Raw genomic sequence first — 144,179 nt, forward strand, 5'->3', positions numbered from 1 at the left:
CTGTATTCCCAGCGCTACCCTCTGCCGCGCGGTCCTTTTTCTGCTCCGTGGCCGCGGCTGGGTGCGCTCGCGGGCTGCCCGTGCGGGTGGTTGAACGCGCCCCTTCCCCTGCCGGGAGCCTGTCCGCGAGCACACTCTGCCATGTGCGGCGGCCATTTTGGGCGGTACTTCGCATCGCCCATCAGGCTGCCGTGTGGTCGGTCTCTGTTCTTCTGGGTTCCCCCTGCTACATCAACGATCAGGTCCCTTTTCTGTTTGTTTTGCTGTGGGTTACTCAACCCTTTTGTTTAGTGCTCCTTTTTCTCAGTGACACTTAGTGCTGCTTTCCTATTGTGATTGCTGCCATTATGCAGGATAGGGAAGATGGGCCTACTGACCCCTCTGGGGATTTTCAAGTGGATAACCCTGAGAGTGCTATGGCCTCTCAGGAATTCCAAGCCTTATTAGAGGCCACAATGGCTTCCTCCGTACAAAAGGCTATTGCCTCAGCAATGGGGGCTGTTTCATCTTCCTTTTCCCAGTCACTACACTCTATGATTTTGCCTTCCTGTAAGACCCCGGACATTGATCCCCAGATTGCCCAATTTCTAAATAAGTCGGGCTGGAAGCCAAAGAAGGGTCTTGATCACTCCCTGAAGGGATGCCAGGACAAAATACGCCTAGATACGCTGGGCCCCCTATCAAAGCTGTACAAGCTTCTTGACGCCGCTAGAACTGGGGACTCTGTTTTGGACGTCGATGTGGCCATTGGGTGGGTCCAGCGGGCTATCTGCCTTCTAGGAAACGCTAATACGGCTATGTCTTCCAAGAGACGCAAAGCAATTCTCCTAAAGATAGACCCTAAATTGGCCGCTATGACCGTGGCGGAGCCTGATTCGGCTGATGAGGGGATGTTGTTCGGCACATCCTTCGTGAAGGACATGGGATCTTATGTCAAGACCTTTACGTCAATTGACAAGGCGCAGGCAAACATGAAGTGCGTGTTCGCGCCCAAGGTTTTCGGAGGGGCCGGGCGTAGCAGGAACCGTCCACCTGGCCGGGGTTTCCGAGGCTCGTTCCATGCCACCAGAGGTTCCTTTTTTCCCTCCCGAGGATTCCAAGATCCGAGAACGCCTCCCTTCTTTCCGGCAACAGGGAGATCGTGGTGCTCCAGATACCCCCGTGGAGGCGCTTCGGGCAGACGCCCTTACGGTGAGTACCCTTTCTTCCCCTCTTGCTCAAGTTCAGGTAGCGGGGAGGCTGGCTTTATCCTACCTAAGGTGGGCAGATATAACCTCCGATGCGTGGGTTCTGCAATGCGTAAAGGGTTATCACCTAGAGTTTGTTTCCCTGCCTGTCCAATTTTCTACCTCCAGGGAATTATCTCTTCCACCGGAGCAGGACGCGATGATCTCCACGGAAGTCGAGGAGATGTTCTCGAAGGGCACCATCGAAGAATTGGCGTTCGCCGCCCCAGGCTTTATGAGCAATCTCTTCCTAGTGCCCAAGAAAGGGGGCGGGGTTCCGTCCGGTGATAAATCTCCGCCCTCTAAACGCATTCCTGCGCTCCCAGCATTTTCAGATGGAAGGCATTCATTGTCTCAGAGATCTTCTGCGTCAGTCAGATTGGATGGCCAAGTTAGACCTGAAGGACGCATACTTCACGGTTCCCATCGCGGTGGAGTTCAGGGACTACCTTCACTTCACCTGGCACGGACGGTGTTGGCGTTTTACCTGCCTGCCGTTCGGTCTCTCCTCGGCCCCTTGGTGTTTCACCAAGATAATGAAGCCGGTGGTGGCGTACCTCCGTACCCGGGGGGTTTGCCTGATTATATACCTGGACGACATCTTAAACAAGTCCCAATCGGTGGAATGCCTGAGACTGCATTTGGACTGGACAGTCAACCTTTTGCAAAACCTAGGTTTTCTGATCAACTGGGACAAGTCGGTCCTGACCCCCGCCCAGTCGATAGAGTTTTTGGGATTCCAGGTGGATTCCATACGGCAATTCCTGTACTTGCCAGAGTCCAAGATGAAGGCCATCCAGAAGGAACTTCGACAAGCTCTTCGAGCTTCAAACTTGTCGGTACGGCAGTTGGCGAGGATCATCGGACTGCTGGCGTCCTCCATTCAGGCGATATTCCCGGGGCCATTGCATTACCGGGCCCTCCAGCGGCTCAAGGGGTCGCACCTCCGTTCGAGTCACTCATACGAGTCACGGATATGTTTGGACGAGGAATCCAGGGACGAGCTGGTGTGGTGGCTGCCGCACATGGAAGCCTGGAACGGAAGGGCAATTTTCGGTTCCATTCCGGACGTGGTGATAGATTTCGATGCCAGCTTGCACGGCTGGGGTGCTCGCTGTGGCGACATTTCCACAGGAGGCAGATGGTCCGACACGGAGAAGTCGTTGCACATCAACTGCCTAGAACTCCTGGCGAGAGCTTTTGCGATTCGCAGCCTTCCCCTTGGGCGGGCGAACTGTTGCATTCTCCTCAAGTTGGACAACGTATCGGCGGTCCGCTACATAATCACCTGGGAGGAACCAAATCCAGGATGTTGGCTCTCTTGGCAAAAGATTTTTGTCAGTTCTGCCTTTTCAACAACGTTTCGGTGACGGCGGAACATATTCCGGGTCTGGACAATTCGGGAGCGGATTGGAATTCCAGACACTTAAGAGACTCGGGAGACTGGCACTTGCACGCCTCGGTCTTCCGAAGCCTGGCCAGTTTGTGGGGACGATTCAGGATGGGCCTGTTCGCCTCTCGTCTGAACACTCAATTACCGAAGTTCTACAGTTGGAGGCCGGACCTGGCGGAGGTGGCGACGGACGCTTTTCTTCAGGAATGGCCGCCGGGCCGCCTGTATGCCTTTCCTCCATTCAACATGATTGCTCGCACAATCTCGAAATTGTCTGGCTCTGATCACCCCTCTGTGGAGATCCCGACCATGGTTCCCTCGACTGATGGAGTTGTCGATAGACTTCCCACGTCTGTTACCGAACTTCCAGGACCTCCTTATGGATCCGGATGGGAACTCGCACGAACATCATCAGTTGCCCCTGGTAGCGTGGTTCCTTTCAGGGGACGCTGGGTTGTCCCAGACGTTCCACAGACAACTCTCTTGCTCCTCGATAACGCCTGGGCTCCGGGCACGCGATCAGCTTACCGTGCTGCATGGAAGTCTTGGTCTAGTTGCTGCATGGAACGGGCAATGGATCCCGTATCTGGCCATCTCCATTTGATCCTGGAGTTCCTCACGTTCCTGTTCGATTCGGGCAAGGCGTACAGAACAATCAATCTTTTCCGCTCGGCTATCTCTGCCGGACACGGCGGTTTGGACGGTTTACCCGTCGGCAGGCATCCTTTTGTATGTCGCCTTCTTAAGGGAATTCGCCTTGCCCGTCCACCTCGGTCGCGTTTTTCGGCCTTTTGGGACGTCAACGTTATGTTGCAGTTCCTGTCGGCTTGGTACCCTAACCAGGAATTGACTCTCAAGCAGTTGTCCTCCAAGCTGGTTATGCTACTTTGTTTGATCTCTTGTAAGAGGGTCTCTGATGTCAGGGCCCTTGACTGGGGTGCCATTTTGTTTACTCCTGAAGGTGTTGCTTTCAACATATCTAGGAGGACTAAGTCGGCATCCAAATCCTTCGTGTATCCCAGATTCTCGGAGTGCCCAGCACCCTGTCCAGTGGATTGTCTGAAGGCTTGCCTGGATGCTACACAGACGTTTTGTTCGTCTGATCGACATCCTCTCTTCATCTCCTTTAAGGCACCTCATCGGCCGGTTTCGACACCGACCCTGGCACGTTGGATTCGTTGGCTTTTATCCCTGGCGGGTATAGACACATCTATCTTTACACCTCATTCTGTACGAGGTGCCATGGCCTCGAAGGCATCTACAGTAGGTTGCCGTCTAGAGGACATCATGCGCACAGCAGATTGGTCTCGAGAGTCGACCTTCCGGGACTTCTATTTCAAACCAATTGAACACATCGCATCTCAAGTGGTGGCAAAGCTTTGAACTTGCATAATATGAGCCTCCGTGTCTTTAATAAAATTCCCAGATTTTACTAGTAACATGACGTAAAGTCATGATTTTATTCAAGACACGGAGGCGAGTATTATTCCCTCCCACCCTCCCGGTGTGGGGTCTGCGAGTGAGATGCGCTTTGTACTCTTCAGGTATGTTGCATATTGGTCCATTTTTGGTGATTACTTACGTATGCTGTGTATGTTATTTTTTGTATTTTCAGATTTCGGTTCTGTTTCTATGGATGACCAACAGTTTTGACTGGTAAGCACACAGTTTTGAGTTTGGTTATTACCATATTTCTCTCTCTCTCTTTTAGCTTGAAGTTATTGGAGTGCTTCTGTTTCCTGTTCTGGCCAAGTGGGATATCGTTCGTCTTACCTGGTCTTCGGTTTTCGCAAGAAAGAGGGGGATTGTGGGAGACACAGGCATTATATAGCCACTTCCTCTGTTATGTTATTGGTTGCCTGTGTACCTATACAGTTTTTTTTTCAATTTGATATTTATATTCCTCTATCTTTGCTGCTGAGGAAATAAAGAAAGAGTTATGCATAATACTCGCCTCCATGTCTTTAATAAAATCATGACTTTACATCATGTTACTAGTAAAATCTGTGAATTCTGCTCTACAGGGCAGGGAACCTATCACAGTGATGTGAATTGAATGGAATGTAGCTACTAAACGGTTTAATCCCAAATTCTGCTCTGAAGCACCGTTTCTCTCTGTCCCCGTCCACATTCGCTTTCAGAAATTCTTCTAAATCTAAAGGAAGTCTTGGACTACCGCGGGCAGGGGTGCCGCTGAATTCTTAAAGGGACACTCCAGGCACCCAGACCACTTCTGCCCATTGGAGTGGTCTGGGTGCCAACTCCCACTACCCTTAACCCTGCAACTGTAATTATTGCAGTTTTCATAAACTGCAATATTTACATTGCAGGGTTAAGTCCTCCTCTAGTGGCTGTCTACTAGACAGCCACTAGAGGGCACTTCCGGGTTTATAGCACACATTTCGTGTGCTATAGCGTCCCTGGACATCCTCATGCTATGCTGCTCTAACAATTCAAGGACGTTGTTCGTACTTTGTGTTTTTTCCAGCAAATATTTTTGACTACGCAGCAAATACCGTAACTGAGAATTCAGGAGTTTGTAACAGAGATAAAAATAAAGCCATTTAGGGAATGACCTGCAAGACGTAGTGCTTTGAAAATGTGTTACCTCTTGATTGGTACAAAGTTACATCATGCCCCTAGACATGAATACACTTTATTATGTTGCTACGCGCTAACATTTTTTGGCAGTCTCTATGAACCTACCACCCGTGTGTTTGTCATTCATTGGGACTCCTTAGTGCTGCAGGAGGGTTCAGGTTAAATCAGAGAACTCTAAATTGAAGTCCATGGAATTCTGGTGTATCGTACACAACGGTCTCGACCACTGAAAATCATTTTCTAACACGCTCCCTGTGCGGCCACACAGCTCGCACACCCCTAAGGCCATACTAATTGGCACCTGCATAAATCGGTTGCACTCACGCTACACACCTGTACACTCAAGTCGACACACACTTATGTGTCACGACACACAGTTTGGAAAGCCCTGCTCTAAAGGTAGGGAAGCGCCAGAAACCTGACACCATAACAATTTAATTTTCATGATGTTGTTATGGTGCCCAGAGTATTCCTTTAAGTATCTATTAAATACCTGAAATAATATTAAGACCTTTTTTTCTTCATTTTGATCTTTCAGCAGTTTAGTAGATAACTCCCTAATTTGGTATCCTTGTGTGGAATTGCCATACACAAGGACACCACATTAGGGAGATACCTATATACACACATAACCCGTTTAAAAACTAACATGTAAGCTTTAATTATTAACATAGCACGTTTTTCAGGAGGTAGGCTGCAGCAGGCAGACTGGAATGATTCTCATATTGGTGTGGTAGGACCCAAACACTTCACTACCACAGAATGCCATAGCAGCACTTAAGACGCAGTTTATCCACTTCCTGCTGCCTCTGTAGAGATATTAAATGCCACAGGCAATAAAGGGATCCTATAGTGCCAGGAAAACAAACCCATTTTCCTAGCACTATAGGCTCCTGCAGTACCCCCCACCCCCAGTGCTGAAGTGATGTCCATTGGCGCTGGGTCAGGCTCCGCCCACGCTCCTCCCCACTGACAGGGGAGACCTAATGCACATGCGCAGCAATGACCACGTTCGCATTGGGATTTTCCCATAGAAAAGCATTATTCATTGCTTTCCTATGGGGAAAAATCTGACACTGGAGGTCCTAATGCAGAGCGTGAGGACGTCAAGCATCAGATAATTAGACCAAAGGTCCGTTTCGGTTCCGTAGTCCCTCTAGCACTAGAGGAGGAGTTAACTCTCAGAAACTGCAATAATTATCACTGTAGGGTTAAGGGACATGTCCCTGCTGCCATATTTATTTTTCTTTCAAATTTCATTTCCTTGTATCTTGGGGGTTACACTCCTCTACTTGGCTTTATTTATATTTATGTTTTCTTCCTTGCACAATATCTCAATCTCTGGCGATATTGCCATTTTGTTCTTCTCTGTTCCTACGATTGCTGCCCTTTCTGTGGGAGTCTTTAGACTGATGGATTGTGGGTAAATTAGCTTTACAACTGAAATTAAACTTGAGCTCTGTGTATTGCCAAAGATCACGCTTCCCATAAGAATAATTATGCCATACTTTTTCTTATGTATAACAAAAAAAAAAAAAAGGTAAATTTACAAACTTATAGACCAGGGGAAATAGAGGGACAAAAATAATGACTTTAAAACCTAAACCTTTAAAGTTATAGTGCTGCTTTAATGGCTGTGAAGGGGTAATGACCCAGAGGAGCCAACATGCTTATTTTGTTTGGATTTGATCCCTGGGCAGCTAAACCATGCTTACCAAAAACATTGACTTAAAGAAGTGGTAAACGGAACCCTCGAACATTATAACTAAATTTATTTATAATGCTGGAGTGTTCTATACCCGAGTTGGATCTCCATGGATTACAAGTCCCAACCTCCTCTAACAAGCTTCTTCACACTTCTCAGTTTTTTCGAATTTGCGAAGTCCCCCAACGGTGACAATGCAGCTAGTGGGCTGGTGGCTACAGGTAAAGGTGAGATTACTTACCTGAACCTATTCCAAGTGGGTGCACCCATCTTTCTCATGCTCATCGTCAGCTCCTTGCGCTTCAGCTCCACTAGCAGACAGCACTGCATATGTGCAAGAGTACAGCATTGAGGTCTATGGAGGATCCTGTATCCTCTTTAGACACAGCCAATTCCCTGCAACCATCACTGGTGATGACTGTCGGTATCGGCTCAAACTCTGCCTTGAATCTAGAAAATCAGGCTGGAAAGAAAATAGTCCCTACTAGGTCCCTGTATCTTTTGACTGGGATGGAATTTCAGTGAAATTCCAACACAGTCAAAATTAATATTTCCTAAATATTCTATCTTTAGGAAATGCTCATTTTCAGGGGGTGAGAAACTTCGGCGACCAATACAACTTTATTGCAGTTTAGTCTTATTCATCAAATTAGGTTAAACCCAGAAGGTGCGTAAATTAAAGGCATTTTATTCAAGTCTAATAATGCTACATATTTTGCATACTCAAATAGTTTTTGGAAAAGAAAAAAAAAAACTGGCAGAATTCTGCACTGTAAGCTTTTTTTTCCCCTTAACCATAATCACTCGTCAGAAAAACTTAATTCAGTGTATATACAAAGCTCAGCACCCAACAGTACTATGTGACCTGCTTTTCATTCACAACCTGGGTGCAGTCATTAAAACTATGAACAGGTAGTGGTACTTCCATACTATATATGTGTCACTGGGTGTCCTCTCCTGTTAAAGCAAGTTGTTTTGTAGTGCAGATCACTCAGTACGGTCGTGTACGTACATTTGATGAGGAAGCCTTTCTGTAACAAGGAGCCTGGTTAAGGAGGGAGGCTTATTTGTGCAAATAATGATTTGACCATGCAAAAAATATAGCATAATAATTGGGCCAATGCATCCCTTTATTAAGCAGTAATTTAATCTTATTGAATCAATTAAACTTGTGTTGAATTATGAACTCCATATTTATAAACATCTCCTGGGCAGAGTTTTATGGGCTATCCTCAGCAGTCAGCACACTATTGGCAAAGGTTACTGTTGAATGCTGCAATGCCTTCATAGTGGACTTTGCTTTATGTGGAATGGTAACTTCTATGAAAAGTACGCCATCATATAACACTTTAAAATCACCCATGACTGGCATTAAAACGAGAGAAATCTCAATGCATCTTTCCTGGTAAAATATCTTATAAATAATAAATAAATAAACCTTTTTGTGTTTTAAAAAATATATATTTTTGTTATTTATATAGCGCCAGCAAATTCCATAGCTCTGTAACATGTATATTAAAGACTTAGCTTGACTTCCAGCCACAGCATCCACTATGTTCAATGACAGAAAAGGGCAACTTTTATTATGATAACTGACAGGGAGCCAAGATGGCAGCACACAGTTAAAAAATAAATGTTTGTACTCTAACATTTAATTTTATTTTCTAGTCCCACAAATAGTTGTTTGCTAGACGTAGTTTATAACTATACTTAATATTAAATATACTCAGAAATGGCAGGTCCCCTTTAATGGCTTATTTGTATAAAACATAAAAAAGGTTATTCAAATCCACCCTGGGCAGCCTTTTAAATTGTATTATTTGCTTAATAGGGGAATACTTTTCTTTTTATTTTGGGTATTGGTAGGATCTTTGCTTATATCAGACACTATAGATTTTAAGCATATTGAAGTTGGGTCAAAGGAGGAAACCGCTTGTAAAAAGACCTGAAGGAATTGCACTAAAGTCTTGGTCTGAACATCAGGACACAAAGAGTACAAGGAAGAACAATATTTTATTTTTTTGCGTCTGTGTATTAGCAGAGTTTGGGCTTTTTAATGCACACAAAAGAAAAACAAAAAATAAATCTGTTAATAATGGAAAACCAAAGAAGCACAAGGATTTCCCAAATGAGGTTCTGCGGGAGTTAGTTGACACACTGAATAAAAGTCACATTAAGGCTCATAATATAAAATTAGATAGGGCTTTATGTCATCGCATCCTTCAGGGTTTATTCTCCCCCACACCCTCCTCCCCCATATCCCCTTTCCATCTCCCCCGGACAAAATAAGCGGGAAAAGACAAGATAATTGACCTTTAATGCACAATGTGAAAACAATGAGCTGCAACTCAACAATTTGTTATACCAGTCATGTTTTCGAATCTAACCGTATGATTACCAAAGTGCCCTATTACTCATAATGCTACATGTATCCAAGAACCGTTGTTGAAGTTCACACTGATAAATTGTACGAATTTGATTGGGTAAAACTAGATGTGGTGCACACGGGCCCTGGCCATACGTCTTTTGCTAGACGGTTTTGAAGACTGAGTCGCTGAAGTGCTTGGCATTATGCAGAGTGCATGCTGCACCCTGAAGAGTTGCCTAAGCAAGCACTTAACACATTAAATGAAGCACTGAAGTGGTAGATTTATGATAATGCAAGCCTTGCATGGCGTTGCAAATTTACTGAACCAATCCTAAGTTATACAAAATTGCACCACTTTATTAAGGCTTTAGAGTTTACATTTGGCCACCTTAAAGCAGTTGTAGCATCAAGTTGGTCAACTGGATTACTGTGTTTCTCTGTTGGATATATACACACAATCTTTACACCCAAACAGTAATGCATACAAAGCAACAAGGCATTGATAAATAAATCCTCAAAAATAAAAAGATAACTACTGCAACTTAGTCCTGGTGACGGAAAAAAAAAAAAAAGAGAAAATACACAAATGATTTAAAATTACATGTCCCACATTCACATCCACTGGACTCTTCCACCATTTAACATCTCAACCAAACAATACACATGTGAAACTATCACTAGCAAAAAGAGAAAAATAAAATAAAGGACTAAACCTGTATATTTGGTATTGCAAATACACATATGCACGAGCAAGCAAGCTAGGGTAGGAACAACAAGATTCACAGTGAGAATCTACAGCAGCAGAAGCCTGAAAATGATTTACAAATTACTGATAAATCATTAAAAAACCCTTTTGAAATACACACTTCCTGTAGACCCCCACTGTATAAACATCTATAAACATGAATCCCTATGTAAACAGAGCTGGGAAACATGGAAACGCGTGGATTTTAGTTGGGTTAACACAGGAACATCATTCTGAATAGCTACCCAAGGCAAAGTGTTTGACAGAGACTTAATACAAGAAACCAATTTATTATCTGGGCCCCGTACGTGCCAGAAAAGGGGTGTAATGCTATTCTCCACAGGATTCCCTAAAAAATTACAAAGGAAAAGAAACAAGTTATGTTTATGAGAAGCACTTTGTACAATACAAAGAGTGTTGCTCTTGTATTTCTTTAAAGAAAGGAAAAAAATAGTTACAAGAAGCTACAAATATCAAAGATGCAAGGTCATCAAGGAGTAGTCTATAAAGAAGCTCTTTGGACTTCCTTGTTTAGTAAGCTAAAATAGTGGTGCTTTTTTTATTGTACACTCCGATAGAAAGGAGGGGCTTGTGAAAGAATACAGCACACGCTTTCAGACGTGTAATTACATTGTCGGGTCAACAATGTCTCTTTAGCAGTAATACTGGATGTTGGCTCTGTTGTTCCCAGTTGCATACGTGACGAGCATCTCAAAGCAGGCATCTTTCTCGTGACTTTGGGAAGGGATCTGATGGTGCACAATCTGAGCTTGCAACTTTCATCCACGTCAAAGGGTACACCACAGGAAAGTCCATTGGAGTTGTTGATAGGGTAATTTGAGTTGGAATGCTGGCACTGTTGTCAGACAACAGTTCTTCAGACCTGTAAAAATGACCAAGAAACTCATGAAAAATGTAATGACAGAAGTACATAAGCTTGTCAGTGTTTGAGATCAGTGTTACTAAAACACTGATATCTAGGCATAGATTAACCAGACAAGAATACTGGGAAAGGGAAATATCACATTCTGGACACTTATTATTTGGAAACTTTGCCATAAACGTATGTTGACATGAAGGCATTTTTTTTTTCTTTACCCTGTAATGATAATTACTTTTAATATATTTACATATACATTTTTCACAGCGAAGGATTAACCATGAGGTGACCCTAAGTGGCCGCCTTCGGTCAAGGGATTTTACATCTACTCTGCAACCAAGAATTTGTTTCGCCCCATGAACCATATTTGTGAGAAGAAGGGAGGGAGCCCAAACTGATAACCTTTCTAGGGACTTGTGGGATCTTAATCGTTCTCTGATTTCTCATAATAAAGGTGATGATAAAATGAACTGCGTGAATAATGTATACTTATATTAGAAGATGCAAAATCAGTAACAAATAAAACCTGTGACCAAACTAAATATTGGCTACCTTACAGAAAATGCACTCCCATTTTATTAATTTTTCAAGGCACCTTTTCCCCATCAGAAAAGTGGCAGCATTTTCCTGCTAGTATAAATTTGGCAGAATTTACTATATAGAAAACTGTGCATTTTTAGATTATTCTAATATATCCAATCAAAATAAAGACAGAATGGGAACCGTCACTTTTCAGAATACTGATACATATTGTCGCACTGCCTGCAGAAGTGAAGGAACGGTTGACAAATCTCAGGATCCAAATGCTCTCACATACATCAAAGAAAAGTATTGCACAGAGTTTACCACTAGAAAGAATAGCTTACCTGGCTCAGAGCTACAGCACATCTCTGTATTAAAGCAGTCGGCATGTTGACTTTTTACGCGCCTTGCCCGGTACAGGAGTTTTTCTGTTAATTTGTCGCACAAGGTCATAAAAAATCTGTATATCGGAACAAAAATGTAAAAAGGAGTTCAGGACAAGCAATCCTAAAACCAATTCACAAAAAGTGGCATATGGTATATTTATTTAATTTTATGAAGCATTTATAGTGCATGAGCCCTGTTCTAGCACAATCTGAATGCAGAGATCATGCAGATGAGTTTACAGTTACATTATATAACCAGTAAATTCTTACCTCATTGACATTTATCTTTGACTTTGCAGACGACTCCAAGAATGCACAGTTATTCCACTGTCTTGCTAGGTTTTGCCCCTGTTCCTTTCCCACCACTCGTTCGTCCTCCAGGTCACACTTGTTGCCCACCAATATCATTGGCACCTGAAATGTAAACCAAAAAAGGTTAAATATTTATATTTAAATTAACAAACAATACAAAACTCACTATGCTCTAAACCAAAATTTATATGGAAATACACTTATTACTTTCCACATGCTGTGCCTCCTTCCCCATTTTCTTATCTTTAATAGAGAGTGGTGGCATCAACATCAGATGCTCAGCCAAGCAGAGATGAGCTTTGTGTTGCACAAAGTAAGCGTCACACTATGGTAGGACAAGGAATGAGAAATCCCACATAAAACTAATGCATGCTTTGGGAAGCTGTGATTCTCTACAGTACTAGACCAGCTCCATGCAGCTGTTCTTCCTACCAACCTCCAGGAACAAAAAAGGACTACTCTTTCAACCATATGTGCTTTATCTAAATTGGGGATAATTGGTACAGACCTATTGAACCACCCATATGATGGTTTTATGCAGAGCCTCCAACCTCCAAATACTCCATACCTCTACCTTCTGCCAAAAGCAGTGTCCCATCGGGTCACTGTGATAAATGTTCAACCCCTTTGCTAAACGCTTTCATTGTCTAGGAATCTGTACAGTTTCCACTCAATTTTGTAATCACATGAGTAGATACACAATGTCGCCAATTTGTTTGCCATACTTGGTTTAAAGCGACACTAAATGCAACCAGACCACTTAATATCAATGAAATGGTGTGGGTGCCATGTAACTCTTGTTTTCAGTCTGCAATGTAAAACAGTCATTTTGCAGGAACGGCAACGTTTACATGTCTCTAGTGGCTGTTTAACGGACGTCCACTAGCTATAGCCAAGTGAAACTGACTGGCGCAGCATTTTGCTGCTCATGTGCACTAGCCTCTCAATACTTTCCTATGAGATTGATAATCTCCGCCAAGAACGCAGAGCCAGCCGCAGAGAGCAAAACCCCTCACCTCCCAAAAATAAAGTAAGTAAATCAACCTCTTAACCCTTTTGGTGGGGGAGGGGTGCCATCTCCTAAACTGTGACTAGGAGGTACTATAGCATTAGCAATACACATTTGTATTACCAACACTATAGTGTTCATTAAATGTCCTCTGGAAAAATACCATAACTACCGTAAATGTCTAGCTTAACTGGCCTTTTGAAAACAAAAACATAACAAAACTACCTCTAAATAAAGGAGAGCTTGTTATATTTGTTTTATACAAGGTAAGTAAAAAAAAAAAAGTTTTTTTTTTTTCTTATACACCTTACATATGGGGTAAGGAATACACATTTGTATTCACAACTCTATAATAAAGAGCATAACCCTAACTTTATTGAAAATGTATCACCAAATAAAGAAGAGAGGCAACCATTTTAAGACTTATTAAAAAAGACGTTATTAGAAAAAAAATCCAATTAACAATCAAAAAGTGTACATACAACTATCAAAGCGTATCTATCAGGGCATATTTTTGTGTGATTTTTCTTCTTGTGATGTATGATTTTTGACACTTCGATTTTTATTCTCAGACAGGCTATTATCTTTAGACGGCACTGAGTAATGTAGGATCTCTGGAGAAGTCACTTTTGGAGCTCTGAAGGAATCGCTAAGCTTCTGATCGGGAGCTAGTGTGGCCCTTAGGGAGGCTTTAAGATCAAGCATAGGGACACAGTGTGTCTGGAGTTTTATTATGTTTGCATTATGCTAGCTCATAGCAAGGGCTTTTTGCAGCAAGTATTCTCTGAGCCACAGAGGAGTTTTGCAGCCTTTGTATTTACTTATCTGATGAACCTCAGGGAGGCATTGCCCTACCTTATATTCATTCTTTTTTTTATTTTTTTTATTCACAGCTATGTGCTTTTGCCTAGATGCATTGCAATTCCAAATTGTAATTGTAATTCTGGGAAGATCATTTCAGTCATTTTGTAACCCAGATTCATTCTCACCATTTAAGCCAGTTATTTTGTGTAATTTTTAAACCATTTGTATTTGTATATTTATAAACGTTTTGTTTATGTTATTGAGGTGATATATATACCACTGGTTACAGATGATTTCAAGGGTTGTGAATTTTTAACTAATTGAATAAAAGTACAGTTTTAGCTATATGCACCACATAAAACCCCAATAGCACACTCCAATCTTTCTTTTTATGTTATTTTTAGACCATATCTGAAAAGTGGATTTGGGTTAGAATTACTGGGGAAGAACTACAAGGTGATCTGGATTACCACCTCAGCCACCTAAGGAAGACGCTATGATATACAGCTTTGTGATTCTTACAGTTTAACAGTCGTGTATCCTTACAGAGCATTATACAAGATAACTTGTTAATGTTAGTGGACAGGCTCTAGACAAGGGATGACCAAAAGGTAGATCTTACGATGTTTTAAAACTACAGTTTCAATATGGGTTGTCATACTAAAGACATTCTAAAAAGGTATGTAAAGCAACATGGGAGTTGTAGTTCCACAACATTTGGGGATCTATATTTTGGCCACCCCTGCTCTTGACATGACATTGCTTTCATCTCTCCATTAGATTGTCTAAAAGAGGGATGTTACCCCTGTTGCCTAGCTGAGAAATTAGAAATGGCACGTTATCACTTTTACACTATTTGACTGTGAATTGGATTTTTTCTAATAAAGTCTGTTTTAACAAAGAGTCTTAAAGTGGTTGCTTCTTTTCTCCTTTATTTGGAGATACACATTTTCAATGAAGTTATGGTTATGCCCTTTATTCAAGGGTTCTCTTAAATGAACAGTATAGTGTTGTGAATACAAATGTGTATTGCTCACACTATATCGCCTCCCCTACCTGTAAGGAGAAAAAGAAGTGTTTTTTTTTTTTTTACTTACCTGGAATAAGACAAATATAACAATCTCCAGACCCATAATGTACTTCAGCAACCTGAAGTGTTTCATATGTCTAGAGTGTTCCTTTAAGTGTTAAGCAGCATACTGAAAGGGACACTATAGTCACCAAAACAACTTTAGCTTAAAGGGACACTATAGTCACCAGAACAACTACGGCTTACTAAATTTGCTCTGGTGAGTAGAATCATTACCTTCAGTTTTTTTGCTGTAAACACGGTCTTTTCAGAGAAAATGCAGTGTTTACATTACAGCCTAGTTATAACTTCACTAGCCACTCCTCAGATGGCAGTTAGAGATCCTTCCTGGGTCATTGCTTCCTAAACTGCATCACAACATTCAGTGTCTCCACCCTCTGCATGCAGACACTGAACTTTCCTCATAAGGATTCATTGATTCAATTCATCTCTATGAGGCTGATTGGCCAGGGCTGTGTTTGAATTGTGATGGCTCTGCCCCTCTTTGTCAGTCTCAGGCAATTCTAGGGGAAAGCATTGTGATTGGATCAGGCCACCACTTCTGATTATGTCAACAGGCAGGTCAAAAGGAAAAGGGGACAAAGCCAGCAGCTTCAGGCTTGAATGCAAGTAAGATTTTACTATATTTAGGGAGGCAAGAGGGGGGCAGGGGGGCTAGATGGTGGTTTTAACACGATAGGGTCAGGAATACATGTTTGTGATTCTGACCCTATAGTGTTCCTTTAATGAAGCAGTTTTTGAGTATAAATCATGTCTCTGAAATCTCACTGCTCAATTTTCTGCCCTTGATGAGTGAAATCACTTTTGTTTCGGTTATGCAGCCCTACCCACATCTCCTGTGGCTGTAACTCGTAGCCTGCATAAAATAAAAAAATGGTTTAACCCCTTAACACCGCAGCCAAATGTACAAGTTGTGAACGAAACAAAACGTAAACAAAACCTGGCATTTGCGTTATATGTCTGTCTAACCGTAATTCACCTCTTTCATATTAAATGCACCCCCCCTTATTATATATCATTTTATTCAGGGGAAACAGGGCTTTCATTTAATATCAAATATTTAGCTATGAAACATAATTTAATATGAAAAAAATGGGACAAAATAAGATTTTTTTTGATTTTTTTCGTTCTACATGACATTTTAACTGTCAATGTCATAATACTGTTTGCTTTTACTGCAATAAAATACACATATTTGTATTCAGCAAAGTCTCACGTGTAAAACAGTACCCCCTATGTACAGGTTTTATGGTGTTTTCGGAAGTTACAGGGTCAAATATAGCGTGTTACATTTGAAATTGAAATTCGCCAGATTGGTTACATTGCCTTTGAGACTGTATAGTAGCCCAGGAAATAAATTTACACCCATAATGGCATACCATTTGCAATAGTAGACGACCCAAGGTATTGCAAATAAGCGATGTCCAGTCTTTTTTAGTAGCCATTTGGTCACAAACACTGGCCAAAGTTAGCGTTCGTATTTGTTTGTGTGTGAAAAAAGCAAAAAACGCCAATTTTGGTCAGTGTTTGTGACTAAGTGGCTACTAAAAAAGACTGGACATACCCCATTTGCAATACCTTTGGTTGTCTACTATTGCAAATGGTATGCCATCATAGGGGTAATTTTCATTCTTGGGCTACCATAGGGTCATAAAGGCAACGTAAGCAATCTGGCGAATTTTAATGTGAAAAAAATTAAACACAAGCCTTATATTTGACGCTGTAATTTTTGAAAACACCATAAAACCTGTACATGAGGGGTACTGTTGTACTCAGGAGACTTCGCTGAACACAAATATTTGTGTTTCAAAACAGTAAAAAGTATTGCAGCAATAATATCGTCCCTGTAAGTGCTGTTTGTGCGTGAAAAATGCAAAAAACGTCACTTTTACTGGCGATATCATGGTTGTAATACATTTTACTGTTTTGAAACACTAATATTTGTGTTCAGCGAAGTCTCCCGAGTAAAACAGTACCCCCCATGTACAGGTTTTATGGTGTCTTGGAAAGTTATAGGGTTAAATATAGTGCTAGCAAATTAAATTCCCTATAAATTATGTAAAATTATTACATAAATATATGTGTAGAATTAATATATGTATATATATACATATGTGTATATATACGTATATATATATATTTTTTTAATATTTTTATTTATATATAGGTATATATACGTATATATTTATGTATATAGATATATATATTATTTTGTTCTACGTGTATTTTGATATAAATATATATATATTAATATCACAATACAGTTAGAACGAAATAAAACACATCTATATATTTTTTAATATTTTATTTTTAATTATTTATTTTATTTTTTTACGTATTTACATATTTATTTTTTTATATTATTTATAAATATATATATAACAATAATTATATATATATTTAATCAGTATCAGTCTACGTGTAATTTGATATTAATATATATATAATTATATATATATTAATATTAAAATACACCTAGACGGTGTATGTGTGTGTATGTATATGTGTATATATATATACTTAGATCATATATATATAATATATATATGATCTAAGTATAAATTTTTTTTTTTACACTTTTAACATTATTTTTATTTTATTTTCAGCCAGCAGGGGGACCAACTGTCATTACAGTTGGTCCCCCTGCTGGCAATGCCTGAGCCAGCTATCCCGGCCATGTGATTGTGAGGTCCTCGCAAGGACCTCACTCTCACATGACCGGGAGGCACCGGAGGAGGAAGATGTGCCGCGGGGGGGCTCCCTGGGAGTCCCCCCAACCGCGATCGCCGGCGTGGGACCGCCGGCGACCGGGTAAGTTACTAAAAACCGGAGGGCGTACTATTAAGTCCGGCGGCGTTTAGAGCCGCTTTTAAAAGGACGTAATAGTACGCCCCCCGGACTTAAGGGGTTAACTTTCAATCAGATGTTAACTTACTTTAGAAGTTAATATCTCCTGCTCTGTATATTGAACTTTAATCACATAGAGGCGGCTCCTGCAAGGCTATTAACAGTGCAGGAGATACGATATTTTAAATTAAACAGAATTTGCAATAAAGGAAGTGTAAACATTAGAACTAATTTTACAGCAAGTTCTTAGGAAGTGTGTGCACATTACTTTCATGGAGGTGTGGCAAGCATGGGCGTCCGCGGTGGGGTAGGTGAGGGGGGCAGGCAAGAGAGGGCACTCATTACAATTATGTCCCCCCTGGAAAAATTCCTGTGGATGCCCATGGTGACTTGGGCTGCATAAACAAAGTGATTTAACTTCTAAATGTCAGAGAATTGACATGTGAGACTCCAAGGGCATGATCTATACACCAAAACCGCTTCATTAAGGAACACTATATGTCAGATATACAAACAGGGAGTCCTGACACTATAGCTGTAAAAACATAATTTAGTTTTCCATCCCCCGTTAGAGGAGTAAAAGGGTATTTTACTCCTCTAACAGGGGAGTAGCCTGAATTTGCTGTGTTTTGCATCCCGTGTTTTAACTTTTTGGCTTTACCAGTATGTCCTCTATCACTTTTTGATCCTGCCCAATTTTTATGTCATATTTGCCATCTTCAATTAAGATGTGGAAAATAAAGCACTCATTTCAATCCATTCTATGTTGGGATTTGCATTGCATTTACGCATGTCTTGTTCAGCATTACTGATCCCTGAAGCATTGCAGGTTTATGGACAAACGCATTCTTATCTATTGCACTTAATAAATACGATAAAGAAAAAAAATTGGGTTGAAATCCGTATTACAAATAAAACACGTTGACGGATTTCAGACAATAAATCACAATGTGCTATGCAGTAACAAAGGCAAGCTTATCAAACAAGTCAGTTCTCTGTCAAATAGGTCACAAGCAAAATCCCAATCTAAATTACCTGGAGACGGATTGAAACAGACTACATGACAACACTGATTTACTAGTCTAGGAATCACAAGATAAAGCCTGTGATGAAAATGGCGAAGGGAAGAATTCATTACTCAGATACAACTTAGAATTATTTCCTGCATACACTTACGGACAATCAGAAAAGAGCAAATGTGTGTGAAAAAAAAAAACCTAAAGGACAAGAATTAACACTAAAAATAAACTATCGTACTAAAGTGTTAAAATGCTTACATCATCAGTGTCTTTGACTCGAAGTATCTGTTCCCGGAGGTCTTGCAAGTCATTAAAGGTAGACTGTGCTGTTATTGAGTACACTAATGCAAAGCCTTGACCGTTTTTCATATAGAGGTCCCGCATTGCTGTAAATTGCTCCTGTAACAAAATACACATTCCATTACATCTTATGCACTGATTGCCATAATAAATAAATTCCACAGTTTACTGGATCTATTACAGGAAAATTGTGGGGTACAAAAGTACCCCATTATTTTCAATGCATTATGAAGAGAATGAAAAAAGGAAAAAAAATAATAATTTAAAACTCTAAAAAGAAAGTTACTCACTCTTGTCTCTGTGCACAGCTTAGTGTGTATGTGTGCAAGTGCAGAATGACCATTCACACAGCACAAAGAGACTTACCCCATAAATACCTGCACAGCTAAAATTTGTTGTTTAGTAAATACCCCTGTACGGCAGTGTGGTAGCACTGGGCAAAAAAACAATACTAAGGTACTAGTTACTTTTAATAGGTTATCAGGATATGCATGCATTCCAACTAACATTCATTTTCTGGTCTAGAATTTAGACATTTTCTCACAATTTATTAGAATCTCACAAGTAAAATAAGCCTTCTGGAGATCTCTGAATGCAGTCACATGAAAATGTAGTTTCAATATACAACTGAACTATATTGTCATTACGTGACCTGCCGACAAGCAAACCCAGCAAGCATTAGGGACTAAACGTTTAACCACTGCCAATATGAAAATTAGATAATATTTGTGTTATAGTGAATATTTACACAATCCATCATGTACTGTAGATATTTGAATTCGCTCTATAAGAATGGGTATTCTATTAATTCGAAAGCCATTAGCAAGCAGGGATGTATTAAATAACAAAACAGAAAACAATGTGAACATAAGGTGAATTAGGATGATTACACGGAATATGTTGTATAACACGTTCTGTACATACCGTCCCAGCTGTGTCTAAGATTTCGAGCATGCATTGCTGACCATCAACTTCAACTTGCTGAAAGAAAAAGCAGTCATATAAGGACATTAGGCTGCAAGACCATCTCAGCTATAAGTGGGATCTAAAACACTTAGGAACACTGCAAAACAAAGTACAAAACAAATAAAAATTTCTAGAAAATTTATTTCCAAGTTAGTGGGTTTGTAAAACTTCTCCCTTCCTTTTATAATCACTTTTAGGCTCAGTAATTTTTAATGTGACCAAATGTCCATGTACACTGTGGGTGATGGGAATACCTGTATCTTACAGGTATATTGAACAAGCAGTATAAACAATGTTACGGGAGGTTTTTGCATCCAAACATTGCTCCTTATGAGATAAATGGGAAGAGGTGCTGTGCAGGTTTAGTAGTCTGCATACATTTGTGGTACAGTACGCAAATTTAAAATGAACAATAAGATTGTTTGGAAAAGAGAAATACATTTAAAGGGACACTAGGCACAAGAACAACTTAAATGGACACTTTAGGCACTACTACTTTAACTATTATACTAATTTATACTATAAATTTCATACAATCAAATTGGCTAGAATTCGTCGACTCCCCTGATGCTGTGCCTTCATTCAGTGTTAAACCATTTTCAGGAAGTTGAACACTAAATAAGGTCCTATGTCCATTTACAGCACCAATGTATGGCTAAAACACCAACGTATGGCTAAGAGATTACACTCTTCCTTCTAACCATACCAATTCATACCAGCAATGGGTACGCAATAGGCTAAAAGTGGTCAGCTGACACTCTCAGCCAATCATAAACACCCGTTGCTGCTCATGCAAATGATAACTTATTTTTCCAAAGAGCACAGAGTGTATGGTTTTGATGGGTTCTTATTTTGCATTAAAAACTGTTTAACGTTGAATGGAGGTGATGGCACCCTGGGGACTCCAGACACTATTACCACTTTAATAGGATATAGTTGTTATAGTGCTTTAAATTTCCTTTTAAAAGGAACTGTCAGGGTGCCATAGCAACTTCATCGAAATTATGGTGCCAGAAGGTCCCTGGCACTTCCTTACCTGTAGGGGTTAACCTGTTCACAAACCGTTTAACCCCAAAGTTGTCTCCTCCGCGCCGTACCTTACTGTATGCTCTACATTCATAAAAAAGGTACATACTTTTATTTATGAATGGGTAGCTAGCGATTGGCTTAGTGCGTCAACTAACATTGCTAAGTCAAATCAGTTGTGCTCATGTCCGAAGGCACTCCCTGCTTCCAGCAGTATCAGCAATTCTGAGAAAAGGGAATGTTTAAATTGCTTCCCAAGGTCACCTTTATGGTCACTAATTACGGTGTATTAATTGCACTAAATTAATGCAATAAGGTAAACTGTAAGAGAGTCTCTAAAGGTAAACCAAGCTCCTACATAATATGCAATCTAGTATAGCCTAGCTGTAGGAAAAATAAAATACTAATAGTAACACCGTATCCACGAGTAAGCTAACCAAGCCAAAACTGGGTACTAGTTCTCAGCGTTAGTGGGAACTAAACAGTGCTGAGAGGCAGACAGATTAATTTGTGTCACTAGCCTGGAATTTCTAGGTGTCATGGCAACCGTTATTTGTCCAGGCCTGGTCATATGCCTATAATGCTTTTAAAATAATTACCTAATTTATTCCATGCATTGCCAATTAATAAAGAAATGCAACTTCCAACTTTACGATGAATTAGACCAGGGGTCCCCAATTAATGTATTATTTTTTCCCATGGAACCCTTTGACATAGTCTGTCAACATTGTGGATAGCACTCCCCCGGAAAAAAATAAAATTGCGCCTTTCTTTGTATGTGCCGGTGTGTGTCTGTGTGTCAAGGTGTGTGTATCTGTGTGTGTATCTGTGTGTGTATGTATCTGTGTGTGTGTGTGTATCTGTGTGTCATGGTGTGTGCATCTGTGCTTGTATGTGCCGGTGTGTGTATCTCTGTTTCAGTGTGCATCTCTGTGTGTGTGTGTCTGACACACAGATACACACACACACACACACACACAGAGACATCTTGACTCACATATACACACACACTCAGATACACACACACTGGCACATCCACACACGGACACATACACACGGTGTCATATACACACATACACTGACACACTGACATACAAACACACTAGCATATACACACAGTGACACATACACAAACCTTGACACAAATACACACATACTATATGACAGACACACATACACTCTCACTGACAAGAACACATATACTCTTTGACAGAAACACAAACACATACAAACTCCCTAAGAGACGCACATAGAATTTATTATTTTTTTTAAATTTTACTCCACCTAGCCCCCCCTACCTTTGGGAGTGCTGGCATGGAGTATTTATGTCCCATTGGTCCAGTGGGGCTGCTGAGCGGCTGGTGTGCAGGCGGTGAGGGAGCAGTGATCTCCCTGCTCAGCTCCCTCGTGCGCCTCTTAGTGATGCCAGAGCCGGAGTGACGTCACATTACTGCTGTGCGCGCGAGGGAGCTGAGCAGGGAGATTACTGCCACTGCTCCCTTGCTGCTCGTGGCCATTTTGTTTTTAAACATTTTGGCGGAACCCCAACTGTGTGCTCGCGGAACCCTTGGGATCCTCGGAACACCAATTGTGAAAGCTGAATTAGACCCACAAACAACAAGGCCGTAAAATAATTTGAAATGTCTATACCTTATTTTTCAGATGGACAAGTGCTTTATGGCTCCTATTTTTCAGACATTAAGGGAAAATTAAATTAGCACTTGATTCAATGTCATCCTCTAACATCTCTGTTAATATGTTTGTTATTAACTCTAGTTTCTGCTTGACATGGAGCTTGGAACAGCCTAGCTGATGTCCACAAACCGAGCATCATGCTCACGTTAAGACCTAATAAAATGTCACTTGCGCTCAAGCCTGATGTGTAAGCATTGTCCTGTTTGCCAGAGCTCCAGGCTACAGAAGGCCACAGCTGAATTCTGCAGAAAGTGCTGACAGCTGGATTTTAGGACAGTCTATGTATTTGCTCCGTGGAGCTGAAATGAAAAGATCAAATTGTGCATGGGGAGATTTAACAAACTAGCAAATTTACTGTGCTGCAAAGTGTTTTGGCATTAGTGTTTTACCACGACACAGGAAACCAGCCATGCTAAGTAACTGCACATTTTAATCAATGTGCGGTCCTGAAACTTATTACGAACAGGTCACAAATGACTCATTGTAATTTTGTATTCTTTCTGTCAAAATGAATCATTTGGAAGAGATCAATGTTATATATATGACTTTTTTTGTTACTTTCAGGGTTCTCAGAAATAGCCATCCTGAAACATTGTTGTGTATTTATTTTTGAAATGTAATTTTAACTCTGCCGCACCCTTTCACGCCATGCTAAGAAGCTGTAAATCTATTGATCCTAAAATGCATTAACTTGGGATATAAAGCGGGTTATTAAATCCACCATGTACTCCTGGACACACCACATAATGCATAAAATATATATATTTCTGTTAAATAAAAATAAAGGTGCCCTGCAGTATGCAGAATTCAAAAGATGAAGAAAGGAAATCCGATCAAAGTGATATTCTGTATCAGACGAATGCTAAACAGTAGAAGGCAGCACTATTCATGTCTCAGCAGCATGTATGGGTACGGGAAAGCCCATATACCCAATGACACAACTGCAGGTAATGAGAAAATAAATAATTGCGGCGCACTCAGACTACAAAAAATATAATACAAAGAAGGCTACTAAAATGCCTATCTAAGAATAAATATGGGGATCCATATTTATTCTTAGATAGGCATTTTTGGTAGCCTTCTTTGTATTATATTTTTTGTAGTCTGAGTGCGCCGCAACTAATTATTTTCTCATTATGAAGTCTGGTCACTGCGGCAGCACCTTTCATGCAAAATGCAGGTCTCGGGTGTGCCCCCAATACTTTCTCTGTACACATTTTATTTGGAATCCAGACCAGATTCCTTTGGGGTTAAGCACCCCGCCCAAGCCCCCCAGCGGCTCCTTTAGAGGTGGCCACAGGTGTGGATATATAGGAGGAGTTTTTCAATAGTCAGGTCACTTATTATTTTCTCCAGTCAGCACAGATATCATCTGCAATAGTGAGTACACTCATTTTAGCACCAACACATTAATTGTTTAATTTTAACACTGTTTTTAATTGCTTTCATCACTTCTTTTTTGTATACTCACTATGCTCTTACTAGGATTTAATTTAACACCTTTTATTTTTAACACTAGTACTATTTGATTTGTCCCCCACATTTTAGCGTAGGACCCACCAATATTGGGGTACTTTTAAAGTAGTGGTGGGCTTAACAACATATGGCGGAACTAAATCACCATATTTATTCTTAGATAGGCATTTTAGTAGCCTTCTTTGTATTATATTTCTTGTAGTCTGAGTGCGCCGCAACTAATTATTTTCTCATTATGAAGTCTGGTCACTGCGGCAGCACCTTTCATGCAAAATGCAGGTCTTGGGTGTGCCCCCAATACTTTCTCTGTACACATTTTATTTGGAATCCAGACCAGATTCCTTTGGGGTTAAGCACCCCGCCCAAGCCCCCCAGCGGCTCCTTTAGAGGTGGCCACAGGTGTGGATATATAGGAGGAGTTTTTCAATAGTCAGGTCACTTATTATTTTCTCCAGTCAGCACAGATATCATCTGCAATAGTGAGTATACTCATTTTAGCACCAACACATTAATTGTTTAATTTTAACACTGTTTTTAATTGCTTTCATCACTTCTTTTTTGTATACTCACTATGCTCTTACTAGGATTTAATTTAACACCTTTTATTTTTAACACTAGTACTATTTGATTTGTCCCCCACATTTTAGCGTAGGACCCACCAATATTGGGGTACTTTTAAAGTAGTGGTGGGCTTAACAACATATGGCGGAACTAAATCACCATATTTATTCTTAGATAGGCATTTTAGTAGCCTTCTTTGTATTATATTTCTTGTAGTCTGAGTGCGCCGCAACTAATTATTTTCTCATTATGAAGTCTGGTCACTGCGGCAGCACCTTTCATGCAAAATGCAGGTCTTGGGTGTGCCCCCAATACTTTCTCTGTACACATTTTATTTGGAATCCAGACCAGATTCCTTTGGGGTTAAGCACCCCGCCCAAGCCCCCCAGCGGCTCCTTTAGAGGTGGCCACAGGTGTGGATATATAGGAGGAGTTTTTCAATAGTCAGGTCACTTATTATTTTCTCCAGTCAGCACAGATATCATCTGCAATAGTGAGTATACTCATTTTAGCACCAACACATTAATTGTTTAATTTTAACACTGTTTTTAATTGCTTTCATCACTTCTTTTTTGTATACTCACTATGCTCTTACTAGGATTTAATTTAACACCTTTTATTTTTAACACTAGTACTATTTGATTTGTCCCCCACATTTTAGCGTAGGACCCACCAATATTGGGGTACTTTTAAAGTAGTGGTGGGCTTAACAACATATGGCGGAACTAAATCACCATATTTATTCTTAGATAGGCATTTTAGTAGCCTTCTTTGTATTATATTTCTTGTAGTCTGAGTGCGCCGCAACTAATTATTTTCTCATTATGAAGTCTGGTCACTGCGGCAGCACCTTTCATGCAAAATGCAGGTCTTGGGTGTGCCCCCAATACTTTCTCTGTACACAACTGCAGGTAATAACCTGCTTTAATTTTAGTGGATATACATTATTAGCATTTATATAGCGCGAACACTTTCTGCAGTGCTTTAGAGTTATAATAAAGGGACATTTGAAAGAAGGCAGGTCCTTCGCAAACCAGCTTAAAATGTGACTTTAGAAACAGACTAAATATGTGTTTAAAGGACCACTCTAGTGCCAGGAAAGCATACTCGTTTTCCTGGCACTAGAGTGCCCTGAGGGTGCCCCCACCCTCAGGGACCCCCTCCCGCCCGGCTCTGGAAAGGGGAAAGGGGTAAAAACTTACCTTTTTCCAGCGCTGGGCGGAGAGATCTCCTCCTGCTCTCCTCCTCCGATCCTCCTCCCCGTCGGCTGAATGCGCACGCGCGGCAAGAGCTGCGCGCGCATTCAGCCGGTCACATAGGAAAGCATTCACAATGCTTTCCTATGGACGCTGGCGTGCTCTCACTGTGAAAATCACAGTGAGAAGCACGCAAGCGCCTCTAGCGGCTGTCAATGAGACAGCCACTAGAGGACATAGGGGGAAGGCTTAACCCATTCATAAACATAGCAGTTTCTCTGAAACTGCTATGTTTCTGAAAAAATGGGTTAACCCTAGCTGGACCTGGCACCCAGACCACCTCATTAAGCTGAAGTGGTCTGGGTGCCTAGAGTGGTCCTTTAACATTTGAAGAACAAGAAATTTACTTGTATTTAAGTGAACAAACAGTGAAAAATCTAGGCTAATTCTTCTTGCTTTCTCAGTTTGTTTTTCTTGTCACATAAATACATTACCTTTCCGATACCTAGACAGTATTGTGTTCTAAACTATACTCAATCAGTTTCGGTAAACAATAAACACAAACCTTTCTGTAGGAATCTTCTATTGTTGGATCATATTTTTCAACAAATATTCCTTGGACAAACTGGACAGTCTATGGGGGGAAAACAAAACAATGTTAAAGTTTATGAAGAATAAAGTAAAACCAATCAAATGTAGGCAAACAAGGACTCAATATTTTGTTTAGCAGCAGGTGAACCACTTGTGTTAGATATCCTAAATGCCTTTTGGGCTCTAATAAGACGATGGAAGTAGCTCTTCTACTGTCCCAAACAAAATGAAGGTAGCAACATTAATAGTCCTGCCTGACTCTCACATCCTATATGAGATCAGGGATATATACACATCAGACCTCAAAAATTTCCACTTGATGCTAGCGAGTAGAAATTCCCCCCTGGTGAGTATACTATGGCCTGCAGTATATATATTTATATTTACTTTTTCAATGCACAATGTATATAATGCTTTTAGAAAAGGGTAGTCAGGTCTCCTATGAAGTGTCCATTTAAAAGTAAAAGTTGAAGTAAATTTTATTTAAAAAAAATAAATTAAAAAAAAAAAAAAAAAATGAAATGATGCAAGTATTAAGTGATAGTTATATGCCTGAAATCATATTTGATCCAATCATTACACTGATGATATTGAGCTAAGATCTATAGGAATTGTGTTTACAGCAGATTGAAAGTATCCCACAATGTCTAATGTGCTAAATCCCACTGACCATTGCGGACAACATTCGATATCATCTTCCCCCTCCAAACTTGTAAAAAGTAAAATTCTTTAATGGAATATCTCATATTTCATAGAGTGGTGCCTCTGACTTAAAATTATTTTATAGTATTATGGTATTATTTTACCAAAGTACAAATAATACCTTTCTAACGACTTTCATTTTTGGAAAGATAATTTTTATTTTAACAGCAGATTTATTATAGAATTATTATAACATTCAATGTTAAATATGAACAAAACAGTTTGGACAGGCCTTGGTTCGGTCTGTGTCTGTAAAATGAAATTTTATTCTATCTTTTATCATGATACCCAGCTAGGAAATGTGTACAAATGATGATGTGCTAGTTAAATCAGGCCTTAGGATATTTCCACCCAGATACACTGATGCAGATAATCCTAAAAGGGCACTACTGTGTATATGCACTTATATAGTAATTCAAACTAATTGGAGGACATGGTTGATAAATTGTATATTGAGACTTTAATAGATTCCATAAAATCATGCAAGATACATATTCTTTTCAAAGACCACATTTCCAATTCATTGAGTCCACACCAGGAAGCTCTGCAAGCCAGTACAAACAGATAAAGTACACACAGGATGTCATGTTCCCTTATACTGTACCACGCTTATCTAAACGTTACAGAAAAGGCTTGTTCAGCATCTGTCCTTTTCCATTAGCAGGGCAAAGGCTTAAAAGCTGATAGCCATCACATATTTACCTGGTCAGATGAAAGGATGAAAATACAGCTAATGCCTAATCTATGGGCTTCCAGAAGGTAAGGTGCCCATCTGTTGCAGTACAGTAATAACTAACTCTTAAGATACTTTAAGGCAGTATTGAAGACTGACAAACTGTGCCAAAATGGTTTGAAAGACAGGCTTCAATTGCAACAATAATTATCTCAATTTAAATTATTTGCGATGGTATAATGTCACAATTGTTTCACAAAATTTAGATGGGGAGGTCCTGAAGAAGTCTTTCATAGGGACCTGTATCCATTATCAAGACTGCTTTAAATAATACATATGCAAAGTGTATTTAATTTTTTCTTTCAAGTAATGATTTTTTTTTTTTGAACTAAAAAGACTTTAAAAGTATAGAATATTATAAGTAGGGGGGCAGGGCCTGGCAGCCAAGATGGCCGGCTGCACATCTCATGAGCTACTGCAATAACAAGCAAACTCACGCAATTAACGAGTGATCCACTAACGCCAGAGGCATACGGTGTTCGGGAACCAACTCAGCGGACAGAGAGGCACACGATGATACCGGCCCGACACCGATACGTGACGGCAAACCCGGCACCGGCAGTGCGGCCTAAAAGGGAGCAGGGCCTTAGGTCCGGAGGAGACGTCCGACCTCCTGACAGGGGCCACACACCCAAACGGGAACTCACGGCGGCCCCGCTACCCTGCCCTTTGGACCGGCGGTGGGGGGTATCCCGGTCTTTGCGGTGGAGGAATGCCCCTGCAACACAGCAGGACCAAGCGACATTACCTAAAACAAAGCGGATTCGCCAAGGCCCACCCAAGATGGCGGCACGGACTAGATCCACAACACAATGTGCACTCATCAAACCTCCCAGACACACATGGGAGTTCTACAAGCGGCTCGGTGACATCCTCTGGACAAAGGACAAAGCTGAAATCCAGGTGGCAGTACTACAAGCGGCTGATGAGACAGATGGCGGTGTGGATCCGCCCGGCAACCCGGCGCCAGCTAGGCGGGTACACCCCCCGTATATCCAGAGCAGCTCCCAACGGGAATCGGAACGGAAACACAGCACGGATGGAAACAGCCTTGTCTCCGGGGTGCCGGCATTCGCGCTCCCACGGCCCAACGCGGATCCCTGCAGCCCTCAGGGAGGGTGCAGAGGCTATGTTTCCCGGACGCGAGCTCCCACCTGCAGCTGTACAACGGCGAGACTCCCGCACAAGCGACTCCTGCGAAGCACTCACCAACCCAGCCTCAGTGCCTGGCGCAGAATAACCCGACCTCCCGCCACCAGCACTGCCAATCGAGAGGCAGAATGTCAGCGTACCCTCCAGGACGCCATCAAAGCTGGATCCAGATGCGGAGGCACCTTGCCCAGAGTTCCCAGTAGAGACACTTGTAGAGGCGGCGGCTGGGACTTCCCGACATCGGGCATAGGCTGAAAGCCCCAACGTAAAGCCCAACAAGGACAATGCCTCACATCAACTGATGACTCCAAGTTTTGTTTTTTGTTTGTTTTCTGGTTTGTCCTCTATATATAGACCTATGTTGTATGATTGGTAACAGCGGCCTTTTGAATCGGCCACGTAGCCGCAACTATGGGGAGGCAAAAGCGCCTGCACGCATGCTTAGCAATTACCTGCTGCCCAGTATAGGACTTACCCTCTTTCCAAAGCGTATCTTATAGCTAACTCTGTTTTTACTTAACCACCGACATGCATAGCTAACCTATACCGAAGGCAGAATCCATAGCACATTCAGACATACATGTATAACCTGGAACCCAACTATAGAACGACTGTACTAACACTGAACTGTATTTTAAGCTAACACTTATATACTATACCATAACAGGCATACTTCTCCAAGAATCTCACTGTGACTAATCAACCCTAGGCTGTCAGTTAAAGTATCTAGAGCCTAGCATTTGTAGAATTATCGTTTACAGACATAGTTTAAAATATCATCTATTGGTGCTATACCTAAAGATTTGCCTAGCTAGACCCAACGTAATAACAGCAACCAATGCGCAGGTTGTAGCGACTCACAGGACTTAGCCTGTAAACCACTTCAAATTGAAACGCCCTAGTCTGTTTAAACTGCTATTAATATATGTATGCAACCCTGTGTTGTTCACTGATTGGTTCAAACAATGTTTAAGCATACCCACAGATTGAATCTACTCTCACCAATTGAATATATGTGCAACTAATTTTATATAAAAATGTGCCTGATAATCAATTGTCCCGCGTGTTTAGCGGAGTAAATGCTTGAGGACTGCTTTCGGGGCACCTCATGCCTGCCTGTAACTCTTTATGCGCACTACAAAAATAAAGAATTATAAAATAAAGTAATATAAAAAGTATAAAATCAGTAGTTGTAACACAGTTGTCTAGTTGTATCCGACTACAGTTTACTCTTTACCAACATAACAATGGTCAGGTCACAGCCGCACCCATCGTTGTACATTGCAATCTCATACCTACTTATGTCTTATAGTAATTTTTTCATCTATGTCACGGTGTATCTTACCTATACCTAACACCTGTGAGTTGAGTACAAATGACCCAGTTGTTCGATCAGAATACAAAAATTTTATTTTGATTATCCCAAATGTTCCGTATGATACAAAGCTTGTGGTATGCTGTTGGGGCACCCTAAGCCTGTTTGTATATATCTGCACTGCAAAAAATATAAAGAAAAAAAAAAAAAAAATCCGTAATTTTAGTAGTCAAACTTAGAATGAAGATAAGGTACACTGCATGGTGGGTCTTCCACTATACTTTATTAAAACGGTATATTTGATTAAAGCAGTAGTCTAAGTGTACTAGAGATTGGTGAATTACCTTTTTTAACATAAAATAAATATCATTATGTCTACTTTTGAATTGAATTATACTGTGTATAATTATACAACAACATAAACATTAAAATAAATTAGCTGGTATCGAGCTAAAAATATCCATCACAAGGTATAGTTTTTAAGTCTGCTTTAGTACACGATCTTCCTTAACAACAGTAACGGCAGTACATAAAAAGGATGCTTATTGTCTAGCATTCTCAAATCCTAGTTTTGATTAGAATTCCTTTTTGCTGTGTAGTTGCTATATAGAGTTTTACTGCTTTGCCTCATTCAGTACTATTTGCTTTGGAGTCGCACAGAATTTTACGATACTAGAATATATGTATTATGTCGTGAAGTGCACAAAAATGTACAATGAGCGCCCTTTTTACGGTTATTTTGCAAGATGCTATACTAATGAAGGCAGACATCAAAATTACACCATGTGATAGATATTCCTACATTCATGTAACATTTAGCTTTGCAAAGTTTCCAACAGGCCACCGCCTACTATGGAGACTTGTCTCTTGTCTATAAATAAAACAAAAAACAAAAGCTGTGGGAAAATATAAAAAAGTACAGAAATTCCCAAGAGATGGCAGGCTTGACATGGAGAACCACACAAATGAGGTTTGTAAGATGACATATGCACAGTGCACATAATGATCACAAGCGTCAGTGAGGGAAAACAACGCCCCCACTTGCGGAACACTATAATTTAGATGGATTTTTTTTTTTTTCTGTTCCTTCTTCAAATCTGTCTTTTCTACGTGTCTGGACCGTTAACACCTTTGTATCAGTTGACTAGTAAATACAGAAAGCGCATCCTCTATGCACATTCATTCCATTCTATTTTAGCCCTTGTGTGTATGTATAAACCTAAGGGCAGCACCCGTTCAGACAGAGATTGGTAGGAGTTACATTCCTTTGCGGCAGCTGCCATCATTAACTTGATATACTGGGAAGACATAGTTGTGCGATTTGTCTCCTCAGTTACTTTCTTGCAATATGATTACAGGAAAGGTTAAGAATTAAAATCAAGAGAGTGAAAAATAGACGTAACTTAGACATTTAACTCCTGTTATTCTCAGGCACATCAGGAAATGTCTTTGAGCCTTCTGAATTAAGGACCCCTCTACGGTTGTGGTAACAGGCAGAGGATCAATGGGATACATATCGAGTAGGTCCACACACTGATATCACTGGGTGTCGGAAACCATACTGGCTGCTTGACACCTAGTCAGACTAATGAGGGAGAATAAAGTGACCGAAAAGCCACGGTAAAGTATCTTTTGGTGCAAACATGAAAAGCATCAGAGAAACAGCCTAAAAAAGAAAATTACATAATGACATCACTAGTACAGTTAAATGCGGTTGTATTAAAGAAATCTGATGAAATTATAGTGGGAGTCCCAGCATTTCTGTGCTATGCCTCTCACTACCCCCCACCAGTTTTTCTGTTCCTCCCAGTGCGCATGAGCTGCATGGAAGAGATGACTAGGGACATAGTGACAAAGTAGGGACACAATATTCTTGGCATCAGGATCTATTTTTGGGTTGCCATAGTGACCTAGCACCTTGGATTTGTTTACTGCTGGGCTAAGAATAAAAGAATATCACTGGGGACAAAAAAAAGAACATGATTTTTCTCCAATAGTCAAAAACAAAACACAAAGTGGCAAAAAATATATTAAACAATGTATCTGAGAGCTATTGTTCTGAAATTGGCATCTTGAGAGGTGTGCAGAATCTATTAAAGGATTTTAAAAGTGACCAGACTAAATGTCTCTGCTGCTTACACCTCTGCAGGAAGCCACAGACCTTAGTGATTATTATTTCATTTCCTACAGGTTCAAACTTCCATTGTATTCACTGCCTGGATATAGAAATTAGATCCCTGTTGCAATCTTCCTTTTCAGTTCTTCCTGTAATGGTCTGATGTACACCAAACTCTGCTTAGGATCCAGTGCGTGCATTCACAAACACCACATAGTACACACAATGCCAGAACGTAGGTGTAATGTCACTGGTTGATTGGGTTTAGAATGGATATACAAGCTAAATTAAAGAAGAGAACAAAAGTATACTGCTGGATTTTTAACAAGAAAAGTGGATTATCTCAGCACTGGACAGACAGGAGACTGCTTTGGGTGCACATTGAAGTTGCCAATTTGTAGTCAACCAATTCCATATGGAGGCCGCATTGGGAAGTCCATCTCTAAGCCAGGTATGCGGTTTATATACCACTTTTGCTGCAGTAAATACAAAATGTACGGCACTATGCTACTTGACACACTTCTGCAATTATTGTTAAACTGGATCTGTCTCCTTTTGGGGTCTTTGCATATTTTACAAATAACCTGAATGGTGACATCATTGCTTTTTTTTTGCAGTGGCCCATGGGTGCAGGGGAAGGTAGTTCTTAATTACCTGACAAAGTGCAGTAATAATAAAAAGAATTATATTTCGCTACATTCACAAGCAGCAACAACTCAATACCGGGCAAAGGCTGAGCAAATGTGAACACTCAGTATTATTAAACTCACACCAAATGGAAGCATTACATAGAAGTATTAATGAAGTCTCCACATAATTCTGGGCAAGTGCTTATAGCATGGCTTGACAAATCCCAGTTTTATCAGACAGCAATGTCAACGCTGCCTTTAGTCTGAAAAGTCAGTCTTTAGAAAGACTTTTAGGCATCATCTTTGGATGGAATATCATACTTAACTGCTGACCATATGGGCAGTATGTCATATGCTCCTGGCTTGTGAGTGTGTCGTGTATATATGAGTATGTGTATATATATATATATATATATATATATATATATATATATAATTCCAATTGAATTTTGTGCTATCGGTTACTAATGGGTTTAAAAACACCTACTGCACATCCCACCATCCTCTTTAAAGTGCTCAGTCACTCTTCAGCTGATAGCTTAGACACATGCTGTGGCTAGTTGAAAGGTTGTGAAGCTTCAAATTGCAGGACTGGTGCTGCGACTCTGAGGACTGATTCTGATTTTAATCTGTAATGGTTGTTGATTCTGTTAACCATGTCCGCTACTTCTTGGCTCCATATTACCACTGCAGATTAATTATATTGCCTGCTGCAGAGGTCTATCAGTACCCTGCTGCTTTAATCCTGTGTGCACTGTGTGCTGAGAGCCAATAGTGAGTCAGGAGTAGCTGACATGGTTGGAGTCTATCAGTATCTTGATGCTTTAACCATGTGCTCGCTGTGTGCTAAGAGCTAATGTAGTAGCTGGCATGTTTCAGAACAGAAGCAATATTTAACAGAAAGCTAAAGTTATAGTAGGAGCATTCTGGAAGAGATAGGAAGATCGAGAAAGAGAGCTGAAGCGTTACAGAGACATGTAATGTGTGAAGATCTCTGTATTGCAGCTCTGTGTTGTCCATCACAATGATCATGGCTGTGTGGGATAGTTATGTTATCTCTGTAGTTTACACAGCTCTGTGTATTGTATAGGTTTCTTTATATTGTGCCCAACTCTGTGTATTCTAGTTTTTCTCCGCTCTGTTTGCGGTATGGTTATATCTGTATTGTACTCAGCTTTATGTATTTTATAGATATCTTTATGTTGTGCCAAGCTTGTTTTAATGTATGAGCATCTCTGTATTATGCTCAGCTCTCTATATTGTATGAGTATCTCTGTACTGTACAGGGAAGAGTAAAAGTCTGGGGGAGGAGTCTGACACCCCTCCATTTTGAAAACGTCACTAGCCGCCAATAGCTATATTTAATCATTCCACCCAAAAGAATGTCCATGCTGTATAAAATACACTTACCAAAGCAGACTTCCCGACACCTCCAGACCCAAGGACTACCAGCTTGTATTCACGCATGATGCCGGCCTAGATTCAAATAACCACACCTGAAAGCAAAGAGGAGAGTATAAGCAACACTATTACATTTTCAGATTAAATAAATCTCTATAAACACATTGATTTTTTTTGTAATCTCTCAACTTCAGAGAGAGAGCTGCATTTAAGCCAATGCCCACAAACACTAATAACTACATTAGCAGTGTTAAGCTCCAAAGCACAGTGGGAGGAAAAAAAACAAAAAAACAACTAAAACATCTAAAACATAGTAAGTTACAGTTCTGTCATGTGAAAATCAGTGCAGCGTGCAGTAATCCCACCCCCCAAACATGACACTCATGTCATCAAACAGTAACTTCTACCTATTCAGGCTACAAATATTCAGAGCAACGCAAAGAATAATTTAATCAAAATCTCAGAACAGGAATTTGGCAGATATCTATAAACAATAGCACTATGGTAACATATGTCTTTGCTCTGCAGTGGTGTGAAGTAAGATTTTTACAGTAAAATAAACATAGGTACAACTGTGTCTTAGTAGATATTTTGTACCGAAAACTCATTTGTGCCTAATTTTATATGTATTGTCTGCAACAAGATTCATAACCAATAATTAGGTAACTTTTCTACTTTGGCACAGTTATGACATTGGTACTTTTGTTCTGGCTGTCGGAATTTCAAACAAAAATTAAGAGTAATTTTTCATGAGAAACCCCACCACTAAAACTTATATCATAACCCATATGAAATAGGGGCTAGAACAGACTTTTCCATCCAAGACAGAGGTTGATGGTGAAGTGAGTGGTATTGATGTTTTACAATTGGGAAATAAAGCAAATAAAATGAAAAAGAAATTGAAAGTCAGGCTTGACTGCTCAGAAACCAAAGCACTCTCAGTAATAATCCAATAACAATAGTTTTAACATCCATCTGCTTCTTGTCACATACACAATAATGTACTAATATTCCAATTACATCAGTTATAAAGAGGCCACAAAGTCAGCCACCTAAACACACCCTCTAAAGCGGTCCTTTGGATTTAAAGGTAAGGAAACTATGTCCCCCCCAAAAAAGGAACAATGTGAATCCACGAATTGTTCTCTTTTCAGCGGAACACAAATAAATTACATTTTGATGCAGCATTTATTTAAGAGACCTCAAACCCTGCCTCCCTTCAATGTGTGAAATACTAGCAGGGCAAGGTGAAAAGTAGCCAAGTAATGAGGTGAAATAAGGAAAAGTCTAATGTCTAAGCTAATCTTGCAAAGATTGCCAAAGATGGTGGGCAAGGATGCTGACTAACCTTTAAATAGTCTGAATACAATAGCACGGAATATCACAAGACTGCAGAATCCATGTGTTCCTATCACAAAGCAAATAGGCTGTAGCTGTGACCTTGGTTTGAAGGAGTGAGGTATTTAACACTGCCACTTGATCCCACCCTAGAAAATCCATTAAATCCCTATTTTCACAGTTGCATCTAAGAATCCTCACTCTTTGAAGATCAGCACAAAAACAAATATAATGTTTCTTTTTTACATAATTTAGTTGTAAATTGCAATCCCTGAAAATGTATAACCAGGAATATGAGTAAGAACAAACGGAAATACCGTTATATATAAATTATTGATCAATGATACCAGAGGGCCTACCATTTTATAATTGCAAAAGACATAACATTCCTCAAAAGCTCTCCAGCTAGTTATCCTCAACCATCATCCATAGCCCCTCCAGTTCCTACTTGGAGTGAGTATTACAGGACTAACTCACACTGTAATTACAGAGCTACTTGGTGATTGCCTGGCATCAACCAACCTCACTTATGGCCCATCATAACAATGTTGATGTTAAACTTTATTATCCCTTCTGTAAACAAGACATCAGTAGATATTTACTAAAGTAATGAAACCCCATCACAGCTGAAAGGGTGTTTTCCTTCTATCACTCTCCTTGCAATTAGAGTATAAGGAGGCAGACTGGCACTCTTTTATTCAATTGTAAAATAAAAAACACTTAAAGGGACACTATAGTGACCAGAACAGCTACAGCTTATTGTATTTGTTCTGGTGAGTAGAATCATTCCAGTCAGGCTTTTTGCAGTAAACACTTTTTCCCCCCCCCAGAGAAAATGCAGTGTTTACATTACAGCCTAATTATACCACCACTGCTCAGATAGCTACTAGAGGTGCTTCCTGGGGCAGTGTCTCCACCATCTGCATTTGCTGGCTCTGCACCTGATCTGCCTCCTAGACAGTCTCAGCCAATCCTATGGGGAAGCATTGTGATTGGCTGAGAGAATCACTTCTGATGATTTCAGCCAAGCAGGCAGATCAACGGCAGAGCCAGCAGCAGCAGACTGGACATTAGGTAAGATTTTATTATATTTAGGGAAGCAAGGGGGGCTAGATGGTGGTTTTAACACAGGTCTGTGTTCCTGACCCAATAGTGTTCTTTTAAATAAAAGTGGATGGTGTATGTATAATGCATACATTTTCAAATTAATTTGGTATATTATTTGGTATATTAAAAAGGATGTTGAATATGCAAAATCAACAGAATACAGAGTATACAAATCTTCGAAGTGGCCTGGTAATTGTTCTCACGTTTTTTGTTTTTATTTTTTTCAAAGCAATAAAAGTTGAACCTGATTGATAAACCCAGGAGCCTGTTGCTGGATCTAATATTTTTAAGTATACCAAGACAAAAAAGTCAGCAAAAACGTCAAGCTGTTAAACTGTTTAAATATATGCTTGATGGAACCTGCATAGCCTCTTGTTATATAATAACAGTAGATAATAATGTACAGTGGTTTGTGGCAGGGTGTTCACATTTAAAGGCCATCGGTGATAAATGTAAGGTGTGAATGCCACAAACAACTTTGTATTTGTTCAGCTAATTAGCAAAGAATACGGTTTAATACAAGACTGCTACAGGAAGCTGCTTATGTCGCATTTGATGGTAAAAGCATTAAACCAGAATACATTTCCCAAGTGGTAAAATAAAACAAAAAAATCTTGTTTACTTATGGCACAGCATATTGATTGCAAACAGAAATACTTTGTACGATATAAGGAAATGCCACCTTCACATATTACAATTAATTTTGAATTGGTCCTTAGTTATGTGGGGCCACACAGCCCTTCATGTACACTACGCTATTTTTTGCCTTCTTACATTGTTATACTATTTTATGCGCCTGCTAATAAAGAATTAAAAAATAAATACATTTAAATAGAAAAATAAATGCTATTCTGTACTGACCAGAAACAGATGGTCGCACTACAGATGACTAAGTGGATCTTCAATTAAAAACACTGAAAGGTATTAATGACAAAATGCTAAAGAACTGATCTGGGTTTCCTATGGACATACAACACATTTAGCATCATGAAGAAATTCAACATTTCTACTTCCCAGCACTGTTGCCAGCGGCTACAATGCCTTTTTACATTTTTATTATCTGCAGGGTTTAACAACATTAAATAAATTCCAATGCAGGAACCTGTACAAATATATTGCACTGTCAAACAACTTAACACTCAGATTCGCTGGATGAAAATATTAAAGGGACGCTGTAGGCACCCATATCACTTCACCTCATTGAAGTAATCTGGGTGCACTGTCTGGGCCCTTTACCCTGCATTGTGAAACACTGCAGTTTTAGAGAAACTGCAATGTTTACATTGCAGAGTTAAAGGACCACTCTAGTGCCAGGAAAACATACTCGTTTTCCTGGCACTAGAGTGCCCTGAGGGTGCTCCCACCCTCAGGGACCCCCTCCCGCCGGGCTCTGGAAAGGGGAAAGTGTTTAAAACTTACCTTTTTCCAGCGGTGGGCGGAGAGCTCTCCTCCTCTGATCCTCCTCTTCTCCTCCCCGTCGGCTGAATGCGCACGCGCGGCAAGAGCTGCGCGCGCATTCAGCCAGTCACATAGGAAAGCATTCATAATGCTTTCCTATGGAAGCTTGCGTGCTCTCACTGTGATTTTCACAGTGAGAATCACGCAAGCGCCTCTAGCGGCTGTCAGTGAGACAGCCACTAGAGGAAATAGGGGAAGGCTTAACCCATTCACAAACATAGCAGTTTCTCTGAAACTGCTATGTTAATGAAAAAATGGGTTAACCCTAGAAGGACCTGGCACCCAGACCACTTCATTAAGCTGAAGTGGTCTGGGTGCCTAGAGTGGTCCTTTAAGACTGCCTCTAATGGCTGTCTACTGGGTGCTTCTTTGCCTTTCACTATGCTGGACATCTCCATGCTTTGCATGAGGACGTCTTGCGTCTTGAAAATCCCCACGAGGGGCAGAAGGACAGGCATTTTTTATTCTTATCACTGTGGTGCTCTTTTAAGTTGCTTTGAACTCTGTAAACATCATGTTGCCATACAAAGCAACTTTAAGGAAAATATTAAACATTTAAAGAACCAATCCAAGCACCATAATAACCATGACTACGCAACATTAGTTGTTAAAGTGCAGAGTGCCTTCCCACAGTAAGGAGTTGAACACTTAATAGGCCTACTAGATTTCTATATTATTTCACTTCTTGATTGTCAGTGTTTTCCCTATAAATAAATAAGATCAACAATTCTCATTGTTTCAATATGCCTTTAAAATATCTGATTGACTTTCTTTTTGGTAATGTGTCCATTATATTCTTGAACATTTACTGCAACACCGAAATCTGAAATGAATGCCAACTAAAAAACTCAATCCGTACTATTTTGGGGCTGCTCATGCGGAAGTGCGTCCAGCCCCATGCTGGATTTCATTACACACTGTTGAGGAAATATCTAATTAATAGAAGTAAACAAATGTGTAATTACAGGCAATAGCAAGATTAGAAAAGGAAGCGTGTTTCAAAGTACGTCTAGGCAGTAGTAAGACTGATTTGATGCCTACATGCATTGTTCTAAAAAGCTATTTTTAGAAGAGTCATCTGAGTGGCATTCTCTCCAAGCACAATGGATGCACTTCACGGGATTATGCAATTCAGATTTCCATGCTGTTTAAAGAGACACTATAGTCACCAAAACAACTTTAGCTTAATGAAGCAGATTTGGTGTGTAGAGCATTCCCCTGCAGTCTCATTGTTCACCTCTTTGCCATTTGGGAGTTAAATCAGTTTGTTTATGCAGCCCTAGGCACACCTCCCAGCATATGACTTAGATTGCCTTCCTAAGCACTTCCTGTAAAGAGGTATCTAATGTTTACACTTCCTTTATTGCAACATCTGTTTAATTTTAAATATCTTATCTCCTGATCTCATAACTTGCAAGTCCCTGCAGGAGCCTCATGTGTGTAATCAAGTTCAATTTACAGAGCAGAAGATACAACTTTTAAAGTTTGTTACATCTGATTGAAAATGAAATAATTTTGTTTTCATGTGTGAGTCACAGCCAGGGGAGGTGTGGTTAGGGCTTCAAAAAACAGAAACAAAAGTGATTTAACTCCTAAATGGCAGATAATTGAGCAGTGAAACTTCCAAGGCATGATCTATACACAAAAACCGCTTCATTAAGCTAAAGTTGTTTTGGTGACTATAGTGTCTCTAATTTCTCTTCATAGAGGACAACCCAAAATTCTTTCACCCATGCTCAACTGCTGCTACTCACTATACATTTTAAGACAGAAATGCTGTTCAATCTTAAATACACTCAGATTTACATGTTTCAATGTAATACAAACATCGTAACACTACTTGCTTTACTCTGTTTAATAAACGCATGCTTCCATCTCATGCAGTACTTAATTTAAAAGGACACTATAGTCACCTGAACAACTTTAGCTTAATGAAGCAGTTCTGGTGTATAGAACATGCCCCTGCAGCCTCACTGCTCAATCCTCTGCCATTTAGGAGTTAAATCCCTTTGTTTATGAACCCTAGTCACACCTCCCTGCATGTGACTTGCACAGCCTTCCATAAACACTTCCTGTAAAGAGAGCCCTATTTAGGCTTTCTTTATTGCAAGTTCTGTTTAATTAAGATTTTCGTATCCCCTGCTATGTTAATAGCTTGCTAGACCCTGCAAGAGCCTCCTGTATGTGATTAAAGTTCAATTTAGAGATTGAGATACAATTATTTAAGGTAAATTACATCTGTTTGAAAGTGAAACCAGTTTTTTTTCATGCAGGCTCTGTCAATCATAGCCAGGGGAGGTGTGGCTAGGGCTGCATAAACAGAAACAAAGTGATTTAACTCCTAAATGACAGTGAATTGAGCAGTGAAATTGCAGGGGAATGATCTATACACTAAAACTGCTTTATTTAGCTTAAGTAATTTAGGTGACTATAGTGTTCCTTTAATAAGCAAACACACCTTGTATTCCAAAGCATATGACCAGATTTTTATCTAAACCACAACCAATGAGTCATAAAATGCAAAACAACTTACCAAAAAATCCAAGCTGAAAGGAATCAGCATATTTTAAAGGAACCCCTCAGCTCCCTTCAAAGGAGTTAAAACTCACCTTATTTCCAGTGTTGCTTGGGTCCGCCGGCGCTGGTCTCGCCCCCGATCCGCCTTTTTGATGATATCAGAATTGCCGATTTTTTGCCAATCTAATGCTTCCAGCATAGGGAAAGCATTGGATTGGCTAAAATCGGCAAGGCAGTGTTTGCATGAAAATGCCTGAAGGCAATGATTATACTCACCAGCACAACCACATTAAGCTGTATTTGTTGTGGTGACTAAAGTGTCCCTGTAAATGGAAACTATAGTGCCAGCTCCCTTTAGTGCCCCCCGCCCCCGCCCTCACCTCCCCTCTCCCCCCTCCACTGGTTCAGGCTTCATCTCCGCACCCGCAGATGACGCACTCGCATTAAGGTTTCCCCCATAGGAAAGCATTGTATAACACTTCCCTATGGGTTTTGGGTCACGCTGGATCTTGGATGTCCTCATGCAAAGTGAGAATGGCCAGCGTCAGTTAGGACCATCCGGAAGTCCCTCTAGTGGCTGTATGGTAAACAACCACTAGAGGTGGAGTTAACATTCCAAAGTAATTTTGCAGTTTATCAAAAACTGCAATAATTACGACTACAGGGTTAAGAGGACTGGGACACTGCACCCAAAATATTCCCCAAACTAGCAAATAATTTAGTCAATAAACTAATCTTTGCATGACATTCTAGCCACCAAAATTACTTCATCCATGATATTAGGGCATAGATGCTGTTCCTAAAGGATTGCAAATGAGAACAGTAAAATTTTTGATAAGAGTGTCAATAGGGCGCTTCAGACTAAAATAGATGAAATTATGGAATATATCTTACGTACAGTAAAATTAACATGCAAAGTATGCCAACGCCAGACACTGTGTGCCCAATGCTTCTCTCTGAGAAGCACCAGATTCAAATATGATCACAGGAGAACTGGAGTAGGTGTCACAGCAATTGCCGCACATTCACAGTTTGTCGGCAGTGCTTCTAGGAGAAACGTCTGACTAGGTAAAATATGTCAATCTTATTATGAAGATTATAGGGAAGTTGTCTTAGCGGGGCATTACAAGATATGTTCAGCAGCAACGACAATTTATTTATTTTTAATGTAAAATGATTAAGGAAGACAGGGGCGTTCCTACACTAGAGGAACAGATTTTCAGATTCCACAGTAATTGCTGACACATAGTATAAATTGCACACATCTGGTAAGCAAACACTCAATTTACTTTTGACCCAATTAGAATAGAGCAGACACCAATACTGCTTATTTGTAATGCAGCGTGTATATTAACCGATTCTTATTGTCTTCTCAGAGATTGCAGTCAGCCATTGGCTAAACCTAAAGTAATGAGAAATGAGATGCCGAGATGAATGATTTGTGGTCCACTTGCCATAAAACCGGATACTGTATATTCTCGAAACTCAACCACATTTAGTTCCTGTAAATTAATTATTTCCCTATAATTCTTCCTAGCAACAGACTGCTCTAATATGCACAGTTTACAAAAAGAGGTTCTGAGATTTTTTGCTTTTGTTTAGTCTTATGTGAAAAAAAATAAATAAAGATATCTTTGTTAAAGGAAGACCCAAGTGTTATACATAAATACTTTTATGTAGAACAATGGAGTATTGTATTTCCAATTTAGAATTCGCCCTCCTTCTTTCCCCTTGAAAAAATAGTTAATTTAAGAGTAATCTAGCAGCAAGAGGGTCCCTTCACTGCAGCCCCACTCCACCTGCCCAGCACTATGCACATCCACTTTGCCCTGGGATACATGGCAGCGACAGAGCCCACCCTACAGACTGGTGCAACACAGACACTTTACAAAGAGGGGACACATCTCCATACGCTGAAGTACTTTAGAGGTGGAAAGTGTTTAACCATAACAATTATAGTTTACTGTATCAGTTACGGTGCTAGCAGTGTATGGATGCAGACTCTCCAGTTTCTGTCAAACCATTTAAGCTGTTTGACAAAAACAGGGTTCTTCTGGCACCCAACCAGGCTGCTTTGCCATTGCTGAGACAATGTGTTTCACTTCTATAATTCTGCACAAATACATCCAACAGCAATGAAAGGTTGCAATGAGGAGTTAAGATGCCGCCGCCCCCCCAGCGCCGGTCATGGATGGCCAAAATTTAACAGATTTGTATGGATAACACAGAAGTGAAACTTCCACATTATCTTGCCAGCAGGAGAGAGCCCAGATTAGTGTCAAGCAGTTTTTGAGTGGTGGGGCTGCACCCAAGGACTCCTTGGATCGTAACCACTATAACAGGCTGCAGTGGTTATGGTACTTGAAATGTCCCTTTAATATTTTCACTAGAGAGAAAAAAAAAGGCATTTACACAATTTCAGAATGAAAATATTATTTTTCAGAACAAATATCTAAAGATCAAAGAACAGCCAGAGCTTTCAACAAACATATAAATAAAAGTATAAATTATATGTTAAAATTACATTGGGAAGTCCAGATAAAGTTTCATTGCTCTAGAGCAGGTGTGCCCAAAAGGTAGATCCCCAGATTTTTTTTATTTATTTTTTTTTAAATTACAGCTTCCATGATGCTTTGCATATCTTTAGAATGCCTTTACAATGACAAAGCATCATGGAAGCTTTAGGTTTTTTTTTTAAATATCTGGGGTTCTACCTTTTGGGCATCCGTGCTCTAGAGGATGTTTTTTTTTTTTTTTATGACATGGGAATCTATCCGGTAGTAGTATATGAACAAAAATGCAGAGATTACAAAGTGTTATGTTTTTCAAAGTTAGCATATTACAGATAGGAAGTAGAAGTGTTAACAACAACAAAAAGAAAAAGCTAAAAGCTGGACAGCCATAGCGTCTTAAGCAAAAAAAAAAAAAAAAAAAAAAAAGGGCAAAAGGTTCATAAATCAAAAAAACACTTCATTTTTTTTCAAAGACCAGTTATGAACTAGAAACACCCTCCGATTGTAAATGTCATACTAACTTCAGAGAAAAGAAATAGCTTGTAATTGTAATTATACACCAAAATATATACATAAAAAAGCTACCAGCAAGGTTAACAAGCATAAACTCTTACAGTGTGGGTTTAGATTGACATGAAAGCTCAAAAACAGAAAAGGAAAGCTAGTTGTGAAAATATATCCGATAGCATCATCACTTAAAAGTCTGAATAGATCACTGATTTTCCAGATAAGACCTGGTCCTCTCAATATTAAGTAAAATTTTAAAAAAGTGTTGAAATATTTTATATATCAATAAGCAGGGCTTAAAGGGACACTCCACTGCCCAAATATTTTTTAAATCACTGTTTAGTATATAGAACCTAAATGAAAATATGCATGCATTTAATTATATTTAAAAATAACTTGCAAAAGCTGCAGATCTCCTGTTTGAAGCCCCTCCCTTCTAACCCTGCCCAGACTTTCTGTGGCTGTCCAATCACAGACTGCCCAAAGCAGCTAAATGAAAAGCCTTTGAAAGTCAGATATATGTGACTTTCTAATTTTGTGTTTGCAGATTTGTGTGTAAGTGGTTAATTACATTGTAAGGGAAGTTTATTTTTGCGTATGAAAAGTCTGTTGTGGGGGGCGGGGCCTGACCACCATGGAGGGAAGACATGCTTTGCAGGAGCTCCTCTCCAATATCGTGTAGAATCACAACCATTACACCCTTTAAAGGCACGGTGGATCTCCAAAAGCGACTTACCTGACTCCTGATCCTACAGTGACCCGAGGAAAGGCTCCAAGGCGAGACTGGAGCTCGATAACTGCGAGATTTAAAGCATGCAGCCTGAGACGCACTGGACGGGGGAGGCGGCCGATCCCCCGGACCAGAGACGCGTGTCGGCACGTACAACTTCTCAAGAGCCCAGCAGCCTCCTCCCCCCCCTTGGACCGGTGGGGGATATCCCGGTCCAAACCCAGGTGGCTTCCCTGACCTACGGGCAGAGTGGGGTGATAGCATGAAGGCTGCTGCTCAATACAGCGACCAACCAAAGATGGCGGACACCACGTGGATCCCCGATGACACGGAAAACAAGCAGGGATATGCGGCTAGGCTGGAAAAGATCTTCCAAGATTTTTGGAACAAACTGGAGGAACGGATGCGCCACCCTGCCCAGACCCAACCAGCTGCCGAAAAGTTACACAAGCGACTGACAGACACGCGGCAAACAAACAAGGCTCCTGCAACAAATCAAGCCCCAACATGGCGGCAACGCAAGACGCGCCAGAACAGGGCAGCGAGAAGGAGGACACCACGGCGACCCAGCAGAGGGACTGTTTCATACCCTCATGTCACGAAGCCTGACTCCGTTTACAGGTCTCCAGCGAGGCTAAGAGGTCTGTCTCTGCACTATCGTGCATTCATGCATTCTGTCCTGCCAGCTGCTGGCATCGGGTGACTGTGGACTTACTCCCCATGACTCTGGCTGCTCCACATGTACAGCCTAAGTCACAGTGCCCCTTTTCTGGCTGATACCCAGCCCCCACTAGGCACCTGCCGACTTACACCTCTACACTTGCTCCCTACATAACCCAGTGACCTATTTGAAGCCTCCGGGGGGCACCAAGCCATAATATTTAATTCTCTTTTATTAGTATTTTTATATGCCTGTTTTAGAAGCCTGTTTTATAAACCTGATATATAAGCCTGATCTATTAGCCTGATATATAGGCCTGATGCATAAGCCTGATACATAAGTCTGGTATATACGCCTGATTTATAAGCCTGATTTAAAAGCATGCTTTATACACCTGTTTTTCAAGCTTGTTCCGTCTTCAATATACAAAAAGTGCACTGTCTATTCAAGCCACATTACAGTCTATGTATGTACGCGTAAAATCTGGCAGAATGCTGTTGTGGCACTTGCCGGCATAAATGTACCTTGTCTTACATATGCACAATAAAATAAAGAATTAAAAAAAAAAAAAAGAAAAGAAAAAGAAAAGTCTGTTGTGCAGTCTTCAGGAATGTTGCTGGTTAGGTATGTGTGTAAGTGTGTACACTGAAAACACATCTTGATTATTGTAACATCTTCATGTATGTCTGCAAACGAGTAAGTTTAAAGAAAAGTAATAAGTTATAATATATATCTATTATTGTTATATACAAACCTGGCTTTGTAATTAGATGTCCTGGAACAGTGATCCATATACAAAATGAATGCATAGCCCCTACTTCATGAGCTAACCACCCCCTCAATATGACTAGTAGTGAAGAAGTTAATATCTAGAAGTAGTCATTATGTACTGATATTTCTTACTCATCAGCCTTCTTCTTTCCTGTTCTATAATCCCTCTTTGCACTCCTCCCTACCTCTCTGCTTCATATCCCCTTTTCATTTCCTCTTCTTAAAAACATATGAACACGCACAAATGAATTCTACTTTTAATATATAATCTTTACACATGTCCAATTCTAAATATTTACATATTAGGCAGTACATATTTCAACATAAATATCCATTTGTGTGGGACACACATATAGCATTAGGAATAGAAATCTGTATCTTCAGCAAAATCTGTATCTTCAACACTCTAGACTACTCTAGTCTTCAAGTCCCTAGTTCGATATTGTCCACTTTTTAGAGCGTCCGTAACAGGGTCTCTTCCGCGATGGTCTAATCCAATGCTCCTCATACAGGCGCATTGGGGATCGAATGCGCATGTGTGGCGAGTGCCGCGTGCACATTCATGCGTCCCTTATAGAAGAGCACTTATGCTCAGTATGATAGCCACTAGAGGCGGACCTACCCTGCAATATAAACATAACCATTTCTAAAAAACCTGGGCCTGGTTAACTATAGCGTCCCTTTAAAAATGTACATAATTGAACTAAAACTACTGCAAGTTTGACTAGCCCCAAAAGTGTGTATAATATGGTGTTATTCAAATCTTTCCCATTTATTGGCATAAAAATACAGGAATCTGAGGTGCTACATTTTCATATTTGCTTTTTTACTTGACATTTTTGGCAGAGTTATGAAAATACTGCTGTGTGTGGCAGATTTACTTTATGCATGCTCCACAGAATGATTCTTGGTCTTGTGTGTTTTATGTCCTGCCCTGCAGGAACACGCTTACAAACAGGCCAAAAGTCTGGTTGACATTAATAGGGTCACTCTAAGCAGCATTCTACATCATTGTAACGGTTTTGGTGCAAAGAATAACATGCACACTGCCAAGAATGACTTATAACTACAGCAATTCGTAACCGAAAATATTCATCTGCATTAATTATATATTTTCCTGTTCTAAAACATGAGCATTTATCCTTGATATGCTGTAAGATATTGGAGAAAATGCTAACATTATGTATACAACTTCTGAAATCTCACAACCATTTACAGCCAACACCCAAGTATTGCAGGAAACAGCACTAGAGATTAAACATAAACTATATTTTAACTTTAGGTTTATACTTCTGGTTTTATTTTTAAGCCTCTACCATAAATGTATTTACTTGTGCTATTTATTCACACACTGGCAAACAGCGTTAATTATAAGTGTACATTAAGAGACGTAACGAATAACTGATGAGATCACACAGTATTACCATAAGATCGCAGTTAAGCACATACCCAGCCACTCTAATGAATACAGTTTTTATAATATTGTTTATGTTACTCCTATTTGTGCTTTTCTGTCTCTCCTCTATTCCCACTGTGCATTTTTCTCTCTCATATTTTCTTGTTTTTAGTTTTTTCCTTCCATATATATTATTGCATATTTTTAAGTCCAGAACAAATTCAGCGAGAGCAGCACTTAGAAAGTGCAACAAATTCAGAATGCTTGTAATGTTCTTATTGGACATGGCCTGCAATATATTGGCCCAACAAAATCCAGCTTTTCAAGCTGAAGAATGTGAACAGCATGCAGTTACAGGATTAAAGATTAAAAAAAAAAAACTGCAATGTTTTGAAAAGACTGGGTGACAGCACCCAGACAACTTCATTGAGGTGAAGAAGTCTGGATGACTACAGTGTCCTTTTAACTATTCGTTACTTCAATTACCAAGATGTAGCTTGGACAGAATGTCAGGCTAACCCATACACCACAACATCTGTCCTATGAAAAGGTATTTTGTGTACTCTAGAAACAATATTCAAATATGCATTTCATTTCACATTATATATTTACAAGTGAAACAAAATTAAATACAAATCAAATCTAGAAAAATTTGGGAAATGTAAAAATGTTATTTTCCAAGTTCTGCGTGAGATTTTTTATAGTGAATGTTTGCTTTTACTGTAATAAAATACACATTTGTGTTCAATGAAGTCTCACAAGTACAACAGAGGGGGCCCGATGGTTAAGACATGCTATGCTTTAAAGCCCTCATTTTGTAGGATGGCACAGCATGCCCTAATGTTGAGAAAGGGTTAAATATACACACACACACACACACACACTAAGAAATCTCACTCACACAGCTAAAGCAGTTAAAATGACCTGCTCACCAATTAAAGTGGAACGGTCACTTCCGCAAGCAATAGTTCCTTATTACCTCACACCAGTAAATGCTTTTGAAGGGCTTACTGTAATGACAATTGTGGCGGAGGCACGTAAAGGCTTCGGCAGTACTTCTGCCTCCAGGGAACATCATAGCCTCACATGCTCAGTATGTTTATGTACTCTCTAGCATCTGAAGAGAGTATGACCATGTGTGTGCTTGGGCATTCATTCAGTTGTATCACATACTTTTGTAAGTACCTTGGGGGCTAAAATAGGTTGCAGGGTTCTGCTCTTCCTACACCATGACAACCAGGTATCAACTAAAAATAGAAAACAAAAACAATCTAAAATCAGAGGGATTCTCTCTGTTGTCATCAGCAGAGGGATTCACATACACAGCCCAGGGCAGAAGCATAACTAAAATCATTCTCTCAGGAAACACTCAGCCTCTGACTTAGAGGATGTGCACAGAGCACTTTGAGTATGGCACACAGCTCCTCGTCAGGATATTTATATTGAATATTGTCCAGTAGAAACATGCCGTATTGAGTGATAAGTGCATCTCCAAGTACCAGCAGGGCATCTAGCCCTGCTAGTTTCATGCCATCATTTGACTTTAAAGTTAAGAAGTGCATGATAGCATGGAAGCAGAAGGAAATTGGGGCAGAGAGTCCAGGCACAGGGAACAACTTTGGGTTAAAGTGTTCGTGAACAGTTTAACCCTTAAAGGTAAGTCAGTGCCAGGGACCTCCTTGTACTATAACAACTTCATTTGGATGAAGTTGTTATGGTGTCCAAACTTATCCTTTAACAGGTGAACATATGTGAACCTTTTTCTCACGAATGTATAATATATAAAGATTTTATTCAGGCTATGTAAACAAGCCTAATCTTACTGTGTTTATTCTTTGGGGAAAAGCATGGGAAAACATACTGAATTCATAGTCATTCCTGGACAATAATATGACATTTTTATTTCAGTGCCACGACCGGATAAAATGGAAATAATCCTACGAAAGGACACAGGTTTGTTATGCTATTTTAAGTAGACTGAAGGCAGACTATATATATATAGTACTATATATATATTACTAGCTCAGTATCAACTGTATTTGACAACACCCATTCACACCTAACATTTCTAAAGACTTCCTTAACTACAAACAAACAGAGGGGTCTGTTTAGAAGAAACAAGATCTCATGGATAGAGCCTCAAGATTCAAAGGAGTTAAAGTGGCCCTATCATCAGAAATATTCTATACACGATCATAAGATTGCATAAACTGCCTATATATTTTTAAATCTATTCTTTTTTTTTTTTTTTTACCATTATAAGAAAACAAAAAATACTTATGTCCAGCAGATCTCGGGAATATTTAGCACAGAACAACATCGGAGAGTTCAAACAACCATTTAACTTTTCCTGTAAAATGGAATGCTAGGAGATAACCTTCAAATCACAAATTGATTGGCAGCTCACATGACATGCAAAACTAAAAGGTTCTGCAAGATGGCCACCTCTATTTAAAGGAACACTGCCCATGCAGGGCCAGCTCATTGGCTGAGAGCATCAATTAAGAACAGAGTTTATGGCTCTCTGAGGAGGTGATTGGCAACTAGCGGTAAGTTGTCAAATCATTCGAAAAATCAATGACAACTTTTTTTTTTTAGACCGGGTGGGGGGGGGGGGGAAGGAAAGAGGGCGCGCAAACATGGCAGTTATGGTACTTTGAGCATTCCCATAAATCTAGCTACTGATGACATCTGTAAATGCACAGTACAAGGAACTTGTGAACTCTAATCAGTTTTTTTAAATTTATAAATAAAAGAGAAAAAAAATGTTATGAGATAGAGGAAGAAGGATTGGAGGAATTAATGATCTTGGGGAAGGGCTAGTCTTCTCAGGGGTCCCGATATATTTGATGCAAATGTTAAGTGCCCACCAAGTCTCTGAACACATATGCTTGAGAAGGGAATAATTGGAAAATGGCTGGCTAAAAATAATAATGGCACCAACAGAACATTTCAATAGGGTAAATTTGTTTACATTCCCCTTCTCTGCCCAACTCACCTCAAACACTTCAATCTAAGAAAATATTGCTCACCTACCCCACACTGCTTAAAGGGAACACTCCAGTTCCCTAAAGACGCTTCTGCTTGCTGAACTGCTTTAGGGGTTAAATGCAGTTTATCTTTGTCCTATTATATAACAGTGCTTTGAAAAATATAAACTAGCAATTTTGTGATGAATTATCTGAAGACTCTTGTTGCCAAGTTTTCTCTCTCATCTCCACATAGTCATTGCACAACCTAAATTGAATCAGCAACGCCTGCTGTGGTAGATAGGACGCTCTGATAAACACCAGTTGGTACTGATGAAAAAGCTTTACTTTATTGGTCTCTATTAACACATCACACAGTATCCAAGAAACATATGGTCCACTCACGAGGGAAAAAGTAACTCTTTAGGGCAAGATATAGCAATAAAATTAGCAATTGTAATAAAAAAATAGAATTTGTTTCTCGAGCATGGTCCACATAACAAACAACCTACATTAGACTTACAAAAATATCCTTTTCTATACCTTTGCCTCTTTAAAGGATAGACACTCCAATATTAAACTCTTTATAGGGTTATTCACTAAAGCATGAACCATTTTAAATATCAGATCAAAATACTCGATTTGGAAAAAGTCTCTCTAAGTAAGCTCCGATTTCAGTTTGTCTATTTTGTCCGAAAATGCGAAAATCTTTTTAAGTTCAAAACAAACAATTTTCACTTTTATTAATAACCCTGCTTAGTGCCCCTTTTGGACAGCCATGTTTAAGTCCCCCTCTTTGGAAAAACTGATGCAGATGTAAGATTGCCCCCTTTTTTCTTTGGCTATCCAGCTATGTGTACCATGTGCCTAATGGGTAGGCTACTGCAGTTACAAACCACACTTCCATTCAGACTCTTGGAGAGTGCAATCCGCCACTGTGAGCATCCCAGGTCTGTTGCACAAGTAAAAGCAGTGCACCACCCCATTCACAAAACTAGAATGGTGGTGTGTCCATAGGTTCTACAAACAGCTATTTAAACACACAGCAGCTGCACCTATCAGATCTAATAAATGAAACTGCTGCTGAGTGCTGAACTACATACTCCATAAACCCATGCTGACGTAGTTTATGGGATAAAAGTAAGCACCCAGATTTCAATGCTCTTGATTGATTGACACACACGGAAATATTTAGACAACTTAATTTTTATTTTGAAATCTCATACTACAATTGTTTAAATGGGCACTATAGGCACCCAGTCCACTTGCAATGCTTTCCTATGTGTGTGACGCTTGCCATGTATTTGGTCAACCCATCGGCTGATGTCGGTGGAGGTGCCCGACCTAGTGCCAAGGGACATCTGCGCTGGTATCGGGTAAGTGTAAAAAGTGTTTTAAACCCTTATTTGCCTTGGGGGAGTGCAGAGTGCACTATAGTGTTGGGAATTTAGTTTTGTATTCCTAACACTATAGTTTTAATTTAAATTAATTGTAATATTATGACTGGCACAGCAGACATGCCTGAGCCTAATTACCCTTACAATTCATGTGCCTGTTCCAATTGGATACATGCTGCCATCACATATCAGACAGTGCTTGAGGAAGGCTGTGCAAGTCACATTTAGGGTGGTGTGACTAGGGCTGCATAAACAAAGTCATTTAACACCTAAATGGCAGACAGTTAAGCAGTGATACTGCAAGGACATGATCTATACAACAAAACTGCTTCAGTTATTTTGGTAACTACAGTTTCCCTTTCATTTGCTACAATTAGTTATTTGATACAACATAAACTCTGTACACTTTTAGCCACTTTCTGTACACCTTTATACCTTTCTCTTGGTGATACAAGTTTCAGTGGTTTACTCAAAACTTTCTATTTCTCCCTCACTGTCCTAGTTTTGATGCATCCTCTTGTTTGTTTTCCACTTTATTTAACCCTAAGCAATATTCCTCAGCTTGAGAAAAGTCAGTTACAGGACTAAAAAGTTGATTATATATTGTGCAAGCGAGACCTGTGAGTACGCTCTTTTTTAGTAGTGTTTATATATGTGTGTAAGAAGAATTAGAATGCCATAGATTTTTTGTTTAAAAAACACCTAACCTGACTAATCTAGGCAAAAATAATGGGGGGTTAGTTACAGTATATAATCATGCATTGCATAAGCCTGCCCCAATGCCAATTACCCCATATTTGGCAGGTCCTATAATTGGCCCCAGCACTTTATAACGTTTGCATGTTCAAGTGATTGCAGCCCTTCTTGGAGAATACAGGGAGTGCAGAATTATTAGGCAAGTTGTATTTTTGAGGATTAATTTTATTATTGAACAACAACCATGTTCTCAATGAACCCAAAAAACTCATTAATATCAAAGCTGAATATTTTTGGAAGTAGTTTTTAGCTTGAGCTATTTTAGGGGGATATCTGTGTGTGCAGGTGACTATTACTGTGCATAATTATTAGGCAACTTAACAAAAAACAAATATATACCCATTTCAATTACCGTATATACTCGAGTATAAGCCGACCCGAATATAAGCCGAGGCCCCTAATTTTATCCCAAAAAACTGGGAAAACTTATTGACTCGAGTATAAGACTAGGGTGGGAAATGCAGCAGCTACTGGTAAATTTCTAAATAAAATTAGATCCTAAAAAAAATATATTAATTGAATATTTATTTACAGTGTGTGTATAATGAATGCAGTGTGTGCGTATGTGTGTGTGTATGAGTGCAGCGTGTGTGTATGAGTGCAGCGTGTGTGTATGAGTGCAGTGTGTGTGTGCATGAATGCAGTGTGTGAATGCAGTGTGTGCAGGGCCGGTGCAAGGATATTTGCCGCCGTAGGCAAAAAATTTTTTGCCGCCCCCTCCCCCCCCCATATGTCCTGACTTCCCCTCCTCCTCCCTCAGTGGTCCTTACCTCCCCACCCCCCGTGTTCCTTCACTCCCCCCCCCCAGTGGTCCTGACTCACCCCTCCCCTAGTGGTCCTTACCCTCCCCTCCCCTAGTGGTCCTTACTTCCCCCTCCCCTCCCATAGTGGTCCTTATCCCACCCCCTCCCTCTCATAGTGGTCCTTATCCCCCTTCTCCCTCCCATAGTGTTCCTTATCCCCCCCATCCCTCCCATAGTGGTCCTTATCCCCCTTCTCCCTCCCATAGTGTTCCTTATCCCCCCCATCCCTCCCATAGTGGTCCATATACCCCCCCCCTCCCTCCCATAGTGGTCCTTATCCCACCCCCTCCCATAGTGGTCCTTATACCCCCCCTCCCTCCCATAGTGGTCCTTATACACCCCTCCCTCCAATAGTGGTCCTTATCCCCCCCCCTCCCTCCCATAGTGGTCCTTATCCCCCCCTCCCTCCCATAGTGGTCCTTATACCCCCCCTCCCATAGTGGTCCTTATACCCCCCCTCCCTCCCATAGTGGTCCTTATCCCCCCCCTCCCTCCCATAGTGGTCCTTACCCCCCCTCCCTCCCATAGTGGTCCTTATACCCCCCCCCTCCCTCCCATAGCGGTCCTTATACCCCCCCCCTCCCTCCCATAGCGGTCCTTATAACCCCCCTCCCTCCCTCCCATAGTGGTCCTTAACCCACCCCCTCCCTCCCATAGTGGTCCTTATACCCCTTTTTTTTATTATTATTATTATTATTTCTTATTTTATTTATATATTTTTTTTTGTCCCCCCCTCCCTGCTTGATATATGGCAGGGAGGGGGGCTCTCCTTCCCTGGTGGTCCAGTGGCAGTTCAGTGGGGGGGAGAGGGGTGCTGGCAGAGCTGTACTTACCTGTCCTGCAGCTCCTGTCAGCTCTCTCCTCCTCTGCGCCGTCCGTTCTGCTCTTCTGTCAGCTCACAGTGTAAATCTCGCGAGAGCCGTGGCTCTCGCGAGACTTACACTGGGAGCTGACCGAGGTGCTGAACGGACGGCGCGGAGGAGGAGAGAGCTGACAGGAGCTGCAGGAAAGGTAAGTACAGCTCTGCCAGCCCCCCTCTCCCCCCAGTCTGTATTATGGCAATGCAAATTGCCATAATACAGACTCTGACTCGAGTATAAGCCGAGTTGGGGTTTTTCAGCCCAAAAAATGGGCTGAAAAACTCGGCTTATACTCGAGTATATACGGTATTTATTTTTACCAGTGAAACCAATATAACATCTCAACATTCACAAATATACATTTCTGACATTCAAAAACATAACAAAAACAAATCAGTGACCAATATAGCCACCTTTCTTTGCAAGGACACTCAAAAGCCTGCCATCCATGGATTCTGTCAGTGTTTTGATCTGTTCACCATCAACATTGCGTGCAGCAGCAACCACAGCCTCCCAGACACTGTTCAGAGAGGTGTACTGTTTTCCCTCCTTGTAAATCTCACATTTGATGATGGACCACAGGTTCTCAATGGGGTTCAGATCAGGTGAACAAGGAGGCCATGTCATTAGATTTTCTTCTTTTATACCCTTTCTTGCCAGCCACGCTGTGGAGTACTTGGACGCGTGTGATGGAGCATTGTCCTGCATGAAAATCATGTTTTTCTTGAAGGATGCAGACTTCTTCCTGTACCACTGCTTGAAGAAGGTGTCTTCCAGAAACTGGGAGTTGAGCTTGACTCCATCCTCAACCCGAAAAGGCCCCACAAGCTTATCTTTGATGATACCAGCCCAAACCAGTACTCCACCTCCACCTTGCTGGCGTCTGAGTCAGACTGGAGCTCTCTGCCCTTTACCAATCCATCCATCTGGCCCATCAAGACTCACTCTCATTTCATCAGTCCATAAAACCTTAGAAAAATCAGTCTTGAGATATTTCTTGGCCCAGTCTTGACGTTTCAGCTTGTGTGTCTTGTTCAGTGGTGGTCGTCTTTCAGCCTTTCTTACCATGGCCATGTCTCTGAGTATTGCACACCTTGTGCTTTCGGGCACTCCAGTGATGTTGCAGCTCTGAAATATGGCCAGACTGGTGGCAAGTGGCATCTTGGCAGCTGCACGCTTGACTTTTCTCAGTTCAGCGCCTTGGTTTCTCCACACGCTTCTTGCGACCCTGTTGACTATTTTGAAAGAAACGCTTGATTGTTCGATGATCACGCTTCAGAAGCTTTGCAATTTTAAGAGTGCTGCATCCCTCTGCAAGATATCTCACTATTTTTAACTTTTCTGAGCCTGTCAAGTCCTTCTTTTGACCCATTTTGCCAAAGGAAAGGAAGTTGCCTAATAATTATGCACACCTGATATAGGGTGTTGATGTCATTAGACCACACCCCTTCTCATTACAGAGATGCACATCACCTAATATGCTTAATTGGTAGTAGGCTTTCGAGCCTATACAGCTTGGAGTAAGACAACATGCATAAAGAGGATGATGTGATCAAAATACTAATTTGCCTAATAATTCTGCACGCAGTGTATATATATATACACACACACACACACACACACACACACACACACCTTTGCACGTTATTCGTTTCCTCCTGAAGCTATATTGTAATAGCAAGACGGTTTAGCCGAATGTTTCCTTAGACTAATCAGTATTACTAGTCTGCTGTTATCAAGCAGATTATTTGAAGGGGGAGAATAAACCACTAGCTTTGTACTGAAACACACTCAACACATTTTACACACCCTGTTCGTTCAATATCATATATAAGGCAGAGAAAATAAGGTTAAACAATTTGTCTACTTTAGGGTAACGACTGCATTTTAAGAGCAGTCATGACAACAACTCTGCGTGCTTCTGGCCAAATTCTATTGCTATTGACCACCCAGCCGAACAAAAGACTGCAGCATGTATTGTTGCTTAGAATGTCCCTGTGACTGCAAAATACAACCACAGTTTTTTGTAGTGTTTGCCTGAAGTGTCTTGGTGTTTTATTTCCTGGTTTAATAGAAAGAAAATAGAATAGGCCCACGTAATATTTCAAAACTGCGCTGCCAACCCAGAAATCACATCAAAAAGGTTTTGGTATGGTTAAAAGCTTTAGGGCAAACATTGGATAGCTGCTAGCAAAACCGTGATGGAACTTATCTGATAAATCTGCCTTGGAGACTATACCTGTGCACAGCCCTTTTTGATCTAGCCCCCTGATTTAATGTCATACTGCTCATGACTTCTGACATAGAACAGGGCTCTTCCCAGCCCCCAGGAGACTGACCCCTTTTCAAGTGCATTGATAAAGCAGATCACTTTCCACCTGAAAGTGGGAATCTGGCCATACGTTAAACTTACTCAATGATCGTCTGTGTAAAACACTGACTTTGGGGTACGTACATCTGAGAACCTGGAGTAAGGCACACTTCCATAACTCACCAATGAGGAGACACAAATATACACTTTAATGCTTTAAACTGAAAAGGTAGGGATTTAGATTAAAATAAAAAAACAAAATAAATACTGCTTTATGTAACTTCTATGGTGATGTCAGCAGTGTCACTAAACCAAAAACATTTCACACATCAGCTTTCTTTTAAGTGTTGGAAGCCCACATATTGATTCAGCATTTCCGAGACTTAATTAGAAGAAAAAAAAATGGCAACCGCTTTAAGTTAAGAAAAAAAACATGAAACTTATCAGAGATAGGAGGATAGGTCAAACTTTTGAGCAAAATATATTTATATATAATTCATGCATAAAGGTGCTTCGTGATGGCAGACAGAACTAATAAATGTTTGTCATTTTGGTAAGGAAACATTAGCAACATTTGATGGTGCTGAAAACCATACACTGCGATGTTTGCCACCAAATCACCTTAATTAATAAGAAAATGGGCAAAGAAGAATGCATGGCATATGCCTTTCAAAAAATCTGGATTGAAAGCACTTTTTGAAATGACAATGTACTTTTAACTAAGCTGCTGCAAAAATCACATAAGTCACAGGAGAATATGATGCTGCTTAATGTATCTTAGATAAATGGCGGGTACTCACGAAATCAATACTTAGCACAGAATATACCTTTAATGTTCCGGGCGCTTCAATCAAAACGTACCTGCTGCTAACCCACAACAAAAACAGCAATGAATACAAAACTCTATCCCCAATGATTTAATCCACATAATTGCTGCAAGTTAAAAACTATTTTGCTCAACAAAATCCAGCACTGGGATAATAAAAAGCCCTGGGGCTCTTAAAACGTCTGCAGCAATTACTGGTTTGCTGTGTCACTCGTTCGCTACCTCTGTGCGGACGTTTATTCATAAATTACCATAAAAATTACTGCACTTACTGCAAGGGCACTGAGGTTATTTTTTATTTTACAGTAGTGGCATTTTCAAGTGGAAAGTGCCTTGCGCACCTCGCAAAGTTTGCCATCTCAAAATGAGATGGTAAGATTTGTCCAATTTCTCAGTCAATCCTGCTACTTAAAATGCTTCCAAGGGGGGCTGGGTCTGACTGCAGAAAGGAGCAGACGTGTGTTGCTGAAGCTCCTGCAGCCCCACGCAAAGCAACTCGAATTCCACTAAGCAGAACCTGTGACCCGACTTTCTTTGGCTGCCAAGTGACTCGGGACACCGAGTCCTACAGAATGACACCTCTCCCGAGGCTGTACGCCAAAGTCCTGACTTATCCAGCCATTGAGGCCTACACACAAGGCGGCCGCTCTCCCGTCACCCCAAAGCACTGACAAGCACAGATCAAGCCTCCGTCCCCCCCCCCCCCCCTAATGGACCGGCGGGGGTTATCCCGGTCCCCACCAATACAGCATGCAAAGCAACACAGACTGCAGCTGACCACCCGGACTGGGGCCCTAGATGGGCCAAGCCCAGCAATATGGCGGATGCTTTATCCAGGCCTACACTCACTTTGCCCCAGCCTACCAGCCTGGACCGGATTTTCCAGAACTTCTGGGCCCGACTGGAACGACTCCTAGCCGGGTCCCACCCTGCAAATGGAGAGGGGATGGAGGAGGTGAGGAGAAGGGGAAGGAGAGGGCTGATCCCGGGTAAAGCTTGCCCCTCCACACCCGCTGCGATCACTGAATACCCACCTGGGCCAGAGGTCCCACGGAGACGTCCTCCGAAGCTTCGGCCACCATGCCGGAAGCACGCCCGCCGCCAGCGGCGACGAAACACCAGGGCCACCCACGGTGCCCACAAGGGGAAAGACCCTGCTCACATAGAAGTCCGAGTCTGTGGCAAGCAGAAGCCGACCCCACAAGAGGCCTGGGGCTGGGGAAAATCCCTCCCTTCCTCACAATCACTCAGCACCGTCCCCTTCGTCCACGCTCCAACAGCCACACGACCCAATAAAGGAATAGGCTGAAGCAGCGGCCTGTACGCTGGCCTCACATGCAAGACCGGACACTTGCAGTATTGCTCATTATCCGGACGGACACTGACCCTCTGCGACCAAGCCAAATCTATTAGCCAGTGACTCTCTACCGGTTGGCTACCCTTCTGTCCATCATCACACCAGCAGTTGCCAGGACTACAGTGCTGCAAGTGTGCCCCTAGCCCTTAATTAATCATAGGGGATTATCCCCCCCAACACATAGCCTGTAGCTTGCTGCCAAGTAGATATAACTTGTGGATAGCTTAAATTAACGAAACAGTTTGCTCTGCCACAATAGCTGAAGCAAACCAGATGATACACAGAAAGAAACAACACTATGGCATGGAAAGCATTGCACATTTTTAGGGTTAAGTAGACCAGATAAACATATAATATAGCTTGACATTGTAATCTGCATGGTTATTTCTTGTTTCTAACCAAACGTAATTAATTATTTGCACGAATAAAATAAAGAATTAAAAAAAAAATGCTTCCAAAATTAGTTCAATGCACTGTACCCGTAAGAATCACAATAATGTTACCGAGGTTTTGACAAATATTTATGGACGTAAAAATTCAGGGGGAAAAATGTCACTGTATACAAGGTCATAACAATACAATTATAAAACAATATTACAGTAACCTCATGATTATACTCACCAAAACTATACATTAATCAGATGTCACACAGTGCAGATGTTTTATTAATCACTCTACATAAATATATACAAATAATTGTATTTTATTTATTTTTACATAAAAATGGTTGACATGTGATATAATACAAATCTATCAACTTTCCTTTTCAAATCAATCATAACATCCTTCAAATCCTGAGAGTATGTGAACTTAATAACTAAGGCAAATTTTCCTTTTTGCATAAACCAGTCAGGATAAATTTGATAAGTTTATATCAAGGTATCAAAATTAATCTGCAGTCCAAAATAAACAGACACAAATTAATGACATGGTCATTCTGCGTCCTATTATGCTCCTCATACAGGTAGAAGGAGCCACTGTGAGGCTGATGTTTTGACCAGTTACCGAGTCTTTGTCAAGCCATCTAATACCATGCCTTGTGCAAAAAAATAAAAACTAAATAATAATTACGAATAATCAGCTGTTACATAAGGGTGAAGTAATCAATTCACTTTCTTTGTCAAGATAGCTTGCCTTAAGCTCCACCCTTTGTCAAGATCAGATGGCCACTGGAGATGCTTCCAGGGTTGGGGCTTCACGCTCTGCATGGAGCCGCTGAATTTTGATTGATTCAATGCATCTCTATGAGGAGGTGCTGATTGGCCAAGCCGGCGTTTGGCCCTGCCCCCGTCCCTTGCCGTCCCATGGGACAGCATTTGATTGGCTGAAATAATACATTCTGAGGTCAGCAAGGATGCGGATCGGGGGCAGGGCCAGCACCAGTAGACTCACGCTGCGTTGGAAATAAGGTAAGTTTTATTACCTTTTAAGGGGCAAGCCACCTAAATGGTTGTTTTAACACTATAGGGTAAGGAATACATGTTTGTGTTCCTGACCCTATTGAGTTCCTTTAAGTTCCCTTTTTATGAACACATGAAATCCTCAGATAGTATATTCTACACAGTGTCCATTAGTGTGGTCAGGACAATGCAGATACTATCTGATTTGTATGTCTGAGTACTCTAAATGGGCAAAAGTACTTAGTGGGTGACAACTGAAGATACAAATAAATAGTGGGGGGCTGTCATTTATGAACATTCTGACTACAATACCCTTATTTGTTCTTTGACTGTCAAAATGAATGGAGTAAATATGAATGTGCTTCTGCGATAGTAAATGAAAATGTGCACAATACTGACCACTTCCCCATAACAGGTCGCTAAAACACTTTTTGTTAATGTGCAATCAGATAACTTTCCAAAATTTGTTGCAGTTTGTAAATATATTTATAGTTGTTACATTTACTAACAACCTGCTGTTTGATTAATAAATTACTACTAGTGCAAAAGAAAAAAGGCAGCTATTTGTCAACATCACTGTCTTTTTTTGCTCTTAATAAGCATGTGTCCTGAGTCTACTGAAGCACTAAATGCTCACTTTGGAGGAAACAGCTCAGTCTGATTTATCATAATCATGTGTGTGTGACATTTAAACTCTCATGAACGCACACAGAGTCATGGAAAAATATGCCTGGTGTCAGTCACCCATTGCTGCAGTTAACTGTGGTTCACTTATCAACACTGCACACCTCACCCATGTAAACATTTCAATAGTGTTTACTGTAGACTGTAAGCTCGTTTGAGCAGGGTCCTCTTCAACCTATCATTCCTGTAAGCTTTCTTGTAATTATCCTATTCATAGTTAAATCCCACCTCTCTTAATATTGTAAAGCGCTACGGAATCTGTTGACGCTACATAAATGGCAATAATAATACTACTACTACTACTACTAATAATAATAATACTGGGGTGAAGTCAAAGAAAGCAACTCGGCCAACAGAATGGTGGACGTTTCTAAATCCATAGAGACATAGAAAGCTGGTGAGATAGATAGCTAGATAGATGCATTGTATGCAAGCATTTGGCCACTCCAACAAATTATGTTTTGTGAAGTGAAAACAAATTAACCTCCCTGGCGGTATTCCCGAGCGTGACTCGGGGTTAATTTTCGCTGCCAGAAGCGGTAACCCAGAGTCACGCTCGGGGTAGATAAGATTTACTTACCTCCGCCGCGATCCGCTTCGGGAGGACTGCCTCACAGCCCAGGCAGCCCTCCCACGGCAAATCAGGCCCCCGGGGGCCATGTGATCGCTCTCAAAGAGCGATCACATGGCCCTCTATAGCTGGCTGTGGATCTGCCAGCAGGGGGACTGTTTGAAATATCAGACAGTCCCCCTGCTGGTGGGAAGTATAAAAAAAATAAAAAAGACAAGTGTAAAAATAAATTAAATATATTTTTATATATATATATATATATATATATATATATATATATATATATATATAATATGTATATATATTATAAATATATAATAGATGTACATATATATATATATATATATTATATATAAATACGTATAATTAAAATAATAAATAAATAAAATAATAAAATAAATAAATAAAATATTGAAACAAAATTTAATATAAATTATATATGCATATGTAATTTCATTCTAACTGTATTTTGTTATTAATATATATATATCTGTAACAAAATACACTTAGAATGACATTCTATATATATATCTATATATATATATATATATATAAAATACAAATAAGCGCAAATATATTTATATAGAGAAATACATATAATTACATAAAAGATTACATTAGTATACACGTAGAATTTAAATACCTATAAATGCATATATATTAAAATTCTACATGTATATTTAAATCTTTTAACGTAATTATGTGATTTGATTAATTAAAATTTGATTGACATGCCTGACATGGGGGCGGAACTGGGCGGGTAATTCAAATGCAAAAAAATGGTACCGCTTTTGGTACAAAATTCCTGACATAATCATACCGCCAGGGAGGTTAACACAACTTTTTACTCATTTCGGTAATTTAACAGATTCAAATATAATATGTGCCAACGCTTGGTCATCATGTTATTCAGTATTTTTTTCAGTATTCAGTACTCTTCTTGTAGTCATGTATGAGCCAGCAGCATCATGGGATGATGGCGCTATAGCAACACAGGTATATTTGTAACTTAAAGGGACACTGGCCATTCAGAGTCTCCACGTCACAGGCAAAGTTTTCATTGTTTTACAATGGCTCAAAGGCAAACTAAATCTTCCTGCAGGTCCTTGAGATATGTGGAATTTTGATCTCTTGGCCAGCCTATGATCAGTTTTATTGGCGATCTTGTCTTGATTTGAACAGTTCCTCTCAAACTTCTATATCTTAATACTTTGAACATTGGAAACTGCAAACTGTAAGGTTTCAGCTTTCAATAATAACACTCCTCTGCTTTGAAGATTGCATTATCTTAGCTGCTTTGAGTATCCAATAGAAGTTGAGTGTAATATTACCAGTAAGGATTATTCATTAAAGTAGTGAATTGGTAAGAATTCAAATTAAATCGTAAATGTAAGGCGAACATGGCCAAACTGGAAACATTCTTAGCTATTCTTCCAATTTGGCTATTTTTGACTACCTAACTATTCTCACTTCAGTGGATAACCCTGTATAAGAAATTACAAGAGTCAGAATTTTTTAAGCTTACAAGACTATGAATATGACCTAGCCCTACGAGTTGACACACATTAACGTAACCTTACACATATTACAGATCAGTGGGATCAACTGAAAGGGTGGTGCCCAATAGGGATCAACCGATTATCGGCCGATATTCTGTATTTTCCGCAATATCGGTATCGGTATCGAAAAACCAAACCCACATAAATATTAAAAATAAGAAAAATAATAATAAAATAAACATTTTTATACAAATTTGTATACAAATTCCATCCCTTTAGAAACACACACACTACACAAACACTCTGTTTTCATTATATACACACACACACACACTACACAAACACTGCGCTTTTATTATATACACACACTACACAAACACTGCATTCATTAGATACACACACTACACAAACACTGCATTCATTATATACACACACTACACAAACACTGCATTCATTATATACACACACTACACAAACACTGCATTCATTATATACACACACTACACAAACACTGCATTCATTATATACACACTACACAAACACACACTGCACCCATTATATACACACTACACAAACACACACTGCACCCATTATATACACACTACACAAACACACACTGCATCCACTACACACACACAGCTCCCCTGTCTAAACACAGTGCATCCACTACATGTGTGTGGCATGTATATTTTGTGCATTTACCTTTAGAAATAGTTTATTTTTTAAAAATGGTAAATGTACAGAATATCGGCAAGTTATCGGCTATCGGCCTGAAAGTTCACAGATTATCGGTATCGGCTCTAAAAAAAAAAACCACAATATCTATCCCTAGTGCCTAATACTTTTTGCACATGATACATTTACTGTTAACACACACACACACACACCTCTATATCTCTCTATCTATCTATCTATATATATACATACACACACACAGTTGCAAGAAAAAGTATGTGAACCCTTTGGAATGATATGGATCTCTGCACAAATTGGTCATAAAATGTGATCTGATCATAATCTAAGTCACAACAATAGACAATCACAGACTGCTTAAACTAATAAACACACAAAGAATTAAATGTTGCCATGTTTTTATTGAACAAACCATGTAAACATTCATAGTGCAGGTGGAAAAAGTATGTGAACCCTAATTGGAGCCAATTGGAGTGAAATGTCAGCCAACTGGAGTCCAATCAATGAGATGAGATTGGAGGTGTTGGTTACAGCTGCCCTGCCCTATAAAAAACACACACCAGTTCTGGGTTTGCTTTTCACAAGAAGCATTGCCTGATGTGAATGATGCCTCGCACAAAAGAGCTCTAAGAAGACCTACGAAAGGGTTATAAAAGTAGCTCCAAAAGCCTTGCTGTTCATCAGTCCACGGTAAGACAAATGGTCTATAAATGGAGAAAGTTCAGCACTGCTGCTACTCTCCCTAGGTAAAGATGACTGCAAGAGCACAGCGCAGACTGCTCAATGAGGTGAAGAAGAATCCTAGAGTGTCAGCTAAAGACTTACTAAAGTCACTGGCAAATGCTAACATCCCGGTTAGCGAATCTACAATACGTAAAACACTAAACAAGAATGGATTTCATGGGAGGATACCACAGAGGAAGCCACTGCTGTCCAAACAAAACATTGCTGCACGTTTACAGTTTGCACAAGAGCACCTGGATGTTCCACAGCAGTACAGGCAAAATATTCTGTGGACAGATGAAACCAAAGTTGAGTTGTTTGGAAGAAACACACAACACTATGTGTGGTGAAAAAGAGGCACAGCACAACAACATCAAAACCTCATCCCAACTGTGAAGTATGGTGGTGGGGGCATCATGGTTTGGGGCTGCTTTGGTGCGTCAAGGCCTGGACGGATTGCTATCATCGAAGGAAAAATGAATTCCCAAGTTTATCAAGACATTTGCAGGAGAACTTAAGGCCATCTGTCTACCAACTGAAGCTCAACAGGAGATGGGTGTTGCAACAGGACAATGACCCAAAGTATAGAAGTAAATCAACAACAGAATGGCTTAAACAGAAGAAAATACGCCTTCTGAAGTGGCCCAGTCAGAGTCCCGATTGAGATGCTGTGGCATGACCTCAAGAAAGTGATTCACACCAGACATCCCAAGAATATTGCTGAACTGAAACAGTTCTGTAAAGAGGAATGGTCAAGAATTACTCCTGACCGTTGTGCACGTCTGATCTACAACTACAGGAAACGTTTGGTTGAAGTTATTGCTGCCAAAGGAGGTTCAACCAGTTATTAAATCCAAGGGTTCACATACTTTTTCCACCTGCACTGTGAATGTTTACATGGTATGTTCAATAAAAACATGGCATCATTTCTTTCTCTATGTGTTATTAGTTTAAGCAGACTGTGATTATCTATTGTTGTGACTTAGATGATGATCAGATCACATTTTATGACCAATTTGTGCAGAAATCCATATCATTCCAAAAGGGTTGACATACTTTTTCTTGCAACTGTATATATACACACATACATACACACACACACACACAAAAAGTTTCTCAGCTTACTTGCTCCAAATTTTCTGACCAAAAAGTTATAGCTCAGCGTGTAAGAGGGCACTTAGGAGACTTGGAAATAATCATAAGTAACGCGGCTTTGTTTAACCCCTTAAGGACCAAACTTCTGGAATAAAAGGGAATCATGACATGTCACACACGTCATGTGTCCTTAAGGGGTTAAGCAGTTAGCATAATGGCACAAAAACAAACAAAATCAAAGTTTTAGTCCTCACCCGAACTTTTATCAAGACAGTGTTACACCTACATTGCAAAGTTTAAATACATGCTCAAACTCAAATTAACAAGGAGGGAGGAGATGCCGGGTATGTAAACTTCAAAGTGAAGGGTGGATAGTTGCCGAGGAATACCCAACTTTCATCCCATTCAGTAGAGGTAGGAAAACCACCAGGGGCAATGTATGGAAATGGATTAGAAACAAATCAAACTGTGGAATTAAGATTAAACCCAGAGGTCTATCATAGGAACTGTGCACTACGTTAGGGATGAGAGGCAAATTTACTAAAAAATAATTAAAGGCAGAATATATAGGAGGAACAAAAATGAGATCTACTTATGAGGAGGCACCTAGCATGCAAACGAGAATAGAAAAGCCTAAAACAACAGATGGGGGCATATTCCGAACAAGGTAAACCGAGAGAAATAACAGCAGTATATGTTTAATTACCTCAATAAACTCCACGGAGTCCCAGGCAAGAGGACTAAACAGTCGCCTCAGAGCTCTAACCAGAAAATCCAGGAATCAAACTTTGTAAGAAAGGTGTGTTGCACGCATGCAAAAGGCACATAAGATCATAGTTAAATATAAGGTGTTCTTATAACCTTCCGAATGACAAATTTCCTTATGTAATTATAAAGAGTATTACAAGGAACAGCTGGAATAAAGATTATATCAAGGAATACATTGAACATGCACCTCCACCATGTGATGAAACAATATTCAAAAGGGTACATACTTTGAAGAGGAAAGAAAGAGAGGTAAAGAAAAGACAGCGAAAGAGACGAGAGAAATAGGAGATGAAACAAAAGAAGAGTAGCTGCGATGGGGGAGGGAGGTAATGCAGGAAATCCCAGGGCTCAAGGGGCACCCACACCATTAAACACTGTTATATATATGCCTGACCCTAATGTGCTCCTTTAACTGATTTCATGTTCTAGTGGAATTCCATTGTTCCCTGATTTAAAAAAAATAAAATTATATATATATATATATATATATATACACACACACACATACATATACACACACATACATATACAAACATATTTTCCAGACCCTATAATGTTTAAAACACTATTTAGGTCCCCCTTAAATGTAGTAAAAACTCTTCTTTGCAGCACTGCGCAGGTCTGCCGGCATTGGCTCAGCCCTGATCCGCCTCCTTGGCTGACATCAGAATTGATGATCACAATGCTTTACCATAGAAAAGCATTGGATTGGCTGAGATTGTCAATTTTGATAGAGGTGGGGTGAGGAGCCAAACGCTGCCCTGGCCAATTAGCATCTGCTCATAGAAATGCATATTTTTGAGAAAAGTTCTATGCATCCACGCAAGGCGTGGGGATGCTGAGCGCCATTTCTGAAGCACCTCTAGTAGCCACTAGAGGTGTTCCTAGGCTGTAATGTAAACACATTAGGCAGTGTTTACATTAAAATGCCTGCAAGGACTGACAACACTCACCAGAACATCTACATTAAGCTGTAGTTCTGGTGGCTATAGCATCCCTTTAAGTTTGGTTAAAAAATAACTATCAACATGTTGAGACATTTTCAAATGTACATTAGTTCACTGTAGATGTTGCTTTAACTTATTTTCACTTAGAAAATCAACAAAGCACTATTTGAACATACAACTGCATTTGCATACATCTGTAGCTAAACAGTATAACAATATTTAAAAAGAGTGATACAATTTTGTATGGGTCCGGAATGGCATGTATTTTTACGACATCTGTCATTTAATCCCATGTAAAAGACCCTTAGGCTTCAAATGAAAACAATGCAGGCTGTTCGAAGTTGTGAGAAATATGAAAGGACTCTTAACTTCACTGATTTGAAGTGGCCATGGTGCTTGAAATGCTGAACACACAGAAAATACAGAGTTATTACACTTTACTGCCAGAGGTGAAACTCCGTTTCAGGCAGCATTGTTATCCACTCCAGTAAGGTGCCATGCTGGCTACTGTTAATTCTGTGCATATTGGGCAACTGTTAGAAGAATGTATAGCATGCCGACAACAGACGACCAATGGGGGCACTGACATCCACCTTGCCGCCCAATGTTTAGCCTGTCCTCAGACATCTCTCTCACCCTGCAATGAGGGAGAAAGACACAGAAGAGAGAAAAAAAATCAAACAAACCAAAAACAATGTTTAGTTAAGCAGGGTTTATTTAGTGCGGCTGGTCTGCTCCACCTATTTAAAATGTACAGGTTGTGACATATTTTAATGGTGGGCTTACATCGTTAACAAGGGAGCATTTTACATGTAGAACAAAATGGAACCATAAGCCAAGGTGCTTGAAATGTCCTCTTACGCTTTTCTGTGCTGTGGCTCACTTTACACAAGCTTTACAGTAATATATGCAAGCATGCATTAACATAATTTGCCATCTCGAACTACAGATTATACAGCCAAGAAATAGAACGTATATCAGACAGTGTATGTGGATAAAAGTCGTGTCAATGTTTTTCTAAATGTTAGAGAAACACACCCAGAGACAGTGAGTAATGCATACTAATTATCCCCCTACATCATCCCAGACTCAAAACTAATCTTTTGTCAACAATAAAATCCGGTGCTCGGGAATGGACAATGTATCAAGGGTATATAGAATGTGCTTTATATGTATAGACACAGATATAACAAAATATATATACACACACACACACTACAAGACCAATTCTGAATGGAACACCACTCAAAGCACCATAACAACTGCAGCCCGTTCACTTGAATTCCCAACAATTCTCACTTTAGTAAATAACCCTTAAAAATATCTATGGGAAGAGTGAGCAATTGGAGCCTGCCAGCATTGTCCATTTACTTACACATGTATTTCCCCATCTCATTTACAGATATTGTTGCTCAGAGATACACTGCATGTTCTACTGGAATTCCATTGTTCCCTATAAGAAATCAGTATGCATACACATGTGACACTATCCATACGTGCAGACTCCGCAGTACTCCCGTAGAAAAAGGGCAAAGGAAAGGATCCAAGTCAGCTATGGGTTTCAGTAAAATCACAGGAGGGACACGGATCTTGCAAAATACAGAGAAGAAAATATATTTACCTATACAGCACACATGGAGAAATAGTAAATAGCCACAGACTGTCTGAACGAACATAAAGCACTGTTAACAAGACAAGTTTGTTAAAATCATAGAAAGGACCATCATGGGCTGTGGGAGATGAGATTTTCAAGATAATTTAACTGCACTACTGTGAAAAAAAAAAAAGGTGTGAGACGCTCTGGGGAAAAAATAAATACATAAAATAAAATATAAAAATTCTACCAAGTATCCAAGACAGCACACATGCAACTACTGGGTTAATGAACAGCTGAAACGAACCCCAATTCTACCATATATGGTCATGCATGCTCTAAATACTAAATTCTTGGCTTTTAGAGTCCTTCCAAGCATACATGTTGATCTGCTTCCATTCATAGTATATATTTATCCATCATGACAAAAAAAATGTATTGACCAAATATATATGTATAATTTATACAAAAGTAAAAGACACATGCACACACAAAACAAAATTCAACTGCAACATGTGTGAATGCAAGGTTGAAATTTTCTATAATAAAGTGAAACGGGACGGATATTCCTTGGATTATTTAAATAGAGTTCATTTCATCAGCCATATATCCAGTCTGTCTTTGTTAAAACTGGGTACACGACCACAGCAAACTCCTTTAACACCACACTTATATAGGAATGATAGGAGTTTGAATCAGACATCGAAGGCCTCCTTTATGGTTTGTCAGAATTGTTTATCTGGCATTACACAGAGCTACAACTCCCATGCACACCTTGTCCATGCTGAAGGGACAAAACTGTAAATGAAGCACAGCCTCTCTTACTGTCCGATAGAGTGTAGCTAATATTTATGACCTAATGAACTGCATGAATGTATGGCTGTATTCCAACATGACATTTGCAATACCTGCCCAGAGCTCTAGTACTCAAATTGTTAATATAGAACTTGCTGGAGCTATAATGTAGCTAACAAGGAGGATTAAATGGATCTTGTGCTAATACCTCCCCCATTTCCTGTTCAGTTTCACTCAATATAACTTATTCCATTGACAGAAGCAAAAGGCAGTACAGACTGAAGATATTCAAGAGGAGGGGCAAGTCATGGGAAAAACTTTTAACCCACATATTTACTATATATTTGATTTTCTGTTGAGAATGCTTTTCTCTCATTTGGTTGATGTTACATGACAATGGCAATCAATCGTACAAACAGAACAAAAAGTATAACGTAAAAGGCTGTAGAGTCAGTAAATTATACATCGCACCTAACAACTTGGTGAAAGTTATATCCATTATAACACAGGTCTGACCAGTCCCTAACAACACGTGAGTACTACATTTTACAGGCCAAATAAAGTAGTGAAAAAAAAACCCTACCCCCAAAAAAGCAAGATGCAGACATGTTAACCTAGTATCATCAAGCTATTTATTTTTTTAAAGAAGTTTTTTTTTTTAAATGTTATAGTAAAATCTTACTTTTATTCCAGTCTGCTGCAGCTTTGATCTGCCTGCTTTGCTGACATCATCACAAGTTATGATCTGAGCCAATCCCAATGCTTTCCTTTAGAAACCCACTGGATTGGCTTAAATTGTTAAGGCACATCAAGGGCAGTCAGCACAAGTCAAACACAGCCCTGGCTAATAAGCATCTCCTCGTAGAGATGTATTGAATCAATGCATCTCTATAAGGAAAGTTCAGTGTCTCCATGCAGAGGGTGGAGACACTGAATGGCAGTGCTGCACACTGTCCCAGGAAGCACCTCTAGCAGCCACTGGAGGTATCCATAGGCTGTAATGTAAACACTGCCTTTTCTCTGAAGAAGAAAAAAAACTGTGTTTACTGCAAAAAGCCTAAAGGTAATGATTATACTCACCAGAATAAATATAATAAGCTGTAGTTCTGGTAACTATAGTAATTTAAAGTATAGTCTACCATATACACGAACACAAAAAAAAAAGGTAGAAAAGGAATATACACCCTTTTACAGTACTTGCAATACTTTTAGGAAGTTTAGTAGCCAGATAAGCTAAAACAAGTCCTGAAAGTAATTAGAACTTTCTACCAAATGCACAGAAGCAATCTGATAATTACAACAGAGATAAGGCCTTTCAACTTACAGTGCAACTGCCCTAATAAACTGATTATAAATAAAGGTTTGCAAAAAAAAAAAAAAAACTCCCAAAAACATTTATAGTCATAAAAGAACTTTAGAAATGTTAAATTGTAGGAGTCAGTGATAAGCAAGTCTTTATTTTCATACTCAGTCCTCTGAGTTATAAGGAGTAGTCCTTGTAAATTTTTATCTTCAATAAATCCCTTTTGTATTCTAAAAAGACCTTTAAATTGTTACAAATGATGCTTGAAATGGGATGTTTAGACAAAGAGCAGTAGTAACGCATTATTACCGGCATAGAACATTACTGCCATGAGTTATGTTGAGGCGTTGTATTGAAGTCAAAGAGCACATCATTCATATTGAGGAGCAGGATTAGGGATTCCAGAAGTTGTGTCCTTAGGGGGTTAAGTTAAGCATTTTGGTTAAGGGGTATTGATTGGGGTTGGAATGTACTTTTTTTTTTTTTTTAACTACTGCTAGGTAATAAAATTAGTAACCTAGATATCGTGAACGATATCTAGGCAAAATAACATGGTCATTCAATAGTGATTCAATCTCTATTTCATTAACAATTGAAAACCAAATTACAATCACATAAACATGAAATTAAAATGCAGAGAGCCAACAAGCAATATTGTAAGGGAAAAGCAAAACCACAAAATGTCACATTAGTATCCACGCTTCCCCCCTTTGTCAGTCCCTACATAGGCAAGTATCAGGATCAATTTAAGATCCTGATACTTGCCTATAAATCTCTACACAATGCTGCTCCGACCTACTTATCCTCACTACTACACAAATATGTCCCATCTAGGCCCCTACGCTCTGCCGGAGACCTACGTCTAACCTCTGTTCGTATTCCTACCTCTGATGCTCACCTTAAAGACTTCTATAGGGCTGCACCGTTCCTATGGAACAGCCTTCCCCCTTGTTAGACTTTCACCCAATCTCCATTCCTTTAGAAAAATCTTTAAAAAAAGCTTACTTCTTTAGGAAAGCATATCAATTAAACTGTGAACAGCTTTCCCTTCCTGCACCCAGATTCCTCTACTGAAACTGTCATCAAAACAAAACTATAAGTCCTCAATGAACGATATCCTAGCAACCTACTTTTCTACCCTTACCTTTTGTGTCACATTACCCCACTCCCTCTTGCATGTAAGCTCATTGAGCGGGGCCCTAAAACCCTCTGTTCTTGTGTTCCTGTGTGTCCAACTCGTCTGGTTACAAATACTTGTCTGTTAGTCCACCCATTGTACAGCGTTAGTAAACTTGTTGGCGCTTTATTAATAATAATAATAATAATGCAATTTTTGAAAAATTAAATACGGTACTTATCAGGGATGGTACTGTGCAAGAGCTGAAAAAAATATTGGAAGAAAGGATATGGTGATGAGAAAAGGATTCAACCATTTCGTAAACTCAGTGCTTAGTAAAAGGAAGCAAAATCAAAAAATACTTTGTTCGATGAGCCAAAACACAAAAGCGGAGTCTGATGTTGTAGGGTGCCCAACACATCCCGACTCATGCCAATAGATGTAGATACTTCATAAAATAAAGTGCATTATAAAAAAATTAAAAAGTCTTTACTTTGACAATAGTTTCCTTTATGGTGGTTTATGCTCTAGTTGCAGCATCAGAGGGTTGTGTTTTTCGTTGAGGAGCAGGTCAAATGAGTCTACTATTTGTCTGAGATCATAAAAGTAACACCTCTACTGTGTGGTGTAATACAACTTGTACCCCAGGACATAAACTGAAAACCTGTGAGCGTTTAATGTATCCTTCCTCGTAACATACACCGATTTACTAGTCCACCTATTGTACGGCACTACGGAATTTGTTGGCGCTTCATAAATAACAATAATCATAGTATTATGTATACCAATGGCTCTCACACTGCTTCCAACAAAGATCCACATGCAATATATTTTCATTAATCTCAGCACCTATTAAAAGCTAAATGACTAGCAATGGCTTACTAAATAAAACAAACTACTAATGCAAATCCCTATATCGAAGCACCACCTGGCACAATCAAATGCACGCTATTGGAGACACATCTTTCACAGCTTGAAGAATTCAGAACAAAGTACACAGAAGTTAAAAGCCAGTCTAGAATATCGTTGCAGTTAGTGTATGCACATTTATAAACACATGGACCATAGACTCTTATGAATTCCATTTCTGGTTTAGAGAAAACCAACATGTAATATGAACTTTATATGTTGATCTACAAGATCTTCCTCGAGATGAGTAACATGCAAGAACCGTTACCAACTGATGTATGTAAAGCCCTCTAAATAACAAATAATGCAATAAGCAAAAATGCAGTCTCCAGCACTGAAGCAGCCAAATTGCAATTTAAAGAGCATTCCTATACACGTGTTCTATGCAAGTTGTACGCATCACATGCATGAATCTCGTCAACTCTATATCCAAGCACTCACCAGCTGCATAAGGTCATAAAGTGCTGGGTTATAAAGTTTACACATTACCCTCACTGTAACTGCAACATTTAATAAAAACATGTAATCCATTGATCACAGTATTCTAATAATCCGGCAGGTCAGTATGAACAGGTCTATTTATTTTAATAATTCTCAGGTCACTGCAGATAGTTTAGGAACAACCTAAAGCAAACATTTTAGAATTTAGAAACTTTAATTTCCGTGTCTCATATTTACTAGCACAAATTAGCTTTTTTTAAAAGTGAATAAAATGCTAACCATTATGCTATTGGGCACTAACAATCAACAGTCAACACTCATTCATTGTTGCAGAATATGAACAATCTACCAGACATATTTTTCCTGTCTTTGTTGAAGTGAGCCTGTCATGGCAGGTTCAGTTTAATAGACAACACCTCCGAAGGCATAGATATATATAATTTATCACCGTGATAAATCATATAGGTATGTCCTTTGGGATCTGTTATATTATTACTTATCTGTTGCCCCTCACTCCAGCGTCATCATCTCAGAGGATCCTTGGGGTTTACAAAGCTGTAACACTTGCTCCCTTGTCAATCAACCCATGGGATTTGCTTGACAGGTTGGGGGTTGGGGGGGGGGGGCAGGCATGTATTTGTAAAGTGCTTTAAGAACTACCAAACTGGATTTTACTGATGTCCTAGAGTCACAAAGAGAACTAATCAGCGCTGATACAGTAGGCTATAGTGGGATGTCAATCTTCACTCACTTGACGATGCATATTATAAAGAGAACACTCTTGCTGGAATGGTGCATTCGCTCCCTGTTACACACATTACGGCAGAATATCTGATAACTTAAAAGACAGCTTTTATATATGGATTAATTAAAACAGAGCTTAAAGGGACACTAAGTCACTAAATTTGAGCAGTGAGACTGCAGGATCATGATCTATAAACACTAAAACTGCTTCCTTAAGCTAGTGTTGTTTTGGTGACGATAGTGTCCCTTTAAGAAAAAGAAAAAAAAGCTGAAAAGTTGAAGCAGTAGTACCTCTGAAACCAGTGGCAGCACTTATCACAAAATCAATGACAAACAAGATAGTAATGTGTGCAAGAGTAGGAGTAACTGATAAGGGTACTCAAGAGAGTTTCAATAAAAAACAATAAAAAGGGCCAGCTGTGAGCTACTAAATGAACACAAAACCAGGTGGACCAAACACTGATTTACACCTACAAAAATACCCATTTCCCTTTTTTTTTATTTTAAACACAAAAAAAATGAAGACCGAGGGTTGTAAAATTGTCATTAGAAAAAATAATAAATCTTATTTAAACATGTATGCATACCCAACATGCCACATTATTGTTCTATGTCTATGAAAATCGAGCCTGCCGATGCTGTTGTGGCGATACAGGCACTGTTGTACCTACCTGCATACCAAAAAAAAAAAATTAAAATAAATAAATAAATCTACAACTAAAAATAAACCAAAACTATTGTAATGAACAGAGGGAAAATAAAGCAATATATACCAATGCACTTAAACTGCAAATAAAGTCTAATTAATCAACCTATATTTTAAACATTTTGGTTTGACAAAGAAAAGTTATGTTAACCCTATGCTTCCACCCAATGTTCACAACATTATTGCTGTTATACAAAATAGTCCAAAGAGCAATATTGCTTGATACCGTTTTATCTGGCCTTTGGTGTAAGTCAGACACGTATCCTATATCCCATGATGCCACACAATATGGGATTTGTATCAAAGAGTTCTATTTAATCTTTTTAAAGGGACACTATAGGCACTTAGAAAATGTCAGCTTATTGAAGTGGTCTGGATGCACTGAATGCCCCTATCAGTTTAATCAATTGTAATTATTGCAGTTATTGCAGGGTTGACTCCACCTCTAGTCAGGGTTGACTCCACCAGAGGCACTTCCAGGTGGGTAGGCGAATTTTGGACACCTGACGCTGGACATACGTTTTACATAAGGACATCCAGCGTCAGCTAAAACCCCACAAGAAAGCATTGATTCACATCGGACATCGGGCTAGATTAAAGGGTTTTTTAACCCTTTCTGCAATGCGGGGAGTAGGGTACTATTGTGCTAGGAATACCGCTTTGTATTCCTAGCACTAATTTTTTTTTTTATATAAACACACTAATATACTACAACGATATTTATAATGCTATAATGAGTGTTTCCTCAACATGTCGTATTGCCACTCTGCAACATGTACAGTCATGGGAAAAAGAAAGTACACCCTCTTTAAATTCTATGGTTTTATATACCAGGACATAATCATCTGTTCCTTAGTACGCCTTAAAATTAGGTAATAACACTCTCAGATGAACACCACCATATGACATATTACATCGTGTCACAATGTAACAAAAATAAAGTCAAAATGGAGAAGCAATGTGTGAAAAACTAAGTTTCAAATACAGTTTCTATTATAGAACCACCTGTAGCAGCAATAGCTTGAAGTAATTGTTTTCTCTATGACTATCAGTCTTTCACATAGTTGTGGAAGATTTTGGTCCCACTCTTTACAATGTTGAGGTATGGACTTTAAGTGGGCCATTGCAACAACTTGAATCTTTTCTTTTTCAGCCATTCTGTTGTAGATTTGCTGGTGTGCTTGGAGACATTTTCCTGTTGAATGACCTACTTTCAGCCAAGCTGTAGCGGTCGGATATATGGCCTCACATTTGATTCTACAATACTTTTGTATACAGAGGAGTTCATGGGCGACAATAACTGCAAGTTTTCCAGATCCTGTTGCTGGAAAAAAAAGCCCAAATCATCACCCCTCCACCACTATGCTAGTTATATGAGGTGTTTGTGCTGATATGCTGTGTTTGTTTTTTACCAAATGTGGCACTGTGCATTATGGCCAAACCTCTCCACTTTGGTCTCGTCTGTCCAAAATACATTGTTCTAGAAGTCTTGTGGTTTATTCAGATGCAACTTTACAAACCTAAGTCGTACTGCCATGTTCTTTTTAGAGAGAAGAGGCTTTCTTCTGGCAACCCTACCAAACAAACCATAATTGTTCAGTCTTCTTCCAATTGTACTGTCATGAACATTATCATGCTGAGGCCTGCACAGTCTGAAATGTAACGTGTGGATGTTTTTGCAATTTATCTGAGCATTACACGGTCTGACCTTGGGTTGAATTTGCTGAGACATCCACTCCTGGGAAGATTGGCAACGGTCTTCAATGTTTCCCACATTTTAATAATCTTTCTCAATATAGAATGAGGGACTTTAAATTGTTTGGAAATGGCCTTTTAACACTTCCCAGTTTGATGGACAGAAACAATTGCTTCACTAAGATTATTGCTGATGTCTTTCTTTGCATTGTGTTAACACACACCTGAATGCCCCAGACCGGCAAACGGCTAAACCGTACTTCTATACAGGTGGTCAATGCCCTTGATCAATTAATCAAGGGCATTTGATTAGCAGCACCTGTCTGCTACTTAGCCTCTTAATTTCTATGGAAGCAGTAATGGTGTACTTAACATATGGCTTCTCCATTTTTGCTTTATTGTTGTTAAATAAATCATGACAAGGTGTCATACATTGTTGTTCATCTGAGATTGCATTTACCTCATTTTAAGACGTGCTAAGGAACATATGGTTGTTATGTCCTGATATGTAAAACTATAGAATCCATAGGGGGTGTACTTTCTTTTTCCCCATGACTAACTGACTAAGCATGCTGCGCCTATGTACACTATAATCAGAGCTAGAATATGAAAGCTAGAAGCACTGGTCTGAGAGAGGGTTTAAATTGTTTCATAAACCACATTTGCCAGTACCTGGGTGTGTTTCAAAACCAGGCAACAGTGCTGTGTGTTCAGAGACTTCAGTGCATGGGTATGTAACGGATTGCAGCAATTTGATGCCTTGGAGAAATTGGGAAAAATAACTGCAGTGACCTAAACACAAATACATAGCATTCTATGTAAACAACAGGCGAGCAAACATGTGTAGTCTCTGGCAAGCAAAGTACAGTGTTGTACAAGAGCAATTTTAAGAGTGCGTAACAGTCAAAAATTATCCTACATCTCCACGCATGTTATAAGTAATGCATTAAAGAAAAAAAAAACACCCTACCTACTATGAATCTGTATCTGCACAGCTTAGAGGAAGAGGTTACGCAAATCAAAAGCCTCTCATTTACGTCTACAGGGACTTATGGGATGGGTAGTTTATCCCTAGTTATCACACTTGTGTGTGATAAAAAGGATTGTGTGCAGAGCTTTACAGTCACAGACTGACCAGTGGGAAGGGAGATCCTACTTACTTACATCTGAGGCACACATACTTTGGACAAAACTGACCCAGGCAGCTTGGCATCTGGGTGTCTTATAGGTACAGGAATAAGCCACTGTCAGAACTTAGTATGGATGTAAGGTACTCTCTGCACCATAATCGTTACAATAATGCAACATTGTTATTTTACTTAGAGTGCCCAATTAAAGTGTTACTACACCCTCCATGACCACTTCTGCTTTTAGGAGTGGTCATGGGGGAAGGAATCTGTATGTGCGCAGCATTTCTGCTTGAAACCGTAAATACAGAGAAATATGTTTTGTGCGAAGTTAAATGTGTGCAAAAATGATGCATGTCGTCAGAGCGCACTGCGTGCTAGGGACAGACATATTGAGCTTAAACCCTGGCAGGCAGTCATGGGGGATGGACAAATTAGTAATGTCCAACATGTAGTTTTTAAATAAAATTAACACACACACACATACACTGAAGGGTTATAGTAACCCTTTAATAGACAATAAAATTACAATGTAAAACTGGTGCCAACAGTTGCACTTCGTGTATTTAAGCATGAATTGGAAAACTGAATTATTTGACAATAAGAGCGAACCCGAAGTCACTGTGGCTAAACAGGACAGGGATGTTTCCTGTTACACATAGGAAAAAAATAAACATCACAATGTTACCCAAAACTATATTATATATATAAAAAAAATATATATATATTATTAAAAGTGCACATACATTAATAATGCAAAAGACTCCACACAGTACTGGTTACTAAATCTGTGTGCAGTCTTGATAGTTGCACATTTTTAAATGTTTGTTCTCTTTAATATCAATACTATGTTCGCACTATCTCTGTGCCCTTTTGGAGATGGATGTTTCCTGTTGTCAGATATACTTGTTATAAAATTTGTTTCCTAGCAGTTGATACTGTCCCTGTAACTGTAGCAATACTCGAGAAAACGGAACTCATCCATGACTCTTACGAACATGCTTCACACCCTCGTACCCGATACTATCTCACAGATATTTTATTCTCATAATTGAGCTCTCATGCAATACAGACCACAGAGTAGAGACAGTTGCTAGGAAGATTTATATACCTATCATGCCCTCACCGGACAAGACAAAATTTCTGGCTGTGCCAGACAGCCCTTTATTTCTCAGCTCAGATTGGAAGCCGCGAAGAACCAAGCAGTTGCCTCTTTGCAGCTAGTATAGCCACATATGGCTAAGCGCTCCCTAGAGGGCTAGATCCAACTTAGAAATGCAGCTAAATGTTGCCTGGTTTCTCAAATGGGTCTGAACTTACAGAAAGTTTGTGTTTGAAATCCATCTGGCTATACGCAAAAGTTAAATTTCTGAAGAATTTACACTTCTTTATGGCTATCATTCAGTTGTTCTAATCAGCTGAATCACTATATAAATTTGCTAATTTGGTTAGTTACCGCCATTTAGCTGTAACCAATCCAATCTGTTTGATACAATACTCCTCATGTAAACCAAGGACATTTTATCCATAAACCCAAGAGACCCTAATTCTATCCCTTAAAGTCTCTCAAATCATTCTCATCCCATAGCAGCATTTTTTATTTTTATCTTACAATAAGAACATTCTGATGCCATTCAGTTACAGGTGTATGTTTCCAAACGGGTCTCACTACAGCAATAAGCCTTTTGTCTCAATGTACATTTCCCCTCTAGACTCTAAGCTCACAGGCCTTCATGTATATAGTATCCTGTAGGAGGTTGAACCCAATGGTCATGGTTTTCTTCTCAATTTGTATTAGTGTGTCTAATTATGGTGTTCTTTGCATAAATTATAAAGCTATGTAGAACTGGTAAATAAATGAGATCCACTTGAAAATAACAGCGATCCATCTGTCTCAATGTGTGTTACTTTGTGTTTTAAAGTTTTTTTGTTTGTTTTTTAACCCCTTAAGGACCAAACTTCTGAAATAAAAGGGAATCATGACATGTCATGTGTCCTTAAGGGGTTAAAGTGCCTTCCCTTCTTGGTTGCCGGATCAGGATGTTAGATTTGCTTGCTGTGTAACTTTGACTGAAGGCTGCAGTCAGCCAATAATGACGTTACACATAGTTTACTGTAAGATAATTAAGGCCTACAGCACTGAATATTAATTAAACCCATTCACTGGCAGGTTGTATACATAAACAGAGATGAGTTTTGTTTCCTGAATGGTAACTGGCAAGATTTTTTTTTCATGTCAATATGAATATGCAGCATTTAAAGACAAAAAAAGTTACAGAATAATTGAATTATAGACCAGACTACACCATCAACCTATTTTAATGTAAAATCATTAAACACGTGAGACTAGGCCTTCAGAAGAAAGTCCCTATTGAAGATGTGCCATATAATTGCTTGTCCCACACACGAGCCAAGTAAAAACACATTCTCAGAAGGAAACTAAGACCTATAGTTATCAAGACTGCATCTCCAAACAAACCGCATTTAAAGAAACTGCCTTACATTAAAGGACCACTCCACACCCACAAAGCACCACAGCTTGCTTGGCTGAGCAGTATCTCATTTCCAATGACATTTTATAAAAAATTTGATCTCTATGAGATATCGGCACTTTTATAATTTATTAAACACATAGTCAAGGAGGTTTGCAGCCTGATTCTGTTAGCTCCCCCGAGCTAACGCAAGTGGTAGGCATGCTTTACTTGAGTTCTTTTAAGATATACCCCTAATGAACACCTGCATGAAAAATGCATGCACATATTCATTGGGGTATATCAATTAAACAGTGAAGAGGTTTTTTTTCTCCCATATGGGCGTTGGAGTGTCCCTTTAATCTCTGCAAGGTACATCTGGCATACTCAAGCTGCACATCAGCACACTTATATCAGCTCTATTATCTGTTTTTCCTATTGCTATTTTATCCGTTCTATATTTTTTGCATTACAATTCTATGCTGTAGCCCGAATTTAGAAACAGAATATTTTACGCTACATCTGTGTCACCAGACCTATATCTGTTTCTTGTCAACTCTATGAACCATTAATTCCTAGTGGATGCCTTTTCCAAATTGCACCTATTTAACCCAGCGGATCCCAAACTGTGTGTGATGTGCACACAGGGGCGCTCCAGAATGCTTCCCTGGTGCTATGATTATAGCACTTGGGAAACATTACTAATGGGGTGCCTTGAAAATATACTGAAATATTAAGGGCACCTTGAACCTAAAAAGTTTGGGAACCACTGATCTAACCTTTCCCCCCCCCTCCCCCCACAGTTTAGGTCTCTCACAGACAAGACAAGCTATGCCTCGTTTCCACTGAGCGCTATGGTTCGGGTTGATACGGTTCGGAAGGGTTAGAATGGTCCAGCCTATGCAGGTGAGCGTTTCCACTGCAATTTGGACCGCCAGGGGGCATGCAGGGTTTAGACCAAATGCCCAGCATGTCATTTGTTGTGAGCATTGACATTTTCCTGTCCGCCAATCAATGGTTTGTATAGTGTGACGCCAGTAGCTCTGGCCTAAACGTACCGTACCAATTCCTATATATGAAGGGGGCCCAGGAATGGTGCGGTTTGGTTGTATGGGCAACTTTCATAATGGAAACACTCAAAATAGCGTACCGCACCGCCCCAAACCGTACCGCTCAGTGGAAATGGGGCATAAGAGCACTATTTTCTCTCCCACTCATCACAAGGTTCTGTTTTAAAATATAGACTCCCCAAATTACAAAATTATGGTCATCAGCTGCTAGTGTCTCTTTGCAGACCTCACCTTTACAATCTCCTCCATTGATTACTGCCCACTTCTCATTCTCACCAATTCTTGCCTTGCTGTCAGACTGCTACACTACCTGACACCACCTTCCCCAATGTTCTCATTCTTACTCTTCATTCTCTCTTTTTTTTTTATAGCATACCTTTTCTTCCACCCCCCACCAAGTAACTCAATCTGTAATTCTCCGCTTATTTCATCCCATGTAATCTTATCACACATCTGCTTGACCTCCAAACCCAATGTCCAACAAATATATTTAATACCTATTCTCAACTTCTTTCTCTAGCCACCTGTATGCTTTTAGCAGTTTGGGATGTTAACTCTACCTTTCAATCACCTCCTCTCCTTTGCACTGCCAGTATTCCCCCCCACTCAACATTAAATCTAGTTCACCTTGGTTACCAGAAAGTTATGCTCCCTTGATCCAAATCATTTCTCTTGCTCTTTCCAAGCTACCTCATACTACAATTCTGTCCTGTCTACCACTCTTCACATGCCTGCACCTATTAAAGCTCACTCTAAGAATTACAACTACGTTCCTATACTTCCACCCTCTCCTTTGCCAAGCAAGAGTACTTTACAGCTCTCATATCCACCTCATGATCGCAATGCCTTTTGCATACCTTTAACTCTCTTCTTCAACCTGCCATTAACAAAGCTCCCAGCTCGTGATTTTGAATGTCAAGATCAACCAAATTAGGAATACAATTTCTTCTATTTCCTCCTTCCTTCCTATACTTAGCTTCCATTCTCTTCCCTCTTCAACTCAAATGCTTTCCTACAGTCTCTGAAGAGAAGGTCTCTAAACTTATACTATGCTCTCACCCCACCACATGCCCTCTTGATCCCCTCTCATCTTATCCAATCTAAAAAATAAATAGAAATAAGCCAAATCGTGACCATAATTTTCCTAACTACGGTTCCATATTACATAGAAACATGGAATGTGACGGCAGATAAGAACCATTTGGCCCATCTAGTCTGCCCAATTGCTTCACCTCTTCATTTCTAAGCTTCTTGAGTGGCTTGCCTTTGTAGCTGTATTCGTTCTCAATACTTACTCTCGCTTTCACCCTCTTCAATATGGCTTCCGCTCCCTGCATTCTACTGAAATTGCCCTTATCAAAGTGATTAATGACTTAATCACAGCTAAATCTAAAATGTCATTGCTGTCTCAATTCTTCCAAACATCTCTGCTGCCTGTGATGGGGTTGACCAAACTACTCCTCTTCAAACCCACCAAACCCTTGCACTCAGTGACACGGTACTTTTCTGGTTTTCATCCTATCTTTCTGAATGCACGTTTAGTACCTCCTTCTCTATTGCCACCTCCTCAGCTGGTGTACTCTGTAAAGATCTGTAAGGCTTTGTTCTTGATCCTCTTACTTTTCATTTTCACTGCCTCTCTTGATAACCTTATAAACTCTTTTGGATTTCATTACCATCTATATGCAGGAGATACTCAGATTTCCCTCTCCTACCCTGACCTGTCTCCTATCCTCCTAAACATGTCACAAACTGCCTCACCATCCACCTCCATATGGATGTCTTCCTGCAATCTAAAACTTAATCTTTCAAAAATGAAGTTTTTATCTTTTCCCATCGTCCTCCATTTATCTCCCTGCACGTCAATGAAACCTCTATAACACCAACTCCTCAAGCTTGCTACTTTGGAGTTACTTTTGACTTCCTCCTCACATCCAGCCCTTTTCCAAATCCTGTAACTTCCACCTCAAAAATATTACACGCATTCGTTCTTTTGTAACTCAAGATACAACTAAGGATCTTGTTTGTGCATTCATTTCCCGACTTGATGATTGCAACTTACCACTCATTGTCCTTCAAATTACCAGCATTGCCCCCTCTTCAGTCTGTAATGAACTCTGCTGTCAGTTTCATCTTCCTGACTGACTGCTACCCCCACACCTCACCCCTTTGCCAGTCATTACATTTGCTTCAGGTACACTTTGCCTACAAAGCACTCACTAACTCCACTCCTCACAGCATTTCTTCTTTAATCAAACACCCTTTTCTTGTTCCTTTCACTATTCAAACGACCTTCTCCTAACATCTGTTTGTTCCCACACTGGCAACTCCCATCTGCAGGATTTTTGATTTTTAATATATACACAAAAGACGTAATGAAGTATTTAATAGAAGCACACAGTATGATTACTATGTGGCCATTAGCAGATGAGTGTGGCAAATGTTAAACTACCAGTTCATAGTTTTTTTCCAGTGTCATTTTCTTACTTCACTTTGTCTGCAAAAGTGGAGTACAAAACAGACAGACATTTGTATAAACTACTACTGACATATTAGATAACATATCATTAGAATTACAGATTTTAGTTAGTATGTCTTACATGTTTGTATACTGTATTTCTTTATAGAATCTTCACAATCAAATGGTCCATAATGCATGATAACATCATAACATAATTATGGAGTAAATATGAAGTGTAAAAATAATAATTTTAAAAATCCCCTTATCAATAAGATCTACATATGAACATTTTGTATCCAATATAAAAAAAAAAAAAAGATGTGAAAAGGGGAAAAATTCAAGAGTTTTACAAACTACTTTTTATGTAGAATAGTTTGAAGTTGATCTATAAACGGTTATTGTCCCAATTGAAAGTGTCTATATTTTAGGGTGTGTGTGTGTATATATATATATATATATACACACACATATATACATACACACACACGTGTTTCCACAAGATATAACACTATAGAAATCTTGTAAATAGTGAATATAATATATATATATATATTAATCCCGGAAGACCAATTAAAAAGGTCACATTTGTCCTTCCATACAAAATAAATATGTATATAATGTGTGATAAGCATAACACAAAGCTTGCATTGATTAGTTTGCCCTGTGAAGATGTCATAACATAAAAATTACCAAACACCTTCAGCAAACTCCCTCCGAGAACCTTCATCATTGAAACATGGTGAATTAGATATCTCAGTTTCTAATACAATCTGGCATTAATCAGCTCCCCTCCCTCTCCTGCTGCAAGCCAGCCCCATTGAGCTATCCCCAACCATTTTAACAGTTACTTTGCTGTGGTTCAACACTGCCAGCAGTACAATGCAAAACCTTTGTTACCTATTTCGCAAAGGATGTTGCTGTAATCTAAGGCAAGGAGCTCATTGTGTGTGCTGAAGTGTTATTTCTTAACAAGTTAAACAGGGCAGCATTAAATAAAACCTACAATTCTTTTGAACACACTAGTCTTCCTTTGCATGCTTTGAAACCTCTTGCTTTCCTGTGGAGTAGGTGGGGCACGATTTTATTCAATGGAGTGCATTACGGTCTAAATTTAGTAACAAGATATATAAAAGTGGATTAGTGTTAATCATGTTATTAGCTACTTAAAGTGTTACCTGGGTCATGGGATCTTTTAAAGATCTTTTGATCTATATCCTATGGCCATTTGTTTAATTTAAAATATCCTAACACAAACAGGATGGAGAATTGCATTTTACCCCTGTTGTAAATACAAAAGATTGGAATGCACCCATTTGGAATCAATTGATCAGCAATTTAAGACCTCCGTAACGCTGTTAAAATAGGTAACTATACGGTCTAATGGTTGTAGTTGTGCCTGCATCACTGAAGTCTGCAGCAGAAGACATTTTAAACAAGAACAGATACAAAAGAATTCAAGTACAGATCAGCAAATACAATGCACCAGTACCCAATGACAGTAAATTAAACCCCTCAAATAAGGAAAATGCCAAACAAGTTCCAATAAGACACACCCATCACCCATAACATTACACCCTGTTAATTAACCATTCCACCGCATTAAGCAACAGGAATAAGACTACTCATAAATCTAAATTGTTTCAGTCTCACTGTGAGTACACCAGGACACTGAGCAAAGGGTGGTGGCACTAGGGCACACAAGAGGAGGCGGGGGCTTGTAGTTCTCAAGTGGAAAAGGGATGCCCAAAATGTAGACCCTCATTTGTGGTAACACCACAAATCCTATGATGGCATTTCTAAGCCTCCACCACAGCTTGTGGGCTTAACTTTGAGTGATCTCTGGTGTAGAAGAACGAAAAGGAGCGTGTTACCAAAAAGGGATGTTTGAAAGTAACTAAGCAATAGTGGCACTGGATTCACTGCCATGTGAACGCTGAACTCCACCACACAATTTAAGGGAACCAATGTGGGTCCCCACGACCAGAGCTATGAAATTCATGGGGCCAACAATCCCACATACTAACTCCCATGCCCATAATTTATGAACACTATAGATCTCACTCCCCCCCATGTCCAGATAACTTCAATGCCATGGTACCCAGTACCCATACACAAATTACAAGTGGCCCAGCAGACTACATAACACTCCCGAAGCCACCATAACCTCCTCAAACCAAATCAGTCCACATGCCCAGGCAGTTTAAATGCAAGTGCCCAGTCCCCATGTCTAGAAGCTCAAGCTACACATGCCATGGTGCCCACTCACCATGCCAGCTACCATTTCCAGAGGTTCTACACAGCATTGTGCAAACACTGTTACAGACCCCATATCCACAGGCTATATAAGGAATGGTGCCCATCTTCCATGCCAGTCCACATGCCCAGAAAGTATAAATACTATGGTGTTCACAATTCTGCATTTTTGATGCCGTGATTAGATAGTGCCATTGAGCCTAGTTTCCATACAGGGGTAGGTAACCTTTGGCACTCCAGATGTTGTGAATTACATCTCCCCCTATATCGGCAGCATCATGGGGGAAGCAGTCCAAAACATCTGGAGTGCCAAAGGTTACGAACCACTGATCCAAGGCTATGCATGATATGATGTCCACCCTCATAAAGGTCAGTCTCCATGCCCAGACAATATGAATGTCATAGTGCCCAGTCTGAGGCTATACAATGCCATGGTACCTACCCTCCATGTCAATCCCCTTGTATAGATACTATGAATGTAATAGTGACCATACTCCACATGCCAATCCCTTATACCGAAACGGTGTGCCAGGGTGCCAAACCCCCACAGGCCAGTCCCCATACTCAGAAGCTGTGGGTGCCAGTCCCCATACTCAGAAGCTGTGGGTGCCAGTCCCCATACTCAGAAGCTGTGGGTGCCAGTCCCCATACTCAGAAGCTGTGGGTGCCAGTCCCCATACTCAGAAGCTGTGGGTGCCAGTCCCCATACTCAGAAGCTGTGGGTGCCAGTCCCCATACTCAGAAGCTGTGGGTGCCAGTCCCCATACTCAGCCTTGTGCCAGGGTGCCAACCCCCTACATTCCAGCCCCCCTGCCCAGAGGCTATGAATGGCATGGTGCCCTCTCCCCCTGCCATGTTGTACCTGTCTGTCCTAGCTGTGCTGCTGGCAGGCTGTCACAGCCCGGATCCCGGGGTCATCCTTCTGGCATGTCAGCAGCCCATGCCCGCCTCCCTGAGCCAGGCCCTCTCTCCCACCACCCCTCCCCGGTGCAGCACGAAACACGCCGGCCGGCCACCCAGCAATGCCCCGTCTCCCACACACTCACCGCGCTGCTGTGCTCCCTCTCCTGTATGGCCCCCGGCACTGCCTCCCCAACAACCACCACCACCGCCCGCTCGACCTCCTCCTCCTCCGCTCGGGACACACAGCGCTAACCAGCCCAGCCTGGGTGAGGCTCCCAGCTCTTCCCGTGACGTCACCGCGCCGGGCTCGCCTCCACCAACCCCCCCTCCTCCTTCCCCGCGCGTGCGCGCTCCCGCGAATCTAAGGGCGAGGGCTCGTTCGCCTTCTCCCCGCGTGCGCGCGGACAGCAAGCAGCAGCAGCACTGGGCGCGCGCTCGCTCGCTCCCGGGCGGACGTGACGGGGTGCGCGCGCACTGCCCGGCCGTTCTCGTGGGCTGTTGGTGGGCGCTGTTGCTATAGTCCTGTGTCCAGTCAGTGAGAGTAGCTCAGCCTGTCTGGGAGACCCACTGGCTGCACTGTAATGCAACCTCACAGAAATCAATGCTTATTAATTATAGCAAGCTGAGTGCCATCACCTCTACTCACAGAAGTGCTGGCACAAAGCTGGCCCAATGAAACCAGCAGCTATTCACTGAAGGGTGAATGGTGGAGAGTTATAATTCAAAGTGATATTAGGACAAAATAGCAGATGGGAATAAATAGCTGACTAAGAGAATTGTTACACTGGTTTCCAGTAAGATTTAGGGCTCAATTTAAAAATTCTGGCGCTTGCTTACAAATTTCTTCATAACGCTGCTCCTACCTATCCACATTAATACACAAGTACCCGGGTGGTCCTCGTTTTACGACCTACCTGCTTTACGATGGCTCGCACTTACGACCAGCTCTCTCACGGGTTGGTAAGTGCGAGCCATCGTGGGAATTAGAGAGATTCTCTGCTCTGCTCCGTTCTTCTATGTTTGGGGATATTTCCATGACCGTAGACGAATGCAACAGAGCAGGGAATCCCTCTATGTTCGGGGAAATTTCCCCGATCATAGATTAGAGGGATTCCCTGCTCTTGTTCGTTCGTCTATGTTTGGGGAAATGTCTCTGAACACAGACATGCTCTCCAGAGTGGGAAATCCCTTAATCTATGTTCTGGGAAATGTCCCTGAACATAGAAGAACGCAACAGAGCACGGAATCCCTCTAATCTATGTTCGGGGACATTTCCCAGAAAATAAACGAACGAACAAGAGATTAGAGGGATTCCCTGCTCTGCTACGTTCGTCTATGTTCAGGGACATTTGCCCGAACATAGAAGAACGCAGCAGAGCAGGGAACTCCTCACCTACCAACCAATTCGTTCTACGACCGGGACGTAGGAACGGAACCAGGTCGGTAAGTGAGGAGTGTTTGTATCTTCAATCCAGGTCCTACGTTGCGTTGAAGATGTGTGTCAGTTCTCTGTTCGGACTTGCACCTGTCACGCCCGCCTTAAAGATTTCCTATCTGTTACGGTATAACCCAGTGTAGTGAGGGTTAATACCGATTAAGGCATTCACCTTTACAAGGGAACAGCAGCTCACGAATACTCGAACCAACCGAACGGGAAACATACGAAATCCTTCTTTCCTGGAACAGGCAAAAGAATACTCCACAGTAGCAATCCCCCCAATCACGAGACCAAGCTCGTATTGAGGGTAAAACAGGATTCTGATTTATTGAGGGCTACCTGCCCAGTATTTATGCAGGTCTCCCACCTGGTGGACACTCCCCTAGGGGACCAGTTGGGAGACTGTGACAAGGGACAGACACGTATCAATGACAGACATACAAGGGGTAAAACATTCCCAGGATACACTGCGTTCCTGCCTCTCTGTCCTGGGGACAATTGGGAAGTAATTCAATTATCTCCCAGGACAGAGGCAAATTGTCATTACCCACGAGGTGACAACAGGAAAGGGAAATGCAATTAAATACACAATGTCACGAATGATACATAAAACAAATACATGTAACACATCCCCAGATAGCTTAGGTCTGAGCGCACATTATTACTGAATGGCGCTCAGACAACACACACATACAGTTCAATTGCCATGGAGCCAAAGTCTTTTATTACACAAATAGACTTCATGGCATAGCTATCTGGGTACAACATTCACTAAATACAAAGTCCTGATTGCTCTAGCGTTCGGCAATACGACCGGAGTTAGACGCAGGGAAGGCTGGCGGCTCAGAGGTGTTCGTGAGTAAAAGTGTCCAAAAAAGAGTCTGGGCTGAACACCGCTGGCTGTCCGGGAGCTGTAGAATGCCGCCACCATTCTCCGGATTTGCAGACTCCTAACAATAACGGACCCTAAAGGATCGATGGTGGCATTGACAAACATATTACAAACATATAGCGAAATAGCTGGTTACAAAGTAAACCTGAACAAATCTAGCACGCTCCCCATAGGCATGACTGATGCTGACGCAACTTATATAGGATCGACTTACCACATAGATGTAGCGCGGGACTCCATCAAATATTTAGGCATTCGACGGCCGACCCGATCCAATTATACCAACATAATTACACCCCACTAATACGTACTTTAATGAACGATATGGAGCGTTGGCTGGACAAACCTATCTCATGGATCGGGAGGATCCACTCTGTCAAAATTAATATTCTTCCTAGAATACTTTTTCTATTTCAGGCCCTCCCGGTCCGCATAACTAAATCTCAGTTAGGGTCACTTCAACAGGCTATAGGCAAATTTGTCTGGCAGAACAAAAGACCTAGAGTCTCCCGAAACTTGCTTCTTCGGGCGAAGAATAGAGGGGGCCTGGGACTCCCGAATCTATACTATTATTACGTCGCAGCGCAACTAGCCCAGATAGCGTTCTGGCACTCTCCCCCGGAGGAGAGAAGGTGGGTGGATCTGGAAACCTCCCTTACGGGAGCAGATCTACCCCAATTCCAGATTTGGACCCCTAAAGAACATAGACCGACGGTTCAGACGAACTGTCCAGCTATATTGCATTCACTTAAGATATGGGATGAGAGTGCCGTAAAATACGGCCTGACATCCTCCCCATCCTCGATGACCCCATTTCTGCGAAACAAAGCGTTCCCCCCTGGACTGGCAGCTAGGGACTTTAGAGGTATAGAAAATATGGGATTGCAGAGACTAGGACATCTATTCGAAAATGGCTCTATAGTAACATTCGAGGAACTGAAAACTAGGGCTGTATTAAGACCTTTCGACTATTTTCGTTATATTCAGCTAAGGGATTATGCACAAACTCCACAGGTGAAGAAAGCGGCTCTAACACAACCAACGTTCTTTGAGAGGATGTGTCTCAAGGAAACGTTTCCGAGCGGGTTAATCTCCTGCCTATACGCTCACTTGAGCACTCAGACTTTGGAGTGGGGACGGATTACATATGCAGATCAGTGGGAGGCAGACCTAGGGGAGGAGCTGGAAGGCATAGAATGGCAGGAAATCTGGGAGGCCGCCGCGAAGTCCTCTGTGTGTGTCTCCTTGCAGGAACAGTCATTTAAGACATTATTTAGATGGTACACTACACCGGTCAAACTACATCGAATGCATAAAACTCCGACGGATTTGTGTTGGAGAGGCTGTGGACAAAAGGGCACCTACATTCACATGTGGTGGGAATGTCCAGAAGCGCAGGCATACTGGAAGCTTATAGAGGCACTAGAGCGAGACATCTTTGACAAAGAGGTCAAAATAGATCCCTGGGTTTTCTTACTGGCTAGATCCCTAGAAAATTGGACACGAACGGAACAAAACCTTTTACATAAGATAAACTTAGCAGCCAGGCGAGCCTTGGCTCAAGTATGGTTACAGAGGGAAACACCTACACTCCCCATGGTGATACAAAAGATTAAAGATACCTTTCTTATGGACAAATTAACTGCAACGGTTAGAGGGACGATGAAAAAGTTTGAAAAGACTTGGGGCCCATGGATGGCGAACGCAGCTAGCGACTGAGGACGGGTGGGGTGGACTTAGTCCCCCGCGCACCTGTTATCTCCTAATAGAAGCTACGAGCGGGCCAAATTTAGAAAGTGCCACCGTACGAGTTGACTCCATAGACCCCCCTGAGAGATAACTATCCACCGACCTACCCTAGGGCATACTCCCTTGTGGTCCAGTAATCAGTAACTGTACCTCTAGTGACAAACTGGTCGACCCCCACAAAATCCTCCCCCCCCTTTTTTTCTCCTGATCTCTTCCCCCCCTTCTTATCCTATCTTTACTACTTTTCTATTAGACCTTACATTCGTATTCCGACTCACCTCGTGCGACTTCGCAGCATGGATTTAACATTAGGGTTCAAAGATTAGGAATGAGACAGCTTAGATATTCTAAGAATATACACCGCTCCTGAACGGGAGGAGTCTACTGGAACACTGTCATTCCTGTCTTGTCGGAAGACGTATATTTAGTTGTACGCTATTTCATTTTTATTTTAACTTAAACCTCAGGGCGGGATGTAGGGTATGGCGTGTTTTTGAATTGGGTCGCAGACACATTGCACGGATTCCTTGTACGGACACCACATGTTATACTATATCCGGCATTATCTTCATTGCTTATACCTGTGCAATTACTGTTCAAAGTACGTTAATGTGTGTCTGTTTAAAGCTAATGGCCACCGTGCGGCAGCCATGTGTAACCGCGACCACCTGGTAACAGTCAATTAAGCTGCGGTTAACCGCAGCTACTGTTTGGTCAATTGACGGCACATGCTAGCTACAGGGAGGTCAATTGGCGGCACACGCCAGCTACGAGGAGGTCAATTGGCAGCACACACCAGCTTCCCGGTGGTCGCGCCTTCATGCGTCTTTCGGGAAATAACAAGGGAACACACGGGGACTGTACGGGCAAGGAAATAACCGAACAAACAGACGAAAGGAGGGAGAATAAACACAATCCAGAGACAGACGGTTCTGTCACACTATCGACTCCCTTTCCTGCTCCGTTAGACTCTTAACTAGTTTCAGTTTCTTCAAAAGATCATTAACTCACTTCTTTAGAAAAGCTTACCAACTAAACTGTTAATAACTTTCCCTCCCCACACCTTGGTAACCTACGGTGTTTCTTCTCCTGCAACTGTGTCATCCACTGTAAACTATTCTAGTAACCTACTTTTTCCTATACATGAAATACGTCCTAACCTTCCCGCTTGTGACACTTTACCCCACTCCCTCTAGATAGAGTGTATGCTCATTGAGCAGGGCTCCTAACACCCTATGTTCCTGTGCGTCCAACTTGTCTTGTTGCAAATACATGTCTGTTTGTCCTCCTATTGTACAGCGCTACATAATTTGTTGGCGCGTTATAAATAATAATAGTAGCAGTTTTTCCTTTTCGGATCAACAGTGACCTAAAATTTTTTAATTCAAACAGTTCGTTAAACTCCATTTTGTAGCAAACTTCTTTGCAGTTTTTCTTTTAATTATAACTTTATTATTCCTCTCCTCTTGTTTTATCATTTTTTTTAATTCACATTGTTTTTTTATTAGTTATACAGAGGTAAATGTCAGTGCTATTTTTTCTCAGAACTAGCGTGATCTTTGTCAACTCTTGGAGCTGAAAGAAACATTTCAAGCAACAAAACCACTACAGATTGTTGTATTTTGGCCTTGATTCATATGTTGCAGTAGTGTTTAATCTATTTGCATATAAAGTTGAGTTCTCTGATTTTGGAGTATGCTTTATTTTGTGTGTCCCATGAGGTGGCTGAAGGTATTGATCTGATGGCATTCAATCAACATAGTAGGTCAAGTTATAATTAATAAAGGGGGAGCATAGCTCCACAAGTAAGGGCTATTAAAGTAAACAGGGGACTTAATGTCCCCTCCAGCCCCCACCTGTGGCCAGCATGTGGGGGCTATTAAATAAAATAAACTAGGGGACTTAGTGTTCCCCCAACACCCACTCATTGGCAGTGGTTGTGGGCTTTAAAAATAATAATGGAGGCATAGTGTCTCCCCAGCCCCCGCCCACTGGTGTCGGGTGGGGACTCTTAATAATAAAGTAGGGAGTGGAAGTATGAACCCCCATTCATTTAGTGGTGGATGCCTTAAATAATAAAAGGGGTTGTCTCCCACCAGCCCCCACCCATTTGAGCTCTGAGTCATTGAGAAGCACCAGGGGACCACGATAGAGCTCTTAAAGTGGATATTGATGCAGACTACAAAACTTCCTCAAATAAGTGAGCAGGCACAGGGCTGGAGCTTTGGCCCTTCAGAGCCAGAACTCCAGCTCAGACAAGTCCATTTACTGAGCCCGAGCCCAAGGCAGATGTCTATGCCCCCTATTGGGAAATCTGTCTCTGGTATTAAAAAATACCCACTTGTTTGGGTTAGAGTATTCTTTCTTTGCTGGTACCGCCAGTCAAAATGTAAAAAAAATGTTTTAAATGAAGCTAAAAAAAATCTGCATTCCAGAGCCGTGGTCAAGTTCTTCCAGCAGCGTGATCCACCACTGGCAGGAGGAGGATTGGCTGAGAGTAGGACATGGAAAGCACAAAAGCGATGTCCGTGCCGCCATTGAAAACCTGAAACAGCGCTCTTTGGCTGTTGAAGAAGGGGTTAAATCACAGTTTAACTACTCAAAAGATACTTGTGGAAACATGATATCCTGCGGTGCTGTGCAAGGTTGTTGTGAAACATGGTTATTCACAAAAATTCTTTGTAATTCAATGTGAATTTCAATTGAAATTCAAATTAAAGATAATATATATAAAATAATTTTGCCGTTTGGATTTCAATTTGTTACAATTGAGAAGTTTACCTTTGGCTTGGTTAGCGGTGATCTATCTTTGCCTCATGTCATCTCCCCAGGCCCACTATCTTGCTTAAGGCAGCACTGTCACCCCCCGCTCCAAAATTAGTATTTCATAAATATAAAATATTTATGAAATGATCACATTTCCCTGAAATTTCAACCCATTTAAAAGATATACAAAGTATTTTTTTTTGTCAAGCCGTCACTAGTGACAGCTGAGGAGAAAAAGGCTGTATTTATGGAGGATCATGCTGAATTCTCCATACACCTTAGTGTCACAATTTCGTGATGGTATGAGAGTACCAGGAGCTGGAGCTGATAAAGATCATCAGGAAAAGCATGGCAGCGTCAGCGAGAGACATGTTCGGGTAAGTATAATTCACCTTTCTCTGCACCACGCAGCAACTGGACACCCAGTGGTAAAGTCACTGTAGGGAGGTCTTTGTAAATTATGCAAAGACCCCAGACAGCGACACAGCCACACACAGCCTGACATCCAGCGTCACCCAAAACTCAATAGGAAAGAATACAATGGAAAGCATACAATGCTTTCCTATGGGGCTGTCCTCGCTGTGCATGCGCATTATGTCCCCGACGCTCCAAGGTGGAGCCTGACTCAGTGCCGAGGAACATCAGCACTGGATTCAGGTAAGTGGTAAAGGTGTTCTGCGGGGGTAGAGGAGTCACGTAAACGAGGGGGGGAGGTTTGTATTCCTAGTCTATAGTTTCCCTTTAAGTCCGAGAAAGATGTTTATAGATACAATTTTTTTAATAAGATTAATAGGATTATATTTAAAAGACCAGTTTCTGAAAGTTTTCCTCTCTTCCTCAGATGTGAAGCAAACTTGAAAGCATACTCTGTCTAGAATAATAAAGAGTTTGATGTAGAAGTGCAGATTGACTGACAACTGTTCTGTTCACTTTACTCCTACATAAACCAGACAACACTATAAATGGTCACACAATATTTGCTTTTCAGCAGTACTTGTAGTAAAAGATATTAGAGGAGTGTGTTGGACACTTTTATGTCAAACTTTCATCGGTTTATTCAATTGTCAGATATTTTTCATCTGTAGCTTTTTTGCACCCTAAGCATCATTTTTGAATACGTGCCAATTTTTGTGATACAAAAAATATATCAGTTTTTCCACCACTTTTTTCCAACAGAAAAGAGTCCTCGCTTCCATCACTCTAAGTTTGGCAGTCTTTTGAAATGGAAATTTCTTTGAAAACTGGCAGAATTTACTATTATTTTAGAACAGATCCCTTTTAGAACTCTTTAATAAAAACAATAAACAGAATGATGACATTTAATTGTGACTTTTCAGAATGCTTTGATAAATATCTTTGATAGACTGCTCAACCTACAGCTCTTCGATTATCGGTTTGATAATATCCCCTTACGTTAATATATTTCTTGATTCAATAATAATTATGGAAAGCCATGACTGCTTTGTAAGAAGGGCTTGCCCAGAGCTTTATTTAACAATGCCACAGACTCAGATTTTGGTTCACGTCCCCCTGACCATGTTCAGGAACTCTCTCAATGCTCTGCTCTCGCGCAACAACTTCCTCAGTCGCTGACCATGGTAAATTCAGCAGCCTGACCCAGAGATTACAAGGGCAGTATGCACCCCCTGCAGAGAGCATCTTCTCTATCTCAAGCACTTCATTCCCAGGAACCAACCCCACTTCAGGAAACCCAGACAACTCACACAGCTGGCTGCTGGACTGAAGACCTGTATTCAACTGAGTGCCCTCACTATCCGCCAAGGACACATGCCTCTCACCAGCCATGGAGTTCTTTAACTCAAGGTCTCCATGATCTTTTGGTTCTCCTTCCTGAGATACAGAAGGCTGGCTCACAGGATTCCGAAAGCCTCTCCTGGGCCAAGGCCGCGGCCCCTATCCAAAAGAGGCTGCAAGGAAGAGGCACCATACACCATGAGAATTTTTCTAAACTGACAACCAAACTGGCAACCAGGTGAGCCATCTAATCTTCTTTAACTTTGCAGGTGGAGAAGGTCCTGCAGCTGTGCTGACCAGTAGCAAGATGAGGAGGGTGGTAAATTGCAGCAATTTATAATTTCTCACATTATTGATACATTCCTCTCTCCGTAAGGCAACAAAGGTCCATTTTACCTAAGTATTGCACTGGGCAACCTTACCATACTCAAACTGCTATTTATGTACCTATATAAAAAACGTTGTGTAATTTGGTTGTTTTAAATTCTTACAGAGAATCTCAGCATACATCTGTTTGTCCGCATGTGTTCTATTTAATGTGAAATTCCTGATTTCTCAGTTCTTAGAGGAAGATTCTCGTTGGAAAATAGCAAATAGTTATCTGACAGACCACCATGCAATTAATCATTAAGATTTTTTTTAATGTTTTTTTTTTGGGGGGGGGGGGGGGGGGGGCAGGATATATGTGTTATTATTGCAAAATAAATAAATAAAATAAAAATGTATGATGAAAATCCTTTGCCATAGCCCTACTACCTTTATCTATCACACCAAGACAATTAATAGATTACCTCGGGTTGTTAATCAAACACATTCTCAGCATTTCTGCCTAAACAAACAATGGGACCTTCTCATGCATATGATGTAGTACACAACTACCACCTCTGTTTTACTTAAATAGAATATACTTTCCACTGTTCATGTGCGACAGGCTCCCATTCATTTCTATGTCATATATGTCTTATTTCTGGGAGTATGAAATCGGACCTGGGGTGGGTGCCAGTGTCTATTATATTCTTATAATACACAGAGACGGGGTACTGCCACAATACTCTGGACAGTGACTGGCCGGCTGTGCAGTTCAGATAATTGAATCTAACTTACATGGAGGATGTGGCCTAGCCAGCCACTCACCTCTGCTCCTCTAGTTGTACAAAGGAGTTCCCGTAGTGTGGCCGAGCTTTTAATGCTCCATACACCGCGCTACCTGCTCACACTCAATACCTAATGCTCTTACAGAAGTTACACCAATCACATGGGAGCCTGGCTACGGTACAAGAATTAAGATAGGAGAGATGATGGGAGAGATAAATAAGAGGAAATAGGAAGAGGTAGCTAATGTGGTATCACTTAAGAGGGTAAAATATATGTGCAATTATGCAATTCCCATTAAGCTTATCCGACCCATAAGCCTTGTTGGACATTATGAGAATTCTGCTTTTCAAAAATAAGGCGGGCCTGGTCTTTATATTCATTGTGAACTACAATTCTTGTGATGTTCAGTTAGCCATTAAAAAGAGCTGAACATCATGGGAACGGCATGTCACAATTCTCGTTCCCTAATTTTGCCCTGACTTTGTACTCACAGAAACACAGATAAACACACATAATGACTATGCATGCACACATAAAAACACAGACAAACAAGGGTTTTATTATTGCATGCATGCACGAATACAGGAAAAACAGCATATGCACATAATGACATTGCTCACATGCAGAAACACACAAATAAGCACTCATACTTACAATATAAACACACACAGGAACATCAACATACACACATGCTGACACTATAAACGGACATAGGAACATCGACATGCACATTTACTCACATAGATATACAGATATACACAGTATACAATGCACACATCTCAAAAACATTGCGCGCATCCGACCCTACTTAACGTCAGATGCGACTAAGGTGCTGGTCCATTCCACTGTCCTTTCTTGCCTTGACTACTGTAATCTGCTTCTCAGTGGTCTTACGTGCTCCCAACTTGCGCTATTACAATCCATAATGAATGCGGCTGCGAGGCTGATCTTCCTGTTCACCCACACCTCCCGCGCCTCACCCTTCTGTCAGTCCCTACATTGGCTTCCTGTAAGATATAGGTCTCAATTTAAAATTCTGGTTCTTGCTTTCAAATCTCTACATAATACTGCACCCACCTATCTATCCTCACTAATACACAAGTATGTCCCGTCTAGGCCCTTACGCTCTGCTGAAGACTTACATCTATCTTCTGTCCGTACTCCCACCTCTGATGCTCGCCTTCAAGACTTCTTGAGGGCTGCACCGTTAATGTGGAAATCACTTCCCTCCTCCATTAGATGCTAACCCAGTCTCCACTCCTTCCAAAAATCATTAAAAACCCACTTCTTCATAAAAGCGTATCAATTAAACTGTTAATAGCTCACAACTGATTTCTCTCTTGCAACTGTCATTAGTCTAATACTAGTCTAATACTACCTTTTGTGTCACTTTACCCCACTCCCTCTAGCATGTATGCTAATTGAGCAGGACCCTCAACCCCTCTGTTCCTGTGTGTCCAACTTGTCTGGTTACAACTACATGTTTGTTCGTCCACCCACTGTAAAGCACTGCAGAATTTGTTGGCGTTATATCAATAATAACAAAATAATAATAACAACAAACACACACAAAAACTGTCATACACAACATACTAAAATTGGTTGCATGCCCAAACACAGGAAAACCAATGTAAACATATACTCAATGTCACAGTTCAAACTCGTGTTTTAATTATTGCAATTGTAACGTGTATTCACAGTATTAAAACGCATATAGCTATAAAATACATGCAATGGCTTGTTCCTGTGTCCCCACCAGTTTTTTTTAATGCTAAATAAAGAATAAGATGAAGTACGTTTATTGTATTTGGTCCAATATAGCTGTGCAATATCGCATGCTTTGACAGATATCAACAAAGTCCAGTGGTGGAGGTTTAGGTTAAAGTTCCATTAGCAGGTTTAGCCTCACAGGTATAGAATTAATTTTATTTAATTCCTTGGATATTTTCAGACTATTTATTTAGAGTGTAGAATATTTTAGGCGCATTTCTGAGCTGCCGATTAATTTTCTGCCATATATGACATTCATCGCTTAATACATTTTTATAGCAGGGAAAAATGTAAATCACATAAAATTTTATATGTGTAAATATCTCAAAAGAAAAGCTGATAATAAGTAGCATAGAAATAGATTTATCAAAGAAATGCAACTATTTTGGTCCAAAGGGCAAAATGTCGAGACATTATCGCCCAAACATATGTTTTGAGAGTTAATTTTTTTTGGATAAGCTTTTGAAATTATCACAATCTGTTATAAAAACTTTTCAGATGAATTATCTACAAAAATTCCATTATTAAAAAAGTTTTTTTTCTAACAGATTGTGATCATTTGAAAAGCGAATCCAAAAATATTAAATCGAGGCCTATACTGGTTTCCATAGTGATATGGTCCTTATTTAGCCCTGTGCCTCAGTAGAGCACCTGCTTTAGCCTTGATAAATCTCCCAATTATCATGGGAGGACTGTGGTGATGTCTGTAATAATGGTGATGTCTGACTGTAAGTGTATTTATTCAGAAAGTCTGTGAACCAAAGATAACTACTTATTTTATGCAACCACATCATTTTGTGGTCTCCCTAAACACATGTGTTTCCTGTCTATGATCCTGGGATCATCATGCAAACTTCATATAAGATTCCCCAGGAAATATTTGGAGAATGCAATGAACTGTCCATCTCCATTAATCCTTACAGCTAAACATTATTTCAAAAATACCTTTTGTGGCAAGAACATCAGAAGTGTGTTCGAAACAGCATGTTAGCCCTATAGCGGAAAGAATTCAAATACTCCCCCCCTCCCCAATTTTTAAATTCAGTATTAACCTTACACAGAAAGATGATAATTACTGTATTTGTGTACTCCCTTTGCAACCTGAAACATAAATATGTTGGAGCAGCTTAACATGTTTTGCTGCAGTACCAGAAGCAAATAGAAACAAGCAAATTTAAGCCCTGCATTCAAACTCTTTGACGTGGCACCTAGGTTTACACTTTAATGGGCATTGGCGTGATACCAAAATGTATGCATGTGCATGAAGATTTGAGATAGTGCCCAAATAACCATTTTGCATGCAAGCATCTTAAAATCCCCATATATATGTTTGATTTAAAAACTAGAAACCATTGTTAGAATGACTGCTTTTAAAATCGTCTTACGTATCTGGAATCTCCCTCTCTATGTCTTTTCCACCAAAACCTATTTTTTTGGTAAAATATCAGGTGAGATGTAGTCCCCATTATCTGGATTGCCAAAGGTCGCCTACTCTTGAAATTGGGTGTACATGGGGTAACAAAAATCAGGACGCATTGGACCCACTATGATAAGGGGAGGCCCAGTTTATGGCATCTCATCTTCCTTCACACAATGTACGCGGGTGTTGGAGAGTGGGCATACAGTAACTCATCAGACCCTTTCTCATCCTCCACCTTTTATGGTGATGAATAATGCATACTGAAGTCAGAGGAGGCTATAATAATAGGATCAGAATAGGCCATATACTCTAGCCTGATGTTCAAACGGACTGGAGGATATCTCTGGTCCTATTACTATTTCAAATGGCAGATGCTTTTCTATAAGCCTTCTTGAATTAGTACTCTGTGATGGGTTGGTATGTAAAACATATACACCGCGTTTGAGTTTATAGGATATTTTAATTCAGTTCAAATATGTTCATTAGACATGGCAACATGTGATACAAGGTGGAGGTTTAAAGAGGTTCTGCTTAGGCTTACCTACATTGCCACTTCCCATCTGCCAACATTTGTGTATATGGCATAACAGATATCTATAGCATCTCAGAGTGTATGAATGAGGAAAGCCAATAAGTATACCCTCTGCTTTGTGTGATATTCTATATATCCCCGTGTTTTTTTTTTTTTAAGGTTTGAACATGTCTAAGAGTACAACAGTGATGGGGTCTCTGGAGGTTTCACCCTCATGGAGCTGGAGCTGGAGATGGAAGTGAAGTGGAAGACAGTTGATTTAAGGAAGGAGGTCTTCAGGAAGATAAGAATCCCTCCTCTTCTTCCCCCATTGTCCTCACGCAAGCAGATTTGTCATCCAGTGGATATTTACAAAAAAAACTTAGAAATGCCCATTTAAACGGTAAAGCGTCATAAATACATTTGAGTCATTTTAGTCTGGCATCCAAAAGAATAGACCTTATTTGGTATGTTTCTATCTTTACTCATAATACATATTCTGTTCTGCATTTTAATGTTTTTAATTGTCTAATTATTCCATAAACAGAATTCTGGCGTTTTCTTAGTAAATGCATAATTACATATAAGACATAATTAAAAATAATAAACACACCTACACATAGTTACTAAAAATATTCTTTCCCACTACAAAACTATACAGCCAAATCTTTATAAAAACTAGATCAATGCTGTATAGTGCAATATTCTACTGATTGTACTTCTAAACACACATTTCCTTTAATACCGCTCTGTAACCAAAAAAAAAGTTTTCATAAAATACCTTAGGAAAAGGCCCTGGGGAAATAGCACAGCTAAGCGGACAAGGGCACATGTATGAATGTGGGGATGGATGCTTATGATTGGTTGTATATGTGTATGGGAGTGGTGTATGGATCATCTAACCTCAGTGCCTCTTGGAAGACGGGACAGCAAAAACTTACCCTTACTCTGTTGCTCCAGTTTGTCCTGGGCCTTTGGAAACTTTCTGCTTGAGGATGGATGTGGAATCAATCCTTTCTGCCCTCAGAGCTCCAGCTGCCCTGGATGGTGGCAGGTGCATCTGTGAGCAATTTGCTCACCTCCACCCTGGTTTGGCCGCCAGTGTGGTCCCCCCTCCGCGGCCAGGCCTCTGCTGGGGCCTCCCATGCAACCGCAGCCCCTGTAGGCCGCACAAGCACGGGCCAACACTCGCGCCCGCCTGCTCGCTTAAGGCCTGATGCCACGCCTCAGGCCCGGACCAATGGACAGTGCGCCGGGGGTGCAAGAAGATGGCCTGTGGTGTCTGAGAGGCCTTCCCACGATGGTGGACCTGTGGCGGTGCTGGCGGTGGTGAGTGGGCCCCATGGGTCCAAGTGGAGGGTGGAGGGGGGCCCTCCCTGTGTTCGGTATGTCCTCTGGGGACAAGGGAGGCCAGGGGGTCCCCGTCTCATCCCCCTGTGGTGTCCCCCCTGTCTTCCCCGGTTGGTGCCCCTTCCCCTTTGGTGCCCCCCCTCCCCTCTGGCTCACCTTCTGTCCCCCTCTCTCTACTCCCTCCTGCCCCCCTCCCTTCTGCCCCCTCTGTGTCCCTAGCTGCTGGTCCCTCTGTGTCCCCTTTCTCCTCTCCTCTGGTTACTTAGCTTGGCTGCCCTCTTCTGTGGGGTGTGAGCTTACATCCTCTCCGCTGCTCTTCTCACAGTACACAGTGGTCGGAATTTCGTGCGGTCGCCCCGCAGGCAGATCTGGAAGGGACACCGTGCCTGGTGAAGATGTGGTTGCACAGTCTGGCAGATTGATGGAATTGGTCTGTGGATCAGTCTCCAGGGCCATGTGGACCCGTTACAGTAAGGTGTGGTGTGAATGGGACAAGTGGGAGCATGACCAGGGTGGTTTTGGTGACTTGGCTTCCCGCCTCTCAGGGCTTTTGCAGCTCTTGTGTCACTGGGAGTCCGCAGGTAAGTCCCCCTCTGCGATCTCCTCCCATTTTTCAGGCCTTTGCTTTCTGTTTAAGCTATGTGGGTGGGAAGATTCTACCAAGGCGTCCATACTGTGCCAGGCGCTGAAAGGCTTGAGGCGGCATACTGCTGTGCTCCTGACAAAATTGTGTGGGGTGCTCCCTCGGGTCTGTTACTCAGTTTTTGAGGCCTGTCTATTTAGGTTGGCCTATTCCCTGGCTTTCTTTGGGGCCATGCGCATCGGGGAATTGGTGAGCCCTAGTAGGCACTGCAGTGGCGAGGTATTGTTTGCCGGTGTCCAGTGCGCTGCAGATCATATCCCATTTAAGATCCGACGCTCGAAGATGGATCTCTTCGGGAAGGTTAAGTGGGTTCACTTAGTTGCTGTCGGGGTTCAACTATTTGCCCCATTTCTTCTGTTAGGGAGTAATGTGAGTTGCATCAGGTATCCATGGGCCCTCTTTTGGTTCATGCGGATGGGAGCGTTCTTTCTCATTTCAAATTTATTAGGGTCTTTTGCTCAGGGCTGGAGGTCCTAGGGATTGACAGCAAGGAATATTGTGGGCATTCCTTTCGGATTGGCGCAGCCACGAAGGCTTCTAGGCTGGGTATGCCAGCGCAGGTGGTTCAGAGGATCGGGAGGTGGGAATCAGGGAGTTTTGTCTCATATGTTCGTCCTGACAGTCTCTTGAATTGATGTTTATCTCTGCATGTTCATCTCCCCTAGGGTTTGGGTGATCGGGCACTCTTATGTATTCTGGGTCAGGAGGCATGCTGCTGTCCATCCGGGGGTGAGCTATTGGGTTTTACGCCTTCTGAAGCGGAGGTTTGGGGCCAGGGGTATGAAATGGGTTCTGCTCCTCTCAGAGCTGGTTCAGCTTTCGCACCTTCTCTGGGTTTCAAGCTATGCCTATTTAAGGTTTGGCATCTGCCATTACGAGGGACTTGGCAGGCATTTTAATTCTGTCTCCTGACAGGCTCCTTATTTGGTCGGAGGTCATTTTCCGTAACTTCTGGCAGAGGGCCTATAATCAGAGAGTAATGGAACGCTGCCATATAAAGCTTAAGTTTGTTTTAGAGGTTAAAGGGATTCCGGTTCACCACAGGGTGTTCAAACGGGAGATAGCTATTTGTTTTGTGGTGATGGAGTTCACATCACGAAGGTCAGGCTCAACCTTTTTAATCTTGCCATAAAGGAAGTGGTGGAACAGGTCTTGGGTGGTTTGGGTGGGGCCCCCTGCTAATTTTAGGCTTAAAACAGCAGGGTTGTGGTGGGGGGCGTGTCCTTGCCAATAGGTTTTGGGGGGCTATTACATTGAGTGTCAGGATATGGACAAGGTCGGGTCTCAACCTCCCCTGTTCTGTAGGGTAAACTTTTAAGTTACCGACTTGGACGTGCCCACCGAGCTAGAAGCCGGCTGGTGGTAAGCATTGAAAGGAAAAGGGAATTTGGTTGGGGGAGGCAAGCACCCTGTGGGCAAGTTGGTGCATAGGCACGTGGTCTCTTTTAGTGGCAAGGACGTTTTTGTAAGCTCAAGTCTGTAGGACAATAGGTGTTAATGATTATATGTTAAGTTATGGATTATGTATGTATTTATCTCTGGTTATATTTAAATTATAAAGTTTAATAAATGTCCTACAGTCTTATGTTTTAATAAATGCTGTGGCCTGCTTCATCCCAAAATTCTGTGTCTTTGTTATTGGCGGGTTATTTGTGGTTATTCTTATTCGCATCATATTCCCTGCTATGTCCATACAAGTAGGGACTGGTTTTCCATTTGTATAACAGTCAAGTAGACAAAATGCGATTATGGGCAGATCGTAAAGAACCAATAAAAGCAATTAAAATATCACTTAATGAAGTTGTCCGGGTGCAGTAGGCCTGTAGTTTTAATCCTGCAATAAAAAACATGGCAGTTTTATAGAAACTGCGTTGTTTTCTTTTGCCGGCGTTAAAGACTGTCTTTTAGACTGCCACTAGAGTTGTTTCTCTGTTGAGAACCAAACCAAACTCACATAATACCTGGAAGCAGGTCCAGCACATCTTGAGTAACAATACATCTTGACCATCCAAAAAGTTTATGCCGACAAGAAGCGTCACCTAGATCCTTCTTATCAGGGTCTAGTTGAGTACTTGCAATATACATATGTACCCTCTGTCAAGTTTGCTCCTAGATGCATTGGTCCATATAGGCTCATCCGTACATGTTAGAGGATACCCGATATATACCTCCTTGTTGAATCCGCTTACTTCAATTATTATACTAAGAAGACGGTGCCTCCTTCTCCTGTTGTTGATAATCAGTTAAAATACAAGATCCAACCCACTGCTGATTTCAGATTTTCCATTAGTAAATTTCAGTACTTGTTACAATGGAAAGGTTATGGTCCTAAAGAGAGGTCAATTATGTTCACGCACCACGCAACTCTTGCATCAGTTTCATGCTCACTTTCCTCTTCATCTGGGCCAGTTGTGTCCTAGGGCAGTTCTCAGAAGGAGGGGGTAATGTAACATTATCTGCCCTTGCCTGCACTGCCTCACAGTCACTTGGTGGCTCGACATCCCTCAGTCGATCCTGTGTCATCTATATGCCCTATGGCTGCGATAGCAGCAACCCTGATGGCGGACACTGTGTCTCTGTCTTCATTAATATGTGTATAGGGGAATAGAAGTTTGTTGTAGTGACGCTGTCTTGGGGTAATTTTATTCCAGGTCATGTTTGTTATGCGCCAGCAAACTAATTTACAAAATGAGAAGATGATAAGGCCAGGACCACTATACTTGGAGCAGGTATCCAAAGGTTGAAATGGACCTTCATCAGAGATTAAATTGTCAGGTGCCCATCTTGACCAGCCTTTAATAAAGCTATGCATTCATTGATTCAATTAAATTGTATCCAAAATAAAAGAAATATGTCTACAGTAATTTTGAAATCTCTTTATAGAAGAATTTTTCATGCTTATTGAAGGTTGAAAATTTGACCATAGCAGAGCTAAAAGCCAGCAACAAAATAAGTATTTTGGGGGGCGGAGCCCAGCAGCCAAGCAGCACAGACGTGTTTGACACAAGCTCCCACGTCTGGTGACCAAAACCGGGGGCCCTAGCTACCAAATTATGCACACAGACCGGTAACCCCACAACAAACAACGAGGAAAGGAAGCTGCACCAGATGGTACCTTTCTCGAAAGCACACGACGCAGGATTACCCCACTGGAGGCTCGAGGCCTACACGCAGCTGAGCCACGAGGAAACAGCCGATCCTCGGGCTCATGAGCTGGCGCTGAGGCCAACGCAAATCACCCTCCCCCCCCCGACCGGCGGGGGTTATCCCGGTCCACACAGGACTAATCCAATCGATTGCCAGAGCACAAAGTAACTAAGCAAAACCGGGACCCGGTCGCCCTCAACAAAATGGTGACGGCGCCCTGGCACAATGAGAATGCCACCGAGCAATCGGCACTGGTCTCTAACGAAGCAGACCACCTCATGCAGAGAATAGACATGCATTTCCACCGATTCTGGGAAGCACTGCTGAACCGCCGCATAATCTTACTAGCCCGACCGGGGGTGGAGGATTGGAGGGGAGAGAGCCGGAAGGCGCGGGAGACCCCCTCGGGCCAAGCAGCACCGCACACACCCGTCTCTCCTACTACAGGCCTACCCAGGCCGAAGGCCACTATGGGCGCGACCCTGGGACATCGCCCACGCGGACAGAGGGCCCACCGCCGCAGCCAGCGGCTGACTACCGGGACCCCCCGCCACTCCCATAGGGAGAGGGACCCGGCCCCACGTGAACACCGGGTCCGTGGACAGAAGATGTCGGCCTTCTTACCGGCCTGGGGCTGGAGGGAGGACTCACCATGCTCCCGCCGAGCCACCACTGCTGGTCCAAGCCCTACACCATACAGCACCAGCCGCGAGCAGATGAACAACGCACGAAGAATTCGCAACCAGACAACACCCAGGGACCACCCGGCAACCACCGGGAACTTCCCACACGTGGGTATTGGCTAAATGTGGACAAATATCTGGCACAATCTACCATGGTACCGAACCCAGGCCAATCTTAGTGGACTGCCTCATATACTCTCTGGGTAAACTCCCCCCAGTATAAAATTGCCTCAATTAGTTAAACCCTAAAGCATACTAGATTAGGGGCGAGCTAAATGCCACAAATGTGTTCAGGGTTACAGATAGCTTTCTCTTTGTGACACTCCACCAACAGGAGTAATCATTACCTTACAATCCTGATTCTCTGCAGCGAGTATACATAGCCATTGCTGATCACTCATCTACTGTTATAAACATGTTTAACAATAGTCCTGTGTCATAGCATGCAAAGAGCAGAATATGAAGCCTGAACATACCTGCACGATAACTGTGAGCAAATTAGATATCCTGTTCATTATTATAGTAGTCCTAACCTACAGTTATATCTACAAAAATGTGCATAGCTTGTATGTCATTTTACGTTATAATAACACTAGCCTGCCTATGTAATTAGCATTGCAAACCAGCATTACCTGAATCAATCATAGACTAGCACTGTACTGCTTAAGCCTGTTTACTACAAACATTTATTCTATACTATAAAAACTGTGCATGATAACTTTATGTCCCGCATGTTAAGCGAGGAAATGTCTGGGGACTGCTTTTGGGGCACCTCAGGCCTGTTTGTACCGTCTATATGCACTGCAAAAAAATAAAAAATAAATAAGTATTTTTTCAGGGATCACCAGGGGAGTCGGTAATTGCTTTAAGAGGATAGGTTTCAGAGCCAAAAATCACAAAGAGGTTAATGTCGGAAGTGAGCAGGATGAATGGGATAGAGGAAAGCATATCTAGAAAACGGTTCCAGTTTATTTCATTTGGAAAAAGGTCTGGATTATAACAAGCCAGAAAAAAACCCTAAACTAAATATAATAGAGGTTAATGAGTTATGGAAGCTAAATAGTGAATATTTTGTTGAGTTTATTAGCTAAACATTTTGGGTGATGTTCCTATTTTTCCAGCATTAAATTATGTAGGGTAACAGGCAAGAAGAATGTACTGAATTAAAAAAAAATTGTGTTAAAGGTTGAACTTAATTGAAATGCTGGACTTGGCAGAGTTTGTATTCAACCTATGTTACCATATAACGATATGTAATAGTGAAACTTTAAGGACCACTATAGGCACCCAGAACACTTCAGCTCAATGAAGTGGTCTGGGTGCCAGGTCCCTCTAGTTTTAACCCTGCAGCTGTAAACATAGCAGTTCAGAGAAACTGCTATGTTTCACCGAGGGTTAATCCAGCCTCTAGTGGCTGTCTCAATTCCGCTGGATGTCCATAGGAAAGCATTGAGTAATGCTTTCCTATGGGCTGTTTGAATGCGCGTGTGGCTCTTGCCGCGCATGCGCATTCAGAGCTTGCGTCGGCAGAGGGAGGAGAGTTTCCCAGCGCTGCAGGAGGGTAAGTGGCAGATGGGGGGCCCTGAGGGTGTGGGGGACCTAATGACCCTATAGTGCCAGGAAAACAAGTTGTGCTCCTTTAAACTACTAGATGAAATTAACACTTTGAGCTTCTTTGTGTCACTGAAAGCAACATTCAACATTTCTAACATTAAAGAGATACTATAGTGCTAGGAATACAAAGCTGTATTAGTACTAGTAATTAGTACATTAGTACTTTCTGCCCCTTCGTCCTCATGCCCCCCACCTCCCCTAGTGCTAAAATGGGTAAAAGCCCTTTTGTCATTTACCTTATTCCAGTGCCAATGTCCCTCAGCACTGGGTCAGTCTCCGTCTCCGCTTCTCGTCTGCCAACATCAGCCGACGAGGGAACCTAATGCGCGAATGGCGCTGTGATCACATTAGGACTGAATCAATGCTTTCCTATGGGGTTTTTGCTGACACTGAATGTCCTCATGCAAAGCGTGAGGACATTTAGCATCATTTAGCGATCCTAAAGTCTGCTAAGGACACAGAAGCACCTCTAGTGGTTCTGACTGCCACTAGACGTGGAGTCAACCCTGCAAGGCAATCATTGCAGTTTCTCAATAACTGCAATAATTACAATTGCAGGGTTAAGGAGACAGGGGCACTGCACTTCAATGGGACGAAGTGGTCTGGTTGCCTATAGTGTTCCTTTAATTGGTTTTGCTAAAGAAGATAGCATTGCATTGGTAATTTTCTCTAACAGATTTGATTAATTCAGTTTGTACAGATAGTATGTGTGCAGGGCCGGCGCTACCATAAGGCCTTAGGGCGCACCGGCCCTGGGGGCGCAAAATCAGGCTGACCAGAAGGAGGGAAGCACACTGCACTCCCCTCCAGCCGACGACCTATTGTAGCGTGACCGAGCGCTACCAGGGTCGCAGGGGTCGCGGCTGCGACGGCCGCCCCTGCGATTCGGTATGTACCCACTGGGCCAGCCTCTTCTCCTGGGGGGCCCAGGAGCCGGCCACCTCAGGGCCCCCCGAGGCTGGCCCTGGTGTCACCGGGCGGCCGGTCCTGCGGGCACTCGAGGGAGCACTCTCCCATGTGTGCTTCCTCTTCAGCGCCCTCGCGCGCCGCATACTGATACCGGAGCCGGAAGATGACATCATCTTCCGGCGCCGGCATCCCTACACATGGGAGAGTGCTCCCTCGCGCACGCGCCAGCCAGCCTTCCTGCCTGCCTGACTAGGAGCCCAGCAGCCCCACTGGACCCCAGGGAATCCCCTCAGCACTCCAAAAGGTAAGGAGGCTGGGGTATTAAATTTTAAAAAAAACATGTGTCAGTGAGTGTGTCTGCTAGTTAGTGTCAGTGTGTGTGTCTGCTAGTGAGTGTCAGTGAGTGTGTCTGCTAGTGTCAGTGAGTGTGTCTGCTAGTGTCAGTGTGTGTCTGCTAGTGAGTGTCAGTGTGTGTGTCTGCTAGTGAGTGTCAGTGAGTGTGTCTGCTAGTGAGTGTCAGTGAGTGTGTCTGCTAGTGTCAGTGAGTGTGTCTGCTAGTGAGTGTCAGTGAGTGTGTCTGATAGTGTCAGTGAGTGTGTCTGCTAGTGTCAGTCAGTGTGTCTGCTAATGTCAGTGTGTGTCTGCTAGTGAGTGTCAGTGTGTATGTCTGCTAGTGAGTGTCAGTGATTGTGTTACTGTGTGTCTCTTACTGAGTTTGTTTGTGTGTGTATTAGTGAGTCTGTTTGATGTCTGTTAGTGAGTGTGTGTTTGTCAGTGAGAGTGTATGTTTTGTAAGTGAGTGTGTATGTCTGTCTGTCGCTGAGTGTGTCTGTCAGTAAATGTGTGTGTCTGTTAGCTGGTGTGTATGCATCTGTTTGTGAGAGTGTGTGTGTGTGTCTTCAGCACTTACCTTTCTTCAGCGCCGGACTCCCTTGGTGCTGGGGATCCCTTCGCCTCTCAGCTCCGAATGCTTTTGCCGCGCACGCATTCAAACCGCCCATAGGAAAGCATTACTCAATGCTTTCCTATGGACGTTCAGTGTCTTAGAATAGCGGAAGCTCCTCTAGCGGCTGTCAGTGAGACAGCCACTAGAGGCTGGATTAACCCTCGGTGAAACATAGCAGTTTCTCTGAACTGCTATGTTTTCAGCTGCAGGGTTAAAACTAGAGGGACCTGACACTCAGACCACTTCATTGAGCTGATGTGATCTGGGTGTCTGTAGTGGTCCTTTAAGTGTGTGTGCATTTGCATGCACTGGCGTACATACCGTGGTCGCAGGGGTCAGCCCTGCAACCCCTGCGACCAGGTGCCCGCCGCCATGTGTTGCGGCCCCAGCCCGCGCAGAGTAAGCGCGAGGGGGTGGGGGGGTGGGGGCACGGATCAATTTTCGCACCGGGGCCCCATGGGTCATGTGTACGCCACTGCACCTACCCTGGTGTCTGCCGCAGGCTGTGTGGAGGGGGCGGGGATATGAATGACATCATATCCCTGCTCCCTGTGTACCACACAGCGCGGCTGGCGCCCTGTGATGGGGCTGGGCTGCAGGACAGGACTCCAAGGAGCCGGACAGCATGCACCCAGGGGACAAGATTGAACTGATGTAAGTATGTAATTGTGTATGTCTCTGTATGTATGTATGTCTCTGTATGTATGTAGGTCTCTGTATGCCTGTATGTCTTTGTATGTATGTTTCTGTATGCCTGTATGTCTCTGTATGTACAAATGTATGTGTCTGTATGCTTGTATTTCTTTGTATGTATGTTTCTGTATGCCTGTATGTCAAATGTATGTGTCTGCAGAGGCGGCTCTCTAATTAGGCGGTCAAGGCGGCCGCCTAAGGCCTCGCGCTGGCTGGGGCCTCGCGGCCGCCTAAACTGCCTGTGGGCAGACTGTGTCAGGTCACCAGGAGGGGGCCCGGCGGCTTGCCCGGTATGCTGCCGGGTGCGAGGCCCCTCATGGCTGCTCGGCCAGCCACCGCAGACACCGGTCTGCAGCTCCGCAGTGAGCAGAGCTGCAGACCATGTGTCTCGCGAAAACCGGCTAATCAGAGTGTTGCTGCGGGTTACCATGGCAACGCTCTGATGGTCTCGCGAGATTACATGGTCTGCAGCTCTGCGGAGCTGCAGACCGGGAGCAGTGGCCACCGGACCACCAGGGAGCCCACTGGACCACCAGGGACTAAAGGTAGGCTCTCTCACCCCCACCACACTCAGCCTCCCTACCACCCTCCCCACCACCCTCAGCCTCATCACCCTCCCTACCACCCTCAGCCAGCCTCATCACCCTCCCCACCACCCTCAGCCTCATCACCCTCCCTACCACCATCAGCCTCCTCACCCTCCCTACCACCCTCAGCCTCACCACCCTCCCCACCACCCTCAGCCTCACCACCCTCAGCCTCCCTACCACCTTCAGCCTCACCGCCCTCCCCACCACCTTCAGCCTCACCACCCTCCCAACCACCCTCAGCCTCACCACCCTCCCCACCACCCTCAGCCTCACCACCCTCCCCACCACCCTCAGCCTCCCCACCCTCCCCACCACCCTCAGCCTCACCACCCTCCCCACCACCCTCAGCCTCCCTACCCTCCCCAATACCCTCAGCCTCACCACCCTCCCCACCACCCTCAGCCTCACCCCCTCACCACCCTCAGCCTCACCACCCCACCACCCCACCAGCCTCAGCACCCCCCACCACCCTCAGCCTCAGCACCCCCACCACCCTAAGCCTCAGCACCCTCAGCCTCACCACCACCCTCAGCCTCACCACCCCACCACCCTCAGCATCACCCTCCCTCACCACCCTCAGCATCACCACCCTCACCCCCCTCACCCCCCTCAGCATAACCCCCTCACCATCCTCACCACCCTCAGCATCATCCCCCCCACCCCAACCACCCGCAGCATTACCCCCTCACCATCCTCAGCATCACCCCCCACCCCCTCAGCCTCACCCCTCACCACCCTCAGCCTCACCCCCCACCCCCTCAGCCTCCCCCCCTCAGCCTCACCCCCTCACCACCGTCACCATCAACCCCCCTCCTTCTCACATCACCCCCCTCCTTCTCACATCACATCACCCCCCCTCACTCTCACATCACCCCCTCACTCTCACATCACCCCCCTCACTCTCACCTCAACCCCCCCTCACTCTCACATCAACCCCCCCTCACTCTCACATCAACCCCCCTCCTTCTCACATCACCCCCCTCCTTCTCACATCACCCCCGCTCACTCTCACCATCACCCTGCTCTCCCTCTCACCATCACCCCCCTTTCCCTCTCACCATCACCCCCCTCACACCATCACCCGCCATACACACAACACACTTCAGACAAAAATGCAAACATGCTCACAGAGACATACATTCTCACACACAAGGATACTCTCTGTCAGACACACTCTCAGGCACATACACAGGTAAACTGTGCATCAATGTGTATATGTGACACTTTTTTGTTAGTGGGGCCTCATGTTTGAGTTTCGCCTAAGGCCTCATAAAGTCTAGAGCCGCCTCTGTGTGTCTGTATGCCTGTATGTCTTTGTATGTATGTTTCTGTATGCCTGTATGTACAAATGTATGTGTCTGTATGCCTGTATGTCTTTGTACGTATGTGTCTGTATGCCTGTATGTCTCTGTATACCTGCATGTATGTATGTGTCTGTATGACAGTATGTCTCTGTATGCGTGTATGTCTTTGTATGCCTGTATGTATGTATGTGTCTGCATGCCTGGATGTTTCTGTATGTCTATGTATGTATGTATGTATGTGTCTGTATGACGGTATGCCTCTGTATGTATGTCTTTATATGCCTGCATGTCTCTGTATGCATGTATGTCTCTGCCTATGTGTCTGTATGTCTCTGTATGATTATTTCTGTGTTTGTATGACCCTTATTTTAAACGAGGGTGGGGGGCACCAAAATGCATCTTCGCCTGTGTAACTAAAAATCCTAGCACCGGTCCTGTATATGTGTGCAATACATATATGCACTATAGGACTGTGATGGTCAGCTTTGGCATCCCAAATATCTATAAATAACATTTCTCATATTGCTTAGCTGGTCTAAGACATCTGGAGTCATAAGATTAGCAATAACTATTCAAGGACAAAGTAAAAAAGGATACTGAAAGAAATAATAGTTTGTTTCTTCTAAACAGAACTTCTACTATAGAGCTAGAGGTCTTACGTGGTGTACTATTAGGTTCTGTCCTTGGCCTTCTTCGTTATAATGTATTTATTATTCATTACAATATTTTTAGCAGCAACCTTGAAAATAATAAAAAGTACTGAAAAATGTAAAGAAGCACAGTTACATTTTGGATTTCAGAATAACAAAAACACGAACACTGGTCTACAAACATTTACTTAAAGAAATGTGTTTGATATTCGCATTAAAGCAAAAAAAAAAAAAAAAGTAAAAACACTTCTCTGTACTTCCACTTCCATCTTGGATTGTTCTTGCTGTGATTTCTTATACCCTGGGTAATAATCTTAGCATTGTGATAGCTCAGCGCTTAAGGTGTCAATTTCCTTAATTGGAGGAGTGAAGCCATAATCGTATGAGAAGTGAATGTTGAACATGATCAGGGTTATTCACTAGAGTTAGAATTCAAAGTGACTTTTAAATTTAAGGTCCAAATAGCCAAACTGGAAAATTCTCTACGTAAACTATGCTTTCATTTCGGCAATTCTGGCATTAAATTTAAAATTTGCTTTGAATTCTCACTTTATTGAATAACCTTGACAATAAAGGTCCAGTTATATGTCTACACGTTCAGTGACAGTTAGGCTCTCAAGGAAAAGTTATTATTCGAGAAAATTTGTTAGAGAAATCATAATACTTTGTCAGGTGAGCTTTCCTAAAAGGGACATTAAAGTAACCAGAACAACTACTGCTTAATGTAGTTGCTCTGGTGTCCACTGCCTCTCTCTTAAGGATTTTTATCATAGAAAAGGCAATGTTTACATTGCTAGGACACCCCTAGTGATAGTCACGTTACATTGCTTCCTAGGAACACATCCATTTACATTGCTACCTAGGGACACCTCCAGTGACAGTCACGTTACATTGCTGCCTAGGGACACCTTCAAGGACAGCCACTAGAGGTGCTTCCTGGGTCAGTGCTGCACAACATGCAGCACTGACGTTCAGTGACTCCACGCTCTGCATGGTGGAGCTGAACTTTCCCCACAGAGATGCATTGAGTTAATGCATCTCCATAAGGAGATGGTGTTTGATGCGGCATGGCATTTTGCTGCACATGCACAATAGCCTCCCAATGCTTTCCTGTGGGAAAGCATTGAATGAACTGAGATCATCAAAAGTGATGATCTCAGCCAAGGGGGTGGAGCATGGGCAGAGAAAAAGGTGAGTAAATCATCTTTTTAACTGGAAGTAAGGGAGTTTGGGGGCCTAAACAGAAATTTAGACCTATAACGTCAGGAATACACATTTGTATTCCTGACACTATAGTGTTCCTTTAAGGATTAAACTAGATAAGCATAATATAATATTTTTAAATAAAATTTGATTTGCATACAGTGGGATAAAAAAAAAAATCTTATGTATTTACATTTGAATGTATCTCAGGGTTTCATCCGTAATCGCATGAAACCTGAATATTTTAATAAATAAATAAAATACATTGTATTTGTATATTACACTCATATGGTCATGGTTTTATCATTGAGGTCCTCATTGCTTTATCCCTGACATTTTGGAGCATCTGCAGATAGTCCTACCTTTGAGGTCTCAGCTCTAGTAATCTAGGAAGTCGAGGCATTGGCTCCTTCAGCTCTAACCTTAAAACTTGTCTTTTGGTATTGTAAATATTTTCAGGAATACCTTTGAAATCCATTTGTAACATCGTGTTAATTCAGAAGTTGCTGTCCATGCTAGCTATTATTAGATGTATTAATAGGGCTTCTGAGATGTAGGTCCTCTCCACATGATGGATTACCCATCCGACCAGTTACAGAAATGTTTTCTAAAGGCGTTTTCCTATATCAAACTGAATCAGGAAATTATGATCCCTCCTCCTATCCTCATGAATCCAAGCAGATTACACAGCGACATTACTTGGATTTCAGCTGGTGTTTATCACATTATGGCCCAGATTTAACATTGCTGGTCAAGCTTTTCAAAGGATTTCTCATTTTTAAATACATTTTTGAAATATATATATATATTTTTTATATATGTTGAGTATATATTGATTTTTTTGAATTCTTTATTTTTGTAGTGCGTAAGCTTAGACGGTTGTGAGGTACCCAAAAGGCATTCCTCCAACGCATAATAGGTAGTTAAACATAGAGGTATCTGCAAAATCTAGCACAAATTTTATATTTAAGAATAGTTTGCTTAGTAAACAGTATATTTTTAAACAGGCTAGCGGCATGAGGCATGGTAGGTACATTGTTGGTTATTTAAGCTGAAAATACTCATTGCCAGGTCTGGTCAAACATTTGTGTAATAGCATATAAACGTGCAGTGGTTTCAACGTTATTAATAATATAGTTTAGGCATTCTAGTCAGGCATTTTAAGTTAAATCTAAGGGTGAATAACTAAGTCAGTCAAGAGAAATACAGAGACAAAGTAGGGACATCAGTGACGGCTGCAGGGTATTGGCCGCAGTCTCGTGGGATTCCTCATAGGCCTCAATGCTATATTTTCGAGCATGTACTACAGTACAGCAGTAACATTGGCTCCTGGCGCGCTGAAGAGGAGCAGCGTGACTGTGAGGGACAGGCTCAGGTAAGTAAACTCACGCTTACTTGCCCCCCGCAGTCACTGGACCTTTAGCGGGGATGTCAGTATCGGTGGACTTTGCGAATTCTGCAAAGTCCTCCAACGGTGACTGTGCCACTTTAAGCTGTAATGACGTACAGCTCCATGATCACCCCTTACACAAAAGCCTTAATGCAGTTACAATTTTTTTTTGCGTTGCTTTAAAAGGTACATTCTTGTACATTGACTGACAGCATCAGCTGATCACTCTCAGCCAGTAAGCTAAGTCCTGCACCACGGGGCTTACCTCAATGTAGAGACCTTCCAGCCTTTAGATAAACATGCTCTAGTGGTTATGGTGCTTGGAGTGTTCCTCTAAAACTTAAGTAAAAAATGGATGGAATGCACAACAGTTGGACACCGACATTTGTAAGAGATTAGAAAGTGAGCCACAATGTATCAAAAAAGCATGTTTATTTAATGCTGATGAAAATTTGTAAAACATAACTTGCTATGACAGCGCTGAACCTATTCGATATGTCCCTGTCTAATAATGCTTTATGGGTACAGCAAGGATTTCCGGAATTCATTATTTAGCTTTCTGTTGAAAAACTATAACTTCCAAAACCTTTACTTCTGCATTCTTTCAGGATAGTAGGAAAACTTGTGCCGACAGAGATAAAGTGAAGCTATGTATGGGCTTATGGCTGCTTTGTTTTTACAAAGTTATAGGACACAGTTATAGGACACTCTGTGCAGGGATAAAGCGACGAGGGGTCTCTGGGACCTTAACCTACATAAGAAAAGAACACTGGTTGTTATGGAACTTGAAGCAACACTTTAATAGATCAATTTTACCCTGCATTCCACTTAACTGAGATTAGCTGTAATAGAATGATTTAAGAGGTTGAGTTAGGCACAAATAGTCTGTTGAACACCAGAAGCTGACTGTATATTTTGAACAACTGAAATTAACCATTGCTGATTTATTCTTTGCCATATTTTTTACAAATCATAATTATTGGGTAAAGCACGCTTGATAAAAGCAATGCTGGCAGTGGGCCTATGCTAACATAAATGGGTAAATAAGAACTCGTGTTAGAATTGCAGTGTGGACACTGAACTAGTTCACAAACGAAGAATGTGCTTTGGGAGTGTACATGACCTATATACATTACAAAACGGACAAAGTTTCACTAAACAGACCTAGTAAAACCAGTTCTATCAATAGAGACAAAGAATAATATTAAAACTGAATACGTAATATTAACCACACTGAAACAAGGATTCAGTCTGACATTTGGAATATACTAAGGTTTTATTAGGACTGAAAGGTGTTAAACCTAGAACACATAGAATAATATAACATTAGTTAAGAACATTAAAAAATGGGGAACTTATTGTAAAATTACCAGATTCATATTTTACCACTAAATACATTTCTATGGAACTCATATCAAGATGTACAAAATGTTTTAAGCCACAAAACCAATATATCAAGCATTATATAATATACATGCTATCTCACTGGAAGTCTTTCAACGAAATGCATCTTATCACGTGGTTATGGTACTGGAAAACTTTTTTGTTTTTTTTTCAAGTATTTTACTGAATACAAAATAAACCCAAAGCACACCAATAAGTATTGCACATAAAAACATTTTATTATTATTATTATAAGGGGTCCCCCTTAAGGAAGGCTGTGTGCCGAAATATTGGGGCTTGTAGTTTTCAGCTCTGGGTCAGTATATCTGATGATACACTTATCAATGGGTTTAGACTGTGAGCACTTTATACTTTTGTATGTGGTTATATGTATGGTACATACTATTTGTATCTTTCTCTTGCATGTTTGCACTCTAACTTTTATATATTTTTCTATTTCATCACATACCGTAATTAAAAACAATTATGCGCAATACTTATTGGTGCCCTTTGGGTTTATTTCCTATGTGATTTATGGACATGGAGGAATCACAGGTATTTTCTCATGAAGCACCCAGCATTTTAATAACTGCATGCCTCACCAAAAACTAACCTACACCAGTTGAGCGTTTGCTATACTATTATTATTTGCAAAAAAAAGTATTTTATCGATGAAAGGAAATTCACAAATAGCACAGTACAAACATCAGCATTAATTGTGGAAAAACATTACCAGGAATTGTGGAAAGTACGAATTGCAAAAGAATTAAGAGCTAAAGTTAAAGCTAGGAGCAAATCCTACAAAATAAGGACGTATCAGTTGGACAAAATAAGTAGTTCCTCAACTAAAATTAACTAAAGACCGTGATTACCTTAAAATGGGTGCAACCAGTAACTAGCAGTTAAAAAGTACATATCAGGTAAATAATATGGTGGTGCTGTGTACTCTTCTCAAATGTCATAGCTAATACATTCCCAAGTGTGAAATCAAACAAATAGAAAAAAAAGAATGATACAGTTCTGTAGCAGAACCACTGTCTGCTTGTGGATTTCCCCTCTCTTTCACATGTATTTTCCCTGTATTTTCGTTTGTTATGCCCGCTCCCCATTCGTGAAGTGCTCTCACGAAGGGGATTGATTCACCTCCCATACGGGGACCACCACAAGACCTCATTTATAATGTTAGTATAGAATGTTCACACCTCCCAATCACCTCGCACCATAAGTGTTAAAAACGCAAACCACAAGGGAAACAATTAATGAGTGCTTCCCTGGGTGGCCGCTATTCGTACAGGCGAACGCCACCAGGAGGAGCATTCGTGGATTGTTCCCGACTTGTTCGTATCCTGAACGAGGGCCTCCCTTAGAACGTTTACACCAATTAATCAGAACACTCGCACCCGCAACAAGGGAAGTAATTAATGAGTGCTCCCCTGGGTGGCCGCCATTCGTACAGACGAACGCCATCCAAGGGAAGCATTCGTACCCCAAAAGGAGATGCTTCCATTGTCTGGATTTCACACCAGGCAAAGATTCCTAAGATAGATGTGGGCACTTCTGGGGCACTGGCGAGTTTTGGCAAGCTCTTTTCCCGCGGGCAGGCTTTTCTGGGAAGAAGACCCCTGATAGTTGGTGTGGGGAACCCCTGGGATTTAGTGGCGGGCTTTGGGAATAAAGGGAACGAGGTACAACACAATTTTATTGGCCACACACGGCTTTTATGCATACCCCGTGCAAGGGGTGGATCACACACACATATGAAGACACATCCCACAATCCTCCCCCTCCCCAAGGGAAGGGACTCTTCACTTAATCATTCTGGTAATAAAAGGTATTTCATTATACTTTCCTACCCTCATCCTTATTCATCATCTGTGTTCCAGTTGGGGAGTGTCACCCCATGCAAGGATTTTTGCCACGCTAGGCAAAATAATAATTTGCCGCCCCCCCCTTATGTGACATGACAATGCCCCACCCATATGATCTGCTATATGAACCAATGCCAGTGCTGCACACAGTGTGTGTTTACATTAAAAGGCCTGTAGGGACAGGCTATAGACACCAACACCACCACATTAAGCTGCAGTAGTTCTGGGGACTATAGTGTCCCTTTAATGTGAAGTAACTTAGAGATTAGTGCCACGATAAAAATATTTTAGATTACCTACTTACAACCAGGTGAGGATGATGATGGGCTCTGGTGGCAGTCTGGCACCACTGGTCTGGTGTAGAACAGGCTTTCTGGAGGCTGTTTGTAACTGTGGTCACACAAATTAATGTCCAGAGGGAACGGGAAGCAGCTCCATTTTTTGGGGCCCCTTACACAGCTCAAGGTCTGGGCCCCAGGCCTGATGGTGAGTATGCCCATAAGGCCCACCAAAAAAGTCCACCTACATGTTCCAACAATGAGTTCGCTCACAGGGAGTGGAGAGTGTAGGGGATGTGTTATGTGTTATTGAAGAGGATCTAAAGTGTGAGCTTATGGAATGTAGTGCCAGTTTGTGTATGTGATGCAGTGTATGTGTGTGTAGTGGATGCAGTGTGTTTTTGTGTAAGGGATACAAAGCAGTGTGTGTTTGTTTGGATGGGATGTTTTTCTGGTTGTGTGTAAAGGATGCATTGTGTGAATCTGTGTTTGTATGTGTAAGGGATCCAATGTGTGTTTCTGTGTATGTAAGGGATGCAGTGTGTGTGTCTGTAAGGGGTGCATTAAGTGTGCGTAAGGGGTGCATTGAATGTGTAAGAGATGCATTTTGTTTGTGTGTGTGTGTAAGAGAAGCAGTGTGTGTTTGTGTGTGTGTGTAAGGGATGCATTGTGTGTTTCTGTGTGTGAGGGATGCATTGTCTTTGTGTTTCTGTGTATGTGTGCAAGGGATGCATTGTCTTTGTTTGTAAGGGTTGCATTGTGTGTGTGTGTGTGTGTGTATGTGTGTGTGTGTAAGGGATGCATTGTGTGTTTCTGTGTATGTGTGCAAAGGATGCATTGTCTTTGTTTGTAAGGGTTGCATTGTGTGTGTGTGTGATGGATGCATTGTGTGTTTCTCTGTGTGTAAGGGAAGCATGGTGTGTTTCTGTGTGTGAAGGCATGCATTGTATGTTTCTGTGTATGTATAGGGAAGCATTGTGTGTGTGTGTGTGGTCTCTCCTTCACCCCCCTCCCTCCCTTAGTGGTCTCTCCTACACCCTCCTCCCTTAGTGGACTCTTTACCTCCCCTAACTCTATTGTAGGGTGGCCGAGCTCCGGTCCGGTCTGCGGTACAGAAACTTCTTTTTCCTGTACCCGGCCGGACTGACAGGAAGTTCTCACTCGGCCACGCTACACTGAGGGACTGGCAGGAGGGAGCGCTGTGCGCTTTCCTCCTACCAATCCCTCATATCTTGCGCCCCCCTGGCCGGTGCACCCTAATGGACTTGCCGGCCTGGGTAGAGCTGCAGCTGCCAGAGACCCTCTATAGAGCGCTCAGGCGGCTGCAGAACTTAAGGGGCCAGCACTCCTTAGACGACTGCCTAAGTTGCCTATAGGATGCGCCGGCCCTGCAAGCTGTATAACTTGGAGCCAGTTTACAATAGGCTCCCAACCAGGTAAGTGTTTTTATGTTAGTGTGTTCTGTTTATCACTGACATACCAAAATACTACACCTAGAGGTTTGTTTTGTCTTCCATTTTCTCCATATATATCTCACTGGGAACTGTTTATTCAAAACATTCATTGAAGAGAGGTTATGTATGCCACCTAAAAGGCACTAAAATTATTGACTTTAAAGCCCATATCCAAAAAATGTTCTGACCTATGTGAGTTTATTTCTACTCACTCCAATTAATATATCCACAACTGTTTCACAGCAATGCACTATTTGCACCTTATTTTTTGTTTTAAGTACACTCATCAAATACTTTGTAGTTTGAGAGGTTAGTCCCAGTTTTTTGTAATTAAGCGCTGCACATGCACTTTATGTTTTAAGGGGAATATCACCTAAATGTTGATTGCTTCTTGGTGTATGTAGTTCCACCACTGTTTCCAGTTGGATGGCTCTATAGTAAAAAAAAAAAAAAAAAAAAAAAAAAAAAAGGTTAGGGAGAGAAATTGCTATTTTAAAATTTCAGATTATTCCATAAACGTATTCTCATCATTTTGTCTTAATCTTGAAAAATACCCCTTGGGAATATATTCCACCGAGGGAAGATGATGACAAGTTTCTATAATGATAAAACTATTCACGTAGGGGGCGGAGCCTAACCACCGAGCCGACCAGACATGCTGTAAATCAGCTCCCACAAAAAACGACGAAAACGGGGGTTTAAACCCCGCTAACGGACACGTTCTGGAGCCTGAGTGCACCCATCGAATCAGGGTTACCATGGGGCGTTGAATGAAGCCACAAACTAGTCGTAAATTGCCCGGAAACCCGAAATCCGTGTATGGGGCCTATCTGTGCCGGAGCCAGGGAGAGACGCCCGCTCTCCTGGATGGTAATGCCAGATATCGACCCTTTCAAGCACCCATCTCTATTCCGCCCCCCCCCCGAACCGGTGGGGGTTATCCCGGTCCGCAATCTACTCCAAGGACACGCTGCCGAGCAGACCACACAAGCATGGCACGGGCGCACTAAGCAGCAGGCCCTCAACGAGACCAACTAAAATGGCGGACGGCACACTATCCCGCATGGTGAAGATGTCGCAGCCACCGACCGCACTCCTGAGGCGCCCAGAGGCGATCCGGTCCCACCCCTGGGACTCACCTAGGGGGAGACAACAGGCAACCCAACCCAAAACGCCTCCATCACAGATGAACGGCAAACGGAACCGTGAATGCCGGGGAAGGAGGGGACTAACCCCAGGTATAAACACATCTCACCTACCCATCCATGCGCAACCTTACCCACCCGGGCAGCAGGCCGTAGGGCATAGAGCCCGTAAGCATCATCCACATCGGTGGAGGAAACAGAGATTCAAGCGACAGACAACGACCCGCTCTTCCGTCTCTCCCACAAGTGGAGTAAACCCGGACCCCAGGGGCAACCGAGTTTGTGGAATGAAGATGCAGGCCTGCACTCCAGCCTGGGGCCGGGGGGACACCCTCTCTGACACAGGTATTGCAGCGAACCACAACTACCTAGAGTCGGACAATCATCGCCTATACAGAGCCGGCATCGGGTGATAGAGAACCGGATGGAGGCTGCATGTAAGCGCTGGTACGGGACACTGTCGCACTGCTAGCCCTGCATACTTTGGGCGCTAACATGCTCTAACAGCGGATTTGTAGAACCGACCGGACGGTTGGACATGCTTTTGGACAATATGATTTCCAACCTTGTCTTATACCTTGCTATGTAGGTGTACAGTGGCAGGTTCAGATACACTTTATATGCTGCCAGCAAAAGCATCTTAGAGCTTAGACAGTTAAGCAACACCGACACATACCTGCCACCTGACCTTACACACACTGGAGGGCACACGCTCACATGCAATTGATTTATAACCAGGATGCATATATGTACATTGGAGACCATGTAACTTGTTCCACATATGAGCATTACACTGTACAGACAGGGACCGGTGCATAGGGGTACATTAATATTGTTTACATGTCCAAAACCAAACCGTTTAAGCGTTAGTCTACCTGGGTGATACTAAGGGACAGGAGGCGCTAGACACCAATGGAAGCTGTGTTACAGTTCACTTAGTCCATACGCAGGTCCTACCCGCTTACTTTATGTGATTATCTGCTACGCTACAGTGGTTATATTCTGTTGTGATCTGTTCGGTAGTTTTTGGAGCGAATCTAGCCTGAACCGTGCTATATTTACTAACTGCATGTCTTAGAAATAATATTGTATTTTGCTAATCCTTTGACATTCTAACACGTCATGCAGTGCTCATGAATATATTATGTTGTTCCTGAACGACGAGATAAAAATGTAAAAAACGAAGCATCGCTATCCCAGAAATGTAATAGTTTAAAGCTGACAATGTTTAAACCCTCTACTGTAATCAAACTATACGTTTCCCTCCTTCTCTTCTGTACCCCATCAAAAATGCTTCAATAAAAGAAAGATTGACAAGAAAACTATTCACGTCTACCTGTTTGAAAAAAGTTCTAACAGAATCATTCTCTACCACAATGTGTAATTAAAAAAACTGTACTTTGTTTATATTTGTATTGTATACAAATGTAATCCTACCATTCAAAATATTTTAAAAAAATACACCCACTGTGTCCTGGCCCCCTTTACAAATCCCCCAAAATATAGCATCAATGTACTGTTGTATAGGGCCAAGATTTCAACCCAGCTATGTCCGGATTGAACAATAAGTTGTTCCCAAAAAGGTATAAATACATTAACATAACTTGGCACAAACTGGATAGTACTCCTTAATTGGAAATACTATTTCCCCTCAACCTCCCCACCGAAAATTAAAAAATAAAAAGTATTGTTTAATTAAATCCTTTGAATAATATATCTAATTTGTTCAAGTGTATAATATCTAGACTCAATAAGAAAACTCTACTGCTTCACACCTTTTATCATGTTTTTTAATGGTGTAGAGACTGATGACATAAAATTCAAATTTTCAAAGAATAAAAAAAAACATTATTTTTTTTTTCTTTAAGGTTATTTAAGATAGTGTGATGAAAATTAGATGACCGAATTTTTTAAAAATATTTCTTTCAACACAATTTTCTAATAAACCTATGAATTTCTAAATATGTCTTAAAACTGTTTAATTGGGCAATTATGAACAAATTCAAACCATTTGACTAATACTTTAATATGTGCAAGATTCAGAATTTTACTAGACAAGTTTAAAAATCGTTATGAGTTACACAGCTACATTACTGCTATACTAGAATATCTTCACCGTATTTATTTTTGATCATATGAAAGAAATCTAAAAGGAAAAGTCTAATATTTTTTTAGTCGGTTTAGTTTTATGGTCCCCCTTTTTTTGATTGATTTTGTTCTTGTTCTTACGACCATCTCTGTAGAACCTACTACTCCTGGAACATAGTATACTATTTGCATTCCTGTCTTTACAAAGTCACCCTGTATGTTTTGTTTTTTATGATTCTGCAGAGCATGCTCTTTAGATATATAAGAGTAAGTCTATATATAATTGTGCACGATCTCGTCATTGACCTCTTCTGAACCAATGTTAGAATTGAACCATTTACAAGGGATATGCTTAGCCCCAGTTTCGAAGGACTTCAAAACAAGACAAAATTTTAAAAAAAATCACGTGATGATGTGTTTTGCAGATGATCTTCACAAATCCAGACACTACTTAAGTCTTCTCTCTCTCACTTGTCAAGATCTAATAGTCTGTTCAAGATGTATAGTTGCAAAGGTGGTTTTGATTATATTTAGATTTTCTCTTGTTTTGTTTTGTTTTATTATTCAGTTGTATTTATATTTAAGAATTTGCATTCATTTTTATAGATACTCTTGTTATGTAAATGTTCCAAGCTTGCTATCATCTTTGTCTTCTTGTAATATTCGACATGCAATGTATTTCAATGTTTGATTTAAGGGAGCATTACTTAAATGTTTACTATATGCACTATCATTTCAAGCCCCCATTGACGACATGGCATAGGGATTTATAGCCCGAGTCACCCCAAGCCATGGGCAAATGGCAGTAACAGGCTGAGAACGTCAGCTTATCACTGCCAGCCATCCCTGGTACGAATTGGTTTAGCGTAAGGCTGAACATAATTATTCCCTCGCCATGTCGTGCTTATCGTAAAAACTGAAGGCCAGGCTACAGACCGCCTAGGACTAAGCATCTCTGCTAAACGTCAAATAATCAATTCAATCAGTTGAAGTATTTATGGTGTATACAGTGACCCTTGTATAAATCAGATATTTATAACTATAAATATATATATATATACCCGGCGGGGGCAGAGGAATTGCTCAAAATACAAATCTTACGACAAAACCCCCCAGAATGAGAAGATGACCACGGTGTTTAACCTATCCGATAAGAGTCTAGATGCCAACCACTATTCACTATTGAACAAAGGTTTATCGTTTGTACCGGTAGCCAAACCTGACCCATTTAAGACTGAGGTGGAAATGTACAAAATTCAAAGAACCCTGTACAGCAATGAAATAAGAAAACAGGGAACTCAGATGACTACCCAGCGATTCTATACGAGAAACCAAAGGGACATCCGTACAGCCAATCCTTCAATCAAAACATTCATACAAACAGTTAAAACTGAGATTGAAAGAACAATTAAAAATCCACCAGAACATCATCATAACCTAACACCAGGTGAAAAACTTGCCTTAAAAGATCTTCGACAGGATCCGAATATTATAATCCGATCAGCGGATAAAGGAGGTGCCACGGTCATTCAGTCTTATCAAAACTACCAGGCAGAAATTTATAAGCAACTAAGTGACACGCTTACATATGCCAAACTCACGTTTGATCCGACTAAGAAATTCCAGAAGAGGATACAAAACCACATAGATATGGGTATACAATGTGGATACTTGGATACCAAAACAGCGCAATTTTTACAAGTGGAACATCCAAAACACCCAATATTATACACTCTACCCAAGATCCACAAAGACCCACTACAACCGCCAGGAAGACCCATAGTATCCGCCAGAGAAAGCTTACTCGAACCGATCGCCAAGTACATTGATATTTTTATCAAAGACAGCGTATTGGCGCTACCTACATGCCTACGTGATACACAAGACTTTATGTCCAAGATTAAACAAGATCCCGGTGTGGAACACACAGCCCTGTTGGTAACAATGGACGTACAAAGTCTATATACGATCATACCACATAGGGAAGGCATACAAGCGCTCAGAGATATTCTCATCAAATCATCGGTTTATGAAGGACCCCCTATCGAATACCTCTTGGAATTTCTGTCAATAGCACTCTCCTGTAATTTTTTCAAATTTGAAAACCAATTCTTTCTTCAGTTGTCAGGAACTGCAATGGGTGCGGCTATGGCACCAGCATACGCTAATTCTTACATGTTCATGTTTGAACAAACGCATATCCTATGTAAATATGGACACCACATTAAACACTACTATCGCTTTGTCGATGACGTGTTTCTCATCTGGACTGGGACCTCCGTTGAGCTAGAAAAGATGATCACTGAAATCAACCAACTATCTACACCAGTTAAGCTAAGTGTTGAACAAGACACACTATCGATCCAATTTCTAGATGTCACAATATACAAGAAAGATGACAAACTTGAATTCACTCTACATCGAAAAAAAACAGATCGAAATACTCTACTCATGGCTTCCAGTTTTCATCCCAAACAGTTTAAAAGATCATTACCGATATCACAGTTTCTGAGGGTCCTCAGATATAACACGGAAACGGACAAACGAGACACACAGATCCAAGAGATGTGGGAAAGATTTAGAGAACGAGGATATCTACCGTGTACACTCAAGGCGGCACATACTAAAGCAGTGGACATTTGGAATCGTGAGAAAACTACTTCCAAAAATAGGACAACACCCAAAACACCGAGGATCTATCTCCCTATCACTTTTCATACAGGGACCTCGATCATCAGAAACTCCATTCATAAAAACTGGGGTATGCTTAGATCGGACAAATCTTTACCTAGAACATTCTTGGAAACACCCATATTAAGCTATAAAAGAAACAAAAATTTGAAAGATCTCCTGGTCAAGAATGATCCTATAGCCAGTTATCGCAAGCCCGCTCTGATCTCCAAGAAAGGTTGCTTTAAATGCAGTGGGTGTGTGACATGTGGTCACATGATCAGTGGTACAACTTTCGCCCATCCTCATAGTGGCCTCAAAATCAAAATACCACACTATATTACATGTACCACTGATCATGTCATATACATGATCACTGTCAGGGTACCTGTGGTCTCTACCTCTGAAAGAGGTAGAGACTTAGCTGTTCCTCCATCCAGACGGTCTGATGGCTCCCTTCCCCGCGGTCTATCCGGTCATGCTAGGCCGGCCGCGAGGGAGTGACTGCCTTTTACAGCATCTAGGCAGGAAGTAGTCATCAGGACACTCCCTCGGAACAACCTGTCAGTCAATGGCTGCAGGACCAATCAGGACGCCTTGGAGGCGTGGTTACTGCTCTGAACAGGGTATTTAACAGAGCTTCTTTCATTAGCTCATTGCCCTGTCGTGGTTCTAGCTTGTTCTAGTCACTCAGTGCTTGTGTATTCTATTATCCCTTTTGGTTTTGACCCGGCTTGTTTACCTTACTCTGCTTATCTCTGTTACCCTTGATTCGGCTTGTCTCTCGCTTACCTGTCTTCTGTTACCCTCGACCTCGGCTTGTCTTTGACCATTCTATACTGTACTACTTACGTTAGTCCGGCCATTCTAAGGTCCGGTATACGTATCTGGCTACTGTTTGTACTCTGCGTGTTGGATCCCTGTCCCGATCCTGACATTACGACAGGGCCAATGGATCCTGCAAGTACAAACAGTCAGCTGGCTGCTCCTGATCCTAGGTTTGAAGCCATGGATCACAGAATGGATCAGATGGCGCTTGCGCTACAGGCTCTATTAGCTTGTGCCAATAACCCACCAGAGGAGATACGTAATACCCCTGTTTCTCCTGTCGGTTCAGGTCTAGAGGTAGCCACAGTGGGTGCTTCTTCTCACATTACCCCCCCAGTACGCTATGGTGGGGCTCCTGAGAAGTGTCGTGGTTTTTTAAACCAAATTAGTATCCACTTTGAATTGCAACCTCGCTCTTATCCTACAGATAGGGCAAAAGTAGGATTTATTATCACCCTACTCATTGAGAAAGCTCTGAGATGGGCCAACCCACTATGGGAGAATGATAATCCATTAGTTTATAACTATAACGCATTTGTAGCTGCTTTTAGAAGAACATTTGACCCTCCAGGTAGAAGGGTTAATGCAGCCAGATTACTGTTGCGCCTGAGACAGGAGAACCAAACACTGGTGGATTATGCACTAGAGTTCAGGTCTCTGGCGGCAGAAATCAAGTGGAATGAGCAGGCGTATATGGATGTATTTTTGAATGGCCTATCTGATGTAATCCTTGATGAGGTTGCTACCAGAGAACTCCCTGAGAATTTAGAGGATTTAATTTCGTTCATCTCTCGTATAGATGAACGTCTAAGAGAGAGACAGAACACTCGAGAGAGGAACCAGAGACCTTCTTTTAGGTTAGCTCCCGCTGTTCCAAGTCCTGACTCCACGATATCTTTGCTTACTGAACCTATGCAGATAGGGTATACCCGCCTCTCTGAGGAGGAAAGACAGCACAGGAGAAGAGAGGGTTTGTGTATGTATTGTGGAGCCAAGGGTCATTTACTCTCGAACTGTTCTAACCGCCCGGGAAACGCTCGCACCTAAGTCTCTCTAGAGGACAGGCCTTGGGTGTTTCTATTTTGTCCTCTACTCCTGATTATAAGGATCACAGGCTTCTGCTACCAGTTTCCTTAACTTGGGGGAAGGAAGTAGTAAGGGCTATGGCATTGATAGATTCCGGTGCTGCTGAGAATTTTATCGACCAAGCCTTTGCTAGTAAGAACAATTTCCCATCCCAGCTAAGGGAGACACCTTTGGCCGTTGAGGCCATAGATGGTAGACCACTACTAGACCCTGTTATCTTTCGTGAGACCATACCCATTAATTTAAATGTGGGTATCCTACACGTGGAGAATTTATCTCTTCTGCTCATTTCGTCTCCTTCCGTTCCCATAGTTCTGGGGTACCCATGGTTGAAAAAACATAACCCTATTATCGATTGGGAGTTAGGAGAGATACTCTCGTGGGGCCAGGGCTGCCAGGATCGGTGTTTGTGCAAGGTTTCTCCATTAGCTAATATTAACATACCGGAGAATCCTACTCAGTCCACAGAAAGACAAATACCAGACCTTTACCTAGACTTAAGGGCAGTGTTTGACAAGAAGAATGCCGATTCTTTGCCTCCACACAGGTCATTTGACTGTAAGATTAAGCTTCTACCCGGCACTATGCCTCCGAGGGGCCATGTATATCCTTTGTCTGTTCAGGAAAACTCGGTTCTAGAGGAGTATATTCGGGAGAATTTAGAAAAGGGATTCATCAGGAGGTCTTCTTCTCCGGCCGGGGCTGGGTTCTTTTTCATTAAGAAGAAGGATGGCACGCTGAGACCTTGTATCGATTACCGAGGCTTGAATAAAATAACTGTCAGAAATGCCTATCCTATCCCACTGATTACCGAGTTATTTGATCGTCTTAAGGGCTCCAAAATATTCACCAAGTTAGATCTCAGAGGGGCTTACAATTTGGTGAGAATCCAGCAAGGTCACGAGTGGATGACGGCATTCAATACCCGGTATGGCCATTACGAATACACTGTTATGCCATTTGGACTATGCAATGCTCCTGCAGTATTTCAAGATTTGATTAATGAGGTACTTAGGGAGTTTCAGCATGATTGTGTTATTGTTTACCTGGACGACATACTAATACACTCTAAGGAGATTGAGACTCACCATAGACAGGTCAGAAAGGTATTACACAAGCTGCTGCAACATGGTCTATATTGCAAATTGGAGAAGTGCAGTTTTGATCAGTCTCAGGTAGACTTTCTTGGATACGTGATTTCTGGGGAGGGTTTTAAAATGGATCCTGTAAAACTTCAATCTATTTTAGACTGGCCCTTGCCCAAAGGACTCAAGGCTATCCAAAGGTTTATTGGTTTTTCCAACTACTATAGGCGCTTCATTAAAGGATACTCCTCTATCATTGCGCCTATTACCAATATGACCAAACAAGGGGCTGATACTAAGTTCTGGTCTAAGGAAGCTCTGGGTGCTTTCAAGACTCTCAAGGAACTTTTTGCCTCGGCTCCCATTCTAGTCCATCCTGATACGACTCTGCCTTTCTTGCTCGAGGTCGATGCCTCTGAGACAGCAGTTGGGGCTGTTCTGTCTCAAAGGTTAGGGGTGGATAAACCGTTACACCCTTGTGGTTTCTTCTCTAAGAAATTTTCTGGGCCTGAGAGCAGATATGACATCGGGGAAAGGGAACTGTTAGCAGTCATTAAAGCCTTAAAGGAGTGGAGACATTTGTTGGAGGGGACCCTACACCCTATTACGATTTTGACGGACCACAAAAACTTGTCCTATATTGGGGAGGCTAAGCGCTTATCCTCTAGACAAGCTCGTTGGTCCTTATTCCTGACTCACTTCAATTATGTACTGACTTACAGACCTGGTTCTAAAAACTCTAAAGCCGATGCATTATCTCGCCAATATGAACCTTCTACTGTACCTGAACCAGTTCTTTCTTCTATAGTTCCGAAATGCAATATCATTGCTAATACGAATCTCAGGATTCATTCTCCATTACTGGCCGAGATCATTAAGTTGCAACATCTAGCACCTAAACAGACTCCTGCGGGCCGTCATTTCGTTCCTCCTGCTCTTCAACTGGAACTTTTACAGTGTTTACATAATAGCAAGATGGCGGGACATCCTGGTATTCGCAAAACTTACGCGTTGATCTCTAAGGACTTCTGGTGGCCTGCTTTACGGAGGGATATTGAGGAGTTCATCGCTGCATGTGAAGTTTGTACTAAAACCAAACAACCCCATACGCTTCCATGTGGATTCCTGCAACCCTTGGAGGTTCCAGAAAAACCATGGTCCTGTTTGGCCATGGACTTTATTGTCGATCTACCCATCTCTAAAAGACAGACTGTTATCCTCACCGTGGTTGACAGGTTTACTAAGATGGCACACTTCATTCCCCTGCCTAAACTCCCGTCTTCTCCTGAATTGGCAGAGATATTCGCTAAGGAGATTTTTCGCCTACATGGGATACCCTCTCAAATTGTATCGGACAGAGGCTCCCAATTTGTTTCCCGCTTTTGGAGGTCCTTCTGCTCTCAACTTGGTATTAAATTAAACTTTTCTTCTGCCTATCATCCTCAGTCTAACGGAGCTGCTGAACGTACCAACCAGAAAATTGAACAATATTTACGATGCTTTGTTTCTGAACACCAGGATGATTGGGTCGGTTTGATTCCTTGGGCGGAGTTTGCACACAACAATCTCGTTTGCGATTCTACTCATTCAAGCCCCTTCTTCATGAATTATGGTTTTCATCCGTCTATTCTTCCTTCGGATTCCCCTTCCCAGGGGGTGCCGTCGGTTGATGTTCATGTTGCCAATTTGAGGAAGTTGTGGGATCAAACTCGACAAATCCTTGTGCACAACTCTATGTTGGTCAAGAAACACGCTGATAAACGTAGAAGGGCGGCTCCGGTCTTTGTTCCAGGTGATAGGGTATGGCTGAGCACGAGGAACATCCGTTTAAAAGTGCCCTCCATGAAGTTCGCTCCTCGTTATATTGGACCCTACAGGGTGCTGACCCGTATCAATCCAGTTGCGTATCGTTTAGCTCTTCCTAATACCTTACGCATCCCGAACTCGTTTCACGTTTCATTGCTGAAACCACTCATATGTAACAGATTTTCCTCCACAATAGCCCCTCCTCGCCCCGTTCAGGTGGAGGGTCAGGAGGAGTATGAGGTTAACTCTATTATTGATTCTCGAATCTCCCGGGGGAGAGTACAATATCTGGTTGATTGGAAGGGATATGGTCCTGAGGAGAGGAGTTGGGTACCTCAGGAGGATGTTCATGCTCCCCGTCTCCGCAGGGCGTATCACTCTCGCTTCCCATCTTGTCCCGGTTCATTCCGCCCGGTGGGCGTATCTGAGAGGGGGGGTACTGTCAGGGTACCTGTGGTCTCTACCTCCGAAAGAGGTAGAGACTTAGCTGTTCCTCCATCCAGACGGTCTGATGGCTCCCTTCCCCGCGGTCTATCCGGTCATGCTAGGCCGGCCGCGAGGGAGTGACTGCCTTTTACAGCATCTAGGCAGGAAGTAGTCATCAGGACACTCCCCCGGAACAACCTGTCAGTCAATGGCTGCAGGACCAATCAGGACGCCTTGGAGGCGTGGTTACTGCTCTGAACAGGGTATTTAACAGAGCTTCTTTCATTAGCTCATTGCCCTGTCGTGGTTCTAGCTTGTTCTAGTCACTCAGTGCTTGTGTATTCTATTATCCCTTTTGGTTTTGACCCGGCTTGTTTACCTTACTCTGCTTATCTCTGTTACCCTTGATTCGGCTTGTCTCTCGCTTACCTGTCTTCTGTTACCCTCGACCTCGGCTTGTCTTTGACCATTCTATACTGTACTACTTACGTTAGTCCGGCCATTCTAAGGTCCGGTATACGTATCTGGCTACTGTTTGTACTCTGCGTGTTGGATCCCTGTCCCGATCCTGACAATCACATGCCCCTGCGGACTCTCATATGTGGGGAAAACCGACTTGACCCTACGGGATCGCATAAGAGGACATAGATCTACGATTATGACCGCATTCAGGGATCAACATAGCGACAAACCAGTGGCCAAACATTTTTTAAACTTGGAACACAGACTCCCGACTCTCAGATTTGTGGCCATAGATCATGTGCCTCCCATGTCCAGAGGAGGGGACAGATCGAGGATCTTGCTACAACGAGAGGCCCAATGGATATATCGATTGGACACTGTCGCCCCTAAGGGGCTCAATGAAAATATTATTTTGTCTATGTTTCTATAATTGGGGTATAGAACACCGTGAGATGTGTTGTATATATTTGAACTTTTCATTTAGTCTCTCCAGCTGTCTCTCTTGCTCCGTTCTCTCTGTGTTGCATTCTTTTTCAGTCTTTCTCCGGTATCTCCTGGTGGCTCCTGATCGATAGAATAGGTCTTCAAAATGACTAACTCCTCAAGAATTTGGCTATTTATCCCCGAGCCGCCGACTCTATTATACATAGAGTTGGAATAGTTATTTTTGACAGTTATGACATAGCTGCCCTGCTTTGCGTCTTTACATAGACTATGGTCATCATAAGCTAGTTCTCCATTGTTATGTTGGTTATGATATGGTGGATATCACCTTTATATGTATTTTTCTATGTCCTATGTATATATAAGATTAGGTGGTATAGCTCTCTGGGGAGATCTATATGACATCTATGCACATTTTCTTCACTGCATGCAATTTGGCACTATTTTCATTGCGTGATCACATACGTGGATTCACTGTAAAAGTCTTACAAATTTGTTTGCATCTTATATAGCTGTATGCATAGCTATTCCTACATTTTTCATAGTTCACATTTAATTTACATAGATATATATTCACATATCTATACACTGCTCGGGATAGATAACTCTGTAAATGTTTTGTATATGGGTTTCCTAGCAACACATGTACACGTCAGCACGCACGTAGCACGACGGGTCACGTAGTCACGTGATCGCTAATTCACTTCCGGGTTTACACGGAGGAGGGGAGGTGATTCAGTCACGATTGGTGAGTACATTATTGATTATGCTATATATCTGGTTAATGTTTATTGATACACTGATCTTGAGGAAGACCCTGAGGGGTCGAAACGTCGATCGTTATTTGAAAATTTGGAAATAAAATACTAAAGGACTTTTTATGAAGACCGGAGAGTGCTTCCCTTATTTCTGCATATATATCTTCTACACGTGGGATAGCACCAAGGCATCTATAACTTGATTTTTGAGATAGGGTGAGTGCCAAGCATATTTGTTTTTTGTATATATTTGGTGTTCGTTGCACCTACTTGAGCACCCCCTCAACACAAGTCTGCTAAACAGTGAATTTGAATTACCCTCATTACTTCCTCTCTGTACAATGGAAGAATTTTTGGCCAAAGCAGGGGCACTTTTGGAGTCAGCTGAGACTCTATCCATTTCGGATGAGCAAGCGAATGCTATCCTATGGCCACAAACCTCACAAGAACTAATGCACACAAACACGGTACAGGATCTGTATAATGACCTATTAAAATTAAAAAAACGCGAAATTGATCTCGATCTGCACGGAGTATTCATATCAGATTACTACCGCGCTAAGAGAATACCAAGAGGGTTCAGAGTCAGGAATGCCCCCACTATAGGAAGGCAAAATCCTGAATTCTGTAAGAAATGGATGCTCATATCCAACAAATGCTCCTTGGATTGGATGGTTATCGTGGTAGAAGAGGTTGGGAAAGAGCTGATCTTTGTGAAACAATCTATACAAAATTTGGAGACCACTAATGTTATAACACTACAAGCATCCACCGCCACCATCCAAATGTTGAAGTTACAGGATGAAATCAATAAATACAAAAATGACCTGATCCGGTTCAAAAAACAGAAACTGGAAAAAGTAAATAATGATTATAAATACCATCAAGTATATAGATGGTTGGGAGGAGCACAGGACAACTACAGATCCAGTACCAGATTTAGAACAAGAATACGCAAACCCACATTTCAGACGGTTGATGCCAGCTCAGGAGACTCCACCTCAGACCCTGACAACACAGAGAAGAGACACACTCCAGAACCTTTTTTAGAAAGAGGCAGCTACCCAGACGAACCACCGGAGGCCACACGGATATATACCCGAGGCGCAAAAAAAGCCGACCCACCCGGCGGGGGCAGAGGAATTGCTCAAAATACAAATCTTACGACAAAACCCCCCAGAATGAGAAGATGACCACGGTGTTTAACCTATCCGATAAGAGTCTAGATGCCAACCACTATTCACTATTGAACAAAGGTTTATCGTTTGTACCGGTAGCCAAACCTGACCCATTTAAGACTGAGGTGGAAATGTACAAAATTCAAAGAACCCTGTACAGCAATGAAATAAGAAAACAGGGAACTCAGATGACTACCCAGCGATTCTATACGAGAAACCAAAGGGACATCCGTACAGCCAATCCTTCAATCAAAACATTCATACAAACAGTTAAAACTGAGATTGAAAGAACAATTAAAAATCCACCAGAACATCATCATAACCTAACACCAGGTGAAAAACTTGCCTTAAAAGATCTTCGACAGGATCCGAATATTATAATCCGATCAGCGGATAAAGGAGGTGCCACGGTCATTCAGTCTTATCAAAACTACCAGGCAGAAATTTATAAGCAACTAAGTGACACGCTTACATATGCCAAACTCACGTTTGATCCGACTAAGAAATTCCAGAAGAGGATACAAAACCACATAGATATGGGTATACAATGTGGATACTTGGATACCAAAACAGCGCAATTTTTACAAGTGGAACATCCAAAACACCCAATATTATACACTCTACCCAAGATCCACAAAGACCCACTACAACCGCCAGGAAGACCCATAGTATCCGCCAGAGAAAGCTTACTCGAACCGATCGCCAAGTACATTGATATTTTTATCAAAGACAGCGTATTGGCGCTACCTACATGCCTACGTGATACACAAGACTTTATGTCCAAGATTAAACAAGATCCCGGTGTGGAACACACAGCCCTGTTGGTAACGATGGACGTACAAAGTCTATATACGATCATACCACATAGGGAAGGCATACAAGCGCTCAGAGATATTCTCATCAAATCATCGGTTTATGAAGGACCCCCTATCGAATACCTCTTGGAATTTCTGTCAATAGCACTCTCCTGTAATTTTTTCAAATTTGAAAACCAATTCTTTCTTCAGTTGTCAGGAACTGCAATGGGTGCGGCTATGGCACCAGCATACGCTAATTCTTACATGTTCATGTTTGAACAAACGCATATCCTATGTAAATATGGACACCACATTAAACACTACTATCGCTTTGTCGATGACGTGTTTCTCATCTGGACTGGGACCTCCGTTGAGCTAGAAAAGATGATCACTGAAATCAACCAACTATCTACACCAGTTAAGCTAAGTGTTGAACAAGACACACTATCGATCCAATTTCTAGATGTCACAATATACAAGAAAGATGACAAACTTGAATTCACTCTACATCGAAAAAAAACAGATCGAAATACTCTACTCATGGCTTCCAGTTTTCATCCCAAACAGTTTAAAAGATCATTACCGATATCACAGTTTCTGAGGGTCCTCAGATATAACACGGAAACGGACAAACGAGACACACAGATCCAAGAGATGTGGGAAAGATTTAGAGAACGAGGATATCTACCGTGTACACTCAAGGCGGCACATACTAAAGCAGTGGACATTTGGAATCGTGAGAAAACTACTTCCAAAAATAGGACAACACCCAAAACACCGAGGATCTATCTCCCTATCACTTTTCATACAGGGACCTCGATCATCAGAAACTCCATTCATAAAAACTGGGGTATGCTTAGATCGGACAAATCTTTACCTAGAACATTCTTGGAAACACCCATATTAAGCTATAAAAGAAACAAAAATTTGAAAGATCTCCTGGTCAAGAATGATCCTATAGCCAGTTATCGCAAGCCCGCTCTGATCTCCAAGAAAGGTTGCTTTAAATGCAGTGGGTGTGTGACATGTGGTCACATGATCAGTGGTACAACTTTCGCCCATCCTCATAGTGGCCTCAAAATCAAAATACCACACTATATTACATGTACCACTGATCATGTCATATACATGATCACATGCCCCTGCGGACTCTCATATGTGGGGAAAACCGACTTGACCCTACGGGATCGCATAAGAGGACATAGATCTACGATTAGGACCGCATTCAGGGATCAACATAGCGACAAACCAGTGGCCAAACATTTTTTAAACTTGGAACACAGACTCCCGACTCTCAGATTTGTGGCCATAGATCATGTGCCTCCCATGTCCAGAGGAGGGGACAGATCGAGGATCTTGCTACAACGAGAGGCCCAATGGATATATCGATTGGACACTGTCGCCCCTAAGGGGCTCAATGAAAATATTATTTTGTCTATGTTTCTATAATTGGGGTATAGAACACCGTGAGATGTGTTGTATATATTTGAACTTTTCATTTAGTCTCTCCAGCTGTCTCTCTTGCTCCGTTCTCTCTGTGTTGCATTCTTTTTCAGTCTTTCTCCGGTATCTCCTGGTGGCTCCTGATCGATAGAATAGGTCTTCAAAATGACTAACTCCTCAAGAATTTGGCTATTTATCCCCGAGCCGCCGACTCTATTATACATAGAGTTGGAATAGTTATTTTTGACAGTTATGACATAGCTGCCCTGCTTTGCGTCTTTACATAGACTATGGTCATCATAAGCTAGTTCTCCATTGTTATGTTGGTTATGATATGGTGGATATCACCTTTATATGTATTTTTCTATGTCCTATGTATATATAAGATTAGGTGGTATAGCTCTCTGGGGAGATCTATATGACATCTATGCACATTTTCTTCACTGCATGCAATTTGGCACTATTTTCATTGCGTGATCACATACGTGGATTCACTGTAAAAGTCTTACAAATTTGTTTGCATCTTATATAGCTGTATGCATAGCTATTCCTACATTTTTCATAGTTCACATTTAATTTACATAGATATATATTCACATATCTATACACTGCTCGGGATAGATAACTCTGTAAATGTTTTGTATATGGGTTTCCTAGCAACACATGTACACGTCAGCACGCACGTAGCACGACGGGTCACGTAGTCACGTGATCGCTAATTCACTTCCGGGTTTACACGGAGGAGGGGAGGTGATTCAGTCACGATTGGTGAGTACATTATTGATTATGCTATATATCTGGTTAATGTTTATTGATACACTGATCTTGAGGAAGACCCTGAGGGGTCGAAACGTCGATCGTTATTTGAAAATTTGGAAATAAAATACTAAAGGACTTTTTATGAAGACCGGAGAGTGCTTCCCTTATTTCTGCATATATATATATATGTATGTATATATAACAATAACATTTAAATGAAAGTAAAGAAAAAAATGTAAAGCAGTCATACCAAGCAGTCATACCAAAGACATAATAACATTAAAACTACCAGCACTAATAACTACTTGTATCTGCAATACAAACCTTTTATTAACATTGATTGTGAGTGACAGTACGCATTGATTGTGGGTACTCCACTCTTCAAATATCTTTTAACTCCTTGATCATAGAGTGATGTATTTATTATTTTTTGTATGCATCATATTTATACATCTGTATTGCTATTTGACCTAACCTGCATTTCAGTGGTACATTTTCTTTTTAATGATTAAGATTTTTATTGGTCGTAAAGTAAAGCATCTGAAATAACATTCGTGGACACGCAGGGCCAAATGAACAACTAACTGTTTGTGGTTTATGCCGGACTATCATATTAAGAACTATTATCTTGCCATGGCGCATAGGTCCATCGCAGTCTATCAAAGTATTTCTAATAGAATGTAACACTAGTTAATACAACAATTCTAATTACTCATGTTTCCAGAGAAACGTAACACTGGACTAGCCTAGAAAACTCCCTCCATCCTCCCCCCCCCCCACCCCCCGCCAGCCCGACTGGGCTAGAGTGGAGACAATGGTACATTATTAGTGGATTACAATATTAATGATAATATTGGCACATTCTTATCCAATGTCCTGAGATGCACAGCACATTTTTCTGTTTAGGTGCGTTGGGTAAACAATGCATGTGGTTTTTTTATTTGCACAAACGATAACACGTTTTTCGGATCAGATATTCTTGCTTAAAGGAACACTATAGTCACCTAAATTACTTTAGCTAAATAAAGCAGTTTTAGTGTATAGATCATTCCCCTGCAATTTCACTGCTCAATTCACTGTCATTTAGGAGTTAAATCACTTTGTTTCTGTTTATGCAGCCCTAGCCACACCTCCCCTGGCTATGATTGACAGAGCCTGCATGAAAAAAAAAACTGGTTTCACTTTCAAACAGATGTAATTTACCTTAAATAATTGTATCTCAATCTCTAAATTGAACTTTAATCACATATAGGAGGCTCTTGCGGGGTCTAGCAAGCTATTAACATAGCAGGGGATAAGAAAATCTTAATTAAACAGAACTTGCAATAAAGAAAGCCTAAATAGGGCTCTCTTTACAGGAAGTGTTTATGGAAGGCTGTGCAAATCACATGCAGGGAGGTGTGACTAGGGTTCATAAACAAAGGGATTTAACTCCTAAATGGCAGAGGATTGAGCAGTGAGGCTGCAAGGGCATGTTCTATACACCCAAACTGCTTCATTAAGCTAAAGTTGTTCAGGTGACTATAGTGTCCCTTCAACTGATCTACTTGATGATGAGATGGCCTGCGGCTGGTGGCAGTGTAGTGCACGTCAGTTTCAGTATCATTTTTTAGCCCAAATTTGATCAGTTTTAGCTAGAATAATAAAATGCAATTTACCCACAAAGTGGTTAATGTCTGTGTTTGCGTCCTTTTCTGTATTTCCTATGCAGAGATTCATCCACCACAGGAACTTCAAACAGAAGTAGAGAGAGATATAAGGTAAACGTTTGCTTAGGAAATAAGTGGGGCAGTGGGTTAAAGGGGGACTATCACTTTTCTGGAAATTACAATATTTGAAAATCGCCAATAGCTTTTCCTTGAGATGTTCTATTTTTTATTTTTTTTGTAGATGTTTGTTAAAATATTACCAGTTCCCACTAAGCAGGATCTTCACAACATGCAGAATACACTGCTGGAAATACAGAAGCTCCTAACTGCAGACATGGCCTCCATAAAATCTAATATGCAGCAGCTCAATGACAGGACAACACACTCTGAAGGGGACATTGGGAAGCTTCACAATGAAGTAGCTGAACTGAAAACAGCAATGGTCCACTTAAAAACTACACAGCAGGCCATGTCATTTCAAATGACTGCACAAGAAGATAGGCACCGCCGCAACCATCTTAAAATCCGCGGGGTCCCCGCTGAGATCGACGCAGAGGAATTACCTCACTATATAAGACGGCTAATTGCCTCTCTATTACCACCAACGCTAGCCAAGAAATTCACTATAAATGGACTGTACCGACTGCTCACCATCACTAAAACGGCAGCCCCAATCACTGGTGACGTAATCCTCCGATGCTGTACACCACAGGTAAAGGGCCAGATTATGGCAGCAGTGAGGGGAAAAACCCCATTACCATTCGAAGAATCACACCTAACCTTTTACCAAGACCTCACTAAAACTACACTTCAATGGCGTAAATCACTGCAGCCTCTCACCAGCCGCCTGCGTTCAGCGGGGATAATGTACCGATGGGGCACGCCAAGATCCCTACTAATCACACACAATGGGACGACCCACAAGCTCACAACTGAATCAGAAGCACCTGAAATACTCCACAAGCTGGGCCTTACAGAAGTGGCAACCACAACTTCTGCTCCCCGAGTCGAACACACCTGGGACCCCGAGTCAACGATCCCATTCGTACCGAGAGCCGCACCAACTACCTGACTGAACAAGAAGAGGGCGCAGCTACCTCACACTGAGGAAGGAACTTTGACACATCACCAATGTTTTTGGTTTATACTATGCGTTATACTAACCTCTGTTCAGATCTCTCCCATCTCAATGGTTACCCTACTCTTACCCCTCATATACACTAAACGACCTACTACTACCCGTTCTACATACTAACAGACCCGGAGAGGGACAGTCTCAGACCCGTCTCGCATACACACATGAGATACACCCACAAGAGGTGTACAAACACCCCCCCCCCCTCCCTGTTGCCCCCTTGGTTAGGGGTATCTACCCATTAGGGTAACCGAAACAAACCTCGGGTTAACACCACTCACTCCTTGGTTACCCACACGCTTCCCTTATCAGCGCTCTCATGATCTAACACACAACTACAACATAACCTACTGGTAACCTCATGTACGAACTTCAACCCACTCATGAATATCCAGTATACTAACACTTAGCCTCCACGAACCCAAAACATAGTATACTACCCAACCCAGACTAGAGGGAGGAAAACAAGTCCTACACTGAGGAAACCATACATATCATCCCCTCCATCCCACCGGGAGCTAACACCTCACAAATAATAAAAAAAATGTGCAAAATGTTTATTATGATGCCTTGACTTCTAACCAATATCTAACATTATTACCCTGCATTACTGATACAGTGCCAGTCCTGGCTGTTGTGGCCGGACGTGTTTATGTTAAACTGAAAACGCACCAAAATAAAGAATGTAAAAAAAAAAAAATATATATTAAATTATAAAAAAAAAAAAAAAAATATTACCAGTTCAGTTCAAAACCCAATTAAGCCCAATTAAGTCCACAGTCTGGTCACACATTGAAACAAAATAACTGGGGAGACATAGGGGATATTTATCAAACGGCTCTGTTCTAAAACGTGGTCTAAAACTTTAAAATTATGGCAAGCACCAATGAAACGAGTGGGACCAGTAAGCACATTCCATTGGTGACTCCTCCTCTATTACATTTTTTCACCACTTTTTACAACGCTGATAAATAACTCCTTAGAGTCTGAAATATTGTGCAAATATGTAAAAGGGGAGTTGTAAACAAGGAAATGTGCCTACTTTTTCTACTTTAAATCATAGTAATCTAGTACTTTGCAGTTTGCATCATTTTTAAATGACCACTATCGTGTCAGGAATACAAACATCTATTCCTGACACTATAGTAATTAACTAACTATTTAGGTGACCATCCTCCCTCCAATAACATGGGAAAGGTGATTTTACTTACCTTTTTTTCCACGCTGTGCCGGTCTCACATGGTCGCGACTACATGGCTGAGATCATTAATCTCGATGACTTCACCCAATCCAATGCTTTCCCATAGGAAAGCATTGGGAGGCTATTGTACATGCGCGGCAAAAAAAACGCTGCACCAATCAGCATCTCCTCATAGAGATGGATTGAATCAATGCATCTCTACAGGGATCTTCTGCACCACCATGTAGAGCATTGAGACGCTGAACGTAGGTGCTGCACACCGAAAAGGTAGTGTTTACAGTGCTCAGCCTGCAGGGACAGGCTATAGACAGCAGAACCACTATATCAAGCTGTAGTAGTGCTGGTGACTATAGTGTCCCTTTAGGAACACTGGTAAATCTCAATAATGTTTCCAGTTTCTCCTCGCCTGCACACTGAAAATCAGAAAAGGGCAGAGGTTATAACAATGATTGACAGGAAGCCATGATGGAGGGTGTCAGTCATGGGATAGAGTGGTCTGGATTTAATTATACATGGAATTTTATTTATTAGTTATTTATTTATTTATAAAATATTTTACCAGGAAGGATACATTGAGATTTTTCACGTTTTCAAGTATGTCCTGGGTCCACAAAACATTGCATTGATACAATAGGGTACAATATTACAAAAATATAATATACAAGCTATATATATATATACATACACACATATATAAATTTAACAATTAACAGGTGATAAATACATTCAACCATGACAGGTACATTCTGTGCTGAGATATATTGCCATAGATCTCTTAAAATTATTTAGATTGAATGAAGATTTGACTGTGTCCCTGACGTTATTCCATAATTGTGGTGCTCTGTAGGAAAATGAAGATCGAGCCACTTTATTTTGTATTGCGGTATGCTAAATATCGTGCTAGTACTGGATTGGAGGTTATAGGAGGTGGGCAGGGCATTTCTGGCCCATCGGGATACCGGGAAATTAATCCCGACCAGCCATGTGCAAGCTGTGCGACTGCACAGGACCCCATGGGAGCAGGGGGAGCCAGACGGCCGGCACAGCTCACACATGGCCGGCCGGGATCATAATTTTGTAAAAAATAATATTGAGGTGGGGCGGAGCTTAGTGCGCGAGTGGGCGGGGCTTAGCGTGCAACGGGGCGGGGCTTAGCGCGCGGCGGGGGCCCTGGCTAATGCAGCGTGGGAAGCATGAAGGAGTCCCTGCTTCCCCAACAACCAGCCTCCAGGAGCTCCAAGGGATGTGGAGGTAAGAAGCAGGTCAGTGTGACTGCCTGTGAGTGTGTGACTGTCTGCCTGTGAGTGTGTGACTGTCTGCCTGTGTGTGTGTGACTGTCTGTGTGTGTGTGTGACTGTGTGTGTGTGACTGTCTGTCTGTGACTGTCTGTGTGTGTGTGACTGTGTGTGTGTGTGTGTGACTGTCTGCCTGTGTGTGTGACTGTCTGCCTGTGTGTGTGACTGTGTGACTGTCTGCCTGTGTGTGTGACTGTGTGTGTGTGACTGCCTGTGTGTGTGTGACTGTCTGCCTGTGTATGTGTGTGGCTGTCTGCCTGTCTCTGTATGTGTGGATGTTTGCCTCGGTGTCAATGACTATCTGCCTCTGTGTGTGTGGATGTCTTTGTGTGTGTGCATCTGCTAGTGAGTGAGCGAGCGAGCTTCTGTGTGTGTGTGTGAGCACATCTGCTAGTGAGGGAGCCTCTGTGTGTGCGCGCCTGCTAGTGAATTTGTGTGTTCTTGCTAGTGAGTGAGCTTGTATGTAGGGATCATATGTGTGTGTGTGTGTGTTAGTGAGCTTGTCTGTAAGGAGCATGGGTGTGTCGGAGCCTGTCTGTGGTGAGCATGTGTGTACAGTGAGCTTGTCTGTAGTAAGCATGAGTGTGATCGTGAGCTTGTCTGTAGTGACCATATGTGTGTCAGTGAGCTTGTCTGTAGGGAGAGTGTGTGTGCATCAGTGAGCTTGTCTGTAGTGAGCGTGTGTGTGACAGTGAGCTTATCTGTAGTAAGCTTGTGTGTGTATCAGATTTTGTCTGTACTAAATTTGTGTGTGTGCCAGTAACCTTGTCTGTGTGTTATTGAGATTGCCTGTCAATGAGCCTATTTGTGTGCATCAGTAAGATTGTCTGTGTCTAAGTATGCTTTACTGTATAATTTAATTACCCTGAAAGAAGAAATGCATCAATAATATATATATATATATATATATATATGGTGTTGCAATCACAAACCTATCACGTAGATCTTTACTAGGTCAATTTGGACTTAGAGTATTAAACTAGGCCTTCTTTTTCTTTATCAATGCAATTACATATTCTTACCACTGGAGCTATTGGACTCTCCAGCCAAGCCTTTTTACTCACCTGGTTCCAGCGCCGGGAGCCTCGTGAAGCCGCGCCCCCTATTTCGTCAAAATGACGAAATAGGTGGGCGCGAGCAGGGAGCAATCAGACGCTTCCATTTGGAAGCGTCATTGCTCCCTTGTGCGCATGCGCGGCTTCGCTGCACATGCGCACATACTTCATAGGGCGGCATGAATGCCGCCCTATGAAGTACTGAGCGCACTACCGCGGTGTGCGCGGCCGCGAGCTGAGCTGACTGACAGCTCAGCTCGCGGTCTTTGCCCGCCCCCTCTCCTCTCTGACAGGCTGGAGAGAGAAGGCGCGCACACAGTGCCTTCTCTCTCCTGCACACGTCAGACGTATTTTAA

The 144,179-nt window shown here is 41.6% G+C and overlaps 1 protein-coding gene across 1 annotated transcript; it reads right to left on the reverse strand.

Moving 5' to 3' along the window:
• Positions 1-8,919: 8,919 nt before the first annotated feature.
• On the reverse strand, positions 8,920-87,305 carry RAP1B (RAP1B, member of RAS oncogene family). The gene is made up of 8 exons (XM_063447037.1): positions 87,156-87,305; positions 34,776-34,861; positions 26,693-26,761; positions 20,132-20,188; positions 19,166-19,306; positions 12,097-12,240; positions 11,785-11,900; positions 8,920-10,921 (listed from the first exon to the last, which is right to left on the reverse strand). The coding sequence occupies exons 2-7, from the start codon at positions 34,830-34,832 to the stop codon at positions 11,814-11,816; spliced, it is 555 nt and encodes a 184-aa protein (XP_063303107.1). The 5' UTR covers positions 34,833-34,861; positions 87,156-87,305; the 3' UTR covers positions 8,920-10,921; positions 11,785-11,813.
• Between the last annotated feature and the right edge of the window lie 56,874 nt (positions 87,306-144,179).

Source organism: Pelobates fuscus, chromosome 3, assembly GCF_036172605.1.
Source record: "Pelobates fuscus isolate aPelFus1 chromosome 3, aPelFus1.pri, whole genome shotgun sequence".
In the NCBI taxonomy this organism is placed as follows: Eukaryota; Metazoa; Chordata; class Amphibia; order Anura; family Pelobatidae; genus Pelobates; species Pelobates fuscus.

What these genes read in the sequence shown, in the direction of transcription:
- RAP1B (XM_063447037.1), bottom strand. Translation starts at nt 34,832, where the DNA reads ATGCGTGAATACAAGCTGGTAGTCCTTGGGTCTGGAGGTGTCGGGAAG. An exon ending in GTGTCGGGAAGTCTGCTTTG is followed by an intron (nt 26,762 to 34,775) that starts GTAAGTGTATTT and finishes TTCCCCCCATAG; the next exon opens with ACTGTCCAGTTTGTCCAAGG. An exon ending in CAAAGATAAATGTCAATGAG is followed by an intron (nt 11,901 to 12,096) that starts GTAAGAATTTAC and finishes TCCGATATACAG; the next exon opens with ATTTTTTATGACCTTGTGCG.